General features: G+C 35.3%; 6 protein-coding genes across 12 annotated transcripts in view; 1 reads left to right on the top strand and 5 right to left on the bottom strand.

The window, feature by feature from the left end:
• Window positions 1-552: 552 nt before the first annotated feature.
• LOC306871931 (NAD-dependent malic enzyme, mitochondrial-like) lies at window positions 553-22,613 on the bottom strand. The gene is made up of 15 exons (XM_079420199.1): window positions 22,459-22,613; window positions 19,120-19,251; window positions 14,283-14,416; window positions 12,130-12,279; window positions 11,510-11,585; window positions 11,145-11,306; window positions 9,141-9,354; window positions 8,326-8,423; window positions 8,087-8,200; window positions 6,967-7,078; window positions 6,469-6,611; window positions 5,709-5,811; window positions 5,460-5,530; window positions 3,811-3,909; window positions 553-2,302 (listed from the first exon to the last, which is right to left on the bottom strand). Exons 2-15 carry the CDS (start codon window positions 19,225-19,227, stop codon window positions 2,141-2,143), a joined length of 1,746 nt encoding a protein of 581 aa, XP_079276325.1. The 5' UTR covers window positions 19,228-19,251; window positions 22,459-22,613; the 3' UTR covers window positions 553-2,140.
• A 2,019-nt stretch (window positions 22,614-24,632) lies between these two features.
• LOC306871238 (uncharacterized protein) lies at window positions 24,633-32,772 on the bottom strand. Of its 2 annotated transcripts, XM_079419027.1 has the most exons (6): window positions 32,716-32,772; window positions 29,675-29,836; window positions 28,133-28,358; window positions 26,975-27,133; window positions 25,033-25,127; window positions 24,639-24,858 (listed from the first exon to the last, which is right to left on the bottom strand). In XM_079419027.1, the coding sequence occupies exons 1-5, from the start codon at window positions 32,753-32,755 to the stop codon at window positions 25,040-25,042; spliced, it is 675 nt and encodes a 224-aa protein (XP_079275153.1). In that variant the 5' UTR covers window positions 32,756-32,772; the 3' UTR covers window positions 24,639-24,858; window positions 25,033-25,039. The 2 variants fall into 2 exon arrangements, with proteins under 2 accessions (XP_079275152.1, XP_079275153.1); XM_079419026.1 differs by having other exon boundaries at window positions 24,633-25,127.
• A 1,928-nt stretch (window positions 32,773-34,700) lies between these two features.
• Window positions 34,701-41,824, top strand: LOC306871237 (osteoclast-stimulating factor 1). Its single transcript, XM_079419025.1, has 10 exons — window positions 34,701-34,919; window positions 36,632-36,678; window positions 36,753-36,803; window positions 36,912-36,975; window positions 37,363-37,416; window positions 37,498-37,605; window positions 37,771-37,820; window positions 38,039-38,117; window positions 39,703-39,801; window positions 39,897-41,824. Exons 1-10 carry the CDS (start codon window positions 34,886-34,888, stop codon window positions 39,953-39,955), a joined length of 645 nt encoding a protein of 214 aa, XP_079275151.1. The 5' UTR covers window positions 34,701-34,885; the 3' UTR covers window positions 39,956-41,824.
• LOC306871235 (paxillin-like) lies at window positions 41,819-79,749 on the bottom strand. Of its 6 annotated transcripts, none has more exons than XM_079419023.1 (11): window positions 79,596-79,749; window positions 65,118-65,214; window positions 59,789-59,991; window positions 58,740-58,947; window positions 58,433-58,625; window positions 56,947-57,097; window positions 46,896-47,054; window positions 45,744-45,917; window positions 44,762-44,843; window positions 44,479-44,627; window positions 41,819-43,213 (listed from the first exon to the last, which is right to left on the bottom strand). In XM_079419023.1, exons 4-11 carry the CDS (start codon window positions 58,834-58,836, stop codon window positions 42,947-42,949), a joined length of 1,272 nt encoding a protein of 423 aa, XP_079275149.1. In that variant the 5' UTR covers window positions 58,837-58,947; window positions 59,789-59,991; window positions 65,118-65,214; window positions 79,596-79,749; the 3' UTR covers window positions 41,819-42,946. The 6 variants fall into 6 exon arrangements, with proteins under 6 accessions (XP_079275149.1, XP_079275146.1, XP_079275148.1 ...); XM_079419020.1 differs by lacking the exon at window positions 65,118-65,214 and adding an exon at window positions 62,148-62,224 and having other exon boundaries at window positions 79,596-79,727; XM_079419022.1 differs by lacking the exons at window positions 65,118-65,214; window positions 79,596-79,749 and adding exons at window positions 62,148-62,224; window positions 63,700-64,238.
• Window positions 79,750-86,076: 6,327 nt separating this feature from the next.
• Window positions 86,077-90,723, bottom strand: LOC306870707 (beta-crystallin B3-like; the record flags this gene model as incomplete). Its single annotated transcript, XM_079418132.1, has 5 exons — window positions 86,077-86,368; window positions 87,984-88,126; window positions 88,215-88,347; window positions 89,038-89,156; window positions 90,649-90,723. 5 exons carry the CDS (start codon window positions 90,721-90,723, stop codon window positions 86,077-86,079), a joined length of 762 nt encoding a protein of 253 aa, XP_079274258.1.
• A 3,876-nt stretch (window positions 90,724-94,599) lies between these two features.
• LOC306871227 (uncharacterized protein) overlaps window positions 94,600-107,686 on the bottom strand; it is a 30,845-nt gene continuing 17,758 nt past the window's right edge. The window contains exons 4-9 of the mRNA XM_079419008.1: window positions 101,527-101,636; window positions 98,571-98,703; window positions 98,304-98,469; window positions 98,008-98,144; window positions 97,118-97,266; window positions 94,600-95,658 (exon numbers count right to left, since the gene is read on the bottom strand). Of these exons, the coding sequence (XP_079275134.1) occupies window positions 95,583-95,658; window positions 97,118-97,266; window positions 98,008-98,144; window positions 98,304-98,469; window positions 98,571-98,703; window positions 101,527-101,636 (771 nt within the window). The 3' untranslated portion in view covers window positions 94,600-95,582. The remainder of the gene's footprint in view (window positions 95,659-97,117; window positions 97,267-98,007; window positions 98,145-98,303; window positions 98,470-98,570; window positions 98,704-101,526; window positions 101,637-107,686) is intronic.

Genomic DNA, 107,686 nt, shown 5'->3' with positions numbered 1-107,686 from the left:
AACAGTAATTAAAATAAACATATATTATTGCGGTTTATTTACTATTTGTTGACAAAAAAATCTGCATTAATTTTTTTACAGATTAAAATTAATTTATATTTTAACAGAATTAATGTATATTACTCTATATAATTCAATTTTAGCATAATATTAGCATTCATTTAAAATTAAATTAGTAAAATAACTTCATATCAGCATAAATTTAAAAATCAGTAAAAGTATATTTTAGTATACGCTATTTTAGTATTTTACCTAGTATATTTTTCACATAAATTATATATCTTAGAAAATAAATAATATAAAACCAAATATAAAATAGTATTTAAAAATATAAAAATACATATATTTGCTTGTAAAACAAAAAAAGTAATTTTATTACCTTATTTTAACATTAAAATGAATATTAAAAAATATACTGTTAATAGTAGCAATGTTTTTATTTTTTACAGAATGGCATCTCTTATTTTTATTAATGCATAACCCCAGGATATGTTCATTTAATTCAATTTTTAACCATAACATATTTAAAATAATACAGCAAATAGACTAGCAGTGATTGGAGGACAAATGTTTATTCTGCACTTGTAACAGCGCACACAGGGTTCTGAGCAGCTCCTAGTGTTCAGACACTAAAGCAGTATCACATAGGAAAATAATCTCTACCCACAATGCACCTGCTCATCACCTCGATGTGAGGAAGGATTGCGTTCAAAAACATTAACTGCATCAATACAGATGTACAACATTGATCTCAACAACTAAAGTGTCAAAGGACTGACAAATTAAACATCTCTAAGTGTTGGTCCTGAATATAAGAGGGTTCACTAGTTAATTTTTGTACGATATGCTGTCAAAAGACAAAACCTCCTCTGTGCAGTTTCCAAACTTCTGTAAATGTGTTGTTCTTGTAACCTTTGGCTACTGCATTTACAATAGCATATAAAATAACTAATGTACGACGTGCGGTGACCATATGAAGATGTATAAGCAGGCACTTTGGTACATTTATTTTTCTGATGGACAATAGCTGTATTCAGCATTCCAATATTTGTATATATTGAGACTATTTAATTATAATTTACTGCTGTTGCATGAAACAAGCTTGTCTCTTTTTCACATAATTTGAACTTAAATCAATATTTAATGTCCATGCATTGATTTATTTGGGAAGTAGCTGTATACTAAGAGGGATAATGTACAGTCAGCTGGTCATTTTCCAAGTTAACCCCTTCATATTCTAAGCTTGTGAATATTTGCTGGTAAATGCCCTAAAAACTCAGTCACAGATACAAATATAAGCCATAATGCAATGACTGTAATATTGTGCAATATACTGAACTCTGCTTGTCCTTCATGTCCTACTTCCTCCTCAACTTGGAAATAAATGGATCTTTATGAACTGAATGAAAGTTACAGACACAACAAGAAACAAACACAAACAAATGGAGTGTGACTTCATTTTAGAAAAGGATTCATTGCACGCAGCTGAGAGGAGTGGCAAGGCATGCTATCCAACTCAACACTGGGGTGATGGCTGTAGAAAACACTGTAAGGGTGTGAAAAAAATCTAATCAAATATATTTAGCATAAAGCAAATAAAGCGTGATTAGTACCATTTCATGAAAATTAGGCACATTTAAAACCAAATTCTCATTGCCATAATGGACCTGGACATTTTACTTTACAGTAAATTCTTATTATTCTTTATCGTTTCTTATTAGATTCTCATTACTGTAATGTGTGTTTTTTTTTTTTTTTACTATATTGGAGTGAAGACATTGCACAAATGGCAGGAAATACAACTAAACATTATAATGCATAAATACTTTAAAAAGTAAATAAAATATTTCACAGTGCATTTTGAGTAAAAATGTGCTTAATTGTGATGAAAATAATTCAAATGGGCTTCGTTTTCTTCATGCAAAATATTATTTAGTATTTATTTATTTGGATTCTGGAGTGAAATGTTTCCTGGACATGTGCAAGATTTGTAAAATTCATCCATAAACTGAAATTGCAATTTAACCAAAGGAAGTAATATGAATAAATACTAGAAATAAAAGGAGTGCCTAAAACAGTAAAATGAATGAGATTTTGTTCTGTTTCTCTCTGTCTGGTGTTTTCTAGTGTGTGTGTTTGTCTAATCTACTACAGGGCTGTGAGAAACCCCGGGCCAGTCGTACATGTCGGGCAGAAATGAATCATAGTTGATGTTCCACACAACTGATCTGACGTATGCTTCCTTATCCACAGGCTCTGGGTATCGAAACGCCATTCCATTTGAATACACGTACTCCACCACCTGCGCACAAAACACACAGCGTCTCAGTGAGGGGTTATGACAGAAAACATTAGGATTTCTGCAAGTCTTATGAAGGTAAATCCAACACTTTTTAAAAGACCACTTAAAGAAAATTTAAGCAATAAATTAAAGGGAACACAATACATAAGTATGTTCTCTAAATATAAATGTCTAAGGAGCACACAATGAGTTCTATTAGCAAAGCTTCAAAATACAACTTCCAACCAATTTCCATTACTTTTTTAGAAAACAAATAGAAAAATTAGGGGGAAAAAACTATTTCAGGATTTAATTTGTGAAAAGGCGAATTAAGGCTTCAAGACTCTTTTAAGATATTGGAAAAAAATAGCATTGTGATATTTAGTTTTTCTGTGAAAAAAAACAACAACAACAAAAAAACAGGGACTTTAAGCAGATGACTTGAATAAATAAAAAAATAATAATAATGGAGTTACTGGGGTGATTTTGTTGAGTGCTTCTGCATAGAAAATAAAAATAATTTTAAAAAGCCTGACAAAAGTCATTTTTTGTGAAATCCTTTTAGGGCTGAATGATTTTTGTGAAAAACTTGGGTGTTCATAAAATGTGGGTGTTCATACTTCAGTTTACTTTTTACAATAACAAATAAAACCTTAATCAGCAACCATTTCAATGTAGTTCAATTAAAAATCTATCTACATTTTTCATAGGCCAAATTTGCCCAATTCAATATGACTATAAAATAAGAATCATCATGATTTTATTGTGATTATTATGAAATAGAAATATGAAACTAAATGAGAAATGTTGCATTAAAACCATTAAAAATAGTCATAAATGTTTTCCTTGTTAACTGTAAAATTATAATTCTTTTCAGAGTAAAGCTCAGCACTGTATGCTCATTTATGCTGCCTTCATGTGCCATCAGAAATGTCCTTTCTGAAGTTGAAATTACAAGTTTGTTGCATTCAAGTGCTTTGCAGTCAAAAAAGAAGAGGAATCATGGCACACAGCCCATTCATAAGTTGACTCTTGCCTATTTCTTGAGGAAATTTCTTTTTAAAGCTAAATTGTATAGAAGAGGTTTAGTCAATATCCAAAAGATTTTGAATAAAATGTAGCATCCTATTCACTGGTCACCATAAACATTCACCACACTAGATATCTAGAGTTTCAACTTGCTGATGATTCAGAAATTTTGGTCAAATAAATGCTATTATGGCTGTGTACAATACACACAATATGCATCAAATGGTTATTTATATACATAAATATACATGACTGTAATGACAAGAGAAAGAAATGTAGATGAAGTGGGAAAACAAATAAAATGTTAGAGCAATATTTCTCTCCTCTGCCATGTCTAAAGTTTCCCAGTTGTAAATACGACTTGAGTAGCTGCTCATGTCCGATTTGAATGAAAACTGAAAACTGCATCATGAACTACATGTGCGTAAATGAACCAAGTCAAGCATATCTTTATTTCATTCAATCACAGCTTGTGACATACTGTGTCCTGAAACACACACCTTGACGGCCATCTGCAGTGACACCTCTCTGATGTTGGACAGGGGTGGATACAGTCGGCCCTGACTCAGCTCTTCATCTGTCAGCTGATCCGCCAGCGTCTACAAAACAAACAATGTTTTATCAAGTTACAATATGAAATATTAACAAAAACAGTTAGTACAACTTCTGCTTTTCACACACAGGCCATGCAGGGCTAATAATTCTAATGCTTTTGTGAAATATATGCACTATTATTACAAATTCATTATGTTTTTGCTTCAAATGTTGTCTTTATTATTTAATGTACAGTATGTTTGAATAAATCTGTGATAAACAAGTTACGACATCCACCATTTAAATTTTTATATTTCAACAAGTTGAAGAAATATAATTATATCATAAGTTATAATGTTTATATACAACTTACTTGGTTGCATATTCAAAAAAACAACTAATACAACTTAAATTTATTTGAGTGGTGAAACTATTTGCATGATAATCAGCTACAAAAATTCCAGAAAATCTGTTGTGCAATTAGAAAATATGTAATAAAATGAAATGTATAAATACATTGTGTAACATAACCCCTTTTAATTATACTCAGGTCTTAAAGGGGTCATCGGATGCAAAATTCACTTTTAAAGTTGTTTGAACATAAATGTGTGTTGGAAGTGTGTGTACACATCCATCCTATAATGATAAAAATCCACCAGTAGTTTTTTTTTTAAAATCCCTATTTTAAAATCCCCTTCCTCAAATCAGGCTGTTCTGAGATTCCTGTCAGAATGACGTAGTTCTGAACAGGCCCCTCCCACGAGAGTTGATTGACAAGCAGTCTTACCTTTGACCCGCCCTGAGTGAGCTGAGAGCTGTCCACCTCCGGTGCAGAGGAAGACAAGATGTCTCAGATTAAGCGATTGAGGCATTTATTTGTTGGATGTAATAATGAATATAGCAGTCGTCATTTACTCCTGACATCTGAGCCACTGAAGACGCAGAGGATTAACGTTACTTTCGTTTTGAAGGGAATGCGTTGATCCCTGATCTACATAAATGCATCTATGTTCACCCGAGTCATTCGTGATCCAGCTTCATCTACAGAAGAAGTGAGTATAAGGGTTTTTATGAATCTTTGCAAATCGCCTTTCCTAATAATGTGCTCGTTAGCCAGTTTCGCGACTGAAGTTTAGTATGCTCCATAGATATATATATACCTAGATACCTCATTATGGACATTATTATGGACATTATCCACCATTTTTGGAATGGTCTGCGAATCTTTGAGTGCACAGACTGTGTGCGTCTACAACAGCAAGTTATACACTTGTATATCTTTGAATATTCACTGATTATTATGGCTGACGCGTCAACGTATCTGGAGTGGTTGAATAGGGATCTACACATACCTATGGTCTGCTCGTCACTCCACAGAAGAGAGGGGCAGTGTCAGCAGAGCTCACTAGGATTTAAATCAACATGAACTAGAACAGCGTGTTAAAACAGAGTTGATTTTGACGGGGTAAACAAGGTGTTTTTTACCATGCCATTGAGAAATTTTAACCAAAGTATGTTATAGACTTTTCATTAAGACCCTAAAGAATCATATCAACTTGTGTAAAATGGACATCCGATGACTCCTTTAAGTGTGGTTCAGGATTGTATATTTTACCTTTGCAGCCTCAAGGAAGACCGTATCACTGATGTGTCGCACTCCACTGAGTATAACAGCCAGAGCTACACCTGAAATCACAACCTATGGGTCAACACATGATAACCTGAGCAGGCCAGATTTACACTATTTGTTCTTAAGCATCTGCATATGCTTGTTAGACATTAGGAACTTTAAAATATGTATGTGTTTAGAGCTACCCACTAAAACCTCCATTAATGTATGACTATAATTAGTGCATGTTAACACCTGGGAATATATAAGCATTGTTGCCCTGTCCAGGGGTCAGTATTCTGCCATCTTCTAGTGACACAGGTGCGAACGGACTGCCACTGGCAAACAAACACCTTCCCTGAAACAGAAACATATTCACTTATATTCACATACTCTACATGTAAACAATCTACTACATACCTTGTCTCATCTGATTGATAGTTAATATAGTCGATAGTTTAGGTTCAACTGCTTGTGGTTCATGTGTCGTTTTCCAGCAAATCTTTACTTTACTAAAGTAAGCATAATAATAACTTTTATATTGCAAGTAATATTTCATGATAAACACTTAGCAACTTAAGTTTACTTGATTATCCATATATAATTTTTAGAGAAATCATATCAAATATGATCCTCAGGCTTTTGAGGATCTCTCATCATTTTATCGCATTGCATTATATGTTTTGAAAGCACAGAGCTTTGATCATGAAACTAAGCATGTAAATATCATCTTACTAAGACATATTACTAGAGTTGCAGAGAGACAACTGATATTTATATGCATTTTTTTGTAAGCAGTCTGCTATACACTGCTATAAAGATCTCATTTAAAATACATAGAATTTCATCTTACTTTTTGGCCATATAAATATCAGCAACTGCACCAAATTGAGCCTCTGAATAAAACTGAGATACTATATGAGCCATAAAAGCCAAAAAAATCTGGCTATTATTTTTTCTGGCTATTATTTGATATGTCAGGCTTTACAGGGTTAATACATAAATTAGATTTAACCTGTGTGAGGCTGTAAGCGTCTTCGGCTGTACACTCTGCCTTAGCAGTCGGGTTGCTGAGGGCAAAGATTATGGGACGCTCGTTCAAGCTGCCCATTGCTCTGATGACATCTTGAGAGAAGAGCCGGCCAGCACCTGCCACACCTGATGACATTGAGAAAGAGGTCAAAGCATGCATACACATACATTAATACAGAATTCAGGGGTTATGTATGATGCACTCAGCTATATGCATAAACTATATGCAACAATAAAACAATGACAAGCCATGTGTACTTGTATACAGAAGTCTTAACGGTACAGCAACAAAAAGAGCTTGTTTAATTCTAATGAAGAAATAAATGACTAAAATAAAAAACTGTTTTGGTGTAATGCTTGACTAAATTTAAAAAGAAACTAAATAAAATGAAAGTTAAACCTCTAAAGGTTAAGCAAAGGTAGAATGATTAACGTTGGGATTGATTTCTGAACAAGACACAGAGGGAGCAGCTTGTCTTACCGATGATCGCTGTGGGTTTAATAACATTGACAGCGTCTAAGAAGCTTTTCACATCCCCGGGATCAGGGTGAACAAAGCCCTCCTGATTACTATCCGTCTCATAAGCTCTGCCCTGAAAAACAGAGAAACGCACACAAGATTACTAGTCTGCAGTTGTGAGTCTCAAAGCATGTAAAAAAAAGAACAAGTTGGTAAATGACACATTTTCAATTCATGTTTAGAGTTTTTAGAGGAAACTCAGATGGTCATTTAGCTAAGCTCACTAAAATATTGTGATTGCATTTCAGACACTGAAAGTAGTAATACTCAGTGTTATTTCAGTATTATGTATTTTAGTTTTTATATTTTCAGTATTCAATTTTAAAATGTAGTAAATTTTTTTGTTACTTTGCACTTGCAATTTATTAATTTATTTTAATATTACTATTTGTTTAATTTTATTTCAGTTTTAGTTTTAGTTCATTTAGTATTTTTAGCTTAACCCCTTTTCAGTTACTAATTTTGGTAAGTTACAAAATTTTTACTTAGTTCAGTTACAATGGTTTTTTTTTATAAATAAAAGAAAATGAAAATAATTTAAATATAAATTTTAAATTAAAATTTAAATTTTTTTTAAATTTGATTTAAAAAAAAAAAATCAATTTTTTTTTAATGAATTTATTTTATTTACCTGTAGCTATGATAATGAAATGACGAAAATAACCCTGGTATCACTGAGAAGTCTGATTAGTTTTTAAAGAGTCGGTTCATTTGTTTCAATGTTTCAAAAGCAGGATTGACTAATCATTGTTTATATTCCATTTTAGTAGTAAAATACATTTTAATTCAATCAAACAACTTTAGCACTATTTCTCACTAAAAAACTCACCAATCAAAAGTATTAACGTTTAGCTTATAAGTTATCATCAGAAGAGTCAGTGTTTTTGCACACAATTAGACTTGATGTTGGTTTCTGCAAACAAATGATGACAGCCAAGTTTGTTTCTTGCAAACACTTTAACTTACTTTGATATTGTCTAATAATGCAAAGACTTTCAGATATTTGTAACTTTGAGTTGTGGTAAAAAAATAAAAAAATACTGTATACATATTTAAGGCACAATCGTACTCTTACGCTCACCTTTACTAACAGACCGTATTTGTCAAACATCCAGATTTTCTTTCTGGCTTCTGCCTGAGACATTCCCATCTCCATCATCGCCATCACGATTAGGTTAGCGATTCCCAGAGCTGCCTAAAAATAAACAATCCCATCCTAAATACACAGGCTACATTGAAGTTTAATCTCATATCAAACCAAACAGATTAAAAGACTGAGTTTGTGTTATTGTGTCTTTAAAATGTGTCACTTGTGCTCACCTCTCCAGCCCCCAGAAACAGAACTTTATGTTCGGTTATTGGCTTCCCCACAACACGCTGAGCTGCCAGTAAACCTGCCAGAGCTACTGATGCAGTGCCTGCGGACACACAAACACAACTACTGATGCTCAACAGACAAAGTTTGTAAATTTCTTACCATAAATATATCAAAACTTAATTTTTGATTAGTAATATGCATTGCTAAGAACTTCATTTGGACAATTTTAAAGGTGATTTTCTCAATATTTAATTTTTTTGCACCCTCAGATAACAGATTTCAAACAGTTGTATCTCAGCCAAATATTGTCCGATCCTAAAAAAACATGCTTCAATGGAAAGCTTATTTATTCAGCTTTCAGATGATGTAGAAATCTCAATTTCGAAAAATTGACACTTAAGACTGGTTTTGTGATCCAGGGTCACAAATATGCATTCCTGATGGAAATACCTGTGCTTGTAAGGTAAATGAGGACCAATCACAATTCAGTATGCAAATATGACAAAGACATCATTAGTCTCATTTAGATTTTGAAAAAAAAAAAAAAAAAAAAAAACGAAATCTGGTCACGCTTTCCTCAAAAATATTCATATTTTGACGAATGATTCATGTTTGGATAAGTTAAATAAAGTTAAAATAAAATATAAATATTAGACTAAAAATTTTTTACTAAATGAACTAAACGAAAATTAAAAACTGTTTCAAGTTAAAAGCAGTTTAAGTTGAAGCACTAAAATTACTAACTGGACTAAAACTGAAATGAAAATAAATGAAACATTAAGTAATAGTAACTAATAAGTGCGGTACTGGTACACACCCTGGATGTCATCATTGAAGGTGCAATACTTCTCACGGTATTTCTTCAGGAATCGGAAGGCGTTGTGATTTCCAAAGTCCTCAAATTGTATGAGGGTGTCCTGTCCGTACTTATCCACCACAGCCTCCATGAACTCATCTATCAGATCATCGTAGCGCTGGGAACGGTCACGCCGCTGATACAGACCCATGTAGAACGGGTCCCTCAGTAACTTCTGCAGAAACACACAAAAACACAGATAAAACAGCAGATTAATAAATCATCTGTAAGCAAATGTAATGAATGTTTGAACACTGAACAAAATACCACAACAGTAGGATTCTTTTATATATTTAATAGTTTTATACATTTGTATACACAAAATACATTTAAAAAATGTATATATACAACTTTTATAATTACAACTTTAAAATAAATTAAGTAAAAGTATAATTATTTATGTTCAAATTTGAAAAGATGTGAATGTTGTTCTTAATTCCATTCCAATCTATAATTCCAGAATATATATATATACTTTTATTGCACAATAATTTCACATTCAATCTTCAAATGTACAAATGGACAAACAACAGACCGTTTATTTTGAATGTTTCTTTAATGGCATCTTTTTTATGATTGAAGGCCAGCATCACTGATATCAATACTACTGATGTCTCCATAAAATAGTTTTTTCCCCTGAATATTTAACCATTGACTGTATCCATTCAGCATTACAGTATAATTGAGAGCTATCAATTTTAACATTTATTAGACTTAACTTCTAATTTAAGTGAATTTAACACAATCGTCATATTAACCCATTATAATAAATGACATATTTACCTACCTGTTCCCTTCAGCAGAAATATACAGAAAATAAAGTTACCAAACACTAAATTCTAAATTAAATATATGAACCCCTTAAAGCTATATAAGTTATTGTTTTCCTCTTTTGTTCTTGGATTAATAGACCCTTTTTCTGTTAGTAAACATTGTGCGGAGCTTAGCTGGAGGCAGAAAGATTCCACTGACCGCTTCACTAACGCTGGCTATGAAGTCTGTTTAGCTTGTTTTTAATAACTGGAGAAATTCAGATTTTACCTGCATATGCATGGTATAGATGCACTGTCCAGGACCGCGATTGTTATTTGAAAAGTTTAACTTTAACGGACGAAACCAGATTGGCCGAAATAAACCAACAGTTTGTGGCTGTCCACACTGGATGTGGCAAAGCGGCCATTGAACTTTCCACCATTTGAACTTTATGTCAGTAAGTCATAAATAGAAAGAGGTATCAGTTTACTGTCGGGGATTTGTCGTGTTGCACCACATCCAGTGTAGACAGCATGACTGATCATAATGGGTTCTATTGTGTCTTGTGAGTGTCTACAGTTGTTTTTCGACTCTTCGTTATTGCTTCAATGCAAAGGATGGCCTGCTGCGCCATTATTTGTCGGGTATGTTCAAGTAAGCTAGATATGCGCAGATGCTGCGCAATAAGGCTGTATTTAATATATAACGAGTTCAGTATTTACACTAAATCGGTGCAGATTTGTCTTAAATGAACTTAATGAGAAATTAATGAGTGGCATTAATGAATTTGACAGCATTACCTGCCACAGCTGATTTTTACCCGCATTTGGCGGGTGGCAATTTCAAACCCTGTATAAATACACGATTTATCATCACAACTTTAACAATTAGTTAAATAAAATAAATTGATATTTATATATATTTTGACATTTTATTTATAGCTAGATGTGACTATAAAGTTAAGATGATAAATCATAATATTTGTATTTACTTAAACATTTAATTTAAATGTATGAAATGCATTAAAAAAATAAGTAAAATATACATTATGTATTACATGCAACGTTATTATGTTTTATTTCTGCATTATATATTGTTTATTTAATACACTAGTATGCATACACGTATATGAATATATACATATACACAGAGCTCTATACAGTCATTAAATCTTGTCACTGATGATTGTTTTGGGAATGAATGTTTACCAACCTCGTTATCCGTGCCTACATCAATGCAGACCGGCAGACAACTTTCAGGCCGGATTCCAGCACAGGCCGTATAAAGACACAGCTTTCCTACAGGAATACCCATCCCATACACTCCCAGATCCCCCAGACCCAGGATACGCTCACCGTCCGTCACCACTACAGCCTGCAAACACACACACACAGATGAACGATCCCTCACTGTACTAACACAAACTCCAGCTCTAAGAAATCAAATTGTCACGTTTAGAACAACATGAGGGAAAAATTACAAAACTTATTAATCAAAGAGTGTCATCAAACATGCACTTTAATAAAAAAAAAAAATAAAAAAAAGCACCGGAATGCTGAAATGTTGAAATCCGATACCTTGACAGTGGTTTCTGGCCAATTATCCAATATGGAACGAACATGTCCTTGGTCCTTAATGGAGATAAACAGACCTCTGTGGAAAAAGAGACAAAACTTTAATCTTTCTGCCAAACAAACGCACAAACCAGTGTTTCAGAGTAAATCTCCCCTATAATGACAATGACAACAACAAAACTAGTCTTAAATGTATACTAATCAATGATTCATAAATCAATGATTCATGAGTTTGTGAGTCGCATTGAATGATTCATTAAAAGAACAGGTTCATAAGATTTATCCGTTCATCAATCAGACTGGCCACACCGTGTTTGTTTTTGCGTGCAGCCAGGGAAGACAAATCATTTTTCTATTAAAATCTAGAAATTTTTCAATTTCTTTAGCTGAGATGTCGTAAATTCTTCGCAAGTTGCTCTCAGTTTCACCGACACCGTTATTATAGCACCAGGTAAGCAGCGTTTCCAAACTACAACATATTTGCCATCTTGCGCATCTAAAAATAATTTCAAGACTAGCTGAGAATAAGAGCATGCTGGGCATACAATCACAGCTGGGATTTACACAGAAAAGGTTCAATGTATCATAGCTAAACAGGTAATAATTAATGAAGTGTAGCTTACTTGGGCCGCCTGAAGATATGTCCATACTGAGTACATGCGAGACCAACAGTAGGCGTGTAGACGATGGGCATGAGATCCTCGATGTCTTCCATCAGCACGCGGTAGAAGAGACGCTCATTTCTTTCCTGAATCCCCATCAGATAGATGTACCTGTTCAAATTAACCCATACTTGAATCTGCATTCAATCCATACTTAACTTTGTAATTGGACATTTTCAAACAGATACAGAATATTGAGTGTCAAATAATGTTGGGTTGGACATTTTAGCTTTGTAATTTTATCTATAAAGATCATGATAAGTAGGTAATGATATTATACAGTGCCCTCCATAAGTATTACAACAGTAAAGACAAAATTGCTCTGTTGGCTGTGGAGTCAAGACATTTGCAAATATGATTAAAAGATGAATATGAGACAAAACTACAAAATGTCACATTTTATTATTAGCCGTTTCAACACATACATGTTTTACCAAATAAAAAGAACAGCACTTTTAGAGTTCATCCCACTCATTGATGAGAGCATAAGTATTGGGACAGTTGAACATAAGGCAGATATAAAAGATTAAAAGCTATTATTTAGTTGCAGATCCCTTGCACACAATCACAGCAGTGAGTCTGTGACCCATAGACATCACCAGACTCTTGCTCTCATCCTTTGAAAGACTTTTCCCAGCCTTTAATGCAGCCAATTCCAATTGTTGCTTGTTTTGGGGAGTTTCTGCCTTTACTCTCCTCTTCAGCTGGTGAAATTCATGTTCAATCAGATTTAAATTGACTTGGGCAATCTAAGACTTTCCATTTCTTTGCCCTTATTAATTCCTTGGCAAGGTGTTTTGGGTCATTGTCCTGATGCAATATGAAGCACTTCCCAATGAATCTGGTGGCATTTTCTTGAATATTGGAAGGCAAGATGGTTTTGTACCCTTACAAATTCATTCTGCTACTGTCATCATACATTAAGTCGTCAGTAAAGTTGAGAGGGCCTGTTCCAGAGACAGCCATGCATGCCCATGCCATGACACCACCTCCATCATGCTTTACAGATGAGGCTGTATGCTTGGGATCATTGCAGTTCCCTTTTTTTCTCCACATTTTTGCTTTCCCATCACTTAGCTAAAGGTTCATCTTTGTCTCATCGGTCCATAAACACAGTTCCAAAACTCTTCTGGCTCACCTTTGTTGTTTTTTGCAAACTCTAATCTTGCCTTTCTATTTTTGGTGCTGGTCAGAGGTTTGCATCTTGCTGTGTAGCATCTGTAATTCTGTGTCAAAGTCTCCTGAGGACAGTAGATTGTCAGAGCATCACCCCAGCTTTCTGGAAGTTGTTGGTGATTTTACAGACATGTCTTTTAGGATTCATTTTCACAGCTTTTATGATTTGTCTGTCATCAACTACTGTTGTTTTCTCAGCCGATCAGGTCGTTGTTGGTTGCTGGTGGTTTCCAAACTCTTGATTTCTCCATGCCCTTTGTTTTTGCTAGAGCTCTAATTGACTTCCTCTTTTCTTTTAGCATCCAAACTGCTTGCTTTTCTCTCAAAGTCAGCTCCCTCGTCTTCATCCTGGTTTGTGTGTGTCATCATCGAATGCAAGATTCAGAATACAGAAGTAATGGATATAACTGATACGACACATTCCCTGCTTTTAATATCTGAAGAATTAATGCAACGGGACACAGCTGATCACTTAGAAAGACCTGTGAGGCAACTGCTCCAATACTTATGCTCACATCAGATAGAGGGATGAAACTCTAAAAGTGTATTAGTATTAACCAGCTAATCTTCTTAGCTGGTAAAACATCTATGTTGAATCACTCAATAATAAAATGTGACATTCTGTAGTTTTGTCTCATATTCATCTTTTAATCATATTTGTAAATGTCTTGACTCCACAGCCAACAGAGCAATTTTGTCTTTACTGTTCCGAATACTGTTGGAGGGCACTGTATATATTGACTAATTATATATATACTAATTATATTATTGACTATATGCTGACTAATATTATTTTTAGCCACACAGCCTTAAATTACAGAATTTCTCATGGTAAACTTCAGATTTTATAATGGACATTTGAAATTAATTTTAAATTGAAATCAAATTGTGAAGCAGCTCTTATTTTCTGACATGGGCAGCAAAGTGAATGAATGTACTTCTGCAGTGGGTCGGACATCTTCTTCAGGTTCTTCTGAAAGCGCATGGCCTGGGTGTCCTGCGTCTCGATCTTTGGTGGCAACAGACCATGAATGCCCAAACTCTGCCGTTCCTTCAGAGTGAAGGCCATGCCCTGTGCACGCACAAATACACAATTAATGCTTACAATTGATTTGTACCTTTTTCTTTTTAGTAGAGTCAAATAGAGGATTGAAAGGACGATGCAAATGTGTTGGGAGTGTCTGTGAGTCAAGTCTCTAAGGCTTTGTTCAGCTGATTTTTGGCATATTTTAATCAAACTAGATTAAAATTTTGAATGCCTAACAATCGTCAGATGTGACATTAAGTATATTATATTGTTTTTACAACCAGTGATCAAGTTTTGTTTCCTATTAATGAACAATGAATACAATAATAATATTAATAATAATAAATATGATCCAAAGATTTTTTATTTTTAAAAATTAAAATGACATCAAAAAATAAAATCACAGAAATACAATAAAATTGTAACAAGAGCAAAAAAAGTAAAGAAAATAAAGAAAAGTAAATACAATATCAATAATGCAATTGATTAATGATAATAATAGCAATCAATTACAATAATAACACAATAAAATTAACAATCAATTATAAAAATTAAATGAAACAAAATTAGATATAAAAAAATAAATAAATCTTATATTTACAAACCTAAACAAAACTATATCCATATGTGGTTTGACATTTTTATATATAATTAATTACTACTATAATTTTTATTATATTTATTTAGTTTATTATTTTATGAGTGTGTTAAGATTGAAAAAGACATTCAAAAATATTTGAAAAAATGCAACACCAAAGTTTTTTTCAGGGTCACAGGTTTGCTCAAATCTCCAACCAGAATGAGCAATAGTGCTGATTCCCTTAGCATACAGAATTACAGACAAAGCCACACACACAAAGACAACTGCAGATGGTCTAGACTCTAGTCTAATGCATTGTCTATGCAGAAGGCTGTGACACATGGAGTGCACAGAACACAATAAGTCATACAGAGCCCCTGAAACACTGGCTTTATGTGTGTTCGGGGGTGGGCTGGAGCCCTGCTCTGCTGTACATTAAAACCATGCATGACTCTTTGACCTGAGATGCCACAAATGTACATACATCCTATGTGTGAGGAGGAAATGTCTGCGGGGAGGAGAGCAAAGCGGTACAACTACCAATGAGTGTTAGCGAGAGGAAAACACCCATCTATAACATACAGAAACTGCCTTCACTTTACATTCCATATGCCTGGAGTGTGTGCACATGTGTGTTTGAGCATGTTTGAGGACTGGAAACAGTCTTTAACAGGGTTGCAGGTCTTTTCTGAACAGCAGGAAAAAGTATGTTAAATGCAAATAATAAAATGCAACTACTTATATAATGATGGATATTTAGGTAGAATAGACTTATCAACTTTTAAATGGGAGGAAAAACACTTTGCATATTTTTTGTGCTTGACGGCGAACGCTGGGCAACCAAACTCATCTGTATTTTATTGCATATTCTCCTCATTTAGCAAAAGCAAAAAAAAAAAAAAAAAAAAAAAAACTACACAAGGTAAAAGAACGTGACCCAGACCACATTAAATACCATTCTAGTAAAATAAAAGAAAGTTAGATTGAGTAATCATTCAAAATAAAGTAACAAATGATCAAAATAACATTTTAAAATTGAAAAAAAAAGAAAGAAAATATATTAAATAATAAAAATAAATAAATGTGATGTCTACAAACTGATGTTTATTTGTAATTTTAATAAGTATAGTTAAATAATAAAATAATTATTACAAATAATCATTTGCAATGCGTCAGATTTCAAATAGACATTCAAGAGTACACAGTCTACAAACAGACCAAATTTCATAATTTTAGAGTTGCAGGTTTGTTCAAATCCCAAACCACAAGCATGAGCAATACTACTAGTGATGCTTACTTAGTCATTTTGGTGATAACTAATCATTTGTTTTTCGGTGCAAAATAATCTAATTTGGAAAAAGCTTGTGAAGTCAGACAGGTGACGACATGCCTTCATCTTCAAAAAAACAATCAAAATTACACAAAGTAAAATAGCACACGACCCAGACTACATTAAATACAACTGCAGCAAGGATAAACATAGTTTGTTAACCACCATATGCTTTGTGAGGAGAATTACTGGCTGCTGAGAGCATGAAACCATCAGTCAGTTTAGTTTAGTTTTGTACAATAAACAATTTTGAATCTGTCTTGGGTCATCGCTTGATTTCCAAAGTAAAGTAAGAGTCCTAAAGCAAAACCGGTGGTCTACAGGACGGAAATGAAGCACACACCCATGTTTTCTAGGATACGTGGCACTTCTGCTGAGTCACTCCTCTAATGTTTTCCAGACAAAAGCGTTCAGACCCTCAACACACACAGGGGCGGTGTTAGAAAGTGTGTATGCATCTGTGCTGGGCAGTAAAAAAAACTAAGCAGGTAGTGGTGTGGCATGACAAAACACTGCCACACTGTATTGTGCATGCAGTCAGTCTAACATTCAAGTGAGCAGAGGCAGTAATTAAACACACGCTACTAAAATGTTCAGCTTAATTTAAGAATACATGATATATATAGAAATAAAATCGATATAGTAGTGATTGAATTAAATAAAGCATGGCACCATGTTCATCTACACACATACAGCTCATGATATGATGTATGACACACCATATATTTACTCTATTTTCTACTCTACAGAACATTAAGCATAATTATTTCTTATTTCTTGTTTTAATTATTTGATAATTACATAAAAATCATAATAATTATTATTTTCTAATCAGTTATTGAATAGGCCAAAAAGAGTGGGAATGTGGCCCATGAAAACTCTTTTAAACTCTGTTCACTAGAAGGTTAATTAAAGAGGTTTGAGTTGGTTCTTGTAAGGGTATTGCACTAAAAGGATGGTTCACATTAAAACAAGTCTTGAGTAGATTTATATAAATATAACAATATAATTACATTTTTTTACTAATATTACTACAAATAATAAATAAATAAAAAAAATATTATAAATAATATTATAATAATATATAACTACATTCTACAGAAACAAAATATTGCAATGCCATTTTTTTCCCAATATCGTGCAGCTCTATATTAGTTAAAGAGATTGTATAGGCTTCTCTTAACTGGTTCAAAAAACTGACTAATATAACTAATATAAAACAGAGTTAAAGGCAACATTTTAGAAAACTGAGTCGGGGCCGAGTACCAAAACAAACTTGTAGCCAATCAGCAGTAAGGGGCGTGTCTACTCATGATATGGAGGAGAGAGCATTCAGTGAACAGCCGAGCCGAGCGACAGAAAGATAGAGATGGCGGATAAAAAAACAAGAGGAAATCGTCTGCGGAACGATAAGGCAAGAAGTAACACCCGTATACATATCGGATCAGCTTTCCAGCGCTGGAGAGAACTCAAGGAGCGGAAGGCCTACGATCGGACGCCGAGGTTGCTTTGTTTCTTCCCGCTAGGTGAGTAGCACCGTGTCTACACCGGACACGCCGCGTCGCCACAGCTAAAGTCTGCCTACACTGGACGTGTGTATTTCAGGCGAGAATGTAGTTGTTTAAAACTCAAATCTTAAAAATGTGGTTCGCCGATTTCGGAGACGTTAGCTCCACACGATCATCAGTGCTCATGTACCCCGAAGAGAGGAGCATAACCTCGGCTAGTCTTTCTGACATTTGCCGCTGGCTCTGATGTCTCTGTAGTGGTTAAGCATAGGATATAATTCGTTTTGGGTAAATGTAACAGTAATCTTTGGTCTTTATTCTTTTGTTCTATTAATATGTTAAAATGAAAACAGGATATGTTTAATATAATAATTTGTTTCATTGTAATGTACGTATGTTCCCTGAACTACATTTCTGCGGCTATTAATATGTTTAAATGAAAACTAAAAGAGGCAGTGGTGTTTGATATATTTCGTCTGTAAATACAGTGAGGAAGATTGCAGCAGCCGAGGCGGGCTGACTGATGTTATCAAGTACGCTGCTCTTTGCAGAATTACTGGACTTGTGTCGTTCTAACTCGAGTTAAACTCGTGAAGTCCGAACTATCGAGGATGCAAGGCCGAAATTTGCGTACTTGGTATTGAGAAACGCACGCAGACCTAACGTTAAGTCACCAGACTATTTGCCTAATCTTCTCGGTAGTTTAGAACGCAATGGAAACGCAGACAGCAACAGGTCTGGGGGAAAAATGTTCCTGGGACATATTGTTCCAGATAATTTCGGTGCGGCTTATGTTTCACAGAACTAATCGTTGCCTGGGTTGCACAGGCAACATATATGTGGGGAAGATCTATCAAAATAGGGGCGAGACCCTTTTGGGGTAGGGGCGTGTGGTGATTTCAAATATCAACATTGGCTTCCAGAAATCGCTTACCCTGCCTTTAATACTGTTATTTTGAACACTACTCAATATTGGTGTTATTTTATTGGTAGCAAATTAAATCATATTTAGTGGCTTAGTATTAGTATTGTTATTCTTCATACTTTGTGTTATTGATTTGAACAAACCCATAAATCCAAATATAAAACTTTGGTGAGTAACACTACCTGCACCATTTTTTGTACTTAAGTGCAAGTATATGTGTTTGAGTTTAATGCTGTCATTGCAACTCCTCATTCTTTTTGTGCCATTTATATCATTTACATCATTTAAATGCTGCAAATTACAGATTCGATTTTCCAGTGCTCTATAAATGATATTAGAAACCAGAAAGGACAGAGACTCAAAGAGTCAGAACTAGAAGGACAGACAGATTGTGTTTAGTCTAACCTTGTTGGTACGTGGGTTGAGCATGAGCGGTTTCCCCTTCTCTTTAGTGTGAACCCATCGGCACACACTCACACACGGCCTCACACTCACGCTTAATCTGGACAGCATGGCTGCACTGATACCGACACACACCTGCAAAAGAAAATATTGAAATAATACATGCAAACACACAATTAATACACTCAGACACAAAAACAGATTCGGATCAGCAGTGTCAGATAGAAGAGCTCTTATCAGCTGATTAGATTGAATTATTATGGCTGTTCTGTCAGCAGGACTCCATCCTCTCTGAGAACATTATGAGTCACCGCTGTCCTTATAAAGTATATCAGCACACAGAAGCACATCTCTGTAACCTTTATAAATGCAGTGGCCCCTGAGAAGTGGATTAAAGCAAAACAAATTAAAATATTTTATAAATAAAACATTTATAAATAAAATAAATCGAAATGCTTGCTAAAAAATAAATTAAAATGTAATTTTAAAATGAAAACGCTTACTAAAATATATATTATATAGGTCACCTGCATGTCATGTGACCATTAACCAATATCAGATAACTATGAACAAAATTAATATTGAAATTTTAACTTTACATCTCAGGGGTGTAAAATATTTAAGGCCAAAGGGGTTCGGCTGACAAAAAAAAGTTTGGGATTTCCTGGAATATTTCATCCATGAATATAAATTGTCATCACCTTCTACTTTCATGTTCATGAAGCGTATGATAATTTGAGCATTTGTAATTTCAACCCATTTTAATTGTTAGTATCAACACTATCAACAGACAACCAAATGTTGACGTTTGCAAGGCAGGCATAAAAACAGACACTGAACACTGAACAAGACAACATAGCACTGGCCCAATAAGGCAAGTGATAGTCCTCAGTAAATAATGTAAATCATGAGAAAATGTGCATTTTTGGATGAGCTATTCCTTTAGGAACAAATCACATTACTTGACTCAACACCACACAAACAATCAGCTCCCTGAGGAAACTGGGGTGGGAACCATGTGCTGATCTTACAGTCTGAGAGACACACACACTTACAGTGATCTTACACTCACAATCTCAGACACACACAAGGAATCAGGGCAATGAATGAGATTAACCCAAACTGGGATTTGTGAGGGAACTGCAGGGGTTCGTGAGCTGATGAAAATAAGTAGTAATAAAAAGTGTCAAATTAAAATACAACAAATAAAACAATCAAAATAAAGCACTAAATATGATATTTGTTTACCTATAAGACTTATGCAAATTAACCAACATCATAGAAAAGTAAACATGTGGATGTGTTGTTACGTTATTATAATATTAAATTAAAATCTTAGAAGGTACCTTGAAGTAAATATTTTATGGGCTTTTAATGGCTTTGTCAGACAAACAAATTTGTGAATCCCTGATATAAATGCTTTTTCAAAATTAAAAAAAAAAATGTAATAAACATTTAGCAATCATCCACACACATTATTATGGACTATTTTTATGAATGAAAACCAGATGTTTTTACAAAAAATTACTGAGGGTGAGTAAATAATTACAAAATGTTCCTCTTTGTGTGAATCAAAATGTTAATATCATTTACCCACATATCAGACAATACCGATAATTTTACAATGAGAAATGGATCACTCAAATAACAACAAAAAAATAAAACAGCGATGAATGGAAATTATGAAGCATTAAGCACAATCATATTAAACCATATTAAATTATCCTGTGTCTCAAATATCCATTTTAATAGAACGTAGATGTAATATCACTTAAGATTCAAATCACATACTCAACTCTAAAACAAAATAATCAGGTGTCTCATGACTGGTGGTTTATATGTCTGCAATGTAAGCAGTTAAACACACTCATGTCAGCACTGATCTCGCCTACTATGCTGTATGAAGAGGAAGTGAAACCTGTAAGAATAGAGCCAAACCCTTATACAACAAATAACTCCTCACCAGCCACCTATGGTCGCTCCTTATTGATTTATCATCAGGTGTTCTTCTGGGTCATTAAAAAAAGTCAAAGTACAAAATAGTGGTGCAAGCTGATATCATCGCTGTTGTTAGGTCAGGACTGTTTCATCCGGTGGGAATCACAGCAGACTAAGTTTAAGCATCTCGCTCAAGGGTGCAATGATGACAGGGCAGGGAGCTCTGGGGTCACTCCAAACTGGGACATTTGCATTTAAAGAAATAGTTCACCCAAAACACGAAAGCAGTATATTCCAAGATATTTTGAAGGTACTGCATGAAGAACAGACAAGAAAACAACTATTTATAATGTGATTTTAAATTTATGCATTTGGCAAATGCTTTTATCCAAAGCAAATTATGTTGCATTTAAGGCATTCCCTGGGACTTGAACCCATGACCTTGGCGTTGCTATTGCCATGCCCATATACACCCAAGTTACAGAACTAAATACAATCACAGATTATTCACCATTAGGCTACAACTGTGTCCCAGACATAGAAAACAAGCATTCTTTCGGTAAGGCTGTTCCTGCAGTGACCTTTGACAAGTGGCACCAAAGGTTATTTTAGGAACCAAATGGGAAGTCACACCAGATCTGCCCAACCTCACAGTTGATGAACACATCCTAAGCAACCAAATGCACTGTTTCCGCCATAATTTGTGTGATTTATGGAACAACATACAATTAAGGGCATGCAAGTGTCTTGATTAAGGGCACAATAATGAAGAGGTTCATGGATTAAACCTAAAGCCCTTCAGACGCCAGCCCAGATCTCACATATGACGATACACTTAGAAGTTTTGTAGACAGTAGTATGACACAACCGGGACAGTTCATCAATCACTAAATTCAGGGTTTGAACCTACAATCTCCAGTCATTAGCCCAGCTTGTAAGCTTTCAGTCTATATCTTTAACTACAATATCACAAAAAAGTGAATTTTTAAATAGAAATTAGAAGCACAACACTGGTAGCATACGAACAGGGTTTGAACCTACATCCTTTCAGCTACCAGGCTACTAGATATTTAACCACTAAGCCACTACACCCATTAAAGTGATTTTATTCAAATAGATTAAACACACAGTGCTAATCATCACTACTGCTCTGAAACTGTTAGTTAATGCAGCAAAACCAAAGTGCAACAGGTGGAGAATCGCAATACTGTTCATGTTAAACCGGAAGGCCATCATTCAATTATTTAACAATCATATAAACACACTGTAGAAATGAGTCTTAATAGTTGAGTGAAGTGGGCTAACGTTAGTGAACGGATGACAGCTGCTGTTTAGCTAGGCTAACACAAAATACTCAATATACTCCCTCCAGAGCTGTCATAAAGGATATATCTGATGCCTTACCCTTTCCTTCAAACGTCTCAGAGTCAGTTGGTTACAATAATACGCGACTGAACATTATATTTGAGTTAAATTCACCGGTCTGTGGTTTGTACGTCAGGCCGCGCACAGTGAGTGACAGCCGCGAGCTTCTTGGCACGAGATATTCCAACACAGCCGACAGCCAATCAGAAAGAAGCAACGCCATAGCGCTTAAGTTTACCGTAGAGCTCGTAAATAAAGAGCAGAACAAACAACAAAAACCACAGGCGGAGGGAAAATGATGAAATCACCGTAAGTTTCTGTACAAACCTCATCTCATTCCTCAGTTGAGTTTTTGCAAGCCAGAGTTAAGATGCAAGTTAAAGGAAGACTAAAATAGTCCTGTTTTCATTTTACTCTTCTAGTTTTACAAATAAAGTAAGAATATAATTATTAATAATAATAATGTTTTTTTTGTTTTTGTTTTTGTTTTTGGTAATAATTTGTTGTTATATGGATATATGTGCATGTATGTGTGTGTATATACAATGTATATATATATATATATATATATTTATATATATTGTTTTTGTTCGAAATAAATATTAAAATAAAAAAAAATAAAAAAAATTGTCATAAAGTAGGCTATTACTATTAATATATTTTTTTAATAATAATAATAGGCCTACACATAAATACTTATAAATAGGCCTACATGTTTTTTCATCACATAAAAAAAATATGTTAATATTTATTTATAAATGTAATATTTTTAGTGTAGTGTTTGGCTGATTGTTGCTGGGCAGATTTGAGGAAAAAGAAGAATAGAAAAAGCCCGGTTTCACAGACATTGCTTAAGGTTAGTCCCAGACTTAAAATCTGGCATTGTTCTGTCTCAAGATGCACACATGCAACGTTTTCTTCTAAGGCATTTTTATAAAAGCTGTTTAACTATCTTAATTTAACTAAGGCATAGCCCTGGCTTAAGCTAAGACCCGTCTGTGAAACCGGCCTAAGTGTAGTTTTATTTAATGTCTTATTTGCATATTCTAATCTAATACATACATTATATGTGTATTTATTTTTTCTTATTAATTAATTTATTTTTAAGTTTTTTTTATGCTCTTGTTTGTCACTTTAAGATGATTTTAATATTATATTATATTATATTACATTATATTATCAGAATCAGAATTTGCTTTATTCGCCAAGTGTGCGCAGACACACAAGGAATTTGTTGTGGTTTTTAAGGTGCTATATATTATATTATATTATTATTGAGTTTGGTGAATATGTATACATATGATTTTACTGCTCTGGTTCTCTGAGACAAACATTTCGAGATAAATCAGTATCAGTGTGTGCTTATGTTCGCTCTATGACCAGAAGAGGTCACAATTAAATAGTTTCTAGTCTTGCCAATAAAATTAAAAGTCCCTTCACAACTAAACCAACCACTGCTTTTAAATGTATTATTATTATTATGATGCTACAGTATAAATATGGTAGTACTTTAATGGTAATATGGTAGTCATTAACAAACATTATTTTGATCAGATCAGCAGTGGATGTATTTTCCAACATGAATATTTAAGGCGAAAATATAGGAATCAAAATTTAATGACGTTTGTATTTAAAATACATTTTGGTTATTATTTGTTTTGGCATTTTAGCAATCTGTTAAGTATTATATCGGTTTTAAACTATTATAAAGTTTTACTGTTATTTCAGTTACAGCAGTAAAGTATTGAAAGTGGTTTAGTTCTGCATAATTAGTTATGTTGCAGTTATTTATTGCAGCTAATTCTCCTTTTGGATTGAGCCTCTTCGGATGACTGTTTGAGAAAAATACCATCCATAATGATGTCTAAACCTGTTTTACCTGTAGATTTTCCCCTCCTGCCCAATTTAACAAACATTTGTTGATCAAACACTCACCTCCAGATTGATCTGTTCTTATATAATCTTCTATTATGTTACGAAACATAAGCCCTCATAAGGATTAAAGATGATTGGGAGAAGGAAACTTTGCAGACAATTGCAGGGAGAGGCACCACAGACTCCACCTGATCGGACGTCTGCTTTCATCTGTGAATAATACTCAGCTGTAATATTAGTGTTTTCACCTCACTGACATACTGTCTGATGTCTTAACTTATATTACTCTTAATAATGTTTTATATAAGAATGCTCAGAATGAGTGAAAGAAAGATACAGATATTATGAGAGTGTCCTTTATTTCATATGTGTACATGAACATCACATATCAAATAAACATTAGTTTTTTATTATCAAAATAAACAAATAGTAAGGAACTTATATAATTTGTTAATAAATAGGTACAAACAATAAATATATTGTTACAGTAGGTTGTATCATATTATTCTATGTGCAATATATCTGTAGAGCACTCCACACCAGTGAAATCAGCGTGAATTCTACCTGGAACAAAAACTATTTAATCTCATAAAAGCTCATATTCCACAATAAATTGAGTAAAATGGGGGTTTTGTAGACTGTTTTAATGCTGAAGAAGGGACTGGAGTTTTACATGGCAAACATCACCCTAAAAGTCTCTTTTATATTTAGCTACCCATAAATAGGACTAGGCCTTACTTCCTCTTCACACCATGATGTTCTTCTTCTCTAGTTTCTCTCTCTCGTTAGTGGAGCTCAGGAACGCTGCCTGAAAGCGATGATGTGTTCTATAGCTGCAATATAAGAACAATACAACAAATATTTAAATATATATAGTCGTGGTCAGAATTATTGGCACCCTTGGTAAATATGATCAAAGAAGTCTGTGAGTCTTTAGCCACTCAAACTCTCAGACACACGTCCTCTTCCAGGCAGTTTCATAACATTTTATGTTGATTGGAAATTCTTAATTATTGCCCTGATGGTGGAAACGAGAATTTTCACTTTTCTTAAAGCCACTTCACTAATTTGTGAAGCTCAATTATCTTTTGCTGCACATCAGAAATATATTCTTAGTTTTTTTTTTTTCATTGTGATGGATGATTAAGGGAATTTGGGCTTTGTTTTCCCTCCTGTTTATATTTCTGTAAAACAGGAAGCCATGACGGGATAATTTCATAATGTTTCATTATGTTCATTATCATGCTGGAGTGCTCAAAATTGTAAATGGGAATATACTTCAGAGATATTTTACTCATAAGAATTTCTAGGGGTGCCAATAATTGTGTCCAACGTGTATTTGAGACATTTATTTCATAATGAGATTTTCCCCCATTTTCAATTGTTTTAGTTAAGAAAGGTTAGATTTTTGTGATTTCTAAAAGAAATAAAAGATCAAAAGGATTAATAATGCAGGTTTATTTTCAGAGCCTTCTTTGATCATATTACCAAGGGTGCCAATAATTCTGACCACAACTGTATATATATATATATATATATATATATATATATATATATATATATAGTACATAAGAAAGCATATACAAAAAAAAGTTAACAGTTTTGCCAAATCCATACTCAATACTCAAATCCACTCTTACTTCTTAACGTTTCCTAGTTATTTCCTAGCTAGCGTCTCATTTGTAGTGTAGTGAAAACAACCTCAGAGGATTTAATTTTTAATATTACTGGAATATTGTCGCATTGGGGCTTTGAACATAATAGTAAATGACTGGGTTACTGTTTTCTGTACATATAAAAACCTTTTGATCTAAAGGCTTCTGCATAAATGCTTGAAATTAAGAGACATATATATCCCTAGCTAGTGCCTACATATATTTCTTCACAAAAAAAATGTTTTTTTTAATATGCATATATAATGTGTGTGTGTGTGGGAGAGCGAGAGCGAGTACAGTAAAGCAGGAAATTACGCCTGTAATTTCAAAGTGAAGGCTTATAATATACCCTACTCTTAAAAGCGCTCTTTTATTTCCTTCTTGACAACCAACCAATCACAGTCTTCAAAAGAATGTGTCATTCCTAGCAACGCCCCGCCTCCTCACTAAGATAAAAGTTTTTGTCTTTTCCTCGCTCAGAGTTGCTCTCAGATTGGTCCTGAATCACTTTTAAGCTAAGACTCCTAGTTAGAAATGTTTAAGCTAAATTAGGAGCTCTTTAAAAGGATTCTTAGAATCTTTAGGAATACGGGCCTTGGTTTGTAATAATGTGCTCAAAAAGTTAACACAAAACGAATACATTTATACATCGTTCATGGAACATTGGCACCCCTAGAAATTCCCATTGAGCAACATTCCCAGAATTGTCACAAAATATACAATGGAACATTCCCTTAACGTTCACATAACAAAGAAAAACAAGTTAAAACTGATGTTTAGGACATAAAGAGCATATTCAGAAATAATAGGAAACTTAATTAGGATGTTAACAAAATGTTCCTAGAACACCTTTTGTTAACTGGTATAGTAACCTCATAGTATTAATAATGATAAGGAATGAGTAGGTGCGTCCAAACTGCTGTCACAATATGTGCCAAGTATAACCCAGGCGTGTGCTTTATGTGTGAAAGATGAATGAGTGTGTGTGGGTGTATATTTAGCATGCATGCACTGAATGTACTTACTGCACGCAGACCATGAGTAGAATGGCTAGGCAGCTGATGACCGACAGGACGACAGCCATAATGACGAGCACGGTGTGGGTCCTATCAGTGCTGCTCTCGTCCCGAGACGTCCCGAGAAGCTGGATCCCACAGCGTTCCCCATCATAACCTCTCTTACATCTGAAACAATCAAACTTTCATTAGCCTACTTGAACACATTGTTAATGCAACACTGACTGAATTTAATTGATGTGAATTCACTTAGTAAATATCAATGAAGTGCATGTGTGTGGGTTGTTCATAGTGTGCATGAAGATAAACATGGAAGCCTGTTTCTGCCATGGAATAAAAAATTTAAAGCAATGACTGACTTTTTTTTTCTTGCAATTCTGACTTCTTTTCTTTGAATTGTGGGATTTAAACTGAGAATTCATACTTATTTTCTCGACTTTTTTCCCTTGCAATTGTGACTTAATATCTTAGTTTTTTCAGAATTCTGCGTTTACATCTTGCAATTTCTTGCAAATTAGACAACATATCTGAGGCATTCTGAGGTTACATCTCACTTTTTTGTTTTCACCATAAAATAAAGAATAAAAAGGGATATTTATATCGCATAATTCATAGTTTATCTCTCATTTCTCAGATAAACTCAGAATTTGGACTTTTTTTCTCACAATTTTGAGTTTACATCTCACAATTCAGACTTTTTTCTCTGAATTCTGAGTTTACATCTAGCAATTCTGCCATGAAAAAAAAAAAAAAGGTAATTTCCTCACAATTCTGACTTTTTTTTCTAACAATTCTCGAGTTTATACACTGTAAAAAATCAAAAGTTGAGAAAACTTGAAAGTTTAAGGCAACAAGCTTCAGGGCATTTTTGAGTTTCTATTCAATTTATACAACAAAAAGTTGAGAAAACTCAAAAATGTCCTACAAAAACAAGAAATTATCCTGAAGCTGGTAGACTTAAACTTTTAAGTTTTCTCAATTTTTACTTTTTTACAGTGTATCTCACAATTCAGCATTTATATCACACAGTTCTGCATTTAGATCTCACAATTCTGATAAATGTATGGATTGTAAGAAAAAAAGTCGAATTGAGATAAAAAGTCGCATTTACTTTTTTATTTCTTATCCCGTGGTGTAAACAAGCTTCTGTAGGTAAGTGTCACTCACACACAGACAGGCTCTCTCAGGCCGTGCAGGTACGTGCAGTGGCCGTGGATGCAGTAGTCCACGTGAGAGGTCAGGCAGGGGTCAGCGGTGGTGCTGTGGCTCCTGTGACCTGTGAGCGTATGATTCGGCTGAACAGGAGTAATATTTTTATTCTTTTTTCTTCCTTTGTTCTTTTTGTGTCCAGAGCGCCTGTGATTCTGTACGTCTCCTTTACTGACTTGGGTTACTGAAAGATATGAGATAAATGATAAACTTTAATGTGTGTGAGAATATTTGCTTTCTATACTTAGAAATTTCTTTAAATGTAATTATATGTTCTTTAAAATGAAGCGGTCTTTTTCTTTCTTTTTTTAACTTTTATTTTTATTTAATTTTAATTTAACAATGCAGGTAAAAAAACAATATTAACAAAAAAGAAGGACATATACATATATTTTTTTTGCTACACAGCATATGCAGCTATATTCCTATACATTCGTCTCAGTGCATAGAATTATATACATGCACCAGCTCCATAATTAAAAGAAGTGGTTTACACTTGTTTGTTCGATTTATTAATTGAGCAGCACAACTCTTCATTTTGTCACAACATTTTGTTTTATTGCATGCAATTTTTAATTTGTAATTAGAACAATAGCTATATGCATCATTAATGAACTACGAAGGTTCAGAAAACAACATTTCAAGTTAACATAAGTTGCACTGGAATTACAGGAATATTTGTTTCTTGCCATTAATGTACTGTAGCATTGCCGGACAAGGGAAATGCAAACCATTAAACTGAAATATGTGCTTTTTGTAAGATTTGCTTAGCTATTATTATTATTTTGAAACTTTGTAGTTCATTTCTAAACCTTTGTAGTTCATTAATGATGCATTTAATGTCCTAATTAAAATACCAAAAGGTGTTATTCCAGTCAGTAATTATCATTAGCTTAATCTAAGAACATGGCATCTATGGAAAATTATCACAAGTTTGTGTAAATATTAAAGAATGACACCTTCACGCCTCCTTTACTGACTTGGGTTTCTGAAAGTGTTGTACTGTGATTTCTATACTTTGAATTTTTAAAAGTTTAATTAAATGGTGTCATAAAACCCTCAAAAAGAGATGCAGGTAAGGTCTTTTTCATCAAATATCTCTACACTTACTGTCTGCTCAATTTATTTAATTAAAATATAAACTAATGCAACACAACTCTTCAACATTTTTATACTGAAACTGTGTTAAATTGATATTAATTTCCGAATCTTTGCAGTTCATAAATATTTAATTTATCGTCCTAATTAAAAAGCCAAAGATGTTATTACAGTCAGTAATTTTACTTAGCAGAATAATAGACGTCTGTACGAGATTGTCAAGTAGGTGGACGAGTTTGACTGTCTGTACCTTTTTTTTAAAAGATTAATTTTTGGTGTTTTGCCTTTATTATGATAGGACAGTGGGATTTGGGATTCGAACTCGGGACACCCGTAACCCAACGGCGTTATATGTCAGTACAATTGCCAACAAGGCTATCGGCGCCGAACTGTCTGTACTACCTTGAAACAAAGTTGGATCACTGAACATTCCCGATGGATCCTGATCGTCATCAGATTCCAAATCTTCACCCACGGCGCTCTGAAGCCCCTCCCCCGATGATGACATCACGGTCACATGATCCAGTCCAGATGTGTGAGCTGCAGCTGTCCTTATGCTGAAAACTGCATACAGTAACACACGCCGTTATATCGCAGCAGACATGTAGTAATAACTGCTTATGAGGAATGCTGATTTGTATAGTTTCGGCCCAGTTTGCAAATAATAACAGGATCAAACGCTTCATTATATCACAATGACATATTAACCTCAATTAGCAGATACAAAGAGAGGTTAATCTTCTAATGTTGCTGTTGAGTCATCCTGTAAACACCCCGTGTGTATTGTACTGAGCAGATTAGCTGTGTGTGTGTGTGTGTGTGTGAGAGAGAGAGAAATTGAGAGTGATAGACATGATTGGAAGAGTTGTTATGTGAGGTAAAGCTGCACCTGTCGCAAGTACAATACAAAATTAGAGTCCTTTATGACTCCTTTTTCTTTTTGGACACCTGTTTATAAAACACATAGTTCAGAATCCGATATGATCAATACAGCGTTCCATTCATGCTAAAATATACAATATAATACCAAATTCTGCAGACCACGTTTGCCAACATTCAACCAGCATTGTATAATATAGTATAAGTAATTGAACAATGTATATTATTTTCCCTTGTTACTTGCACTAAGATATGCCCGTTTACCTGGCAGCAGAGGTTTTGACAGCTGTAGGGCGTTTGTGAGAACTACAGATCGTACTTCCGCTTTTTTGTTTCTCCGCATAAGGAGAGTCTGATCGCGCCCAGTGCATTATGGGTGTTGAAGTTTTTGTACTTTTTTTTTTTTTTTTTCTCGCCACGGCCCTTTTTCTGTTTTCTATAATCGTGTAGCAACGAGAATTTTTTTTTTTTTCCGGAATAGACTGCCAACTTTTATTAAAACCTCATCTTGCTAGCGGTGAATTACCCTTGACCCCATGTAACATGTTGGCATAATTTTCTAGATGAAGAATGATACTTTTGATTAATAGAACAATGATTTTAATTAAGAAAATTATGTTTCAATGAAAATTTGTCTCAATGTTTTAAATAATATTTAAATATCATCTTACTAAGACGGGAGTTATAGTGTGACAACTGATATTTATATGCATTTTTTGTAAGCATAGTCTGCTGTACTGTTATAAAGATTTAAATGTAAAGCTATCAGAGCTGTACCTTACTTTTTGCCATATACAGTAAGTACCAGCAACTGCCAGATTGCATATTTTTGCTTAGTTTGGGCCTCTGAATAAATTTGAGAATTTTTTCCCTACATACTTTTCAAATATGATACTCACCCCAACCCAAAACAACATAAAACAATGTTTGCATCTAAGGAGGTCTCAATGTTGACAACCCATGTGATTCATTTGCACAGCAAAGCATGCTATTCAACAAGAAAATATGTAGGCTGGGACTTGATTTTATCCATCAGGAATTGATTGGGATAAAAAAAAAAAAAAAGGTGGGTGTTATACAGCAGAATGGAGCCAGACCTGAATGTGAACGTGAAGGACTACTCCCATCCTGAAACACAGCCAGCATCTGTTGGTTGAAACTCAAGTAACCAGGGTAACGTTGTTGCATAGGTGGAGTAAGTTTTGATCATCGCATTTTGATGAAACATTACTAAGTTAAACCCGTTTGTTTTTAGAACCACACACAAAAAGACCAAGAACAAACATCTGTTTGATTTAGTTTTGGCTAGTAATCGAAGGTGTATTATCTGAAAATTGCAGGAATAAAATTCCACCAGCCTTGGGAGTGTGGAAAATCGATCCAGTCTATTAAGCACTAATTGTAATTTTGCATGCCATTTTATTCTGCACACATTCTATTCCTTATCACATTAACCATTAACATTTTCCTTTAAAGTCTTACAAATGCAGAGTCTCAGAATACTTCATTTTAGAACATCATATTAAACAACAAGCTTTGGTGTCAAATATTTTGCTTGAAAACCGTGCATGTGCTATTTTTCTTTCTAATATATAAATATGTGGCAAATTGATGATATTCCGACATTTTAAAGTAGTGTATGTGCCTTTCTTTCACAGGTATAAACTGGCGACGTCTGCAGTCAAACTAGTCTGCAAGGAGAATGTTTGAGTAGCCTAAATGCATTTGATCTGAACACTCCTACCGACTGGAATCCTGCATTTAATTGTCAAAGAAATTCACACACACACACCTATTATTGTGTGTGGGGATGACCTTTCTAACGTTAGTTTGCAAAGCTAAATATATATTTAACGCGGCGGTGTGACGCCCTAATCCTCCGTCTTTGCCATGAACAAAAAGTGCTTTGTGACGTCGAACATGACAACAGACAGCTGAGATTTAAACTGTGTGGCGTTCTGGCATACACCTATAAGGGAAAAGCCTGAGCTCACAGCTATTCAGAGGCATGTTACTACAGGTCGAGTCAACTTCCCAAAGCCCTGCCTGTCTGGAGACACAAACACAATACCACACTTCACTCAGCGAGGGAGTTCAAGCTGCTTTTGGAGGAGGTTTACTAAGTTGGAGTCTTTCATATTCGTCAATCAATTGTCTTTTGTCAGTTGTCAAAGTGAAAATAGAGTAAAAATAAGTAAGAAAATGCAGAGAATTTACACTTAGCATGAAAGAAAGCATGTTGCAAGTTTCGCTCACTTTTTGACTTTTCATGATTTTTCCTTTTGTTACTTTATCACCGGACAAGGTTTTTTTGTTTTTTTTTTAAATAATTTTACAGAATTTGAAAAAATAAATATAAATATTTTAGAGCAAACCATAACTAGAAAAACATATATTCATTCACATAAAAGTCTAATAATATTTTAACATTTCCATGATTTTTTCAGGATTTTAAATCACAATTTTAAAACCCACTAAGATTTCCAGGTTTTCCACAACCATGGCACACCTGAAGCTGACAGGACCAAAATAATGTAAGACAGGATGGAGAAAACCAAACTCACCGACACAGAGCAGCAGAGAGGAGAGGCGCTGTAGGTTCATGGCAGCTGACAGCTGAGTTCTGTGTTGAGTTTCTGTTTGTCATGTACTTATCGTCCAGGAGGAGCTTTTATAGGGAGGTTTCCCTTCACAAACACACACACACACACACACACAGATAATATGTGTGTGTTTGTAGGCACCTTTTGTAAGGTAAATGTTTGACGAGAGTCCACCTGTAGAATTCATCCACAGGTCATTCATACACGAGTCATTATGTGAGATTCATTTTCCATTTCACGTCACTGGACGGTGATGCTGAATAGCTTGACTGTTTTGTCAAGTGTTCCTGAATGGGATATGAGAATACTTCTAAAGAAACAGGAATATTGTTCACGTTTATTTGTATTTTAATAGTCAATTATGATGACTTCACATGCACTGATGTAGATGTTTCAGATTTGGGGACGCAGAGACACTGGAATCGAATGCGACCTTAAATCTTTGGAATATTTGGAATGATGAGTATGAGATGCATCGCGTCTGGAATAAAAAGAATGAAAAGAATGGGATTCTTGGGGAAAAATTCAATAGATAAAGAGAGGAGCCAAAACACCCCCAGCACACACACACACACACACACACACACACACACTGTTTTGGTGTGAACGCAGCCTCATGGGTCATTAAGTATATTACTGTCCCTCTAATTTGAGGCCCAAAAACTATGGTACGGGACGGAAGAGAGGTAGCTGGAATAACGACCGGTTTCTTAGATAAAGCCATGCATGAACGTGTTTGTGCAATTTAAATTCAGTTTGAGTCGCCTGCCGTGCAACATGTCCCTCACATCTGCATGGTAATGAGTTTCTGAAGAGCCCAAAAGGAAGAGAAGTACAGCTAATGACCCTGAACCCTTAACACAGAACAAACTATACACCCCATTAGATGCTATCCAGAATTTAAATAAGACCATTGGATTCAAGCTGAAGATTTGTTATTTTTAACTTTTAACTAAAAGCAATGCATTTACAATTGAGTTTTACATTGTAGTCTGTCGTTTTGGTAATACAGTGAAAAATGAACACCTTATGTGTTCACTAAATGCACACAGAGGTAAATTTCACAAAGCTATAAGTGTGAGTTTGCATTCTGATCATATGGAAGAATAATTCAAATTCCATGTAGTCGTATCTGATTATATAGGTACTCAGTGATAAAATCAAACATCCTTTTTTAGCTCAAAACTTACATAATATACAGGTCTATATGGATATAGTGCTATGGTTTTTAAAACTGAAATGACTAAAAGCAGAGCTATTCTGAGGCAGCTCCTTTAAAACTTGCTTGCAATGTAAACCAACTTGTTGGTGCAGCCAAATGTTATGGGTGTCCTCAAATATCACACACAAATCTAGAGGATTAGAGATGTTTCACTGGTGTAAAAGTACTGAAAAAGTAACATAAATGCATAAAAAGTGCAGAAAAATTCCCTGCAGCTTTATATGTTCAATATTTTGTTAGATTAATTTACCTCTGTTTCAAAGACGTTTATCTTTTTATTTGCCAATAATGTTTTTTATTGTCTATACTACTGTTAAGCATTGTATAGTTGATTAATGTTGTTAAAAAAACCTGTTTAGTGCATTCCCTAAATGTAAGACTTCCATCAAACCGCATTCAATCATTCCAACAATCATTTCTATAGAAATCATTACACAACTAAAGCCACCAAAATAGACATGTTATTATAGTGAAACTTTCCGTTTTGCAACAGAAACAGAAAGTGAATCATTTGCAGTTTTGTCATTGATTACATATTTAGACTAAAATTGAAATGGTTTATAAAATTGTATTTAATTTGTAGCAAATTTATAAATATATTTTATATGCATTTTCCCCTGAATCTGCTTCTTTTCTGTTGTTAATACTACTAAAGTTAAAGTGTAAAAACATGGCACTATTGTTAAGTAAAGTTTTCGTAAGGGCAGTACGGAATTTCAGAGCTGCGCATGCGCACTGCGACTTTTCCGCGTTGGGCTCGTTCACGCTTCCTCATTGACAGCGCCTACAGGAAGAAAGCAGCGAAACACCGTTTCATTTACACTCTCAACAGTTTTATACAGTTTCTACGTATTATTGACGTCTTAAACAACTCGGAAGTCTTCTTTAAAAGTCTTGGAAAGTTCAGAAATGTCAAAGCCTCCCCCCAAACCAGCTAAACCAGGTAAGAGGTGCGCGCATGGAGGAAAAGCCTACACCTCGGCAAGCCTGCGAAAGCTTCATTATTTATTCATTCGTTTTTGCGTTGTTTCTTTGTGTGATAGCCTTACAAACACGCTCGTTTCCGATGCCATTCAATGAAATGTATATAAGAGCATGCAATTTGTGGTCTTAGTGAACTTTCTCCTGCGGGTGGAGTTTGGCGTTTCTCCAGCGCAGCGCAACTTTGCGCTTTTACGCGTTTTAAACGCTTGTCGCCGACTAAATAACATGCGCGAAACCACCACAACTTAGCTTCAAGTTCAAAGAGCAAGACTAAAATAGTAAACCGCCTTGCCACAAATGGCAGGATCGGGTTTGGAAAGAGAAACAGGCTCAAGCCAGCCATTGGCTGTGGTTCAGAACCAAGTGAGCAGTCTACCTAGACAGCGCGTTTAGTCAACGGAGACACACGCATTTTTGCTTGTGATCGGTGCATTCTGAATCTGGCGAGCCAAAAATTATTATGTGATGTCCAGAAATGTTTGTCTAGATCGATAGATCAATGGTTTTAAGTAATAACCATAGCCTCATAGTAGCCAGTTACTTCCCCATATGAAAGCAAAGCTTCATTATGTATAGTGTGACACTTAGATTGCTGATTTATGATGATGATGATGATGCTGTGCACGGTCAAAGATATGTTGTAGGTAGAGATAGACCAATATTATTTTTTCACAACTGATACCATGCTTGTTATTTTCATAGGCTATTTAAACATCGAACCGATATGCAGAACTGTTTCATTTCTGCTTTTTGACACCATAATAGCTAAATCTTTAGTCTACAGAACTAAAAATAATGTGCATTGCAACTATATTATTTGTATTATTAATAATGCCATTCAAAATGCTAAATGCGTGCATCGCAAATTTATTTTTGATACTAAAGAACCGATTAAGTAGAAACTCTGAACTCTTTATCGGTCCTGTATCTAGTTGTAGGATGTCCTCTTAGTACAGTTTGCCCAGGATGTGGATCTGTGACATCCAGCATGCAAATTTGACCAGTTGCATGGGATGTTTGGGATATTTAACACTGTTTTGTTTAGCAGTGGTTTTTACACTAATAGTAACATGTGGTGTAGGTTCTAGGGGAACCTTGGAACCTCTAACTTTGGGAAACATTGTCAGTATTGCAGAAAAGATTTCCTGTTGGTTGAAATGATTTCTACACTTCTGAACGATTGATCGTAGTTGTAATTGGCAGCAAACACAATCATATCCGGTGGAGGCCAGTGTTTCTATTTCAGAGGCTGATCTGGAAGTTGGGGAGGGGCTGCTTGGATCCCGCTCAGCAGGGCTTCTCGCTTGTTTGTTATAGGCCAAATGGAAATACCTTTACAGCCAGGAAATACCCTTTGTTGTGCTTATAATGATTTGTTTATTTATATATTTAGGCCTCAGGGCTTGGGTTCCTCTTAATTTCTGTGTCATGTGGTTTGCCCTGCGTTTAGTTCTGTGATACTACCTGGTTGTAGATGCGATGGTGTTTTGCATTTGTTTGGGCTGATAGGTGACGATAAGGTGGAATACTGATCTGTTTCAACTATAAATAGTGAGCAGAACACAGACAACTCTGTGTTAATAAAACTGCTTCAGTGTGCAATCATAAGATATACATGTTGCATATTATTTAAAAATATAAGTGTATCATTCACATTTATGTTTTAAACAGGCCAGGTCAAGGTGTACAGGGCTTTATTCACCTTTGACCCAAGGACGGTGAGTTTCATTCTTCTTTGGTTGTTTTAGCTTGCTTGAATTGAGCTCATCATGTATATTTCCCTCTTTTTCAGCCAGATGAACTGTACTTTGAGGAAGGAGATATCTTGTACATCTCAGATACAGTAAGTTTATGATCTCGCTTGGAGTGATAGTTGATCATGGAGATAAAGAGCATTATATTCATGGCAGTGTTTGTGATTTTGAACTGATTGCTGGGTTAATGTTTTTAGAGTGACAGTAACTGGTGGAAGGGAACATGCAGGGGAAGGACTGGACTTATTCCCAGCAATTATGGTAAGGAAAACAAGTGGCAAACTAGAACCTGCAAACCATCAGTCCTTTACTAGAGCACCTTCAGTGATTGAATAGACGTGTATATAATATGTGACTTTTACAGTCTTTTATGATGTCGGGAAGTTTTATTAGAGACAATCAGTGCTGATTCCTAAAGAAATCCTAGCTATTACTATTGCATATTGGGCTTAGGGATTGGAACCAAATCCAACCTTAAGTTTCAAATTTCTCTGCATATCATTTTACGTGTTATATGCTATTACTTTTCTAAGCTTTACTTAAATTTGCCTGGAAGATAAAAAAGGGGTAGAATTATCCTGTAGTCATTGATATACCTGCATCTGTCAGGGTATGATTTTTATCTTGATGTGATTTGCCTTTTTCCAGTGGCTGAGCAAGCAGAGTCCATAGACAACCCCATGCATGAAGCAGCTAAGCGAGGTACCCAAAAATACACCTATCAGGCATTTTGTTTGTTTGATAATGTGGTGAAACAATCAAATGCTTTGTGTGTGAATGCAGGTAATCTGAGCTGGCTCAGAGAGTGTTTGGATAATAAAGTTGGCATCAACGGACTGGACAAAGCAGGAAACACTGCTCTCTACTGGGGCTGTCACGGAGGACATAAAGGTATATGAGGCACACGTGCTTTGATTGTTTTCACATTTCATTTCCGAGCTGCAGCAGTTGTGCACAAACTCTTTAAGCTGGTTTAAGCCTGTTTTGTCCAATAATGGCACAAAAAAAAACGGCAACATGAAATCTTTAACCTACGTTGTGTTTGTGTTTTCTTAGATGTGGTGGAGATTTTGCTGAGTCAGCCGAACTGTGAGCTCAATCAGCAGGTAAATCTGATGTTTGTTAAAATGTTTTTGGCAAATCCGTTTTCTTGAGATCAAATGCATTTCATTTGAATTGATTAAAATGTGCAGTGAGATCAGCTTACAAATGTCTGTATGAAAGAGTGACAAAGGGATAGCAAAGGTTTTCTAGAAATGGAAGCAATGCTCATGTTCTTTATATTTTACTCAATGTAATCAATGGTGTGTTCATTTTTTAACAGAATAAACTGGGAGACACGGTTCTACATGCAGCTGCCTGGAAGGGCTATTCAGATATAGTTGAGATGTTGCTCAATAAAAGTGAGTGAATTCTTTTTTTTTTTTTTCGTATAAACATCTACTTGTATGTATGGGTGGGGCAGGGTTCGACAATGCAAGCACCTCACTTGTGTTTGCAACTAAAAATAGATGTGTGCAAACTGTGAAGTGCATTCAGGAGCATGTGTGAAAATTAAAAAAAGCCCTGTTTTATGAAATTTAAGGTCATAAATAGTCTTAAAATTTTCTAAGCTGTATAACACAATTATCATTTTAAGAAGGAAAAAAGCAGGAATTGGAAAAAAATATTATTATAAAACTTAAAAAGCCTATGATTTAAAGGAACACTCCACTTTTTTGTTTTTAAAAAAAGGCTAATTTTACACCTCCCCTAGAGTTAAACAGTTGAGTTTTACCGTTTTTGAATCCATTCAGCTGATCTCCGGGTCTGGCGGTAGCACTTTTAACTTAGCTTAGCATAGATAGATCATTGAATCTGATTAGACCGTTAGCATCGCACTCAAAAATGACCAAAGAGTTTTGATATTTTTCCTATTTAAAGCTTGACACTTCTGTAGTTACATCGTGTACTAAGACAAACGGAAAATGAAAAGTTGCGATTATCTAGGCCGATATGGCTAGGAACTATACTCTCATTCCGGCGTAATAATCAAGAACTTTGCTGCGGTACCATGGGTGCAGCAGGTGCAATAATAAGACGCAGCGCCTGAAAGTAGTCCCCAGCTATATCATAGCTAGTTACCTAGCTGGGGACTACTTTCAGGTGCTGTGAAATATCATTGCGCCTGCTGCACCCACGGTACGGCAGCAAAGTTCCTTGATTATTACGCTGGAATGAGAGTATAGTTCCTAGCCATATCGGCCTAGAAAATTACAAAGCTTTGTTAATAAGAGAAATAATTGATTAGCAGGCAAATGTTACATTGCGACCATGCTTTTGGATTCATGCCGTTCGAGCGCATGCATACATTTAAATAAAGCTGTACGCGGCTTTTCGTTCTGTTTTGCCAGATGGTCACAAATGTAATATTATTTATTGTTTGTTTTCCCAAATCCTCACTGTCTCCCCCTCTAGGTTCGCAGGTTTATTTTCTTGTTTTCTTGTTGTTTTAATCACTGTTTTCGCATCTCTTACTGTGGTAAACGTGGGGGGAAATGAAAGATTTTGTGGCCATGAATTAAGAATTCGTTACATTAACTGCTCCCGCATTTAAATTCATGTGTTTTCTAGGGAACAAATGAATGAAAAATGGACAGTGGCCACAAATTAATATGTCGTATGAACTAATTAAGTTGTATGAATGAATAGTAGCTATCTACATTTCAATACAAAAGAACTTGGATCACATCAAAAGCGTAGTTTGTACATTTGTAAATTATTTTCGTGACCCAGGCCCTTCACCGTCACTCACTCGACCATCGATAGCTTTCATCGATTACATCGCTTATCGACAATTAATCGATTGTTGATTAATCGTTGACATCCCTAGTGTAAATAGCATACATCACAAAAAAAAATGGCATTTACACTTAGTGCAAATAGCCGCTGCCTTTTTAAAAATCTCTATCTGCGTGTTTGCTTATATTGCAATATGTGTTGCTATAGATGCCAGGACAGACGTGCTCAACAATGAGAAGAAGACCGCTCTGGATATGGCCACCAATGCACAATGTGCCTCTCTGCTGAAGAGGAAACTGGGAGGAGGTGAGTCACAAGGCGTCTCCTTTCAGTTATCTCCTTCAGATGCCAGTTCCTGTGAGAGAGATTCACACTTACCTGTCTCTCTGTTGAATCTATAGTGATTCTGCGCACCCACAGTAACGCTGAGGAGTATCTCGATGATGAAGACTCTGACTGAGAGAAGAGCAGCACTAATGAATTCCATTCATTTCTACATTCATTCCAACAACAAAAAAAAACCATCACAACATGTATATAGATCAGATATATGTGGGAGAAACATTATTTACAAGGTGGGGAGGATATGAAAGCTGGTTGTCTGATTGTCTCAACTTTCTTCTTCATTCCAGTTCATTTTAAAAGCATTGCAGTACTTGTCTGCTCTTTACATGTTTAGGATGGACACAGTGAACATTCATTCTTCTATTTGCTGCTCCTCTTTTAACTGTATTTATTGCATAGAAATCTCTTTGATTTTAAAGTGCCTTTTTAATAGGGAGATCACCCAGATTGCCTCACAGCACTGGGTCTTTTTATTCTCAAAGTTTAATGCGCGTGTATGTAAGTGTGTGTCTGAGCATTTTAACCATTTGAGTGGGTTTGTGTGTGAGGGAGATGTGCTTGATGATAGCTTCTGAGATGCATGTAAATCTGAATGTTACAACTATGCAAATAAATCAGTGGCCTTTGCTTGATATGCAAGACTGGAGCTGGAAGCTTGAATATAATTGTATTTGTAAGTGCCCTTTATTCATTCTGTGCATTTATTTAGCCACATTTTTTAAGGGAAAAAGTGTAATTGACATATATTTTGTATTCGTTTGTATTTTTAGTGTTTTACCACTTTACATCATATTAGATTATGTGCTATTCAGGAACATGCAAGGGAAGACTATTTGAACCTTTGCTCTCCTAATTGCATGAGGAATGAAACACTATGAAATCCGAGGTATTCTTTTATTTTTAACATGTTTTAAAATGATAGTTCACCCAAAAATGAACATTCAGTCATGTATCCTCCTCCTGCTGAATATAAAAGAAGATATTTTGAAGGATGTGGGTAAGCAGATTGACTTTTCATTTAAAATACTATACTATAAAGAGTCAATGGTAACAAGAAACTGGTTACCTACATCTTTCAAAATATCTTCTTTTGTGTTCCGCAGAAGAGAGACGTTTGGAACCACTTGAGGCTAAATAAAGGATGACAGGATTTTCATTTTTGGGTGCATGACAATGATTAAAACATGTCAGGTCAGCAAACCATAAATTCCGTTCCAATGTTGGTTTTTTATTTGCCTTAAAAACAGACGAAAACTTTTTATTAACGTTTGGCTTTGAGAGTAGCCTATGCGATCCATGCCAAAGAAATTTTAGCCTACATCTATTTTTCCATCTTAACTGTAGGTAACCTCCATCTAAGATTTAGTTTATAGGAAATAGGAGTTCATTAACCCCTTTATTGCATTTACTGGAAGAGAATTCAAAGTCTCATGTTACATATTGCCAAATCAACAACAAAAAGTAGACTATTCTGCAAAAATTTGCTGACTTTTCCATTTGTCCTGCCAGACTTTTTAGATTATGATACTGAACAATATGACACAAATGGTAAAAACCTGTAGTTTTAATGTGCAATAGGCCATATTTTTTTATTATTATGATCACAGGCCTGAGCTCAGACATATTGAATGCATATATTAGCAAAGGGCTTTAAATGAACTCATATAGTCTAAAGACACAGACGTGTAAAAGCCAGGTGCTCTTCAAGTTTGAAATTTGACATCTGAATTTATTCATGAATTAATGCTCATCATATTATAAAATGTCATTCTGATTATTTTAGTGGACTGTGGAAAATATAAACATTTACATAAATGCATTCAGCAGATGCTTTTATCCAGGGTGACTTAGACTGTATTCAAGATATACGATTCAACGGCCCATGTGTTCCCTGGGAATGTAATTTATACAAAATTAACAAAACAGATCTGCTGTTAAAGAGATTTCAATGCAAATAAATCAACAACGCATAAATCAATCATTCAGATCCTGGTATTTATTCAATGTCTTGCACAGTCCATTTAGACCCCAGGTTTTAAATACAGTGTGCATGTCATCAGTCAATGTAGAATAAAATATGACATCACCTTGAAAAAGAAAATCTTTAAATTATGGAAAAACAAAAGTCGAGTAAAGTTGTTGCAATCACTTATAATCTGTAAGACTTTAGTATATTTACTTGCATACAGTAGGAAATCAGATGAATTGAAATAGTGGGAAAATGTGTATCACAATCTCATTACATACAAGAAATTAAGACAAAAATCATAGTAAATCGCGAAACATGCCCGGTGGCAATAGGCACATTGTGGAACACCACATACAACTCTTTAAGAAGGTGTTTTATAAGAATAAAATATGTATTATAACAGCAGAAGCGAGTCGTTTCCACAGTTAAACTCTCATAAAGGCATAAGGATGGTAGATCAAACCACAGAAAACAGAAACCACCCATGAATATAAAAATAGAAACAATCGTCAACAAAACAAATAAAAAGAGCACACTTTATAAAGTGATCAGAGAGAAATACATGCACAATAAAATCAGGCCTGAGCAAACTCTCAGAGCACCAAAAATTTGAAAAATATACAGAATATGGCATTGAGATTTTGATGATGCCAAGCTGTTATTGCACCTTTAAGAAAAACCTGATGTGGCCGATGGAGAAAAGAAGCGAAACAAAATAACAGAGCGTTGTTATACCAGAAAGCAGCAAAGAGATGCCTGAAATGTGCAAACAGAAGTGTGCATACGTATGTTCAAGTTAAGCTCAGTGTGTGTGTGTGTGTGTGTGTGTGTGTAACAGGTACAAAAATAGATCTTGATTTGTCCGATGCAGTCGATAATATCTAAAATAGCTCCACGCAATTTAAGGACCATAATTTAGTCTCTAGATCCAGGGGAAGCATTTTAAAAAGGCTGTTAAAAATCATAATATCCTCCCTGATGATCTACACTCCTCTGACTGCTTTGGCACAGGAACAAGCTGGTGTAATGCTCACTATCGCCACATGATAACACTGTGACGACCTGTAAAACTCCACCCTTGGGACTTTGGATATTGGCGTGCATGTTCAAACACACATCCCTCAACACTATCAGACTCTAGCTGAAGAGCTTGACAAAGCAGCTTTGGCAGTAGGGTTTGTCATTCTGCTCTTTGAATGTGCCCTTGTTCAGCTGTTTAAGGCAGAAGGCGCAGACGAAATGCTCGGGGTGAAACTTCTTGCCCATGGCGGTGATGCAGCGACCGGTAATGGGTTTCTGACAGCCGGAGCAGAGGGAGCCGCGGCGCTCGTGGTAATGAGCCTCACAGTAGGGCTGCCCTTCATGCTCGAAGAAACTGCCGTTCACAAACGGAATGAAACACTCCTTTGGAGGACAGAGAGAAAACGCTGGAATAAGTCAGTTATGCATGAATGATTCAAATAATGCTACAATAAAACCATACATGCAGCGATACAGAAACATCTGATATTGAAATGTGCAAGCATCCAAAACATACACATAGCAACAACAAATTTTCCAAAACCAATATCTAGAAAGCAGCACGGTTGATGATTGAAAACATGTCTATATGAATTAATATCTTAAATATTTTGTTAAAATTCTTGGGGAAAAAATAAAACGAGTAATTATAAAATCAGGATATTGACGTATCTAAAAATTCAATTTCAGAATGTATAAAATTAATGTTTTAATATATACAATTCATTATTTTAATAATCAGATTTACAACTATATACACCATGATATTTCAGATTTTATGAATTATTTAGTATACTACATTAATAGACAAATATTTACTGCCAGCAACCCTGCTGAATTAAATAAGTTAAATAATAAATTATAATCAAAAATATAATCCAGAAAACAATATATCAGTTTCAATACAGGTATAAATCCTAAATATATAAATATGAATACAGGTAAATAATTATAAAATTTTAACAATCTGAATATAAATTAAAAAATTTAAATTTATGACAATATATACAATATTTTACACTTACGATTCATAACTATATACACCCTGATATTGCAGATTTCATATAATTATTTAGAATAATATATTAATAGGCCAATATATGTTGTCAGCAACCCTGGTGAATTACATACATTGAATAAAATGTAATACATTTAATGAAATGTAAATCCTGACAATAATATAACTTAAGCTCAAAATTATAAATCCTAAATATACAACTGTATAAGTAAATAATTATAAAATGCAAAAAATACAGAATATTTAAATGTAGTTTATAAAAATGTATCGAATATTACAATCTTCAGATTTATAAATAAATACATCCTGACTGTACTGTATATACACTGATATTTACGATTATAGAAATTTATTTAATATAATATATTAATACGCCAATATTTTGTTTCAGAAACACTGCTGAATTAATTAAATAACATGTAATAATTATAATATATGCAATAAAATGTAATTAATATAATAAAATGTAACATGCGCAATACATTTAAAAAATTTATGCATAAAATAAAAAGAATTTAATAAAAATAAAACAGGTCCAAATATTGGCCTATTAATTGGCTGATATATCAGTGCAGACACCCACATAACCGCGCACACACACACACACACACACACACACACACACACTGACCCTGCAGACAAAACACTCAGGGTGCCAAAGAGCGTTAAGGGCCGAAATATAGTTCTCCAGGATGGCACGAGCACAACCGCCACATTTGGGGGCAAACATGTCGAAGTAGTCCTTCCTACAGTACGCCTTTCCCTCCTTCTCATGGAAACCTGCAGTAAAATTGCAGAAAGAGGGGAAAAAAGGTTGCCAAAGGCTTAAACCATTTGAAAGAAAATAAGCTGGTAAAAAAGGAAACATCAGCTAAAGAGAAGAAAAGAGGTTGAGAGGAGTGGAAGCTGCTTACCCTCAGGCCCAAAGAATGACCCGCACTGGGCACAAAAGAAATGCTCCGGATGCCAAGTCTTGTCTAATGCGGTCACCACTCTCTGCAGGAGGAAGTAAAAGCGATTCGTTATAATGAAATGATAGTGAAACAAGAACAGAAAGCACAACTTCATTCGAAAGAATGCATGCAAAATCAAGACAAGAAAAACAAAGAATAAGACTAATTAATAATTATTGGTCCTAGTGTTCATTTCATGTGCCAACCTATATAAGTGTAAATCACTTATTTCCTACATAATTGTTTTAGAATATAAACCACCCGAATTCTAACTACATGCTAAACAAAATACTATTTTTCAACATAATATATTAATTTAGTTTCTGTTTTGTGTGTGTGTATTTATTTTGTGTGTGTGTATTATTCTGTTTTGTGTGTGTGTATTATTTTTGTGTGTGTATATAAATATCCAGTCATTAAGAGTCAAATGTTAATTCAGTAATTCATGACTGATTCGTTCCAATAACTTCTGAGATCATGAATCTTAAGAACTGACTCATTAAAAGAATCATTTGTTAGTGAATCAGACTACACTGGTTGCTCTGTATGTGTTTGCATGCAGCCAACAAATACACCATACTATACTGCTTTTGTATTATGCTGTGGTAGACAATTTTGTAAATGCATCTTATTTTAAGGATGTTTAGTCATTTTTACTAAAGATGTATTACTTTAAAATTAATTTAGAGCCTTAAACTTATTTCTTTTATGCATTTACATTCTCAGCAGACTCTATGTGTTGAGTTCTGCTGCAAAGAACCCATTTAGAGTGTCTTTAAGTGTCTGTTTATGTTTACAGGAAATCTGAAGCCAGAGGTAAAGTGTGGCCGGCTATAGTAAGCACCATCTCGACTGGGTGGTGACACATGAGACACTAACACACATGTCCGAGAATGCCCCGTCTGTGACCGCTTCAGGTGCTGATAGGAAGCAGAATCCTTACGTCCAGAATGGGTCCGTTGCAATAGTAACAGCGTGGAGAGAAGAGGCTGTTGTAGTCCTTTTCACAGTACGGCTGGCCGTCTCGCTCAAAGAAGTTTTTGGAGCCGATTTCCTCCTGACAGTGAGTACACACGAAATGTTCCGGATGCCACGTCCGCCCCATTGCTGTCACCACCTGAATGAATCAAAGAAAACCAGGACGGAAGTGTATGATTTCACAAACAACAAAATATATAACTGAAGATCAGCGGCTCATGAACTTCTTTAAGCCTACAAGCGAAAACTTTAATATAATTCACACTACCGTTTGAAAAAATGAAGATTTTGTAATGTTTTTGAAAGAAGTCTCTTAAGCTCACTAAGGCTGCATTCATTTAATCAAAATAGAGTAGAAACAGTAATATGTAATATTTTGAAATATTCTTAATTTAAAGTCACTTTTTTTTTATTTTAATATATTTTAATGTATTTTTTCCTGTGTGAAAACTGTGATATATATTTTGTCAGCATTCCTTTCATGAGTAGAAAGTTCAAAATGAAAGCATTTATTTGAAATTGTGACATTATAAATGTCTTTACTGTCACTTTTGATCAATTAATGCATCCTTGCTGAATAAAGGTATCTTTTTTTAAATCGTACTTATTAAACTTTTAAAATACCAGCAGTATATCACGTTTTACACAAATATATGAAGCAGCACGAGTGTTTTCAGCAAATCAGCATATTAGAGTGATTTCTGAAGGATCATGTGACACTGAAGACTGGAGTAATGATGCTGAAAATTCAGCTTTGCAACACAAAAATAAATTACATTCTAAAATATTTTGAAATAGAAAACAGTTACTTTAAATTGTAATAATATTTCACAATATTACTGTGTTTTTGATCAAAGAAATGCAGTCTTGGTGAGCCTTTCAGGAGACTTTCAAATTCATATTAATTTTTTTTTTTTCAGATTTATGATAAAAATTGAATTTTCTTAATTGAAAAAAAATGTCTATACTGACATGCAAAACTATACACTTTGATGGCCTTTCGGTTTGTTTTGGAACAGAGTATCTGCTCTAGAGCACAATGTTCTAAAAATCCAAAAGCAATATAGGCTTGGATAACAATTTGGGCAGTAAATGAGTTCTTCAAGGGATTTCTTACCTGGCCAGCAATGGGTTTCTTGCAGGCTCCACAAACGCCTTTGGCAACAGTCTGGACACCCAGCCGGTTGAGGTCTGACTGCAGGCTGCCCAACATGTTATCCAATTTATTCCCCTGCTTTGGAACGCTGGTGGGGGAACTCTTGCCCTGAGCCATAATCTACAGGAAAAAGGAAAGAATTTTCACATTTTAAAGACTGTTTCATTAAGCAAAGAAAATGTGGATGCAAATCCCAACACAAAATAAGCAGTTTTGCTTTCTCCTTGGTACACATTACTAACGATAATTTTTCAATATGACCTTTTCAGCATGTGAAAAGATCTTTACCAACTTCAATAAAAATTCAACATGTACAACAAGAGCTGCAGAACAGCACACATTTAATTGCATAATTTATCAGCCAATACATTACAGGATGTTAGTGGTTATACTGATAACGAGTTCAAACAGGTGCCATTAATACAGGTAACGAGTGGAGGACAGAGGAGCCTCTTAAAGAAGAAGTTACAGGTCTGTGAGAGCCAGAAATCTTGCTTGTTTGTAGGTGACCAAACACTTATTTTACCGAGGAATTTACCAATTAATTCATTAAAAATCCTACAATGTGATTTCCTGGATTCTTTCCCCCCATTCTGTCTCTCCTATTTGAAGTGTACCTATGATGAAAATTACAGGCCTCTCTCATCTTTTTAAGTGGGAGAACTTGCACAATTGGTGGCTGACTAAATACTTTTTTTGCCCAACTGTAAATAGTAAGGCTTTTGAATAAGGTCTTTTTAAAAATTTATATTAATTTAAGAAAACCAGTCTCACACTCTGCATAACCTTCCCTAAATACATCAGGATGGAGAAGGCGTTAAAGACAGCCTTCTGTCAGATGACAGACCAAGTGAAGTTATGGGTCAAAAAGGCCTGGTAACCCCATCTCTGTTCTCCCAATTCAAAGAACCGTGACACAGAAGCATTCTTTAGAAAGCAAAAATAGCAAGCCACACATCCTCTGTTATTTCTGCATCTGAACTCACACTTAAACAAGCTACACGTGAAGCACTTCTGTGTAGCCTGACTTCTGACTTGCAGTATTAAGTCTGGTTCATTCTGCAGCACATTCTTTACACAATTCCAGCAAACTTAAAAACTGTGCTTTGCTTTAGAGCCAAAACCCTGCCAAAACAAGAAGAACTTAAGCATATATTGTTACAAATTTAGTTTTAAAAGACAACTGTTAAGTGACAGCCAACAGATCAACAGTCTTTTCTGTGGTCACTAGCACTTCATTTGCAACAGAATTTGTTCATGTACCAGGAATCTACAGGAAAATCAAGGAAAAACACAAGGACGGACTGTCTTCATGGGACATGTTGGCACCAGCAAACTATTTAATAAATGCTGAGACACTCCTAGTGCAAACACTGTTTGGAGGTCAAACACACAACAGCATGCGCTTCGTATGCAACATGCTAGAAACCATGAAAGAATGGCTAGAAACAAGGCAGAGGGTTCCTACACTATCTGATCAATGTATTTTCAAAATTACCATTCCAGTCATTTTATTATTCGCATTCACTACATTTACTATAAATTCTGAATGATTCACTAAAGAATCATTCAAATTGAATTGTGAACCAATTCAAGAGTTTCATAGAAAATAATCCACTCTCAGAATGATTCACTATGGAGTAACTTTTCCTCTATACAACCCCAATACACAACCAGTCTCCTATGACGTTTTATTCATTTCCATTTCGACTTTTCCAGGCCTAACAATAGTCCCTGATATTTCCACATTTTCAAAGACTGTGGGAACCCTGAAGACATAGCGGCAAGCTCTGATAAGATGCAGATCAACACAGAGAGCAAGTTCATGCCTGTACCGGTGGAAAAAGAGGTTCGTATTCCGTTTGGCAGCCAACAGATGCTAAAACCTTTGGTGGAGGGGGTGGGGTCACAGGTTTGGGAGGAGGGGATGGAGGAGGGGTGGAGTCTTTAGGTGGAGGTGGAGTTGGAACTGGAGGAGTGGGAGGAGGAGGAGGAGGAGGTGGAGGAGGTGAGGGCTCCCTAGGGGGTGGAGGTGGTGGGGGGAGAGGAGCAAGCATCTGTATCACAGGATCTGGCTTTTTTGGGACAGGATGGGTTAGGACTTTTTTCGGAGGACTGGGCGAGTCTGGAGGAATGATGATCTGATGGACAAAGAAACATGAAACACGTGGTAGGAAGTGAAAGGAGCACAAAATGCAGAATAAAGGGCAAAAAATGGCTTCTGGAAGTAAAAATAACATTCATTTTCTATATTTTTCTATTTAGAAACTTTTAAAGATAGATCTGATGTGAGCTCTAAAAGCCTTTCCACACTGAGCGCGAAAAAGCTAATTTCAGACGCAATGAGGCAGTGGAATAAAACAAAAGCTTTCTATGGATGCTTCCACACAGACCGCGAACATTCGCGCACCGAAAATGCAAATGTTTTTTTTTCGTCCAGTCCAACGAATCTTGTGCCTACTTATACTACACCCTTAAAGTATGTACTCTTTTGGTGAAGAAAAAGTACACACTTTTGAGTGTGTAGTAGAAGAGTAGGCAAGCTTTGGGACATACCATCACGTCATACAACTGCATCTTTAACAGACCGCATCTGTTAAATGCTCCCTGTCACTGTAAACTGGCCTGTCAATCATCTTGTCACAGTTAACATCCTCCACATTTCATTTCATTTAACTTCCTACCGTATTGGAGAGAAAAGAAGCTCGGTGATCTGTCAGTCGCGGGTCTTTCATGCGTAGAACTCTGCTCATATTTTCTGCTTAATGATGCATTTAAAAGTTCACGACCAAATGGATGTTTATAAAAGTTCACATTGCTGTTGCAGATGAAATATAACGACTACGATAACGACTAATAAATATTTTACACCAGGTTAAATGTTGATTATTAGTAACTCAAACCCCTTTTTGTAAACCTCTCTACCTAACGGTTGATCGATCGGATCCGCCGCGTAGTTTTTCTAACGCGTTTTATTCGTGTTTGTAGTTCTGGACCCAATCCTTTGCCAAAGCGCAATGGATTGTGGGCAATATTAGCCATTAGAGTGTGCACGGATCCACACGTCAAAAATCGACCTGAAATAGTTTACCATCCAGGGACTTTTGGCATACTCTTTTCGACATACTATGCTTTGGGACACATTATTGTAATCTCACATACTATTTAGGATGGATAATATGAACATTGGGATGCAGGGTGAGTTCTTGTTATCGTTGGTATTTGAGAACAGATTTACTCACATGTTCTTCATACAGAATAACATTTCTAATAATTATCCACTGAACCATGTGATCTGTAGAGCACCCTCCATTTTCTTCCACGTGCGCGAGTGTTATGAGTCAGAGCGCGTTCACCCTCTAGATCAGGGGTGGGCAATTAATTTTACCAAGGGGCCACATGGCAAACTTGGGAGAGGGGCCGTGGGGGCGTGTCTATAGGGGAGGGGGAAGAGTCTTTTTGTCAGGAATATAGCCGTTTCCCCGGTAACCGCAGTAAACAAAGCAGCAACAGCGCCACCTGACTTTGAAACTTGCAGCGCTCATATTTAATTAATTAAACCATAGCCTTTTGAAGTGTAGGTATTTTTTTTACCAAAGCACCACCTAAGTTTTCTCCTCCTATACCAGTGAACCGTTTTTGTCACTGCAACTTCCCGAACAGGCGAACACACACACATACACACACAAACGAAATCCTATGCCTGATGAAAAAAAAATTAAAACACGTTCATATTTTAGAAAATGTAGTTAATATTTGCATCATTAACGATTCATCTTATCCATCCGCGACCCACCGGCAAATAATCAGAATGCATTTTTTTTATTACCTGACCCGCGGATTATCCACAGCGCCCGTAGGTTGCCAAGTTGAGGGGACAAATGGGTTGAAATTTGTGTGTCGATTGTGTGAGAAGGATGCGTTTCATAAAAGATCTGGCAGCTGGACAACCTTGGAATATGTTGACGTGATTATTCATATAATGAGGTTTGGGCCATACAAATTACGGTAGTTTTAACAGAGGTGAATGTAGCAAAAATATAAAATACGCCCAATGGGATTTTTTTTTTTTATAGAAAGATTAAAAACGGGAGAAATACGGGAAAATATTTAAACGGGATGATAGCAGGATAGAATGGTAAAATACGGGAGAATCCCGGGAAAAACGGGAGAGTTGACAGGTAGCCTATGCTCCAGAGTGGACACGCCTTTAGAGAGAAATGCAACCCTCGTACAGATTACAATAATCAGGAAATATTTGTTTCCCCAGAGGACCTACCTATCTCCACACCCTGATCCCTAATCCCACCCTATCTCAACCCCTAAACCTACCAATCTCCACCCCCTAGATGTGGATCCAACCACGCCCCATGGATGCTGTGGACTGCAGCGAGCCCTACTTGAGATGTGGTCCGGGGGCCGTACAATGCCCAGGTCTGCTCTAGATCTTGCGTATAGAGTGGTGGAACTATGATGTCACTTTGTAGGTGAAAACCCGGAAGCGACTTAGCATTTTAGCACTTCCAGTTCCATCGTACCAGAGTCAGTGGGTTTTTTGAATGGTATTTTGGTTAAATCCCTTAAATAAGGTCTGTGGTTCACACAAGCTCAAGATAGTTTCACGTTTTATTCTACGACATAAAACACACCAGTTACACCACACATCGTGATTTTTTTAAGCTGTTACATTTCTTAAAAAAGACGGTTGCTAAACGGGACTACAGGCGCTGTCGGAGACATTCAACATCACGCCCAACAGTTTATCAATTTACAGTATTTTGCAGTTGCAGTATAATTTGTAATACAATTAATTTTAGAATAACCAACGAATAGTTTCCCGCATTTTATATTGTTGTTCGACAATGTTTTTTTTTTTTTTTGCTTTGCCCCGAAATGTGACAAAATAACATTTGTGTACCAAATGATAGCTGAAATGTGGTACTTTATTCACTAACATAAGTTTAATCTTACCATATCCAAAAACTCACGTACTCTGCTGTTTTAAAAGATACATGGGGATACGTTTTTAATTAAAATATTCATATTAATCAAGGATTTATTGACTTTTAAATGCACCTTATTTCGAAATGTACAGAAATACGTGCTTTAAATTTCCTTTAGTTAAGATTATTTCATTTATTCACTATACTATTTATTACTAATGTCTCATTTCAGTTTGGCTCTAGTTTTGTATTTATTCCAGTTTATATGAAAAGGTTCATGTAGCGTGGATTAAAATTTATATACAGAGTGAATACGTTTCACTTAACATGTTATAAATAAGTTTGAAAATGTTGTCGGGAGCGCGCTGGTGATGGTGACGTTGAAGGCGAGCGACCGTGGTGCTGTAGTTCGTTTATAGCCTAAGTTTAGCTTTTCAGTTCTGGTGCTTTTATTTAGGCTTCAAGATTATCTTGATGGACAAAACGTGTAAGTTTCATGAACTATGATTGAACACCGAGCTTATTTTTTAACATTTGTTTCGCGCTCCGTCTGAAAGCAACGTTCGTCGGCGATTCGCCTTGCTTTTTCGCATCATGCTCAGTGTGGAAAGGCCTTAAGGTTGTAAAATCGAAGTTATATGCTTTTACTGAAGCCATCAGTTGGCATTTTTTTCAACTTATTATTGAAGAATTGCATTAACAGCAGAATTACTGGTGAACAAACTGACCCATGATGTTAGAAAATTCCAATCAATCATAGTCGAGACAAGCAAAAGTGATTGCATTAGTAATTACTGCAAGTCTGATTTAAGCTCTCAAAATACTTAAATATCTGTGTATATATGCATATAAACTTAAAATATAAATGATATATTTCTTTCCATCAATGAATGTTAAGTACACAGTCTTGTACCTTTGCCTTTTTGCTCAATTTTCAAATGCTGCTGGTTGGTTTGGTTCATGGCTTATAGTGCTTAAAAAAAAAAAAAAAATCTTAAATTTTAAAAATTTTAAAATCCCTACGGAAAAAAAATAAATGGAGAAAATACCCACCAGGAACCACTGGTGGGTGTTGTTCCGCTCTATTTGAAAATATTTATAAAAACCAATATAAGAAATGTTGTTTTGCTAGTTTTCCACCATTAATCTTGTGACTTGCACTACCTTATCAACCGTTGGTGATACGCCACCTTCCTCTCTTAAGCGCTGAGGGTTGGAACAGACAATGACCCCTTCCGTAAGCCAATCATCTGGCTGTTTTCGTGGCCGCTCAGTGCGACCGATTCCCAGTTTCCCTTGCAGCTCTTCAATGAGTAGATCCTGTGAGTTGCTCTTGTTGAGAATTAGCGGGCCCATTTTTTTGTGCATGTGGCCATCACGAAACATCGGGTGGACGTTGGACGTTTCCTTTGTGCGTCTGATGACCGATTTAAGCTGCGGAGAGGCAGCATTAATGAAGTGACCACTTCAACATTTAGAACATGCAATGTTTTCTTTGCAAACACCATTCAAGAACATCCAGTCCACACGGCTCTAGAAAACAACCCCACACTGATCTGGTTTGGGCCAATGCATTGCATAGCTTCAAACATCCTCTTCATGACACACAGGAGAAACATCTATAACCTTCTACGAACAATCTGAAATAATGCAAGAGCATGTATGAAGACCGTGAAGCAAACAAAACGTGCCAAAAACAATGCAAAACAAAACTGACCAAGCAAACTGTCAATTGTGACCTTCTAATTCAGTTGACATTGCAACTAAAATCATTCAATTCAATGCATTTAAATTTGATTCAAATTCAATTCAATAAAAGTTTTGATTTGATCGATAACCATTACAGGCAATATATTTTTTGACGCACTTCTAACATTTAAATGAAAAGAAAATACCAGTTACTTTAGGCCCTGTTTACACTAGTGCGTTTTCGTTTTAAAATGCATAACTTTTGCTACGGTTACGCCTGTCGTTTACACTACTCCGGCGTTTTCAAGGTGAAAACGGAGACTTTTGAAAACGCTGCAGACCCCGTTTTAGTTTGAAAACTCCGGGGTTGCGTTTCAGTGTAAATGGACAAAAACGGAGACTTTTGAAAACGATGGCGTGGCTGCCCACATTCGCACTGCATATCCTTGACAACCGTGTAAACAATAACATCATGCGCATTATTGTACCCATAGATATGTATGGGTAGATTCCCCATTCGATCGCTCCATGCACGCAGATGCGTCCGCCATCTAAATAATAGGGAATCTACCTATACATATCTACGGTTGTACCTGCATGAATAGTCACACGCGTTTTCGGCTGTGTAGTGTAAACGGAGATCGTTTCTGAAACGCAGCGGAAACACCAGTGTAAACGGGGATCATTTTCATTCTAAGACGCCATTTTAAATTGAAAACCCACTAGACAGGGCCTTAGACTATACTCGTATCAGTTATTTGGAAACCTAAGAAAGCAGCTCAGAAAAAGTTTTGATAAGTTCAGATGCAACAGATATTGCCCAGATATTGTACATTACTTAAATGAATTGCAATTAATTTTATTTTTAGCTTTTAAAATGTAACTGGCAAACACAAGCAATATATGATTTATTCAAGATCAATGCATATGAATCTGCATGATTTTAATGCATCGAGAAAATTAAGGAACTGTCATATCCTTAGACTTCACACATCAACTTTAGCAACTGCAAACAATTTGCATCATGCAAAACCATCAGACTATGGAATCAGTAAATAACCACTTTGCAGAACATCTCCTGCATCAAGTGCCCTGAAGAAATTGGAAAGAAGTGAAGATGGAATGCAATTGCGCAATGAAACTCCACTACAGAACTGCAAAGAAACAAGCAAGCCTAGCCTTGTTGTCCATTTAGCGCCATACACCTCATTGAGGAAGCGCATCAGGGCATGCATTTGAAAAAATCGCAAAGATTCCTTCCACAGAATCCTATCCATTTCATGCAACACATATCCTTTGGATTCCTCATTTCTCCACCTTTCCAAAAACACGTGATGCAAAGCAATGCAACAGAACCCTAATTAAATGGCTATCCCTATTTGCACATGCGTATCCGGTTTTTGAGAGGCATTTTTAACTTGCTAATGGTGGGTGCTTCTTTCCGAGCAGGATGGAAAGGTTCAGATTGGGTATCAACATGCCCCTTGGCCCAAGGATCAGGCCCATGTATTTGAGAAAGCATAAACAGCCGTACGTGGTTCAGCATGCTTCTTGCTCATGCTCGCTATATTTAGGGGTGCAAATTTGAGACAGTCTGACAGAGTCGGTGCGCCTCATACTTGTCCAGAAGCGGAGAGCCTTTCAACCGCTGATGGCTGGAGAAGTGGAAGGTCCAGCGAAACATCTGACGCCCCAGGGAACAATGTGGGGTTTAAGGGGTCGTTCATCCAAATGAGATCTTTAAAGCCACCCGGTGCCGTTGACTGAAGATGTGCCAGAACGTCATCATTCACCTCTAATGAGGCAGAAGCTCCTTCACCCATTCTCTCCGGCTCTGGTTGAGAAAGACTGGACATCAACAGCTTATCCAGGGCTTCCTCAAGGAGAGGCTTGGGGCAAGGAAGACTTATTCCCAATATGCCCGGTTCAAAGCTCTCAGGTTTCTCTTTGGAAGGCTTCGGAGTTAATGTTAGGGTTGAAACTGGAGGAGCGAGCAGTGTAATGGTAGTTGGCACCGGACTCTTGCTAGTAGTCCCTCGCTCGGGACTTGGGCTCTTGGCAAGGACTCCAGGGATTGGACTTTTGGTTGCTCTAACAGCTGTAACGGGGCTTGGGCTCTTTCTTACCACGACTGGACTAGAGGTTTTAGCAGTTGTTACAGGACTAGGACTTTTGACATTGATAATTCGATTTGAGCACTTGATAACCCGTGGAGGACTGGGGCTTTTAGATATCCTTGGAGCTGTAACTGGTGAGGAGGCGTTTGGTACCACAGGTGGAATATTTTTGGTGATCGAAACTGGACTTGAGATTTTCGGATCGACGGCCTTTGGCGAGCTGATTTCACGTTTGTGTAAACTTAATGCCGGAGGGCTTGAGGTTTTTGCAGATGGTTCAGGTGAAAAACGAGACTCAGGGGCTGGACTCTCTGCTCTAGAAACTACCAGGAGTTTCTTCGAATGTATCTCGGAGGAAGTGCAAAGCACCGTGGAGTTGGACAATGGTGCAGCGGTTGTCGATTCCTCAACAATGTGGAGTTCCAGTAAAAGTGGTGCGCAATTTGGAGAAAGCTGGGGAGGAACACTGTGGTCAGATACTTCTGCTTCTGGGATTGAAGGGACTGTGAGGTTCTCAGTCACCACAAGATTGGGAAGTTCTGACCCTTTAGTGGATAATGATTCCTCCTTAACTGACAGAGAGCCAGACTAGACAACCAACAGCAAGACAACAATAAAAAGAAAGGGAGGAAAGCATTTGAGTAGAAACATGAAGGAATGACAAGCAAAATGAAGAGACAATGTGACAACATCCAGTCTGATTCTGTCATTATCGTACTCTAAAATACAAAAACTATGCATAAAAACCAGTGGCCTAATGTAATATCTCTGGCTTATTTAGTCAATGTAACAAAATATAAGTTGGTTTACCAACCTGAAGGCAAATATAATCACCCGAAATCCCAGATATAACATGACACCACAACCACAGCATTCCAGATTCTCTCTTTTCGACCGCAGTGTGGCTCACGTCCAAGATAGATATGCTAACAAGACCTTCCTAATGGACCCATGAGAGCATGCCCTCATACAGGCATATAAAACCGTATTCATTTTAAAGGCCTTGATTGATAATAATCTACTGTTTACTATCTGATTATCATTATCAGCACTCACAGACATGCATAATAAATCACAACACAGCTGATACCCCCTACAAATGGAAAACCCAATGACAACTCATTAAAACTGCCCTTGTAAAGGGCTAGTATTAGTTAGGCTAATTTTCTATTGTGTGGCAACGCAATGAATCACTGTTTAGTGAGTTTGCTTGAAGGAAACATGAAAAACAAAGTAATTTTTCTCTCTTTCACCAAGACTTACATTGCTCTGAACTTTAAAGTCAGAAAGTGAGGCCATGAGTTCGTCGAGTTCTCGTGTCGCTGAGGAGGCGGAGATTCTGGCCTGCTGCTGGGCGGGGGTCTCCTCCTGAACTTCTCTCAACTCAGGAACCACTGGCACCGCAGGGGCGGGTCTATTAATGTCACAAAATTAAAAATGAGATATAAGAAAAGGTCAAGATCACAGATAGGGAACGTAGTAAAATTTTCACTTGCTCTCAACTTTTCAGCTCATTTATATATCAGTGTTTCCTAGAGTGAAGTCCAAAAGACCACAATGAAAATCTGGGTCTAATTTAAACTCAAAAATAAACTAAGATTTAGTTGTTGTTTTTTTAAACATCATTACATTTTCTCAAGTTATGACAGAAATATTAAAGTAATATTTTAAAGAATATTTCTACTCTAAAAGTGGTAAAACAAATATAAAATATAAAAATAATAAAATAATAAATATTAATAAAACATACTCTAAGAAGTTTGGAATAAATTACTTTTTTAACAAAGGTCTCTTATGCTCATTAAGGGTGTATTTATTTGATCAAAAATACAATAAAAAAGTAACAATGTGAAATATTATTTTTAATTATTAAATATTAATGAACTCTTTTCTATTTGAATATATTTTAAAATGTAATTTATTCCTGTGATCAAAGCTGTATTTTCAGCATCATTACTTCAGTGTCACACGATCCTTCAGAAATCATTCCAATATGCTTATTTGCTGCTTAAGTGAAGTGAAGTGACATACTGCCAAGTATGGTGACCCATACTCGGAATTAGTGCTCTGCATTTAACCCATCCAACGTGCACACACACACACACACACCGTGAACACACACCCGGAGCAGTGGGCAGCCATTTATGCTGCAGCGCCCGGGGAGCAGTTGGGGGTTCGGTGCCTTGCTCAAGGGCACCTCAGTCGTGGTATTGAGGGTGGAGAGAGCGCTGGACATTCACTCCCCCCACCTACAATCCCTGCCGGCCTGAGACTCGAACCCGCAACCTTTGGATTACGAGTCCGACTCTCTAACCATTAGGCCATGACTTCCCCTACTTCCCCACGACTTAAGAAACATTTCTTATTATTGTCGGTTGAAAACATTTTTTGTTAATAATTGTTAGTAACTGATCATATTAAGAATCATTATTAATAATTGAGCACCAATAATAACTGATAATAACTGTGCAGCAAATCAGCATATTAAGAGTTATTTCTGAAGGATCATGTGACACTGAAGACTGGAGTAATGATGCTGAAAATTCAGCTTTGCATCACAGGAATAAATTATATTTTAGATAGAAAACAGAAAAATTTTAAATTAACAATATTATTATTTTTATTGATTTTTAATCAAATAAATGCGGCCTTGGTGAGCAAAAGAGCCTTTTTTTTAAAAACATGAAAAAAATCTTAATCGTACAAAATAAATAAACAAATAAATATTTTCAGCAGTGTGCAAGCTTACGCAGGGGCCGGCACAGAGCTCTCCAACTCATTAAGCAGGCACTCCACGCTGGGTCTGACATCCTCTATCCCCCGTCCGGGTGCATTGCGTTTGGGTTTCTCTATCTTGGAAGGAGGTGCTTTCACTACTGATGAGACGCTGTTTTCTGGGACATGGTATTGGGCGTTGCTGGCTGGTTTGGGTGGGTAGGTCTCTGTGAAGCACCAAATGGAAAAACATCTATTGGATTTGATATACTGTCAAAAATGTGCATATGATGTTTGTAGAGCTTTAACAACCCAATAACCCTGAGGTTTGAAGTGCTCACCTTCAGTAGGGAAGGCAGGTGTGCTGTGCTGTACGGCGTTGAGCTCCAGCAGCAGACGGTCCAGCTCTGACAGGTTACTGCCCAGTGATGAGCTCATGATGGCGATGGGGGAGTCAGTAGTCTTCTGCTTGTTGGGGAAACTATAGACGTGCTCTTCTTCAGACTGTGACACACGAGGACTGGCGCTTTTCGGAGCTGAGCTGACAGACTTTAGGAAAGAAAAAATAAAGGTGCTTTACTTTTACTAAGCCCTTTGACAAGAGCAGAAATAGCAAAAATGAGTAAACATTATGAAAGTTATAATACCGTACATCTGGGGTCTCAAAGCACCGCTTAATTTAGTCTCTCAAATATTAATGGATAAATTTTTTTAAACTTTGAATAGCAAGGGTTGGATGAAAATTTCTCCTTTTGTGTGCCATGATAAAAACAATAGCATCAAATTTTGGAATTACATAGTTTTTTTTGGTCAATATATCAGTCTATCCACTTTTTGGCACATGGAACAATTTTTTGCGATGCTGCATAATTTGCCATTTAGCCACAAAATAATTGCAAAAAGCACAGTACTTCCTCTACATGTTAGTCTGATAAAGAAACATGCATGAATGAGAAAGCATGGGCCGTCCTTTAAGTGAAAAAGATTTGTTGTATGCAATAAGGCACAAAAAAAAGAACTAAAGATTTCTGCATTTTTTTCCCCGTCATGCATGACTATTGTGCACTGAGAGAGTGGATAATGGTTGTGAAAAGCTAAATTATGACTAAATTAAGCTCAACTAACATTATAGGTGAACTTAAATGGTGCATGTGTAATATGGCCCCATTCGAGAAACCTTGACTATATTGAACCTGCTTAATGGCACAAGTCTCTGGAGCAACTGGAGATAAAGTGCTTTGCTCGAGGGCACAACACAGGCAGAAAGCGGAACAGATCGGCTTCTGGTATTTGTCATAAGGTTAAAGGATAACCGAGCAGACTCATATAAAGACCAGCAGAAAGCTCTGGGGAATAAAGAAACCCTTCAGGAAGTAATGGTGCCTTTTACCTGGGTTGATGAGGGCTTCGATTCTGGCTTTTCTACCCAAGATCCATTCAGTGTTTGAGCAGGAGAGGTTACTCGAGGTGGGGAGGACACGTCCTGATATGAGTCACTTCCTGTGGGGTAGGAATATGGCGTCTCTTCTGGCAGAAAAACAGCTTGTTTGGAAATGTGGGAGGTTGTGGACTCCAAATCCGCGAGAAGAGCATCTGTAAAAACAGAACAATTGAAATATTGTTTTAATCCCAGGGTTGATTGGTTTTTTTAATGCCACGCTGGCTTCCTTGGCTGTTTTCATGAGAAGTAACAACTTGAAATAGTATAAAAGAGCAACTTAGAAACATATATATTTCGTTTTTATAGTTTGCTTTAGATAAAGACTCTAAAATGAATTCAAGGTACCTGTTAAAAATGTACTATGAAAATTCTACATTTTCTTTGACAGTTCACGATTTCTGTTTGTGGAATAATATAGCTCTAATAAGAGAACTTAAACCTGTACCAAATGCATACAATTCTGAAGCTTATACGTCTGCTCAAATCCATAACCTCAGTATTCAGATTTGCTTCAGATTTTCGTTCCCTGGGGAGGTTTTGCACAAACACCATTAGAAATCAAACAGGTTGTTGCTGAAAAAAACCCTGTTTCAATGTGATTCTGTCAAGTCTGTTCAAAACACAGCTCTCTCGGCTGGATCAGAGGGATGATTATGAATCACATGATCAGGATGGTGAAATCACTGCTGGCTTCACTCATACGGGGTGTGGTGAGAGCGACAACCTCATATGTAAAGACTGCATTGAAACAGCTTGCCTACAGGGCTAGATTCAGCAGGAAGTAAAGCGCAAAATACATGTGCATAAACGGACACACCTCTTAATGCACACATAAAATCAATATTCAAAAGCCATAAGCGCAGGAATAGAACAAGAAAGCACTTACACAATCCACAGACTGCTAGGAAAGCTTGTAAAACATGCTCTTAAGTGACTATCAATACATCTCTGGTTAAAAAAAGTCCTTCATTTAACAATTACTTCTAATATAAGGCACCTTTAGATCTCGGTTGCATCATAATCTTAACTACCAAGCGTGTCTACACAGGAAGTGATTGATGTCACATTGCAGCATGACAGCTCGAGGTTCTCGATAGTGGAAGCGAAGCGGTATGTCACCTAAATATGTTTGTCAAACTGAACCAGTGAGCTATGAAACGATAAATAACAATAATAATAATGAAACTCTAAAACCAATCAGTATAAAAAAGGTTTTTCTATGGGTTATTGCAGAAAAGCTAAATAATTTTAAACAATGTGTGCATGTGTTTAGAATAAAACATTCACATCAGTGAGCAAGAAACATGACCTGAGTATATTAATTCATAGCTAACAAAATTCAGAGCAATTTAGGCCTATAAATTACTCCATTAATATAAAATCCATACACTTCAACCCAAATTACTTTTCAAAGATAACTCTTAAATTAATTCATTAATATAACACACAAAATTCAGAGCAAATAAATCCATACATTTATCATAAACATCCTTTCATATAATTATTCATAAATATAACACATACTATTCAGATCTTATTAATAAAAAAAATACATAACACAAAATTCAGAGCAAATAAATTCATAAATATTTATCTCATAAAATCCAAGGTAAATCAATCCATAAATATATAAGGGCCGATATTCAGAGCTTCTTATTTGAAAATACATAACACAAAATTCAGAGAAAATTAATTGATAAACATAGCATAACACTGCATTTCGTTGCCCTGTACCTTACATGTGCAATGACAATAAAGTTGAATCTAATCTAATAAAAAATTCTGAGAAAAGTAAGTGATAAACAAATAATTCCTCAAATTCAGAGGAAGTGAATTCATGAGTAAACAATATACAAAATTCAGAACAAATTGGTTTATGTAACAAGAATAAGAGCAATTAAATGATTATATTAAAAATATTTCAGACAAATGTGAAAAATAAAGTAGCTAGAGTTTCCGTACAGCATTTATGTAATATAAATGAGGTGTCTGTCACATGAAGCATTGTCAGTGTTTGATTTGATTGTACTTTTTGATGCTTTTTGATGTTAGGTGTTAGGTTTATCTTCTACCATACATATTATATAATCCAAACTCACACAAGACGAGTGCAACAAAATCATCAAACTCAACAAGCAACTTGTGTAAGCAGGTAAACTTTGTTCAGTCCACAAACACACAAATCATCGTTAATCACAATATCAACAACAGCAGATTACAGGCCACAAACACATGAAAGCCACAATCCCAAAGAAGCAACAACTACTTGAAAGCAAATAACATGGACGGAGTGAAGCTGGTTACTTACACTGTGAGCGGGACAGACAGAAGCGCCCTGCTGAGCTCTGGGTCTTTACCTTCGCACTTTATCTCAGACAGGAGGAGCTACGACAAGGAGTGGAAAAAACAGATAGGATAAGGATGGAATATCAAAGAGAGATAGATCGACCTAAACAGAAGAGAAGAGGAGAAGAGAGAGGAAAGGGAAAACGGAGACAAGTATCGTAAACTCTTCTGTGTTCAGTAGCAGTGACTGTGGAGTTGTCCAAGGGGAGGGCGGGTGGCTGTTTTTCGACAGGTGCTAACTTTAACTTCCCCTCCACATACCAGATACTAAAAATGCTGCGGTGTATAACCTGCTGCAGGCAAGTTCATCTGTTTGTCTAATGGTCTCTGGCTTGACCATTAGACAAACAGATTAACTTGCTAAATGACTGAAATAATTTAGGATCATGATTATGTCGTTTGCTAAATAAATGTGCATATTATTTACAACAGCAAGGACTGCAAGACTGAGTCTTGAATCTGATCATATCTTGACTGTTTGTTCAGCACTCGGCCTGATGAGGGAGTGGCAAAGGAAACATTAACCCATATTTCTCTCTCGCTCTTTCTCCAGTCCTCTCTGCCGTTGCTCTGTTTACATCCATTACATTGATATTTGCAATCACTCTCCCTCACATTGAAAAAAAAACAGAGTTCACCCAAAAATCTACTGTCATCATTTACTCACCCTCAAGTTGTTCTAAACCAGCTTCTTTCTTCTTCTAAAATAGGATATTTTACCAAACATTTGAGTTGATGGTAGCCATTGACTTCCACTGTATGGAAAAAAAATACTATAGAATTCAATGGGGACCAAGAACTGTTTGGTTACACAATATGTTTTTGTGTTCAGCAGAAGAAAGAAATTCATACGGCTTTGGACCAACTTGACGGTGAATAAATTATGATAAAATTTTCATTTTTGGGTGAATTATCCCTAAGCATTAGGCATCATGTCAAATAATTTGACAAAAAAGGCTGTATCACTGTTTGTTAAGCAAAAAAAAATATGATTACTGGATCAGGATATCACTAAAAACAACCATTTCTAGTCACTGTAGCATCAAACTCTAATTTTTCCAAGTTTTTATGAGCGTGGGAACTCTTAATGTAAGCCAATTCTAAAGAATAAAAGCCACAAAACACATTTGTCTTTGTCTGCTGCCAAATTAGGCCACAAGTTACTGCTGTACATGAGCAACAGAAACTATAAATAGAAAATGGAAGCTTAACTGCATATATTCTTCCTTTTTTCTACCAACTGTAGATATGATCATGCCACTAACAAACTAAGCAAAAAATTCAAACTTTGTTTGGTGTGAAAAATGCAGATCATTTAATTATTGCTTTTTTTACCATCGATACTCAAGTACTCATGTCCATCCTCATCACAAAGGAGCAAACACTCAAAAATGACAGTGTACAAATGAAAACCCACAGACCGATCAGCCATATGTGTGCTAACAGAGATTTTGGGAAATAAATACACACATAAACCTAACTCACAGTGACAAGACAATAAGAGCCAATCCTACCTCCCCCCGTCACCCACATCGGGTCGGGGATCATGTATGTCCCATCTGAATCAGCCGTGCCGGTCGACTGAATGACAGGACCTGTCAATGACTCTCCAGCATGTGCTTTTTCAGCTCCCAGAGCGGCGTGTGTGTCTGATGCCTCAAACGCAGCTGAATCTGGGGCTGAATGTGGGTCAGGAGCGGATGTTAATGAGGACACTTGTACGGATGGAGCAACTGAATCCATTTCTAAAGCCGATACTAAAACAGATTCCAAAATCGCCTGCATTTCTAACATATCTTCCACAGCACCTTCTACCGAAGCTGACAGAGGTACGAACACGGTTGAATCTGGTGACGTCTTCTCTGGTGAAGCGGACACATCGGCATCAGGCATCGGCTCTTGGGCCCGTCCCGCTTCTGGTGTGAAATCCTGCATGTCGAATTCCCAAAAAACCTGGTCAATCTCCTCAACAGCTAATGCTGATGAAGTTTCTCCGTCCATCGAGGAACAAAAAAAGGAACCGCACCCGAAGGAATCCAGCACAGGATCCGGAAAAGTCTGGAGTGGGATGAGGAAAGGAAGGGTCGTTCCCATTCCACAGCACTCAAAACATTCCACTGGGCTCGATTATGTATACAACCGGCAGCTCGCTAGATAACGCTTTCTCTCGGGGGGATTTGCTTACATAAGCTATAGACACTATGCAAACCCATATATGACCACGTTTTAGGGTCTACAAAAAACACTACGGGGTTAAACATTCACAGACGTTATCTAGAAAGAAAGTTATTCCGAAAATCCTGCAAGAGCGAGCAGAGGACCGTTACTCCTTTGAAAGAGTATACAGGATGCCACTTATTTAAACATTGTTTATCACTGAAAAGTCATCAGACGATCTCTGCTGAGCTTCAAAAGAGAGACAGTCCACTTAAAATCAGTTATCATCTGTACACATCAGGTCAATAAGGGCCAGTCATCATGAAACCCTATACAGGGGTTCTGCAGGTTTTATAAAAAGGTACATTTTTAAGACCAAGCTAAGAAAATGTAAGGAATAAATTGAATGGAACACAAACATGAATATGGTCTCTAAATGTAAATGTCTTCTATTAGCAACACTTCAAAGTTTATAAATGCAACTTTCAACCTACTGTCATTACTTTTACAAAGATAGCTTTTGGCTTATATGACTATGCTTCCATATGAGAATAAGTTCCTTTGCCGAAAACGCCTAGCTGTGAGCACTTGAGAGCGCTTGTTTTCAGTCGACATGCTTTGATAGGTTGCAGTGATATGGACTATCACGATATATGGAATATGGCAGATGCACTGTGAATGAAATGTTTCTCCAAACATCATTTTTCATAATATTGTGGTAGTTCAGGAATTCCATCTGGTAAAGAAATCAATATTTGGACACAAGCAATATTACCTTCAGTGTTGTTCAGTCGTTGTACAAGCAGGGTGTGACGGTTGGTCGGTGTGGTATTTAGGCACGGGCCGGTATGAGATTCTCACAGTATGATAACCTTAGATAAAAATATCATGGTTTCACGGTATCACGGTATTGGGATTACAGGTCTAAAATAGGTTATTTTTAAATGTCTGGGTAAAAAACAACAACCCTTCTTCCCACTGAACACAATACATTTTATTTTTAAGAAACATATAGAACATTTTGGAACAGTAAACATGTCAAGCGAAATAATTAAAATAAATAATTGAATTCTTCTTAATTAAATGAAGTGCAGACACTTAAGTGAACCTAAACCTGCAGCTCAACAATAATCAGAAAATAAATAAATTCTATATATATGTATAATGGAAAATTGAGTGGTTTTGAAACGGTGACGCCTAATTAAAAAAATTGTGCTCCTAATTTAAAACATTTAGGAGCAATTTCAAATCAATAATCAAAAATTGTGATCAAAAATGAACCTTCGCATTACTAGTAGAATAAGAATTAGATAAAATAAGGTACCAATCAAATGAAATCAGTATTTAAGAAATAAATTTGTACTACAGAGGTGGCACAGAAGAAAACAAGTGTCTTGTAGGTGTATTTTTAGATGTTTAATGAGGCTCAGAGGTTGCATAAGTGCAATAAATTCATGTTGAGGTTAATGTTTTAAATATACAATTTTGAATGTAGAAATATTAAATGATTTAAATAACAGAAAAGATACGTTGAAAATTAAACTAAAACTGCCAGTAGATGGCGGTATGTCACTGATTTGATCACTGAATCATTCATTTAATTGATTCGTTCGAACGGCTGATTCATTCAGGAACGAAGCATCTGACTGTCTTTATGAATGGGTAATTGAATCATTGACTCACTAGATTCGTTTAAAAACGCAGTTCATTCATAAACGAAACACCGCTGTGTTTGAATGGAGATGCGCAGCGGCTCAACAAGGACTTTGTTTGAAACTATTTTCGTTGATGAAATAGAACAAAAAGCAATAGTGTTGTAGTAAGACTATATAAGTCAACAGTATTAACTTCTTGTTTAATGAACTGTTGTATTAAATCAATATCACATTTTTAAACTCCCTTAATAATCATTAAAAGCTGTCACTCATCTTAGTTCATCGCAATCTCACAAAACTCCATTATAATCAATGAAGCTCCTTACACTGCACAATGAATCTCATATTTATACTCTGTCTACACATTGTTTTTTTGCTATAATGAGAGAATACGTCTGTGATACATTACTCAACGCTGCAAAAACATGCAAGTGCGTTAGAAACCTTTAAAGCTCCCTCAGCGCAAACACAAATATGCTGATCGGGTCAGTCGCACTGGTGCTCCTAAATATTTTTTCATAGTCGCACAAAGCAGTTTTCAGTCGCAAATGCGTAAATCCGTAAGTTTTGTCTCTTTGTCGCCATCTCTGTTTGAAAATTGGAATTGCAGCTGCTTGCGGAATTATCTTCCGTGCGTTGGATGTACTTTGGCACGGCTCCAGCACGGATGAATCTAATGTTTTGAGCTGAATGTGTTGCTATCACTCACTGCACCGGTGTGGATACTGTACTCAGGAATCACAGATTCTAGGCTACGTCTCGGAATATATGACCCAAATAAGAATTTTCACTGGATATTGTCATCTGAACAAGAAAGTAACAAGTCTGCCACGTTTGTTCTGACCAACTGAAGAAAAAACCATTACCATAAATCGCTCTACCAATGGTGATTAAATCTAAGGATCGATTAGCTCATATCACATCAAACTGTGCAAATCATTATTATTGTTATACTTTATTCTCAAATGATTAATGTTAACAACATCAGCATTGCGTGACTATGAGTATAGTGTGAATTAGCATGTAGATTTCAATTTCTGTACAGTCTCATCTAATTGTCATACCATTAGATTTTCATATTAAGAAATTTTTTAACCCAAAAAGCTAATTATGCTCCCTTCGAACTGGTTTTCTTTAAAATAGAAATCTTCTAGCTGTAATCAGAAACACATTTAAAAGGGGAATATAATTTAATTTAATTCACATGTGTTTCATAAACACATAATGCTTTCTTGATTACAATCCACCATCAAAAATACATTTAATTATTTTAGCTGCTGTGAGAAAAGGCTATAAACGATCCTCCACCTGCAGGATCCTCACATGCGATATAGCCTAGTAGCCGGGACAACTGCTTTATGTTTACAGATGTGATGTAATGACGCAGCGCCATGCTTGAATTTCCCGCGAAAACCTACCCGTACCACTCAAATTAGAAAACATTATTATAAGATAACCGTTGTGAATCGGGCTAAAGTAAGGCGATAGTTTTGAACACTGGCTGGTTATGTACTTGCTCAAATATTGATTTCGGATAATATTTAACCAAAAAACAGTTACGGACTGCAGCTTTAAATATTCCAACTGCACCTGAAAAAAACAAAGCACTATATATTTGTATCTTTCTTCATGTGTGTCTTTCTAATACTGTACATTACATAGGCCTAGTTTGTTATTTCAATCTTTGCCATTATTTTTCATAATTACGATAAAATAAAACACCAAAACTAACTACGTAATGTATATTGTTACAATGACACAAAATAACTCAATAACATAAACAATAAGATTCGCCCATCTCAATTTTGATGCAACTGAAAAGGCATGAAATTACATTAAACATTTAATCATGATTACAAACAATTTCACCATAACACGATTTTCTATCATTCCTAATCTAAAAGACCACATCCTAGAGAGGATAGTTTGTTTCATTTCAGAAATTTGTTTTGAGTGATGTATATTTTGGCAAGTTACACTGAAATGCACTGCCAATGCAAATATAACCGCAGCATAACTTCACCCTCACACAACTTCCTCTGGAACTAACATCTATAAACAGCAAACAGCTCTTGTTTAACGTTTAAACCATTCAAACAGTGGTAAGAAGAGAAAGAATCACTCAATGAACTGGGATTATTAGTGGAAAACAGTGACTATGCATTGCAAAAAATGCCGAATAATAGAAACCGGAACTATTTTATAACACACCATTTCACAGTCCAACACATTTATACGCCACAGGTCATTAAATCTGAGCGGGGATAAACAAAGCTGGAAATATGAGTCTAGGGTGCCAAGAACTGCTATTTCTTTGCCTTAAGGGCTCGTTATTATTGACTATTTCATAATGCATCCATCTCAATTCACATGTATACTTGCATGTCCCCTTCTGGTCAATGAGTAGAAGTGCAGGAAACACCTTTTGCACCCAAAGAGATAAAACGGTTGAGAAACAGGCCTTAAAAATGACGCTGACAACTCACTCCAGTCTTAACTGCAGGAAACTCAATCTGCACAGACAGATCTAATCTAAAGGGTCTGATGTTGGTCAATTATGAGAGTGAAATATAGGAGTTCTCAACTCTGAAGTCCAGACCTTTAGAGATTTGAGAGCAGGGGTGGTCGAGCCAAGGAGGGAGACCCAAGACCCCTGCGCTAAATTAAGAGCCTCCAGTCTTAAACCTGCCACGGAGAGCCGATGAAATACATCCCACGCTGTAAAACCTGAGAGATACCAGGGAGTAAAGCATTAATAACCCTGAATTCTCAAGCGTTCTGTTCTCGACATGTGACACAGATGTCAACCCTGCAAGAATTACAGAGAGTATCACGATTAGACCGTAAGGAAATGACAAAATCTGTTTTTCCATCACAACAGAGCAAACGTAGTGAGGCAACAAAGTGACTGACAGGGATGAACTACACAAAAACACAAAAACAGACATGAAGCAGAATGTCAAATTTGACATAAGACGTTAATTTAATGAATTACTAATAAATAAATAAATAAAATAAATATATATATATATTTCTAAATTAATTCAAACAATTACAAATTTTATATACAGATAAATATATAGAGATATTACTTGTATTTATATATATATATATATATATATATAAAAAAAAATTTTTATTATTATTTTTTTTTTATATTAAATTATATATTTTATATCAATAATAATAAATATTTTATTTATTTATATTGCATTTATTGATTAATTTAATTGATTACTGGAGCAATTATCAGAAGAGGTACACTTACAGTAGGATGGTGGTTCATACAGTTAATAATTATGTATATAATAATAACAATTATTATTATTTACATATGATTATATAATTAGCGATTCTATAAATGTATAAACACTTTATACTATATAAAAATTATTATTATTATTATACCATAATTATACATGTGTACACGCACACACATATATGTATGTGTGTGTGTAAATGGATTTAATCAGGAAGAATGCATTTTAATGATAAGATAAAAAAATGTTTTAAACAATTTACTGTATGAACTAATAATAACTGCTCCAACAATCACATATTAATTAATCATAAAGCCCCAAAGAATAAAATATATATATATATATTCTCAGATACACCAAAAGTGCATTGCTCAACTTACAGTATGTGACATTTTAATTGAGCAAGCATTCAACGCTGGCCTGTTAATTACTTAAAAGCTGCATAAAGAGAGTGAAAGACATGAAAAGTGCTGTTCCTCGGTGGAGATCATGTCCTCTGGCTCCTCTATAGTTAAGGCTGTTTGTTTTTTAATTATGATTCTGTCAGAGAGATGCCATGTGGGACCAATTACCAGCACTGAGTCAAACACACAGACAGAGAGAGAGAGGGACAGTCCAGTATCATTATCAAACTGCTATTTATACTAGCGGACCATCTCATTAATAACCTGAGAGTTACAGTATACGTCACATTTCATCTAAAATGATAGCCTTCTCATGAGAAGTATCTGCTGCAGGCTACGGTACATTTGTGTTACTTGTGGTCAAAAGAACTTGAAATTAACCATAAACCAACGATGAAGCAATGCAGCTGATGACACAGATGTGAAGTCATAACGTATGTGGTCATACGGAGGAAGTGAACACACACACAGATGGACAGTGACTCTGAGCCGAAGAACAAATGATCCATCCTGAACATCGCCAGACGACAACACAGCTCTTCGGACTTATCTAAAAATATGACTAAGGTGTTACTGGCCCCTGTGATTGTGATTTTGACTCCTAAAAAGGAATTCTTAAGCAATTTTGGTTAACGGAGACTTAAACATTTTCTTAATTTTCTGTCATAAAATAAAATGAAATAAAATAAAACAAAAAGTACAAAATAAATACATATAAAAAGAAAAAGATGAATGACAAAATATAATAAAAATAAAATATAATAAAAAGTACAAAATAAAAAAAATACAAAATATAAAAGAAAATTAAATTAAATAAATACAAAAAAATTATAATAAAATTTAAATAAAATAAATATATAAACAATAAAAAAGAGAAAATTTTAAATAAAAAAAAATAAAAAAGTAAAAAAAAATCTAAATAGAATAAACAATAAATAAAAAAATGAAATGAAATTAAATAAAATACTCATTAGATGGGAAGTCTAAGAGCATGTGAAGTAGTTATTGTTCCAGAGAAAACAAGAGCTCAGGCCCAAACTCCGCCTGCAACCAATGGGATCCAAGGAAATAACTTAAAGTACTTAGAAGTGGTTAAGCACATGCTACCCAGTCTTGCTCACAATATGCCTGGGATTCAAAGCCTAATCCTACAGATCAGACAAGATACGTTCGGCATCACGCATACAGACATGTGACCTGAGAGTTACTGTACTGTCAATGAGAGAAGCACAAAGAAGGAACAGGAGAATAAATGTGCAAGTCTCTACTTAACATTCCTGCATGCAGCCATTCTCCCATGAGCTCTCTCTCTCTCACCCTCCCATCCCTCCGTCTCTCTATCTGATGGGCAGAAAGGTGTGCTGGGAATTCCTCAGATGCTTTGGCCTGTTTAGACTCGTGCAGAACGTCAAAGCGTTTACAGAGTAGCCCAGTTATTATCCTGACAGCAGGACTTGTCAGAGGCGTGTTAAATTTATCTAACTAGGATAACAGAGATATCCAACATTTGCATGTCAGTTGTGCTGTATACTGATTTTTATAAGCTTCATGGACAGATAAGTTGTGAGTGACTCTTGAAGGACCAGCATCACATCCTCTTGTGCCACTCTTTCAAGAATCTGGCAGTGAGTTTTGGGAGCTCATTTTATCTGTCCATAAAGCCTATAAAAAAATCAGTCTTCATGTATTTCACAACACTTCAGCATGTTATTCTTATTAAGTGAGGGCCATTTTAAAGTCTCTGAGATCCTGACACATTCCACTTCTGGAAACTCCAGGAAGGTTGCAGTTCTGGAAAATGATGGCGATGGAGACTAAATGGCTCCTGATGGTTTCTCACCTAATTCTTCACATTAATTCTGCATTTAACGTGTCTTTTCTTGTCCACCTGTTTTTCTGACCGTGCTGACCCAATGAGCATTTCGCTGCCCAATGGTCATGCCTTAACTTTGCTAATTCTACTATTACATTAGTGTTGCATCCTTCTCATGGGCATTACATATTTTACTTTTATTTTTACTTTTATTCTTGAGTTCAATCTCTTTTTTGGCTCATTTTATCTGTAAAAGAAAACCTGCCTAATAATTCTGCACACCTGAAAACTTTAAAGTTTAAACTTTCTCAATATTTAGATTTTTTTCACCCTCAGATTCCAGATTTTCAAATAGTTGCATCTCTGCCAAATATTATCCTATCCTATGTTATCAATTTCTAAAATGTAGAAATGTCAGTTTAAAAAAAATTACCCTTATGACTGGTTTTGTGGTCCAGGGTCGGGTCTCTCTGTCTCTCTCTCTCATATACATATGTGAGAGAGAGAAAATATAATATTGAAAAGAGAGAAATATATACAACATTTAAGAAACAAATATTATATAGATTTTTCCCCTCATATATTAATTTTTACTCCTTTAACATTATATTTATTTTTTAATTTAATATTTATTTTTCTTCTTAAAATATTATAACAAGACAATAAACCAAAACACATAAAAAGGAGAAAATAAATATAATAAATGTAACAAATAAATAATATAATAAGTATAATAAATAAATATATGTAAAGAGATACAATTAAAGGAAAAAACTCAATATAATATTACAGGAGAAAAAAATAAATATAAAATTTAAGGAGAAAAAATATAAATACACATTTTTACTTTTCAATAAATAATGTACTTTTTTCTACTTAATCTATCTTGCCTTACAACATTACTTAAAATAATAAATGTATCAAATAAGAAATATATGAGAAAGACCTAATTGCTCAGTATGGCATCTCAAACACAAACCCTATTGTTTATCACAACAGTATGTGGTTTCTTCACGACAAGACAAGATAAGCTTTCAGCTGTGAGAAAGTGTTCAGCTATGTGTTGTATAGGATGTGACCATATCTGCCTTGCAAATAGGTGATACACTCCTGATAAATTCAAGTTAACCGAGTCTGAAAGTCACAGTTATTCACAGTACAAAAACACAGAAAAAAGCTATGGGAGGAAGATAAAATGATCACATTCTCTCACCATAACACATACAAATGTGTCACAGTTTGGACTTGTGCATTTCACCATGAAGCCTGTGTGTGTGTGTGTGTGTGTGTGTGTTGGAGCGTTTCACCTTTCACTAAACACTCAGTGTTTACACATCACAACCAAGCTCTCCTTCCCAGAAAAGGAACCGTTGCGAGAGTGTTTGCAATGTGACTAACAATCACCAAGGGAAGTTCATACAGTCATTTTAACTCATCCAAACCAACAGATCAACATTTGTCTGCTTTAAAACAGTGACGGAGACTTCTGATCTCATAATTCTGATGCTTTTTCTTAGAATTGCTAAATAAAACTCAAATTGTAAGTTGAATTGTGAAAAGTCTGTCAAACGATTAATCGTGATTAATCGCATCCCAAATAAAAGTTTGTTTACATAATATCTGTGTATATTTATTAGGCCTATGTAAAGGCAAATACACACACACTTATATATCTAAGAAAAATGTTGTTCATATATTAAATATATTATAGAATATAAATATATACGTGTAAATGCATGTAAATATTTTCAAAAATATATAGTGTACATGTGTGTATTCATATATACATAACACCCATATTTGTGACCCTGGAGCACAAAACCAGTCTTAAGTCGCTGGGGTATATTTGTAGCAATAGCCAAAAATACATTGTATGGGTCAAAATTATAGATTTTTCTTTTATGCCAAAAATCATAAGGATATTAAGTAAAGATTATGTTCCATGAAGATATTTTGTAAATTTCCAACTTAAATATATCAAAACTTCATTTTTGATTAGTAATATGCATTGCTAAGAACTTCATTTGGACAACTTTAAAGGCGATTTTCTCTTTGATTTTTTGCACCCTCAGATTGCAGATTTTCAAATAGCTGTCTCAGCCAAATATTGTCCTGTCATAACAAACCATACATCACTGGAAAGCTTATTTATTCAGCTTTCAGATGATGTATAAATCTCAATTTCGAAAAATTTACCCTTATGACTGGTTTTTGTGGTCCAGGGTCACATAATGTCAAGAAAAGTTTTATTTTGGATGCACTATTAGACAGCACTAAAGAAAAAAAAAAATCACAAGTTTGTGTGTGTGTGTGTGTGTGTATTATCTTGTTGAAAATATGTGGCGGAGCGAAAAAAGAGATAAATTGCAAGAATCAAACTCAGAAAAAAAGTGCGTCCATATTTTTGTCTTTTTCAGAAATCACGATGCACTTTCATCATATGGAAACAAGATGCTTAGACGTTCTGTTAAAACTCAAGCGCGAGTAAATGAGAAATCTTATTTTTTAGGTGAGCTTTCTTTAACTCACATTCAACATCACCAAACCAGTGTTGCATCTAAATGCATAGAGCAAACTCAACGGTTGAGTGCTAATGTGCTTGTACACCATGTTGTGAGTTCTAACAACAATTTCACACTATATACAACAGAGCATCACAGTTCAGCCCTACAAACATCAGCAAACTCAGAGCACATGAGATGGTTTAGGTCAGACATAAAAGAATGTATGTCACTTCACTTCCACACAATCCTTTCTGATACTCACCAGATCATTTAGAGAAATATCACCTTGTGCACACATGGGTGGACCAGGTTAAACATCCAGGCCCTGATCGTACAGACTATATCATGGACTAAAACCGAATGACAGCTCAATCTTTAACTCAATTACTGGACAAATACATATTCAGTGTTTGAGAACATTTATGAGTATTTTTTTTTTAAAGAAGTCTCCTTTGCTGTATTTATTCAATCATAAATACAGTAAAAAATAGTAATATTTTACACCTTAAAAGAACTGTTTTCTATTGGAATATATTTAAAAATGTAATTTATTCCTGTGATCAGAGCTGAATTTTCAGCATCATTACTTCAGTCTTCAGCATCACTTGTGATGCTTCATATTTTTGTGGAAACAGTGAAAACAGCTATTGCAAGTCCCAAACACTGAAACATATCAAGACATAATTTAGATATAACGCCCAGGCGAATAAACTAAATCAAGTCATAACTATAAGAAATGGATCTTAGATGCATATATGTCCAGATACATTTTAGACTTATTTTTTGCATTTTATCAGTACAAAGTCAGTATTAACGATCAGCCCAGATTTCACCACACACTCGACACTGCTATAATAACTGATTTGTGTGTGTCTAATTCTGTCCGTTTGTATTTGTGTGCAATTGCCTGGCGATCATAAACACACAAGTGAACAGCAGAACCTCAGCTCTCCTGTGTTTTATGGCTTTTTAGTTTTTTATTTAGTAAGTATAGCTGTAAGGTAATGTAAAGTACACTCACATTAATGTACATGCATTACCTTTTAAATGTTTGGGGTCAATATTATAAAACATTAATAGCAATTCATTAATAGCAATTAACAGAAATGCTGTTCTTGTGAACTTTATCAAAAAATTCTGGAAAAAATCAGATCACGGTTTCCACGAAAATATAAAGCTGTTTTAAACACTGACAATACACAGAAACGTTTCTTGAGCGGCAGATCAGTATATTAGAATGATTTGTGAAGGATCACGTGACACTGAAGACTGGAGTAATGATGCTGAAAATACAGCTTTGATCACAGAAATTACATTTGAAAATACATTCAAATTGAAAACAGCTATTTTAAATATAATACTATTTCACTGTATTTTTTTATCAAATGCAGCCTCGATGAGCATACTTTAAAAAAAAATGTAAAAATGGTAAATATTCCCATAACGGTAGTGTAATCTGATTTGCTACTATGAATCAGACTTCTCTACACTAAGAGACACACACAGACAGATTTGTTTGCGCAAGCACATCGCATTAACTGTCTCAGGGCACAATACACTGCAAAGGACGCTGGCGTACAGGTTTTTTAGGTTCAAGCGGTCCTCCAAAGCCCACAGTGCAGGCTTATGGTTACAGGAGAGGCCTGGCTAAAACAACCTGCGATCTCAATGTCTGCCTCGATCTACGCTACACTGCAGAGGAGAAAGACATCACTGTTTGTGTGCCATTTAGGACAGTCGATGCGGGCCTGATGAGATGAGGTGAAAGTGCACTGAAGTCAACAGGAGTCTATTTACTTCATGCACACTCTTGGTCTTATTGTGCACAATTTGCAGAGAACAAAAGCAATTGAACTCAATAACAAAGATCCGCACATCTCTATCGTTGCTGAATATTTGTGCAGAGATGCTCTCGAAATGGTTTTTGATTCAGATTGTGATGCAAATCTACATGAAGAAGAAAGCCAAAATATTAAATGTCATGGATGAGTATTTACTGAGTAATCCCCTATTTTGTGGGTCAAAATGACAATTTTCACCTGAGATTTGGAACCAAAATTGCAGGAGGGGAAAATGACTTCAGAAAGATTTTAGCATCGTTATTTTATTTTTACACAGAGATTGCCAGGTCTATTAGTAAAATCCATTGACTTTAGCTATCCTTGCTGCATTATATGACAATGGTGACAGTTCAAAAATGGGAAAAAGCACTTTTTCTGTCTGTTTTTCCAAAGTCTCAATGCTTGTAACTCAAAAAGTATAAAAGATATCATAATATCCTTTTGGATGTTGGTTCTTATCATATCTTTCTTGTGATATCTTAATTTTTTAAGACCCCATATGTGACCCTGCAGCACAAAACCAGTCTTAAGTCGCTGGGGTATATTTGTAGCAATAGCCAAAAATACATTGTATGGGTCAAAATTATAGATTTTTCTTTTATGCCAAAAATCATTAGGATATTAAGTAAAGATCATGTTCCATGAAGATATTTTGTAAATTTCCTACTGTAAATATATCAAAACTTAATTTTTTATTAGTAATATGCATTGCTAAGAACTTCATTTGAACAACTTTAAAGGTGATTTTCTCAATATTTAGATTTTTTTGCACCCTCAGATTCCAGATATTCAAATAGTTGTATCTCGGACACACATTGTCTGATCCTAACACACCATACATCATTGGAAAGCTTATTTACTCAGCTTTCAGATTATGTATAAATCTCAATTTTGAAAAATTGACACTTATGACTGGTTTTGTGGTCCATGGCCACATATGGTTCAGATTCCAGAGATACTGGGATTTCAATGTGGCTCCATTTGTAAATTATTAGAAAGACAAACAAATAGTGATGAAAGACAAAATATTAAATGTCATGGATGTATATTTACATTTGGAACCAAATTGGAGGGGGAAAACTACTTTAAGTCTGAATGCTTGTAACTCGAGAAATATTAAAGACATCTCAATATTCTTTTGCTTGGCTGGTTCTTAACAAGCTTTTCTTTTACCATCTTAATTTTTAGGCCCCATATGGTTCAGTTTCATAGATATCTTACTGTGGCTTCATGAGTTATTAAATAGTACACATTAACAAACCCCAAAATTTTGGCCAGGAAAGTTTCTGAAATTTGGATGATTTGGAAGAGAATGACCCAAGTATAATCAAGTTTCAGCAAAGTCTTGCAATGAAAAGACACTAGAGATTGCGTCCCATTTATGCCAGTCTGCATTAAAGAGTTTAGACGGCTCCTGTGATCAGTAAGAGAACAGACGGTTTACAACGAGACGGACACTAAAGCGCTGTCAGGATGACACATATGACTGCTAAATATAGGTTTGTGTGTTTGAAAGACTGAAGCTTTGCCCAGCATCTTGACTCATTTCATGAAAATAATTCTTTCTGTCTAAAATCACATGACGATTAGCTCATACAAGACTATTTAGTTGCAATACGACACCCAAACCTGCTCTAGTGAAACACACTGAACATGATACAATAGCTACATCTACATGCAGCCAAAACTGCAATAAAAAGTTGTGTAAAAACCTCACTCTGTGAAAAAATATCCAGTTAAGCTAAGCCTGAAGAAAATTTCTATTTGATTAAACAAGACAGTGGTGCAGATCTTAAAACCTGTTAAATAGCAAACTAGTCATGTTAATCAATGCATCCGACAGTTTTCATCAGCCTAAATGTTGAGCCATGTTGAAAACGCAATGCATACTTCTGTTGAGTTATGAATTATGGTCTGATGCATTTCAGAATGCAACAATGGCAAAAACAAATCGAGCTTGTGAAGCATTTGAGGTTGCATACTTGTGCAGGGCCGTAACCAGAATGGACATTTTCCCCATCAATAATTAGAAATGGCTAAATGTTCAATATTTGACATTCTTCATGCTTTACCATTGACATAAGCTAAAAATTAATTCCAGCATAGTTTTAACCATGAAAGAGACAACTATTTTACAATAGAAATGTAAGAGGACTGAATAAAAAAATATAGGCTATAATTGACACGATTCAGGTAATTCATAATGAAACAAGTAATGTTAGCCTAGCAGACTAGATTAAACTAGCAAAGTCTTTTTTGACAAATTAGGGATGCGATTAAGAGTGAACATGTGCATATCTTAAAATAAATCTTTCAATATTTGATTATTTTACAATACATTCTAGTTCTTTTACTGTTTTTATTCCCTTACATAATTAAATCATTTATGTCCTTATTCCTTCAAATAACAAACCACTGCAAAAAATATGGTCTGCGACAAAGACCTGCGCATTTTCTGCATTAAATGCTATCAGTGAGAAGGTTATTCATTCAGAATCTGTAATTGGATTGAATCTATTCAGACTGGGAAAAATCAATGCACGTAAACAACACCGTCATCAAATAACGACATCTTTCTAGCATTCCCTCCAGCGAAGATAGAAATCTCACATATTCATGCTTTATGTAAGACTGTTCTAACATACAATAGTCTAATCTGATGTGTAAAGTTGAAGCACTAAATACACGTTAACTGGTTGACTCCCCACACAGCATCAGAAATGGGGGACAATATTCATTTTCAATGGGTGCATTTTTCCATTTTCTTACTCCTTTCAAACTAATTTCTAACAAAGTGAATCAGCAAAGGTGCTAAAAGCAACAAGCCTAGATAAAAATGTAATTAAATTTGTCAAAAAGAGTCCACAAATATCAAATAAAAAGAGGAATGCACTATATCTAAAGCCATTTAGTTAGTTTCACTTTGGCATTTTAGCCGCCAGTCCTGGTTAATTTCTGACCCTGCTCCTACAGTAATGTCTAAACTCTCTGAGCTAAACAAATGCTTGCGATTGGTCGTCAGAGATTAACAAAAATAACTTCACTAAACAACATGTCACTCATGAAAACTCCACTCAGCAGCCTCAAGGCAGTAATACTGAGATGAGTTAGATTAGGCTCATTTTCTCATCGCCTTGGGCAACAAGTCAACAAGTTACAACATCAAGCTGAAGATTAAGGGATCAACAGTGCACCACTACTAGTCAATGGCCAACAATAACAACTACTAGTTTTGAAATAAAAGCGTCCAGGCAACCCATGTGAGCCGATTCCTCTATTAAAGCCAATGCAATCCCATGCACACCATCAAAACCAACAGAAAGTTTTAGGTGCGTATTTGTGAAGTTTTGAGGTCTGGTGCAAAATGACACATTGTTGTTTTGTTGACACATTGAAGAAGTTGCACTAAGAATCAACCAGACGAGAACTGTGCACAATAATTAGCACCAAAAGTATGCTCTACACTTATATATAAAGCTCCAAGCGGTTTTGCGCTAGTACGGGTCTGATATGACTCAGAAGCAGCTGTAAACTGCAGCATCAACACACAACACCAAACAGCTGGAACACATCAATATAACGCGTAAGAGCAGCTCTAAACAGGCGTCCAGCGGCGCGAGCGTGCGTTTTCCAGCGTGTTGCTGCAGTCGCGCTGACGTTGGCAGCGGCTCCGCGCTCCATTCGCTTCTACAGCGTCCATCCAGCGCTCTAGCGTCGCGTCAAACTTCTGCTTTCACGATTATCCGATGCCAAATGTCAAAGCGGGTCATACTCACCTAAGTCGTCCATGTTTCGCGGTGGTTCTGACTCGGGAACGGGAGCGGGAGCCCGTGATTCACCGCGCGGCGGTGTTTCTTGTCTCGTGCGCGCTCCGCAATCTCACGCGGAGAAGTTTTTAACTCAAGTGCACGAGCTGCGCGAGCCCGAGGTGAGTCGAGCATGCGCAGCGCTCGCTCACTGACCGACAGAGAGGTATCAGGAAAAGCGTCCAAACTATGAAACGATGACAAAATTATTGCAAACACATAATATCCAAAAATATACAAATGATTATAATTTGAGCTATCATTTAATTTAATCATAGGCCTACTATTGGTTATCACACACACACACACACGCACACACACACACACACACACACACAATTAATTTAGTAAATATAAAAATATATATAATAATGAGTGCTAATATTTAATTTATTTATAAAACGAATATAAATATGGTAATAAAATATTAGCCCTACTTGTAATATATAATATAATATTTATGTATGAAAAGTAATTATATTTAAATTAATTATAATACAGTACATGTGACCCGGGACCACAAAACTAGTCATAAGGGTCAATATTTCAAAATTGAAATGTATATATCATCTGAAAGCTGAATAAATAAGGTTTGATGATTGATGTATGGTTTATTAGGATCGGGCCATATTTGGCTGAGATGCAACTATTTGAAAATCTGGAATCTGAGGGTGCAAAAAAATCTAAATATTGAGAAAATCGCCTTTAAAGTTGTTCAAATGAAGTTCTTGGCAATGCATATTACCAATCAAAAATTAAGTTTTGATATATTTACGATAGGACATTTATAAAATATGATCTTTACTTAATATCCTAAGGATTTTTGGCATAAAAGCTAAATTGATCATTTTGACCCATACAGTGTATTTTTGGCTATAGCTGCAAACATACATGTCCTACTTAAGACTGCTTTTGGGCTCCAAGGTCACATATTATGATAAGTGAACAGTATAATTATTTATATAGTATTAGTTTTTATAAATGTTTTTAAGTAGCTTTTTAGATTTTCATTTTTTTTTTTTTACTAATTTTGTTACATATTTCCAGTTTTTTTTTTAATATAACATTTTAGATTTTAACATTTTAAATTCAGATTTATTTATTTATTTATTCATTCATTCATTCTTCAACTTAAACTAAAACTAAAACTTAGATATAAGAATATAATTTAATAAATATTACAATACAATAATAAAAATATTACAAATACAATAATGGGTACTAATAGTTAATTTTATAATAAAAAATATAAAAAAACATGGTAATAAATTATTACAGATAATATGCAATAATATAACATTGAATATTTAAATAATATATAAATACTACAATAAAATAATAATACAATTTAATAAGTAATACAACAAATACTAATGGTGCTAATATTGATTTTAATAATGCGGTTATTAAAATGATATGCAATTATATGCAAGCATGAAATAATATGCAAATGATGATAATGATGATAACCAAATATAAAATGATTATAGAATTATATATAAACGATAATAGAATTATATATAAACAAAAATAAATAAAACATTTATTTAGATGAAGTGTGTATGAATGCACTTTTTCAAAATACTAATAAATACATCCAAACTGATTTAGGATTTTTTTAAAATTACAAAATATCATCACAAACATCATTTGATTGAAGTTATGCATATATATATGTGCAATATTTGCATGAAGTCATGGCAATGATATGCGTTTGATGAAGCAGTTGTGTGAAGCTGTCTTTGCTTTCCCATGTGTTTAGCTCATTTAGACAGCATTAATAGCACACACATGAAATGTCATGCAGTGCCACATCAGCCTATACATTACACAGTGATCAAGTCATCAGAGTCAGCACTGCACAGCAGCTTCAGCGTGTTCTTATGGTGGATCATCCAGGGCAGAGTCACAGTAATGACCACAGATATAGGCTGAATATCAGACTCATTTGATCATCTTTAGTGCTCTCTGTTGTGCTGAGGGTGAAGACTGTGTGTGTTGGAGTGCGGCTCCGTTGCGGGGAGCTGTTGGCTATCATTAGACACTGGGATATCCCATGTTTCAACAGCTGTGAACAGGCTTCTGAAAGCTTCAGCCTCTTTGGGAATCCACTGAACACACTCTAAATTCACACGTTCGTGTCCATGGTGAAGTGAGCGGCGGTCACGGCGCTGCAGGGGAACCGCCTGAGGAATGTAAGGACATCTGTGTTTACCTGGGCTATTCCTGCTCTCCAAAACAAGCACACTTCAACAATTAAGGCTGGGTTTACTACTTATAACAGTAACTGCTTTCTTTAATGCAATTAATTATTCATTTTATCAAGCATCTTAGAAATAGCATATATCTGGGAAAATAATATAAATATGTAATAATATACTCTACTATTCAAAAGTTTAGGGTCGCTATATTTACTTTTTTGAAAAATGAATACTTTTATTCACCAAGGGTGCATTAAATTCATCAAAAGTGACAGTAAAGACATCTATAATATTACAAAACATTTCTATTTGGTTTAAATGCTGTTCTTTTGATCTATTCACAGTTTCCACAAAAATATGAAGCAAACAAGACTAAATATGAAGGAAAAACACACTCTTTCTCCATGTTGACTGGTCTTTTTCTGTCATTATTTCATAAAATTGACTAACATGAAATTGGATTCAGATTGTAAAATAAGAAATAAAAAAGAAAAACATATTACTGAATTACATTTGACAGGAAAATACTATTTCAGTTTTCTACTTCTGTTTTTTTTTATGAATTTACTAGCAATTTCTGAATAAAATGGTTTTAAAGCAAATTCTAAAAAAACAGCTAGTTTTAACAATAATAAAAAATTGTTAAATCAATAAATAATTATTAGTACAAAACAATAATTCAAAATTCAAAATAATTTTAAAATGATTATTAGCAGTTAAATATAATGATTAAAAAATTATTAAAACCAAAATGAAGCTGGTTAAGTTCAATCTGCAAAATGTTAGATTTTATCAATAATTTTATCAGTAATGATCTGTTGCACAATAATGTGAGATTCACATAGCTTGCAAAATATTTCGACAGTTCAACATCTACACTGATTATATCAGAGTTTAGAGTCACAGTTGTGTTTTCCTCACCAAAATCTGCCTGCACTATAGCAGTTTGGTGAGGCACAGAAAGGCCTCATCGATATGTTTTGCAGAAAGACTCTAATAAAGGGCTATAGACACTTCTCACTGTTTTCAGAACAGCAAAGGTCTGAATACAAAGCAGAAGAAACTCTCTAATGACATCATATTGTTTGTAATGCATAATTTCACAACCGCTGAAGCCAACTGGATGAGTAACAAAACATTTTGAGCACCAGAGCGCAGCTGACTGGCTTCAGAAAAACATCTCCACAATGACCCGGATCAATGTGAACCTGTTCAGACAGAAGAAAAGAAACGTACGAATGAACAATGAAAGAATAGGGTTATTAAAAGCCCTTGGGGAAACTTGTCAAAAAAAATCGTTTGATTCTAAAATCGAATTTCAAATTGTGACACGTTTCTGTTGTTCTGCTGTTTTTAAGGAACGGCTTCCTCTTAAATCCGGCAACTGAACTGACACACGCTAGAAAGAATGCAATTATTTAAAATCTCATTTGAATAGATATCACACATCTGTTCTGTTTCCAGCTAGGTTGTTTGCAGCACCATCTACAAACTGTTATATAGAGAAAATAATAGTCTTTTACAAGCTAATACATCAAAATAAGTGGATGGAAAATTCAGGCTTTTAGTCACATAATGAGATATTTAGCTTTGATTGCTTATGGCTTGAATTAAACATGCCTGGTTTCTGCAGTCTGGAATAAGAATAAGACCTTCAAATATACTGTAAAAATTATTTTTCTCAAAGTTATAAAACAAACAAACAAAGATTATCAGAGTATGTTTTACAAGAAAATTCTATTATAAGGTTTTCATGTTATTTGCCGTTTCTTTAGTGAAGTTTACTGGCAATTTCTGAATGAAAATTGATTCAAATTAAATCAGTTAGCTTTTAATAACAATTTTTTTAAAATAATAATTAGAAAAATAATTTAAAAGGAATCAAAATAATAATAATAAATAGCAAACAACAATTAAATTAAAAATAATCATTAGCCGTTAAAAATAACAATGAAAAATTAGTACAAAAGAATAACAATGCAATTAAAAAATCATTAGCAGTTAAAAATAATGATCAAAAATTATTAGTAAAAATAATAATTCAATTAAAACATTATTAGCAGTTACAATAAACACAAAAAGCTTACAATTAATAATAAACTATTATTAATAATATTTATTACAATTAATAACAAGAAAATACAAATTAATCATACAATAAAAAAAATCATAAAAATAATTACTAAATAATTACTAATAATAATGGTGCAATTTAAAATGAATACAAAGACATTTGTAAAAAAAATATAATTCAATTAAATTATTTAAATTAATTAAATTATAATTATTTTTATTATTACAATTTTAAATAAAAAATGCAATCATTAGCAGTTAAAAATAATAAAAATAATTATCTTATATTTTAAACTAAACCGAAGCTGCTTTAGTTTACCATTATCTGCAAACTGAGATTTCATAATTATCTGTTGCACAGTAATGTGAGATTCACAGTAACTTGCAAAATAGACATTTCAACATCTATATCAGAGTTTAGAGTCACATCTGTGTTTTCCTCACCAAATCTGCCAGTTTGGCGAGGCATAGAAACACCTGGTCTGCTTTGGTAACCTCATCGGTATGCCATGGATAGGCCATTTGGACCAGCAGTGGACGCTTGGCATATTTTTTTCATCATCATTCGTGACTGCAATGCCAAACCATGCCAAGCCCAGCCCTGGCCTGCCCACATCAGACTAGAGTTATTTCATTAGTTGTCATTTTTGGAGGCTGCCACGCTTTGTTCTGCGTTCACATGACTCAGCTGAACTCCTGCCAAGAGCCAACGACTTACAAAGAGACAGGAAAGACATAAAGAGGACATAAACAGAAGTACACACATATGAACACTGATAGTTGACCTATTTAGAAAAACTGTGAGGAGCAATGGTAGATTTAAAAAATATAGCCAACTTGAAAAGCCGTTTTTTTTCAAATATCTGATGCAGGCCTATGATGATTGGAGGGGAAGAAAAACTAAACAGTTATAAGGTGTTCCTATACTTAGGAATCACAGATTCTACCCTACGTCTTGGAATATATGACCCAAATAAGACTTTTCACTGTATATTGCCATCTGAACAAGTTAGTAACAAGTCTGCCATTTTTGTTCTGACCAACTGAGGAAAAAAGCATTACAATAAATCAAGTTACTAACAGTGATTAAATCAAACGATTGGTTAGCTCATATCACATCAAACCATGCAAAGTATTATAGCTGTTATACTTTATTCTCAAATTATTAATGTTAACGTCATCAGCATTGCGTGACTATGAGTATAGTCAAGTATAGAGTATAGAATTCAATTTCTGTACTGTCAAATCTAATTGTCATGCCATTCGAATTTCATATTAAGAAATTCTTAAAGCAAATTATGCTCCCTTCGAACTGGTTTTCTTTAAAATACAAATCTTGTGTAATCCCAGGCAGTCTGTAATCAGAAGCACATTTAAAACTGGAATATAATTTAATTTCATTCACGTGTTTCATAAACATAATCCTTTCTGCATTACAATCCGCCATTAAAATTATACATTTAATTATTTTAGCTGCTGTAAGAAAAGACTATAAACGAGCCGGCACCTATAGGATCCTCACATGGGATAGCCTAGTAGCCGGGACAGACGTAATGACGCAGCAGCATGCTCAAATCTCCCGTGAAAACCTACCCGTACCACTCAAATTAGAAAACATTATTATAAGATAACAGTTGTGAATCAGGCTAAAGAAAGGTGATAGATTTGAACACTGGCTGGTTATGTACTTGCTCAAATATTGATTTTGGATAAATTTTAACCAAAAAAAAGTTACGGACTGCAGCTTTAAAATATTATTTGCAAATGATTCAGACCAAGAATTTCCTTCCTTAAAAAAAAAAAAAATATATATATATATATATATATATATATCAGCTTTGCATCACTGGAATCAATTACATTTTTATAAATATTGAAATAAAAAACAGTTATTTTGAACTGTAATAATATTTAACATCATCACTGATTTTACTGTATCAGATAAATGCAGCATTTCCATCATCACACTTGTGTTATTTTCAGTGTTGTATCAGTCTAATAGAAACAAATCTAATCAGACACGAGCCAAAAGTCAGAGATCAAACATGGGGCCGAGGCCTTTATTTCCAATGATAGACACACAAGAGGCAAGGCAGTCACTCTTGATTTCGAGCTTTCTTCATGGTCCTCTGAGCAGGTGCAGGGCAGAGGTCATCGGCAGGGTTGGCCGTTCTCCTTCAGCTGCTGGCAGCCGTGGCGGATGGGGCAGCGGGAGCGGGGGCTGGGGCAGGATTGGGAGCGGGATTGGGATTTGGGTTGGGATTAGGGTTGGGATTGGGTTTGGGTTTGGGTTTAGGAACCGGGTCGGGGACAGTGAAACAGCCCCGTTTGTGCCACTGCATGTCACGCACACGTCGGACGGACTGCAGCTGTGGTTCTGTGGCTCCCCAGTCGTTCCAGTGTTTGTATTCGCCATGTTCAAACACGAACTGACGGCCACGGTAGCCAGGGTACATGTAGCCCACCCAGCTGAGGAAAGAGATTGGAGTTCATTTTGTTTCTAATTCATGTTTTAATAATATGAATAATCTTTAAAGATTGTTTTGTGCAATGGAAAGGTTCTATGGATCTTAAAGGTTCTTCATGCATACATCAATGCCAATAAAGAACCATTTTTGGCTCCCCAAAGAACATTTCAGTGATCAGTTCTTAAAAAGAACCATTTTTCTTCTTTTTATAATTTAAAGAACCTTTTTCCATAATAAAGAACCTTTTGTGCAATGGAAAGATTCCATGGATGGTACAGGTTCTTAATGGAACCAAAACAACAATAATAAAAAAATCTTTGTTTTTAAGAGGGTGTTTAAAATTGATGATCTTTTAAATAAGAAATGAATTTAAGATATCTCTACATGAATAAAAATGAAAATGGAAGACACTAATTGTAGATTTACTTGCTGTACTAAAAGTCAACATGAAATGATATTGCAGTCCAGTTTACTTTTGTCATGTGAAACAAACTATTTAACAAGAAAAATAAATATGAAAATGGAAGAAACTGATTGGTTTGTAGGTTTACTTGCCCTACTAAAAGTCAACATGAAACAGCATCTGAATCCAATCTAATTTAGTTTTGTTATGTAAAAAATTATATTTAACAAGAAAAAAACAACAGACTTGTTTTTATGATTGGATAAAGTAGCTATTTTTTGTAAGAATGGAGTCAGATTTGACTTATTTTTTCTAATGTTCCCTTTTTTTTTTAATTGTTTGTTATTTGTGATTATTGATGTAAACTTTATTAAATGTACAGTATACTTATTACTTTTTTGTTAATATTTTGAAAGATATTTTATTGCTCTATTTTCTTTTCATATATTCTATTCTATTTTCTATTCTATATTCTTATATAATATAAAGAATATATAATATTGCATTAAGCAGTTGTGTTTTATTTGATATTATATTTAATTATATTTGTGTTTTATTTTATATTATATTTAAATTTTAGTTAAAATTTTACAAAATTTTATATTTTTGTCATTTTCACTTTTTATTTAAAATATGTCTATATAGTTATTTTTTTTATTAAGTTTCAGTTTTTACTTTTAGTTATTTTACGTCAATCTAAACAGAACAAAAATGAGAAATTTTGCCTTGGAAATTAGCTGAAATAAAATACATAACATCCTTTTTTTCATGTTTATGTTATTGAAAGTATTTTTTTTTAATGGTTATAGTTTTAATTTTAGTTAACAATAACGTTGCATACGACATAGTTAACAATAATAAACCAGTAGAGCATGGCACCAGGAGCAGCAAAGTTGTGGTGGGGGGGTCACTTTTGATCAATTTAATGCACCCTTGCTGAATAAAAGTATTTATTTCCTTGGAATTTTTTTTTACTAACCCCAAACTTTTTTCTTTCAAATAACATTTACTGATGAACCATGCACAAGACCAGATGTGTTAAAGAAATCCATTTTGAGATCACGCTGACTTTAAACGTACAGACTGTCTGTAATCAGGAAAACTATGGACTGAAACAAAGATCAAGACCGTCTTGAAAAGTCAAGGTTCAAGAGTTAATGGTCTTTGGATAACAGCAGCATGAAAGCGATCTCAAACAAACTCTCAATCTCACGTTCCGTTGACAGCTTTGGCACTGGCCACACGGTCCTGGAAGCCGTGAACCCACAAGCTGGGAATGTCATCATCCACGATTTCCATCTTTCTCCCGGCAAAGCTGCAGTTCTCGAACAGATGTAGTTTGTGGTCGGCGCTGTCCTGTAATGGAGCGTAAACAGAAGACTCAATGGGCCGTGACAGCAGAGCAGATCTTTAAGCAGGTGTGAGGTGTGAACGAGTCTCTCACCACTTTCAGAGGTCTAATGGACAGGAGGCAGTAGTTGCTCTGGCTGTTGGTCCAGGTGGACCAGCGAGGATATTCTCCCTTCTCCAAAACAAACTGCTCTCCCAGAAAGCCTTTCTGCTCAAAGGCGACCCATCTACGACAAGATCATCAAGATCAGGATGGATTAATGGATGATTGATTTAGATTAAAGCAGGGAATTTACAAACTTTTTTTTGTCATCTGAACCCATTTGAATGTACCCTAGTAAAAAAGTAATATATTTTAAAACAAAGAATAGTTCAGATCTATTAATATATTTACTGACATATCGCTAGAGACTTACTGATATCAAATTTATAATGAAAATTTGTTTTAATGTCACTATTGATGAGGACTGTATTATCTTTGAATATTATTGGTCTTTAAATGCAAGATATTTAAAGTATACTTGCAACAGTTCCACTTTTGCACAATCCAATATACTTTAGTATGTATTTAGTTGAACTTCAGCACTACTTCTGCACAATTACAGTGCATTCAGCACAAAATTAGTCGTTCTAATTTAGCAGACTTTAAGTATACCAGTTTAGTATATCAAAAGTACAACTACAGGGGATTTTTATTAGCACTGATTCACAGTAAGTACTCCATTGAGTTGTATGCTATAATCTTCTAAAGTCTTATGCTATCATTTGTGTGCAAAACTTTCTGAAAACCTTCTCCTATTCTCCTTCTCCTAAATCCAATTTGCATATATTCAAACTTTTGCTTTCAAGAACAGTCTGAACATTCTTCATTCCTCCTTTTGTGGTTGTAGATAATGTGGTAGAAAGCATGTACTCACGGGCCAGACTCAACTATGATTGATCCAACTTTTTCCAAGTTCTTCTCAATCAAGTCCTTGCATTCTGCAGACAGCTCGACCTTTTTTCCACGGAAGTTCTCGAATTCAAACAGTGAGGCCTGTTAAGATGATTCAACATATATTCATGAAATTTCTGTGTAAGTCATTTGTAAAATCATCTATGTAAATTGTCACATTCATTTTAATAAAGAACTTCATTCTGCTCTTGTTTCCCATAGACAAGAATGTCATTAAATGAAAAACAAATGGAGACATTTGCTGTTCAGAATTTTCTCCTCAAGAAGTAACCTCACATTATCAAAGTCTGCAATCAGAAGTCAAGAGATCTCAGTATAAAAGGAATGAAAATGTACTCACCCTCAGGCCATACAAGGTGTAGATGAGTTTGTTTCTTCATTAGAATAGATTTGGAAAAATTTAGCATTCTGTCACTTGCAAGCAATCACTTGCTTACCACTGGATCCTCTGCAGTGAATGGGTGCCGTCAGAATGAGAGTCCAAACAGCTGATAAAAACATCACAATAATCCACACCACTCCAGCACATCAGTTAACATCTTTTGAAGCGGAAAACTGTGTGTTTTTAAGAAACAAATCCATCATTAAGACATTTTTAACTTTAAACTATCACTTCTGGCCAAAATATGAGTCCATAATCTATAATAACGGTGCTTGATCAGTGCAGATTTCTCCTCTGATTCAAACCTTTTTCACTGGAAAAAGCAATATTATGGAGAGATGACTTGCATTTTAACAATGGTTAAACAATGAAGGATTTTTTTTTCTTATAAACACATCTTTTCACTTCACAAGACGTTAAATGATGGACTGGAGTGGTATGGATTACTTGTGGATTATTGTGATGTTTTTATCAGCTCTCATTCTGACGGCACCCATTCACTACAGAGGAAACACTGGAGAGCAAGTGATGGAATGCTACATTTCTCCAAAATTGTTCTGATGAAGAAACAAACTCATCTACATCCTGGATGGCCTGAGGTTGAGCAAATTTTCAGTAAATTAAATTTTTTGGGTAAACTATTCCTTGAACTAAAAAATTTCTCATCAAATTTTCTCATCAAATTCAAATGACATTTATTTTCCACATTCATCTATAGCTCAATACTCTCACCGTGTGTCAACTATTGGCTCATTGTGTCTTTTAGGGAGGCAGTTGTGGCCTAATGGATAGAGAGTTGGACTTGTAACCTGAAGGTCGTGGGTTCGAGTCTCAGGTCCGGCAGGGATTGTAGGTGGGGGAGTGAATAACCAGCACTCTCTCCACCCTCAATACCACGACTGAGGTGAGACCCTTGAGCAAGGCACCGAACCCCTAACTGCTCCCCGGGCGCCATTGGCTGCCCACTGCTCCCGGTGTGTGTGCACTTGGATGGGTTAAATGCAGAGCACAAATTCCGAGTATGGGTCACCATACTTGGCCACACACCCCTTTCCTTTCCCCTTTTAATGCAAGCTGTAGATGATACTTAAACGAAACACTGAAAATCCATTCAGTCTCATGAGCTATAAAAGTGTTTCCTCTGGGCTTTTTGACTGTGTAAAATAACTGTATAAATCAGTGCATTTGGACCTTGTAAACCGCTCCTGCTCCTCCTTGGCTCTTCCCAGCGACTTGCTGATCTGGGACTCCCTGCTGATCCGACATCTCTCCGCTTGTCAAACACATAAACACACATCAGAGATGAGAAAAAAGTGGTTCTGAACAGGGTCACACACCAGCCATTGCTGTGTGAGTGCTAAAAACTTGAGAAGAATAAATAACTTCAATTAAATATTAAACCAAAAGAAAATAGGAGATTTAATCTAAAGTGAATGGCCACAAAACACATTTAGACGCTTATAAATACATGAATATTGTTGCATTAGATAACGAGGATAAAAAAGAGGGATTTAGTTTAAAGAAAGATGCATAATTATGCAAAATATTTATAACCGTTAATTACATTATTATTATTATTATACTTTTTTACAAAACACAACTTGCGTTTCCCCAAAATTTAACGGGTAAACATATTCCTTAAGCAGCAATTTATACAACTGAATGATAAAAATGAACATTATTTCAATGACTGAAAAACATTCAAAGGGAACACCAATTAAACAGATGTACTGTATATTGTTCATAACATTATATATATATATTGTGTGTAAAAAAATGTTCTTGGTAGTATACGGGAAAAACAAAACAAAACAAAAAGTAATGACTGATAAAACTTCAGAAGGGACACAATTAAACATAGCTTATTATGCTCATCATCACACATATATTGTGTTTTTCAAAAATGTTTTTGAAAGATTGGGCAAAACAAATCAAATCAAAGCAAAGCAAAGCAAAGTAAAACAAAACAAAACAAAACAAAACAAAACAAAACAAAACAAAACAAAACAAAGCAAAGCAAAGCAAAGCAAAGCAAAGTAAAGCAAAACAAAACAAAGCAAAGCAAAGCAAAGAAAAGCAAAGCAAAGAAAAGCAAAGCAAAGCAAAGCAAAGCAAAGTAAAGCAAAACAAAGCAAAGCAAAGCAAAGCAAAGTAAAGCAAAACAAAACAAAACAAAACAAAACAAAACAAAACAAAGCAAAGCAAAGCAAAGCAAAGCAAAGTAAAGCAAAACAAAACAAAGCAAAGCAAAGCAAAGAAAAGCAAAGCAAAGAAAAGCAAAGCAAAGCAAAGCAAAGTAAAGCAAAACAAAGCAAAGCAAAGCAAAGCAAAGTAAAGCAAAACAAAGCAAAACAAAGCAAAGCAAAGCAAAGCAAAGTAAAGCAAAACAAAGCAAAGCAAAGCAAAGCAAAGTAAAGCAAAACAAAGCAAAGCAAAGCAAAGCAAAGCAAAGCAAAGCAAAGCAAAACAAGACAAAAAACAAGAAACAACACAAGAAACAAAACAATACACTGACTGAAAAACATTCAAAAGGGACACAATTATACTCGGCTTATGCTCATAATTGCAACGTGTTGTGTTTGTAAAAATGTTTTTGGTAGGACGGATATAACTAAAAACAAAACAAATATTATCAAAACAAGTGGCTTTTCTTTTCAAGATGCATTAGCGTAATGCCAAAAAAAAAAAAAAAAATTCACTAAATATTTTTCAAAAAGAGGTTTGTTAAAGGCTTTAAACTCTAAAACAATAGATCCAATCATGACAATGAAGAAAAAACATTTAGTAAACTTTCTTGTTTTAAATAAAAGTTTGGAAATAGATTAGTCTTGATCTCTCTAAAAATGACTTCCTTTCTCTTTTATAGCAATTTCTCTATTTCAATTCCAATACAGTAGGTATCCAATTAATCCTAAAACAGATTTCTATGACAGTAATATTTAGTTTTTCTTTTTTCTGCCAGCGCATATGTGAAAAGTTATAGTTCAGATGAAGGCTGAACGCATCTTTACCTGTTTCTCCCGTCCTTCACCTTCAGCAGTTCTCACCCCTCCACTTTCTCTCAGCGTGTGTGTGTACGAGTGTGTGTGTGTGTGCGAGGAGTGTGTATGGAGGTGAGGGTGTACCGGGGCGAGTGGAGGGGACCTGGGGGGTATTTATGGTTTAATTCCGTCCACAGCAGCAGAAATGGGTTGGGCATCGATTGCTGTTGATGCAGCAAGTCTGTCGTTCACATTTGTGTCCGTAAGACTGCCTCTCAATAGGCCGTGAGTTGGCAGGAGTTGCCCGCAGCCACCATCCTGCTCTGCTGCCAGTGTGGGTACAGCGGGCACCGACAGGGCGCGAGCCAAGAGGATTCAGACGGGATCAGCTGCTGTCATCACAACCCTGCTCACTATTCCCTCTCTCTCTCTCTGAGCCCAAACCCACGCCACAGATTTGGACCATTCACCCTCATTTGATGGATTCTCAAAATTAGTGATTGTTTTCTTTAATTGTTTGCCCAAGACAAGCATGCATGTAAGGAAAAAAATACACGTAAAAAAAAAAAAATGTTGGTTTAAAATGTAGTTAAATGTAACTTAAATTGCACTTTAAAAAGACTTGGTGGATGCAATTTAATGGCTTAATTAAAATGTAGGTAAATGTAACAATATGTATATCCCACTATATTAAATTCAATATATTTAAATTCAAACTGCATTTACAAAAAGGGATGCACCTTAAAAAAGATTATTATTTCATAAAAAATAATAAAATAAACAAACACTGAAGTCATGTTTGAAATTGACAAATAAATAAAAAATGGCTTAATTCTGGTATAAAATGCAGTTAAAAGTAACAATGAATTAATATGCTTTTTTTTTTTTTTATTCATTTTAAATTGCATTTACAAAAGACAAGGGATGCACCTTAAAAAAGGGGGAAAACAAACAAACAAACAAACAAAAAAACATTATTTGAAATTGACATTTGGTATAAATGTAGTGAAATGTAACAATTAATTAATATGTATATTTTTCAAAATTCAACTTAAATTCCTAAAAAAAACTTGGGGTGCAACTCAAAAAAAGAAAATCAATTATTCAATAACAAAACATTTAAATCACTTGACAAATGTAACATATATTTTAAATTATTACAAATTAAATTGATAAGGGATTCTATTTTTAAGTGGCTCTCCGAGTACTTAATAATAATGGTCAGGATTGGTTAGAAATGCAAGCCAGTGCTGTAATTCAATCTGACAAATTAGGTTATACCTACAAAAGTATTTTTTATGGCTTAGCTCAAGTAGAAATAGTTGCTTGGGGTAAGAATGGCAGGTCACCAATTTCTCAGAACAAAATCTTTTTATATTCTGCTGTTGTACCACTTGGAAGATCCTCACTTGAACTGCATGTTTAAATAAAAAACTAATCAAATTTAGTAAATAAAAATGAATATCAATGAAGTGCACAGATCATAACGGAACAATATAATAGCACCAACACTCCTGGTACATGCATTTAAGGTTTGTGCCAAAACACTGAAGGAGATTTTAATTTATGGTTCTTGCAATGTACATTAAAATGATAAAGTGTTTATTAGACACCTTACTGAGCAAGTGTCTAAGACCTACATTTGTAATTTAGAAATGGAGACATTTCCCACAATATATTATCCAGAGTGAGTGAAAATACATGAAATAAACAGAGGAATAAACAACAGTCGTTTGGACTTCCCACTTTTCCCTTTCCAAGCACAAACATCACATTCTTTCACTGACCTACTGGTAATCAAAAAGGAAATCAATAATTATTTAATAAAAAACAAACAAAAATACATTCTTTTGAAACTGACAAATTAAAAATGGCTTAATTTTGGTATAAAATACATTAAATGTAACATATTAATATGTATATATATATTTAAATTAAACCTAAATGGCATTTTTAAAAAGATTTTGGGTGAAAGGAAATTAATTATCAATAATAATAATAAAAAATGCATTAATTTAGGTTTAAAATGTCCATAAATGTAACAATGATACCCTGTTTTCATAGCTCTGTCCTTGTCTCTACTGATACCTTCTGATATCTCAGTCCTTCCACACATAAGCAAAGACAAACTTGCTTCCCATTTAGAAAAATATTTAATCAAGATGATTGTAATCCATAATTCATATAAAACAACTCCCGTTTCCCAACATTAAACAGGTAAACATCTTCCTCAAGCAGCAATTTACACAGCTGAAGTCTAAAAATAAACATGACTGAAAAAAAAACATTTCAAAATTAAACAACTTATTATACATTATTGTAAGTCTGATTTGTGTTTGTAAAAGTGTTCTTGGCAGACTGTAAAGGCACTGGCAATAAAACATAACCTTGTAAATGATAATCAGCCTGATCCAAGCACATGATGCTTTTCTGCTCACTATAGCATTAATTAAAGAAACAAATATGGAAAAGAAAAGATTAAAAACAAAAAAGCAGTGAGCAAAATCAAATGATGTCTATAAGCTGGTCTTAAAAGGAATGGCACATGCTGTAAACAGAACCAAAACAATTTAGAGAAAGAAAAAGGAGTTTCATATAGCAATGAACATCTCAAGATCAAACTTTTTTTTGACATTTAATATTTAGAAACACAATATTTAAATTTGAAAAAAAAAAAAAATATATATATATATAATGCCTAAGAGCCCTAAGGCACCTTTTCCAGTGATCCGACTCATTTAAAGTGCATTGTAGCTTGAAGCTATACTGACTTCTGTTTCTCCACCATCTGAGATACGCACATTAGGCCCCTGGAGGAACTCGATGGATAAAGCAACCTCACTTTGGATAAAAACATCTGCTGGATTAATAAATGTAAACAAAATTAAATAACTGTAAAATTAACTTGGTTCAAGACTGACAGTAAACAGCACATGCTTTTCAAGCACACTGTCTATAATGCTGCCAAACAACTATGACAGACTTTCATGTAAAAATACAAATGTGCATAACATCTTGGCAAAGCCTCCAAACAGATGAAGGAAATATTCCAAGGCTGTCAGGGAATTGTTGGTGAAGCTTGATGATTTAAAAGGGAATCAGAGGACTGGACGGGTGATTCCAGCACATCCACTGACCTGAGCTTCACGCTTCACTCTCAGGTTGACTCATTCGCTTCTTGGATTTGAGCTCAAGCAGCCAGGAGGGTGAAGAGCCGGACCTGGATTTACATTAATCACAATTATTACATTTGACATAATTCAGATTATTCTTATTCAAATCATCATGATGTATTCAGACTAAATGAAGCACCATAATGTGTATCAAAGATAATTATAACAATAAAACAAACACTGAAGCAGTACTATGAAATGAATCCTTTAAAGTTTGACATATGAAATAATAGTAAAAAAAAATATTTTTTTTGTCTATAAGCGTTTACTGAACCGTTGGGACAAACTATTCAAAATCATTTTTATGAGTTTTATTTTATTTTTATGATATCTGATGCATTAGGCTTCTATGACTCATATATTACGATATGGTGAAAATATGGAGAAAAAAACCCCAACTTTATTTAGAGGCCCAAACGGAGCAAATATATGCAATTTGGTGGGGATGCTGATATTTATATGTGACCTTGGACCACAAAACCAGTTTTAATGCCAAAAGCTTTAGGATATTATTAAGTAAGGATCATGTTCCATGCAGATATTTAGTAAATTTCCTACTGTAAATATATCAAAACTTAATTTTTTATTAGTAATATGCATTGCTAAGAATTCATTTGGACAACTTTAAAGGCGATTTTCTCAATATTTGGACTTTTTTGCACCCTCAGATTCCAGATTTTGAAAATAGTTGTATCTCGGCCAAATATTGTCTTATCATAACTAACCATACATCAATGGAAAGCTTATTTATTCCGCTTTCAGATGATTTATAGATCTCAATTTTTAAAAATTGACCCTTATGACTGGTTTTGTGGTCCATATGGCTAAAAAGTATGAAATTCTTGTAATGTAGTATACGGTACAGCAGACTACTTACAAAAATGCATATAAATATCAGTAATCTCCAGTAAAATGTCTTAGTAAGATGACATTTAAATGGATAGTTTTATGATCAAAACATATGCAATGCAATACAATAATTGAGAGATCAACAAAAACGCTCATCAAAAGTTTGATGATCATATTTGATAATCGCATTTTAACATGGTTTTTATAAATCATGATTTATGATGCCTGGATAATAAAAAAACCTAAGTTGCTTCAGTCCAGTAATTGTTCATCTATATACTGTAAATATGAAAGTTATTCTAATGTTTACTTCATGAAAATTAGTAAAGATTTCACAGCAAAAACAACAAAACAAAAAGCACGAGCTGAAGGTGGACAACTTAACAATTATAATAAAATGTCTTTTACTTGCTAAAAAGTATGAACTATCAAACAGACCACAGAAGGCATGCAGTAGATTGTGTACAACAGGTTTTACAACAGGTTTTTCAAGTTTTGATCATGTTGATCATTTAGAAGCCTTAGAAATCTATCAAATATGATAAAGTAGGCTTAATAGAGTTAAAATGCACTCATCTGACAATGAAAATGTGATTGCATCAAATTCCATAAGCATAATAAAATATTTTTTTACTACAAGTTTCTGCTCACACGTACCCACTGTCCTTGGCGTCAACAGGGGGCAGCACTCTTGGGCCGAGGGCCATGGTGGGTGTGCGGGGAGAGCGTGAGGGGACCGACGGAGGCGTCTGTGCTTCTGTTGGACTTTCTGTTTCTATCGCTCTACTTCTCCGCTTTAGCTTGGCCTGCGAGAGAAAGACAAGACAAACTTAGAAATGAATAAAATAAAGAGTTTCTGTTAGTTGAGGCTGATTTATGCTGGTTTGCTACTGGCTTTGTTGGTTTGTCAGAATAGCCACAGATCAATATTGAAAAGTAAAGCAGATCCAGCAAAAAGTAAATCCAGTAAAGTAAAATATGTTAAATCATTAAAAAAAAAATTTGTTATCTTATTTTCAACCCAAACCAGAGGCGTACAAACTATCATTATATAGATTGCTTTAGTAATTAAATAATTTTAATACAATTAGTAAAAAGATTGTAAACAAAATATGATTTAAATAAGTAGACAAGAAACCACAAACATCACAATCTGGCTTTGATTTAATGCTTAAAAACTGTTTTCAACATTGATAAAAAAAGTCTCTTCGGCAGCAAATAAGCATATTAGAATGATTTCTGAAGGATCATGTGACACTGAAGACTGGTAAGTACAAAACTTTCTGGAAAACATTAAAAACTCTTACTGCTCACAACCTTTTAAACAGTAGTGTATTTCAGACGGCTGGGTAAAATAAAGTTGCTTTGTCAGCAGAGCAGCGTGCCAAAAATAGAAACTGGGAGTGTGGTTATGTGAAGGTGTTACTGGTGTTTCATGAGTCACTGCAACACTAAATTTAGTACAAGTATGGTCTTTTCAATTAACCAAGCCTAAACCTAAACCTAACCCCAGGTGGTTTAGGCATCCAAAACCAGCAGGGACATACCATGAGGGCAGAAGGGTCTATCCCAGGAAACACAGGGACTCTCTTGGGCTGGCTGGGGGCTGGAGAGGACGTAAAGTCCTGGGATGGTTCCTCTTCTGATTCAGAGTCCGCTCCATTGGAACACTGATCTTTCGCATCTGTAACAGATTGGTTTTGTTCAACCAGTCAAAGGTGAGTTTTTACAGTTGAGTCACACAGATTCTAAAGGATTTCAGCCGAAAATGTAACATCATGTAACACAGAGTTACAATTGGATGTTGAATGTACTGTAAAATGATGTGATGTGTTGACCCCACCTGTGGAGTCACAGAACCTCCAGTCGGGTTGCGTTCCCTCTGTCAGAGCGGGCAGGGCGCCTCTCTGTCGGACCGCACGTGACGGTCTGGTGCGCTTTATGCTCCGTTTCTTTCCCAGAGCAACCTTCGAATGGAAAACGCTGGAGTCCAACAGAGGAGCTGCAGACTGATCCAGCAATACACTCATTAACAGGTGCACAATCAGCTATATTATATTATATTATTTAAATAATTTTATTACATCATTTTTTTTTTACTTTAGTGTACCTCAAGAAGCGGTAGTGGTCCGGGCTCCTCCTGATCTGGGACGTCTGCTGGGTCTGAATCAGTAGATGTATTTCGTCGTCTGGCATGAGTCAGTGTCTGCAAGGCTTGATTGATTCTGATCTGTGTAGCGTGACTGAACAGATAAAAACATGAAATCAACCCACACGTAAGTCTACTGAGAGAGAACTGATGTTTGATGCTTTTCATGACCACTAGGAGACAGTCTGAGCAAAACTGATGTCTGATGACTGTTAGTCTAAAGAGAAATACATATAATGCAGCATTGGGGAAGATAGTTTACACCAGGGTTAATCATAGTTAACTAACCCCTAAAAACAGTCTTAATCAAAATAAAATGAACGAGTTTGTGTGCCCATATAATCTTAGCATTACTGGTAAACAGATTTAGCTTGATGTCTGCAAGAGACTCTTATTCTACTTGAGCTCCAACAGCCCTCCTATAGACAGAAGGATAAATGAAATAAATATGCATAAAGGAGGAGATGGGGAGGTGGAGGGATGCCGGAAGAACTAACGACGGAAGTGGGAAGAGTAATCTTATTTTATACTTGGACATTAATTGGAAGATTAGATGGGCGTAGTCCTCCCAAAATTCTAAAAATATCAACTGATCAAAAATATTAAAAAGTATTTTATTTTAGGTAGTCGCCAAATAAACATTTCTAATTTTCATTTAGCTTAAATTGATGTAATAAAATTAATAAAAACATATATATTAAAAAACAATAACTACAAAAAATGTAAAAAAATCATCAGCTTTTACCTAAAATTTACAAAACAAAAAAATTATAATACTATATCAATAATAGCAAAACTAACACTGTTTAACTACAAGCTATATTGGATCTGTTAGTGTAACACTGCAAGTTATGCAATTCCTTCGATTAATAAAAACAAAATTTATCCAAAATATAACAAGTGTGGATCTCATGTAGGATGACATCAAACTTGAACACATAAATTTACAGTAATAAAATGATAAAATGCTAATTTATATGATTTAGATACAAAAAGCAGCATTTAACAAACTAATCATTTAATAATAAGAATAAATATTGAGTGATTAATCACTGAATCTTTTGAAACATGAATCATCTATACAAAATTAGCTGAAGTTAGTTGAAGGCTTTTTAGGAGACTTGCAGAGGTGGGTAGTAACGAGTTACATTTACTTCGTTACATTTACTTGAGTACATTTTTTGGGTAACTAATACTTTTAGAGTATATTTTAAAATGGGTACTTTTACTCTTACTCAAGTATATTTTTAGAGAAAAAACGGTACTTTTACTTCGTTACTGTGGGCGACTCTCCTCTCGTTACTTTATCTTAATGCAATACAAGTTAAAAATGCTTCAGTTTATTCCAAACGTGCCGTCTACTTTTCTCTGGACAATGAACGATGCCCATTCGCGAATGATTCATTCTTTTGAGTCGATTCTGTTCGAAGGCTTGATCAAATCAGTTGGCAAACCAGTGAATCGGTTCGCGAATCAGTTTGAATGATTCGTTCAGTTCCCTGCCGCACGCGCTGAGTCTCTGAAGCGGTTCTCACTCAGATAACAGAGAGTTTAAGAACATCAAGAGCGTTGAAGACGTGGCTTTGGATCTACAGTCAGTTGAAAGAAAATCTGCAAAGGCTTGTTTGCTAGAGCTATATGAAGATCTTTTATTAGATGAACACTGCGTGTGCTGTCTACTGTTCCACAGGTATAGGCCACGATACCACTATGACATTACCAGTTTGTTGTACATGTACCTTACATTAAATACAATGTATAATTTATACATTAAATAAGCTGTCACAGAGTATGAAATGAACACCCGCGGAACCCGCGTTAGCTCTGCGCAGCGGCGCGCGGCCTGTTCTAGACACAATTAATATTCATATTTTTACAATATTTACGCTTGCAAAAATATAGGCTACATTTGTTTACATTTTGCAGAACAGAAGATCCGTCAATATGCATTTGTTTCGTTATGTTCAGAGCAGTCATGTGAGGAGTTTTCAGAGGTTATAGGATAATACATAATTAATTTACTTTAAAATTTAATTTAATTCAGTGATGCAAATCAGAATTTTCATCAGCTGTTACTCCAGTTTTCGGAGTCATATGATCCTTCAGAAATCATTATAATATATTGATTTATTACCAGTGTTGGAAACAGTTTTGCTGCTTAATATTTTTTGGAACCTGTGACATTTTGTTCAGTATTCTTTGATGAACAGAAAGCTAAAAAGAGCAGCACTGATAATAAATCAACATGATTTCTGAAGGATTATGTGACTCTGAAGACTGGGGTAAAGGCTGATGAAAATTCTGATTTGCATCACTGAAATAAATTACATACATACATATATATATATATATATATATATATTGAACGGCAGTGTATGTGTGTGTGTGTATACACATACACATAACATAAATGTAATCTATATATCTAAATAAAAATAGACTATATTCAGATATGATCCAAAGTAACTAGTAACTAACTACTTGAGTAGTTTTTTTATCCGATACTTTTTTACTCTTACTCAAGTAACTATTCAGACTATTACTTTTACTTTTACTTGAGTAAATATTTCTAGAAGTACTTTTACTTTTACTTGAGTACAGTTTTTGAGTAATCTACCCACCTCTGGAGACTTGAGAGTTTTATTATTCCCTCATAAACTCATTCGGCTGCAAGTCTGTGTACACAGAACATAAAATCACAGCAAGATAGTAATTTTGTCACCTGACACCGAGGGAAATGAAAATGACTGGAAAAGCGACATTGCTTTGAGACGCTGAAAAAGTCAGTAGTAGCAATTCTAATTTTAGTTCGTAGCTCCACAACACTGCTCTAAAAGAGATACTCAGATGTTCAAAAGACAACTGACGGTTTATTGTGGCAATGAAAGTGATGATGAATGTTGTAGATATTTCTTACTCATTAACAGTGTCGTTGTTTTCAGTTTGTTCGTCAGTTTCATCGATTATATTCTCTGTGTCCTGTTCTGCAACTCCATCCTCCTCGGGTTCACCGTCCTTCAACTGACTCTGAAGCATTTTAATGAGAGCAAACAAACACAGACGTACTTCAAAACTCAGATTACAGTGAAGTCCTGCTGAAAATGACATATTAAGGAAAAATATCAATGACCAAAATAAAAGATGAAAATATACCACTTACTAGAATGATATGAAATATTTGATCACTTGCATGTCATGTGACAGTTAACCGACATTAAAGAACATGCAAATGTGTTGTTAAATTATTGAAATATTAATTAAGTATATGCTTTAGATCAAAGGGATTCAGTTGATGAAAAAAATAGTTTTCTTTTGCTGTCATTTCATAATGAACCTGGCATGACACATTCCTGAAGTCAAGCTATTCAAACGAAACTCCGAAGACCAAAATATTTGTAGGCCTCCGTGTTTTTATGATAGATGACATTTCACCAAATGGCTAGAATATATACATATTTTGAAAATGTATTGTATTGTATTGTGACTGCATTTAACAGGATTGCGGTCACACTTCAGTTTGTGGACCAATTTTCACTATTTACTAACTATTAACAATGACTTTTGCCTCAGTAAACTCCCAATTTGCTGCTTATTATTAGTTAGCAAGGTAGTTGTTAAGGTTAGGGATCTAAAATACTGTCCTGCAGAATAAGGCATTAATACTTTATCAGTAGTGATATGCATAAGCAACTGGTTAATTGTAAGAACTGGTCCCTAAACTACTAGAGCCGCATAATACATAAGGCAAAATACAACTTCAAAGCAAGCAAAATACAAATAAAAAAATAACAAAAACTAAAATAATAATAAAAATAAACATAATAATTCTAATTTATGATCAGTAAATTATCAATTCACATTCTGTTGGCAGGTATGACAACAAATTTAGCCTATCATTTTGGTGCTAAGTGATATGTTAACTCACACTCAGCTACACACACACACACACACACACACACACACACACACACACACACACACACACACACACACACACACACACGTTGCAAACAGAAAAGCATCAACAATCCAAGCATACGTGTTTTAATGAGCTGGCATGGTCACAGGGGCGAAACTGTCCTATACAAACACAACAAACACACACACACACACACACACAGACACAGACACAGACACACACACACACACACACACGCTCTCTCACGTATCCAGACCAGTCTTTGTACACAGACCAGATACTTTGAATTTCACGTCACTCTGCTGTTTAAAACATGTCAGCGTATAAGAATTGTTACTAGGAAACAAAACACTTCCTCGTAAACAAGCTCTCTGTGAGCAGGACATCGAGTAATGTTCATTCTACAGAGACAATCCCATAAATACACAGCAATGACTGCTGGACTATATCCTGATCTGAACACTTTACTGATTCACTTCTCTTCTATACGGACACCGGGGGAAACTGTAAGATGCTTTTGGTATAAGAAATGTGTGGCAAAAATGTAAAAATTATAATGACAAAGATCAAAATAAATAACAGAAGTTGGGGTCAATCACCTAAAAATTATATTAACCCACTTTTTTTAAAATCAAATGCAATAACAGCAATAAAAATCATATTAATATTACCAGACAAAGCTTCATATGGTACTATTTATTGTAGCTGTCAGAAATAATACAGATAAAGTAAATGAAATAAGTTCTACATTTATATATATATATATATATATATATATATATATATATATATATATATATATATATATATATACAATTATTATTATTATTAATTAATTAATTATCGGCAATTACTTAGACTTTCCAAAAGTTTTTCCGAAAAGTATCTGAAAATATCTAAAATTTCTGCAAGGTTTGGGAAATTATCTGGAAATTTTCTTCCCCTTTTGTCATTCTAATCAGCCAACATGTTTTTCTGTTTGGTCGATGTGTCAGAAATGTGAATTTTATTTTTCATAACAACTGTAACAATTTCATCTTGCATCACAGCTAAGATGAAACTTTGTACACTTAGTGCCTACCTTTTTAACATTCATCATTCATGCTAATTTTTAACTGAAAACCAACAGATGAAACCGAAATGTGAAAGTAGTAGAAATACATAACTCACGATGAGTTTTCAGCTACTTGTTGAAACAATGGTGGAACTAGATTTAAAGGAGTAAAGAAATAGAGGAATCAGTCCTGTTGCAGTGACTACATGAATGAGCATGAAAATCTGATTATTATTGGAATTTGGTCATGCACCTGCTATTTAACACAATCCAAGTGGAATTCACTGGAATTCTTTGTCATTTCAACACCTTATTTGTAATAATCTACAGCATTGACATATTCATTTACATCTATTCATGGCCAAACATAAATGATCTATGTGATAAGGGAAACCGTAAAAAGCCTAGAAATAGTCTACATGCAGAATTGCTAAAAATGCAGCATAATGCTTAACCAGAATTTGCATGTACATTGGAAAACGATGTGCATGTAAACATGGCTGATGCGTAGCTTTAATTTGTGTATAGTTACTCACTAGGGAAATTTAGGAGAGGACTAAATTACTGCTGTTCTATGAGCACTATTAGTGTCACACTGCTCGGGGAGCAAGGAGAACATTCGATAAGCCTTTCTTATTAAAACCAACACACGGCCCGTGGACCTCGGGGGTAAGACAAACAATACCAGACACGGGAGCCAGGGAGACACAGGGCTTAAGAACACTAGGAAATCAAACGTGGAAGAACAGAAACAGGTGAGGAGTAATTAAACACAGGGCTGGGGACAAATGAACTAATAATGACTCTAAACAAGGAAAGGAACAGGAAGTCCAAATACGGGCATAAGGAAACACGTGGAAACACAAGACACAGGGGAACAAAGTCTGACAATTAGAGTCATCCCGTGATATTTTAGTAACAAGCCACAAGTCATGCAGCAACTCCTGAACTAAAACACACCATCAAACGTTATACAGACTAATTGTACCATTCAAAAGTTTGCAGTCAGGAAGATTTTTTGTTGTTGTTGTTAAAAGAAATTACAGTATAAAGACATTTAAAGTGTTACAAGAATATTTCAAATAAATGCTGTTCTTTTGAACTTTTCTATTCATAAAAGAAACCTGATGAAAAATGCCTCACAGTTTAGACAAAAAAAAATGAAGCAGCACAACAGTTTTCAACGCTGATAATAAGACATGTTTTTGAGCAGAAAATCAGCATATGAGAATGATTTCTAAAGGATAGTGTGACACTGAAGACTAGTAATGATGCTGAAAATTCAGCTTTGATCACAGGAATAAATTACATTTTAAATATACACTGCCCTCCAAACGTTTGGAAACACCCCAACCCTCCTAAACCTTCCAACAAGACAATGACCCAAGCACACTTCCAAGCTGTGCAAATCCTATTTGGAGAGGAAACAGTCAGCTGGCATCATGTCTGTCATGGAATGGCCTCCCCAATCACCCAACCTCAACCCAACTGAGCTACTATGGGAGGAACTGGACCGTGATGTCCGTAAGAAGTGTCCAACCAGTGTGAATCATCTTTGGGCAGCCCTTCAGGAGGCTTGGAGTAATATACACTATCAAGTCAATGTTTAAATAAACTGACAGCTCAGATTATGCAGAGCTATAATAGCTGCTAATGGTGGATATTTTGATGAAGCGAAAATGTAAGTTTGTAATGTATAAACTGTTTATGTAATAAAATATGTTTTCCTAGTTTGTGTTGTCCCTTATCAGTGCAAGATTATCACAAATTAAAAAGGATTCATGCCAATATTGTCCAAAACCCCACTTTTCTAGGGCGTTTCCAAACTTTTGGAGGGCAGTGTATTTAAATAGAAAAGTGTTATTTTAAATGGTTTTACAATATTACTGTTTTTACTGTATTTTTAAATAAATAAATGCAGCCTTGGTGAGCATTAGGGAAAAATCTTACAGACCCCAAGTTTTTAAAGTGTATGTCCACACGTGCACGTCTGTGGGATGGATGCCATATTCACCAAGTTAATCGCATTTTGTGAGTTTTGGGTGGATCAAGACCTGTCATGACCGACAGAGATGCATGTAGGGAAAAGAAGATCCAAAATGACAGGATAAGCAAATTTACGAGTGAGTAAAAACAAGCCTAGACAGCTCGAGATTCCGAATTATTCCAGAACGCCTCACATCCGGTTTAACAGTATTTGACGTGAATACACTGACTCATGTGTGTGCAGTGACAGGAATTGTGATCGGATTCTGTTGAATAATAATAATATCTCCCTGCATCATTGCTGAATGAAATCCAATACTTGTTTTTTACTAATTTTGGGGTTATGATTCCAAATACTGTCACACTTAATCAAAAGAAAACCTGCACAAAGACATGATTCCTGTCTTCTTTTTGAGATAAATTACAATTGTTTCTTCAATTCTAAGCTCATTTTCATGCATTAATTATTCAAAAGACATTATTTCATACCTAATCCTGATTTCTTGGACTGTTTTACAAAATGCTTATTTCTTTGATATTATATAGAAGTATTTGAACTTATTTTTGCAGATTGTAAGTTAAATTATACATTTTGAATACTTTTTATGTCATTAAAGATGAACCTTTTGGCATTTGACTGCGTTTGTTATTTTATTGCATTAAGGCAGATATACATAATTTGAAAAATCTTAATTCTTACTTTGTGAAAAAAAATAAAAACCCTGTACAAAATGTTTTTTATTGATATTTTTTGACTCGTTAGCAAATTAGGCAATGTTAGGCCTTTTTAACCATTCAGGAGTTTTTTTTTTTTTTTTTTTCAGAAAAATAATAATTTTAGTCTCAACACCAAATCTTTCACAAATCAAATTTCTGCTTTATGCATATTTTGAGAGCATGCAGTAAAAACAGTCATGGATGTTTTGTAATGCACTGTTAAAAACCTGTCAAAGAAAGTGCAATGCCTTAAAGATCAGCTGATAGAGCAAGAAGCAACAGAAGAGAGAGAGCGCAGAAAACATTCAGCATAGTCTTACATTATTTGAGTTTGCTGCAGTCGTGCGTTTGCGCAGGGAAAAACGCTGCCGGCTCTGCTGAGAGAGATTTCGAAGGGACTGTCGACCACGAGCCGCAAAGCTTCTCAGTGGCGAGATGGCCCTCTCAAACCTTCCCACTCGTTCTTCATCCTCCTCTTCCTCGATTACTCCCTCACGCTCCAGAGCACCTGACATCATCTCCACCGCCCCCTGTAAGGAGCGACGCATGTTGCCCACCCATCCTGACACCTGCGTCTGCGCATCAGACAATTTGTTACCCAAGAACTGCATCTTCTTTCACCCAATTGACAAAGTATGTTGGGAAAGACAGTGGTATCTGGCGGGAAACAACTTTTTTTGGGGGAAAAAAGTCCCAGATATGAGGTCTAGAGGGCGTTATAGCTGACATGCATCGGCATCTCTGTAGGCATCTTGATTTGTGATCCAAACTGGACCAGACTTTACGCCAATGTCCATGACAGAAAGCACTTCAGGTTATCGATCAATCCTTGATGCTCTTCCAGCATGTTCTTCCGCAACACACATTTAACGTCAATCCATTCTCAAGTTGATCTCCTCCTGTGAAATTTTCTTGTTTAGATGAGGTAGAAACACAAATCCGAGAAAACAATCATCTGGCATCCAGATATGAAAGTCTCGTAAGCTTCCTCTTGTGCAATTCTCACAGATCCCAATGGAAAAACATAGCAAGCCCACCGCTTACGCTTGACACGCTGCAGGTACGAACAGGTACCGGAAACAGACACAGCCCTCAAATGAGTGACAACATCCCGGCTCAGAGAAACAAAGAGAGAGAGAGAAAGGGGGAAGGGATGAAAGACGATCAAGGACATTTATGTGTCACTGCATTTGAAGTAGTAAAATACAGACGGGCCGAGAGAGAAAACAGGAAAAGGTTTTATGTGGGAACCTTTCTTTATCTGTGAACTTTGGAAGAGCAATGCTAAACCACAAAACCCTTATGCAAACCACAGCTGAATCAGGTGCTTTATACTTGACTGTGCATTAGTTTGACTATTTGTCATGACTAACAGGCTGTGTTTGTCTAATATGAGCCATA

The sequence above is a fragment of the Barbus barbus genome (genome assembly GCF_936440315.1).
Source record: "Barbus barbus genome assembly, chromosome: 6".
Classification (NCBI taxonomy): Eukaryota; Metazoa; Chordata; class Actinopteri; order Cypriniformes; family Cyprinidae; genus Barbus; species Barbus barbus.
This window is presented reverse-complemented; position numbering and strand designations above follow the sequence as displayed.

What these genes read in the sequence shown, in the direction of transcription:
- LOC306871931 (XM_079420199.1), bottom strand. Translation starts at nt 19,227, where the DNA reads ATGCTGTCCAGATTAAGCGTGAGTGTGAGGCCGTGTGTGAGTGTGTGC. An exon ending in ATGTCCGACCCACTGCAGAA is followed by an intron (nt 12,280 to 14,282) that starts GTACATTCATTC and finishes TAATTTGAACAG; the next exon opens with GTACATCTATCTGATGGGGA. An exon ending in CATATCTTCAGGCGGCCCAA is followed by an intron (nt 11,586 to 12,129) that starts GTAAGCTACACT and finishes CTTTTTCCACAG; the next exon opens with AGGTCTGTTTATCTCCATTA.
- LOC306871238 (XM_079419026.1), bottom strand. Translation starts at nt 32,755, where the DNA reads ATGAACCTACAGCGCCTCTCCTCTCTGCTGCTCTGTGTCG. An exon ending in CTCTCTGCTGCTCTGTGTCG is followed by an intron (nt 29,837 to 32,715) that starts GTGAGTTTGGTT and finishes TACTGTATGCAG; the next exon opens with TTTTCAGCATAAGGACAGCT. An exon ending in CTACTCATGGTCTGCGTGCA is followed by an intron (nt 25,128 to 26,974) that starts GTAAGTACATTC and finishes CTTATATTGCAG; the next exon opens with CTATAGAACACATCATCGCT.
- LOC306871237 (XM_079419025.1), top strand. Translation starts at nt 34,886, where the DNA reads ATGTCAAAGCCTCCCCCCAAACCAGCTAAACCAG. An exon ending in TCTTGTACATCTCAGATACA is followed by an intron (nt 36,804 to 36,911) that starts GTAAGTTTATGA and finishes TAATGTTTTTAG; the next exon opens with AGTGACAGTAACTGGTGGAA. An exon ending in ACTGTGAGCTCAATCAGCAG is followed by an intron (nt 37,821 to 38,038) that starts GTAAATCTGATG and finishes ATTTTTTAACAG; the next exon opens with AATAAACTGGGAGACACGGT.
- LOC306871235 (XM_079419018.1), bottom strand. Translation starts at nt 64,279, where the DNA reads ATGGGAACGACCCTTCCTTTCCTCATCCCACTCCAGACTTTTCCGGAT. An exon ending in AGAAACCCATTGCTGGCCAG is followed by an intron (nt 45,918 to 46,895) that starts GTAAGAAATCCC and finishes TGATTCATTCAG; the next exon opens with GTGGTGACAGCAATGGGGCG. An exon ending in CTGAGTGTTTTGTCTGCAGG is followed by an intron (nt 43,214 to 44,478) that starts GTCAGTGTGTGT and finishes TGTCCTCCAAAG; the next exon opens with GAGTGTTTCATTCCGTTTGT.